The following is a 144179-nucleotide window of genomic DNA, read 5'->3' as shown; positions in this document are numbered from 1 at the left end:
CAATCACAGACGACAATGACTCCTATGCAGAGGTGTACACAAATGCCCTGTATAAACATTTAAGCAACTGTGTAGACTCATATCTGCCTGACCAGATTAAAACCAGGTCCTCCCGAAAAAACAAGCCACCCTGGTGGACCTCAAGTATAAACAGATTATATAACAAAAGGAAGAAACTGATGTCTAAGAACATGAGAGAACTTACTCAGCAAAGGAAGAATTCCCTCCACATCTTGAACAAGCAAATCAGAAATCTTGTAAAGGCCTCTAAAGCTAAATGCAAAGGTAAAATTGCATCCCTAGCTAAGGATGTCCAAAATCTACAGCATTGGGCTTCATAACAACCCTGAGTGGGCCTTAATTACACATTAACACACACCCTGTCAGGCATTATTGTTTATGGTCCCTCTCCACAAAGGTGGTGCTTCAACGGATCCTGGAAACTATCGCCGCATAAGCCTGACTAGCTTGGTCTGCAAAGCTATGGAAAGGATCATCATAGACCTCATAAATAAAGATATTGGGGACCTACAGACACTGGATCCAACCCAGTTTGGCTTTGTTAAGGGCAGATCCTGCCTCTTAAACTTGGTCGATTTCTTTGAAACAGTCACCAAGGTCATTGACGAGGGGAAGGTGGTCCACACAGCCTACCTGGACCTCGCAAAAGCCTTCGATACAATACCCCACTCGGGCATTATAGATAAGCTCACCAGCTTAAATATAAACCCCTATGTCACTAGATGGGTTGCAAACTGGCTCAAGGACAGAACCCACATGGTTAGAATTGCTGGAGCCATGTCAGACTCCAAACCAGTTACAAGTGGCGTCCCACTAGGCTCAGTCCTGGGACCTCTCTTGTTCGGTATATATTTCTCGGAGGTACAGGCAAACACGGAAGGACTGTGGCTGACCAAGTTTGCAGATGACTGCAAACTGGGCACCATAATCGACTCTCCAGCCGACACAAGCATCGTCCAAAAGGGCCTCATAGAAACAGACAACTGGTGCAAGAGCCATGGCCTCAAGCTAAATGCCAAAAAGTGTATAGTCATCCCCTATGACAAAAACAAAGTGCCCACAAATTACCACATAGGTGGTAATCCATTAAGTACAGAAGAAGTAATTAGGGACCTGGGGACCCAAGTTGATAGCAATCTCTCATTTGACAACCACGTGGCCAAAGTGGTTCGAAAAACATTTTATATAGCCCACCTAATCATGAAGGGATTCACATCTAGATCAGGGGAGGTCATTGTGTCTCTTTACTCATCCCTCATCAAGCCCATAATTGAGTACAATGCCCCTTTTGGGATGTACCTTACCAGACATCTACAGCAACTGGAAATACCCCAAAAGTACCTCACCAAGAGGATCAAAGGGCTCAAACAGATGCCATATGCTGCCCGGTTAAAGAAACTCCAGCTCTACTCAGTGGCATACCGCCTGCTCAGAGGCGATCTGTGCCTGACGTATAAATCCATGTCCAACCTGGAATTAATGGACATGCTGCACCTCAGAAAATCCAAATCCCATCGAGCTACGCGCTCGAGAGACTTGAACCTCAGCACTGAAATAAATAGGACATGCTGGAGGGACAGATTCATAACCCAGAGGCTCCCTTCACTCTGGAATAAAATCCCAGTCCAGGTTAGGCAGAGTCCCTCATTTACTCTCTTCAAGAGGAATCTTGATGAGTGGATGGGAGATCGTAGGTTTACCCCAGGTATCACTTCTGTGTCACTGTTAGACAGAGGCACAATATACTAACCTCAAAAAAGGGCATAGCAAAATTAATTTAAAATGGGTGGCGAAAGCCAAACACACTCTGGCTAGGCTTATAAATGCCCTAGGGCAGATAGCCTAGTATGAACCTATGAACCTATGAACCTATTTAATACCCTAATAAAAGAAGTGCATGACATGTGATGCATGCTTTTCTGTAAGCAGTCTGAGCCAAGAACTCAAACAGGCTAAATGTCTATCCTCATTATCTGTGTCAAATACTAAGTATCCTGATGATTATTCAACTGTGATATTATGTCAGACTTGAGGAAATATATTTGCAGAAATAAATAACTATATTTCTTTTTGAGAGTTTATTCAATTAGAAATAGAAAACTATAAGTTGGAAAAATGATTGAGTGCAATCACCAGGAATTTTGTCACTGCATGGTAATTTAACAAAAACAGGATGTTTTGGATCCTGAAATATGATTTATATCATAATTACTGAACTGACTGAGATGTCTGAAGTGACACAGTGTGCCACATTTTGGCTTTCTACTGGAAAAGAAGCATTGTAGTTGTTTCACACTTTTATCGTAAAATAACAGGAAAAAAACATAATAGAAACAGTTAGAATGAAGTTAGGAAATTACTATGAACCTAGAAAAACTTTCCATTTATTCATAATTTCAATATTACAAGGGTACAAAGTCTTACAGAGTTTATAGATGTTTATTTCATTGACCATTGACCTACAATTTGAGTTAAAGACCATTAATTTGCTGATATGAATTATTCATTAATGAGAGACAGAAGAAGAGTTTGTATTATAAAAAAATGATCAAATAAAGAGGCATATTATTAGGAGAAATAAACCTGACTTTATCAATATCAGTTGATGTATGCAGAGTAACTCATATTTTAAGTACACAGTTAAAATAATTAATGGATGAAATTGAAATATGTAAAGATAAATACAGATTAAACAAAAATCAAAAATAAGAAATAGAATGAAAATGCATATTAACAATGACATGATAATAAAGAGTGCTATGAGGTCCTTATTAAGAGTGTGTAGTTGAAATTCAGGCCTTGTACACTAGGTATTTCTAAAAGCATGAGATGAAGAATTGTCCTGCAGTAAAGGTCTTCTAAAGAAGCTGTAGTAGGAAAATCATTTTTTTTAATGTGAGTTCAAAACATTTTGCATATGGCTAAACAAAAATGAATTTAAGCTGTCTGTGGTACCTTTAAAGTGAAAAGCATTGAACAGTGAACTCTAAAAACTGCATTAAAGGCAGTAAAACAAGACTACAAGTCATACTGATAGCAAAAGCATTGAGTAAATAAGTAACATATTGAATTTTATCTTGACAGAGGTTCAGAGTGCATTATTAAGTCTGATGATACTTTGGAAGGATTGACTAACAGGCATGGAAAAGAACGGTATTTGTTGTGAACCATTAAAGGTAGCAGGGACCCGAGCATAAGAAAACATGTAAGCTTCTTCCCCAAAATAGAAAGTGCTGTGGTGTAACAAAAGTTCACTGCAAGTACCTTCAGCATAGTCTCTTTCAATGTCTTTCTGTCACCCTCTGAGCCTTTAATCTCCAAAAAGATCTCCAATTAAGAGTGTAATTTTAAATTCAGAGAAAACTCAGTAAAAGACAGAAAATGACAGGAGCAACTCAAAACTGTTTTAAATGGTTAGATGGCTCCAAATGTAGTAGAATAAACATCCGTTCATGCTTCCTGGATGCAAAATGGAATAAAAATAACTCGTGTGCTCATGAGCTTTAGCTTCCAAGAGTGTTAGACCTGTAGTGTCACCCCTCCCCTTCCTGAGCCAGAAGTTATATTAATCTGTCATACCTTTTTGATGAATTCCTCTATTATATTTGAGATGCCTTCCTAATTCTACTGCACTGCCCACCTCCTTCCACCTTCCTCCTGAAGTCTTACTCTTCTTTATCACTTCCTGTAAGTTCCTGTCTGACAAATCATTCATACTTACACTTACCTCTATAGACACTGTTGGCTTTCAGTATTTATTTTAGTTAGATAGTTAATTAATTAGTTAAATATATTTATTTATATCTGTTTACTGGGGTAGTGCACTGATCTCAATGGACCATTTGCAGGCACAGCCCAAGTGAATAGGATCACGAAAGAAATGAACAAAACATATTTACAGATAAAAGGATATGCTAAAATAATATATATATATATTTACAAATGCAAGAATATGCTACAACACTTAGTTCAAGAAGCAGTTAACAATGTCAAAGCATGGATGGTAAAAATGGAATTATGCTTAGTAGAGCTTTATGGATAAGATGCAGCCATAATGACTGAGGTGGTTTATGCTACAGTGATAGCAGCATGTCTTATATAGAGAGAGGTATGAAGACATTAGAAGAGGCAAGTGAAAAGAGGTTCAGGAAAGAATGCCACAGAGAGAAGACAGAGAAAAGGTGAGAGAGGCTTGCATAGGGAAGAGGAGTAGAAAGGAGAGCAATTGCGGGTGAGATGCAAAACAGAAGAGGGAAGTAGGATGAATAAGAAGCAATAAGTAAGAGGATGACAAGATGAGGTAAGAAAGGATGAAAAACAGATAAATATGTGTGTGTGAGAGCTGTTGGGGTCATGTAACATGACCTGAGTGAGCGCAGCTGTACTTTGCTTGTGGGAAGAGGTGTTCTTTGAGTTGTTGTCTGAAGTTTGAGTTCTTTTGGATGTCATGGATAGAGACAGAAATAGAGCCCAATAGTTAGGTGCTAGGATGGGGAATGTGCGGTCAGTGCAATAAAGTTTACTTACATTTTAACAGCCTGCTTTGCCTAACATTAAAACAGGAATGTCTTCCTCTCTTACTGAATTCCTTTGTTCTCCAAATACCCACATATTTCTTCTACTGATAGAGCCGTCAGCCACTGTTATGCCTCTTCTTTACCTTGACAGTCTTCCCTTCTTGGTGCCATAGACTCTTTATTCTTAAATTGTTCATTAGTCATATAATGTTCTTTCCATATCCTAAAACACATCCTCCCCTTTATCTCTCTCTCTCTTTCCCCCTCATCTTCCCTCCCTATTATTTCTGAGCATTGTACCCATCTTTTTTAATACAATCATAGAAAAATTCACTAAGCTAGGTATCAACCCCTATATCACCAGGTGGGTTGCAAACTAGCTCCCAGATAGGACACACAGTGTGAAAGTAGCTGACTTCAAGTCAGACTGCCGACCAGTCACGAGTGGAGTCCCACAGGGTTCAGTCCTGGGTCCTCTCCTGTTTGGTATCTACTTCTCTGAAGTCCAGGCCAACACAAAGGGACTCTGGCTGACAAAGCTTGCAGATGATTGCAAGTTGGGAGCTATTATTAACTCCCCAAGTGATGTTGACATCCTACAGAAAGGTCTCACTGAGACCAACGACTGGTGTCAGAACCATGGCCTTTGATGGTAGTGCACTGAACACAGAAGACGTTATGAGAGATTTGGGAACACAGGTTGACAGCATCTTCTCTTTTGACTACCACATTTCTACTGTGGTCAGAAAGTCCTTCTATGTGACACATCTCATTACTAAGGGTTTTGCATCCAGGAAGAAAGAGGTAATTTGGCATGTACCTCACTAGGCACCTGCAACAACTGGAGAGGCCACAAAAGTACCTCACAAAGAGGATCCTAGGCCTTAAACACTTACCCTATATGGACAGACACAAAAAAACTCCAACTATTCTGTCTCATATCGCCTACTTAGAGGCGATCTCTGCTTGACTTACAAAGCCATGTCTAACCCAGATCTGTTGGAAATGCTACATCCAAAGAAATCCCAATCCCTCTGCACCACACCCTCTAGAGACCTCACCCTCATTACCACAATGAACAGAACATGCTGGAGGGGCATGTTCATAACACAGAGACTGCCCATGCTATGGAATAGACTTCCTATACATGTCAAACAGAGCACCTCACTGGCTCTCTTCAAGAGAAATCTTGATGAGTGGATGGAAAATAGAAAATTCACCCTGGGGATCACTGCAGTGGCTCTACTCAACAGGGACACTGGGAAGTAAGGTCAGGTGGCATAATGCCAGTGTAATCCTATGGGATAGGCTTGTAAAGGCTCCAGTGCCATTAGCCTAGAACACACCTATGAACCTAAGTCCCTGACAGCCTCCACCAATGTTTAACACATCAGTTTCCTTTCCCCCCTTATCACCCCATCTTCCTCTATTCCCTGCATTACTGTCCTATGGTAGTACATGGAACATAAGTCTCTAAAATATTTTACTACTTAGTAAAAGGAAGTGCATGTTATACTTCTACCTGGTGCCTTGTCTGAGGTCTTCCTTTACTTCTGCAGATTCTTTTCTTGAACCACAACTCTGGACTTCAAATCCCCCTCCAAGAAAAGCAAACAACACTCTACAGGGGCTTTCTTCAGCCATTCTTTTCTACTGCTTTTATTGCTTCATGAAGTAATTCGCTCTGGCTAATAAAGCAATATTTTTCTCTCTTTCTCACTGCTGTTAAAGAACCATGCTCACTACAGTATGCTAAAGAAACATTCCTACTTAAAATAGCAGATTTTTTACAACAATTTTAATATATAACAGTTCTGTATATACTATTTACATGCATATTGACAAACATTTGGGTAATTTGTACATCACCATCTGACAAGATCCTCCACGTTGTGCTACACTGCACACTGCTAACAAATTCAAGGCACAGTGTAAGCTATTGGGGCTAAACTTACTGAAATGTGACTATAAAGATGAGAAATAGAAAACCCTGTTCTAATTGGTTTCAATTAAGTAAGCTAATTAATTCCAGGATGCTGGAGTGATTAGGACAGTTTAACAAAGTAGGACAGAGCATGTTCTTACACATATTCAGAAACTGTTGTACAGTCAGAAACAGCCTGAATACTATACAGAGTAAAACGTGAGATATCCTTCACAAGCCTGCTTTTTTATTTAAAGGCTTAGAATTTTGTCAAGAGAATAGCATATAAAGATCGATCCTGTTGCTATACTAATGATATAGGCACCATGGAAAGTACCAGTGATGTTCAGGAGTAGAAATAGTAAGACGTGAAATAAATGGAAAGTTTACATGCAATTCAGAAACAATCAAGACTAAGCGAATTGGAGGGATAATATGGTTACTCACGTTAGGCAACGTAAGATTCGCATCTGTGTTGAGCCACACAATCTGAATGAAGTGATTAAAACAGAACATTATCTGTTCCTTACAGCTGAAGATATGGAGGTATGCAGAAAGAATAATAATCTGATAACACTATGAAAAATAGCGCAGTCAGAGGTTCACAATGTGGCATGATGGGGATTAGATATGCATTAAGTGCTGACATAGTGAAGCTCTACCATGGACATTGCTAGAAAATGAGGCTGTGCAATAGCAAAAACAGCCGTCACCATACAACTACAGATTACCCTTTGACAGGCCATGTGACCCTGAGCCATTGCCAGGCAGTTGGTGTGCTCACCAGGATGAACACTCACAAGTGCATCTAAACATCACAAATATACAACATGGCTGCAGCTGACAGCCTATACAAAAGCTGCACAGCAAAATGCAAACTTGCTTAATTTTTCAGTTGTGAAGAAAAACAGTCAGAAAGGAGGAAAGACAAGCACAGGAATATGCAATGGACAAAGAGATGTGAAGGGAAAAGTTGCATGATGTAGGAAAGGGCAGTCATGTTTTGGAGAAAGATGTCCTTTTTGGAAGGGCAGAAGGGGAGTGAAACTGGTGCCAGAGGCATGGACTAAAACTAAATGCCAATAAATGTAGAATAGTATCCTTTGGGAAGTCATCCACCCCTGGTAACTATCATATTGGCAAAACACCCGTAAGAGCTGGCCCAGTAGTCAGGGACTTGGGGACACACATAGACAGTAATCTACCCTTTGACCATCACATATCTACAGTAGTGAGGAAATCATTCTATGTTGTGCAACTTATAAACAAAGGTATGGCATCTAGGTCCAAGGAAGTTATCATTCTACTATATTCGGCATTCATAAAACCTAACATTGAGTACAATGCCCCCTTTGGTATGTACCTAACCAGGCATATCCAACAACTGGAACGTCCACAGAGGCTCTGCACTAAAAGAATACAGGGTGTAAGTAATATGTCCTGTGCATACTGCCTCAATGTCCTATTTCTGTATTCTGTCTCCTACAGGCTGTTGAGGTGGGATCTATGCTTGACTTACAAGACATTGTCAGACCCCACTTTGATGGACTTCCTGCATATCCGCAAAACAAACAGCATCAATATTACCCATTCTAAAGACTTAAATCTTGCCTGTGATATAAATAGGACCTGCTGGAGAGACATATATCCCAGAGACTACCCCTTCTCTGGAACAGGCTCCCCATCCATGTGAAGCAGAGTTCCTTCCTAATCCAATTCAAGTGTAACTTGGACAATTGGATGGGGAAAAGGAAATTCATCCCTGGTTTGACACCATGTCTCTAATGGATGCAAGCAGCCTTTAAATGGTTTATCTTCCAAGCCCCTGCTTGTAAATGTTTCACCTCCCAAGCTCCTGCTTGCACTTACCAAGGATACCAGAACTTGTCAGAAATTTGAGATGCTTGACTAGGCTTAAACAGGCCCTTGTGGTTGTTAGCCTTGTAAACACTCATGAACCTATAGGAAGATGGGTAATAAGGAGCTGTAGGGATGACAGTAGGGACACACCCACAATCATATAATATAAAGATAGCCAGGAAAGGTGCTCATAGAAAAAGGAGAGGGCCAGAATGGAAAAATGCAGACAGGGAGAGTGGGCAATCAGAGATTAGGAGGAATGGACAACAAGCAGGGGTGGGTGAGTGACACATAAGGAAGGGGGACATCATGATGTGGATCAGGTGGAGTAAGAGCCACCTGCCAAGGTGTCCCAGTAGGGAACCAACCCAGCAGTCAGTCACCTTCATTGCAGACTTCATGGATGGGCTCTGCTACTGGTTGTTGGATGATCAGCATAGAGCAGCTATGTGATTCTACCAATTGGATGAGGATACACCCCAGAGTGCTCTTATAGGATTTGAGCTGATGGACAACCTCAGTAATGACCAGTCACCACATCACACCATGGGTGGCGCAGTGGTGGGATGGTTAGAATTGTCACCTCACAGCAAGAGGTTCTCGGGTTCAGTTCTTGGCTGGGGTGCTTCTGTGCAAAGTCTGTAGATCCTCCCTCTATTCATCTGGGGGTCCTCCAGGTGCTCTGGTTTCCTCCCACATTCCAAAGATATGCATCTGGAGCATTTCTCCCCGGTTCTCCATTTAAAATAGGCTTTTTCCCAGTCGGAATTTCCCAGTAAAAATATGTTAAATAAATAAATACATTTCTTACAAAAATTACCCAAGATTCAACTCCCCATTGAGCAGCCCATGTCCCCTATGGCAGAAACCACTTCAGAGGCTACCAGCAAGCTCCCCCAGACAAATTCCATTGCCCTGCAGATAGACTGGCCTAGAGACAACTACAGACCCATTGGCTGTTGTGGAAGCTGTATGTTCCATGCTGATGGTAAATGAGGCTCTGACACTGTGGTACTATCATGAAGCACTGTCAGTGTGTTCCACTGTGATGCTAACTGAGCTTCTGATACCAGTGAAGTATGATGCAAGAAAGCGTATATGTTCCATGCTGATGTTAACCGGCATGGTAACACTGAATATTATGATGTAATAAAGCCGGTGTGTTCAACACTGATGGTAACTGAGGCTCTGACACAACTGCATTATGATATAACAAAACCTGTGTAATCTATGTTAATGGTAACTGAGGCTTTGACACTTCTGTATTATGAGGTAACAAAGCCTGTAATCAGTTGCATAGCTGGCTCAACTAGTGCCATGTGCTGGTATCATGAACTAGTGTCTCGCCACCTAAAAAAAAAGTCTTCTTCAAAACTGCATGATGCCAAATGGCTGGCTTCCTGTAAAAAGTACCTAATCTGTGCCTCCCCAGCTCATCAAGTGAAGAAAAAAAAAAAAAAAGCGCATCTTCTCATTCTACTGGTAAATCACCATGGTAGTCAGCTACACCACAGTTTATAGAACACTGTGACAGTCAAGTTTTAGTTAAAAAATAAAAAAAGCAAACCTTTTCTCTTTTAAACTGTAGCAAATTACAGTTTATACCCTGCACAGGAGCTACACTGCTCACGTTTTAGTTTTTTTTTAAAAAGAAACAGATCTTTTCTCTTTTACACTGTAGTAAAATGCTTGCTACAAATGTACCAAACAGTTGCTACAATTTAGACCACACATAAAGAGTGTTGCAACTCTCATGTTTGACTGCAAATGCAACACTGGAAATTGGGATGATGGCTCAGACTGCAGTTCATGACTCCTGACACCTTTTGCTTGGGGAAGCTGCCCCATTCTCCCTGCCCTAGCTATGCTACTGCCTGTAGCATTCACAAAGATGGAAACAGAAGCTTCTAAACTAAAATATTATAATGCAATAAAGCATATGTATTCCACAATGAAGGTGCCTGGCATACTGATACTACTGTATTATGATATAACAAACACAGACTATTTCATGCTGATGGTCAGTGAGGCCCCCGTCTACTATAAAATGATGTAACAAAGCCTTTTTTTTGCATGCGGTTGGTAGCTGAGAGTCTGACAATACTGCATTATCGTGCAACAAAGCCTGCGTGCAACATGCTGATGGAAATTGAGGCTCTGGCAAAGCCTGTAGTGTTCCATACTGGTGAAAGAAAGTAAGGCTCTGATTCTAGTTTGTTATGATGTATCAAAGCCTATCTGTTCTATGCTGATAACAATTAGGATCTGACACTGCCTGAGTCCCCCATGCTGATTGTAACTAATGCACTGTCACAAACAATATTATTATGATTTAGAGAACTGGTAGCCTAAAGTCCAGCACCCTGATTGCAGAACGAATATTTTCTAGCAGGGTGTTAATCTACAGATAATGCCTGCTGAAAAATAAATTCCCTGCTTCATGGCAGTGTATTAAGCTGCCATGGAGCTCGGATTAAAAGTAACCTAACAGCCACCATTATTTTATGCTCACTGAACAGCACGTTTGCTGTTTAGTAAGTGTAAAAATACAAAAAAAGAAGAAAATTAAAAATAAAAAGTCTCTGTGTGAGAGTATATGTGTATTTGAGAGTGAGCATGAGATCAATCGAGCTATTAATTTACACTTGCTAAGCGGCACTTTTGCTGTTTAATAAGTGTAAGAATAAATGAAACAGAAAAAAGTGTGTGTTTCTGTGTGCATATGAGTGTTTATCTTGCTGTCTTCGTGTCTGAGTGCATGCATGCTTGCGTGCATGAAAGTGGAAGTGTGTGTGTGTGTGTGTGTGTGTGTGTGTGTGTGTGTGTGTGTGTGTGTGTGTGTGTGTGTGTGTGTGTGTGTGTGTGTGTGCATGTGAGAGAGAGAGAGAGAGAGAGAGAGAGAGAGAGAGAGAGAGAGAGTGTGAAGAGTAACCGCAATCCAGCAAGCACTGGCAGCAGCAGTAGTAAAGAGGTTTGTGTACCTTTTGACCTCTTAGGTCAAGATATCTGGATAACACCTAAAATAAACCAGGGACAAAGACTCAGAATAGGAACATACTTTAAATATTGCTGTTATGAAATCACAAATTTACTTGAATAATAGGAATTGTGTTGGCATGCATTTGCTGAAGCACAAGTGTGAGAGAGAGTGAGATCGATCAACCACTGACAGCAGCAGTAAAGAGGTTTACATACCTCTCAACCTCTTAGTTTAAGACATCTGGATAAAGCCTAAAATAAAGGGGGGGGGGGGGCAAAGGCTCAAAAATAGGAACATATTTTAAATATTGCTTTTATAAAATTACAAAGTTGTTAATAACAGGATTTTGAATGAATTTTCTGAAAGAAATGTATGTCATTATTTAGTGACTTGAATCCCCAATGACTGGCAACAAACTGCACATTTTAGGAGTAAAGGACCAAAAAATAAAATAAGTATCTGGATATTTTTAAAATGTTGTGTTTTAGATGTAAAATGCTTCCTCCAATACCATTTACATATACTACAGCAAGTTTGAAACATTAGATGAAGGAACTATTTTACATCAAAAATATATATAAAAAATAATATAGTAATAAAAAAAATAAGTAAGTAAAACACAACAATTTTACAGACAGCCCATCCTCTAAGTGCAATAATGCCCTCCAGGGTGTGTGTTACTGTGTAAATAACTCCCTTCTAGAGGTGTACAGACCCTCCACTTGCAGCGTCAGGCCTGATGACATGTCTGGGCAGGCAATATTTACACAGCAACACACACCCTGTTGGGCATTATTGCTTGCATATCAAACCCTTGCTCCCCATGCTAATGGTAACTTAGGCTCTATCGCTATGGCATTAAACTCTAAGAAGGCCTGTGTGTTCCATGCTTATTGTAACTGAGACTTTGATGACAATACACTATTATGATTTAACAAAGCCTGTGCGTTCCATTGTGATGACAGCTGAGGCTCTGATATCACTGCTCTTATATTAAATACACCCAGTAGAGTTCCATGCTGATGACAAATGAGTCACTGACAGTACTGTATCATGATATAAGAAAAGCTGTGTGTTCCAGGCTTATGGAAATGAAATAATAAGGTCTGTAGTAATCCATGCCAATGGCAACTGAGGCTCTGATGCTACTGTATTATGATATAACAAAAGACAGTGTTTTCCAGGCTGATGGTAACTCAGTCTCTGACACTACTGTTGTATGATGTAACAAAGCCTGTAATATTCCATGCTAGTGTTTGTGAGACTCTGTCATTAGTGTATTATGATGTGTCAACATCTATGTGTTCAATCCTGGTGAAACTGAAGCTCTGATACTACTGTATGATGACAAAACAATGCCTGCAGTGTTCTTTGCTTATGGTAACTTAGGCTCTGACACTACAGTATTATGATGTAACAAATATTCTGACACAACATTATCATGATATAACAAGGTCTGTAGTTTTCCATGCTGATGACTGAGGCTCTAAAACTGCTCTTTCATGATCTAATAAAGCCTGGTGTAGGCAATAATTGTGGCCATATATTAGGAAATGAAGGACCCATTGCCCTCTTCTTCTGCCAGCCAATTTCAGTCTTTAACCGTGATTATAAATCACTTCTGGTGATGATCACAGAGAGTAGCGCAGTTGGTGCATCAGAACTAAAAAGGTTTTGTTGGGGGTGGAGGATGATAGATAATTTGGTAAGGATGTTAATGTACAAGAAGGATGAACAAGAGAAGGAGAAACAATTAGCAATATTATCATTTGACAAAGAGAAGGCATTTGATAGGGTACACTGGAGATATCTCTTTGATCTCCTGACATGGTGAGGCTTCCCAAAAGTATGGGTATGTTACAGTGAATTTATGCCAAATCCAGAGCTAAAATAAAGGGTAGAGCAATGTTATCCAGGAAGTTTCTGCTAGAAAGAGGAACAAGACGTGTATAAAAGTACTGACTATACAGCTTAGAGACAGTGAAATGAACACACATCACTGGCGAAAGGGGCAGGGGAAGATTTCTTTATATGCTGACAATGTCCTTTTAACTGATAGATCTGGCATGTGATTCAGGTAAATTAAGGGACATCATAAGAAGCTTTGGCAGGACCTCAGGGTATAAAATAAATCAGACAAAAACACCAGCACTCATAATAAATATAAATCAGGAAGAAAGAAATAGATTAGGTATGGGAGACATGGCACGAGGAAGTGAAATAGTTGGGCATATGGCTGAGAGCAATGGTTGAAGAATTGCAGGGATTAACATATGAGAGGGTGCAGGTCAAGGTCAGCAATAAGACTGAAAGTTGGAAGCAAATTAAGTCAGGTATGGACCAGAAAGGCCAAATAATGTAATTAAATTTTTTGCCACAATTTTACCCAAGGCAGGTTTTTTGGAAGTACCTAAGGAACAATATCTGAGGAAGCTAAGGAAGATATTTAAGTATTTTTTGGGAGCACAGTAAACCAAGACTGGCATGGAAAGAAGTGACTCTCTATAAGGAAAAAGATGGATTAAGGTTGCTGGAAGGTAGCATATACCTTAGGTGAGTATGATAGCAAATGTTCTTAGAATAACAGGCATTAACTTCCAAGCTGAATGGAAGAAGATACCATGGGAGGAAATGAAGATAATTAGAAGGGGGGGTGTTTGGGAATACTTACTGAAGCTCCAGTGGAGATGGAATATTTCATCAATAATGCAGGGTTATGAGAGAAGATTTAAACTTTTATTCCTAGAGGAAGAATTAAAAATGTAGGGAGATCCTTCTACCAACAGAGGGACTAAAAAAGATATAGAGAGGAACACATTATTGTGGAGATGAAAAAGAAGAGTAACAGAGGTGAGATATTGTTGTCAGGTTGTAAATGGTGACTCAGTGAAACCGTGGGAGATTTATGGGATGAATAACAGTTACACTGGAGAGACAGCGAGAATATCAGATGGTAATTTCAAGATGGGAATAGTTTATTAGAGCAGAATTAAGTTAGCAGGAGAGACCTAAAATATAATGAGAAAGAGACCAAGAATAGAGGAAGGATCACATAAAAAGCATATTGCAAGATGCTGGAATTGTTAAAAAGTAAAGAAGTGAAAGTTGTTAAGAAGTTGATGGATACATGGGAAAAAGGATGCAAGAGAAAATTACAGATGAAGACTGGATATAGATTATTAGATTTCCAAGATATGCTACTATAGTCAGAAAAATTAGGATCTTTGCATGGCAGTGCCTGCAGAGATATTTTTATACCTTAGTAAGTTTAAAGAAGATATTCCCAAATGTCAGACAGCACTGCTGGAGGGGCACTGATGTTAGAAGAGGGACATGGGAACATATTTTTTGGGAATGGTAAATGTTTGCAAAATTTAAAAGAGAAGCAGAGGTGTTACAAAATGAAGTAAATGAAAGAGAAGTAGCTCTGACACCACAGATGTTTCTTCTGGGGACCAACAGTCATAAAGCAGAGAATGAAAAATAACTGCTAGCAACAATAATGACAACAGGTAAAAAATAGCTAAAGGGTGAGAAACAAACAAAAAACAGCCAAATGGAGTGAGGTTGAAGAGATAGTATGAAAAATATGTCTGAGGGAGATGAAAATGATAGCGGGTCGGGTGAGGCAGGTTCACGGTAATAAATGGGAAAGGTGGATGGATAGAAGACATAACACAACATAACTGATGGGGAAACACAATCCTGTGGGGTAGTGAAAATTTGAGGACCCAGGGAGAACTGAAAGGATGTCAAAAGAAAAAGAATGATAATGTATGATACATGTGATAAATACAATGGAAATGTTGTAATGGCACCATGCATCAGGATTGCCAACAAAGACATGTGAAAGCCATCGTTTATTAAACTGAATGCCTGTGACATGCTATGTATCATCAGTGCTCTGATACTCTGAAGAACAGCATCGTAAACGTTTTTAAAAAAAGCCTAGTGTTCCATGCTGATTGTAACTAAGCCTGTAATAGGATTGTATTATGATGTAACAAATCCTGCAGTTTTACAGACAGATGGTACCTGAACCTTGGACATTATTTTGTTATGAAGTAACAAAACCTTTGTGCTCCATGCTGATGACAAGTGAGGCTCTGCCATTACTTTATTAAGCTGTAAGAGGGCTTGTGGCCTCCATGCTGATGGTAATGGAAACACTGTCACTACTGTAATGTGATGTAATCGAGACAGCAAGTTCCATACTGATGAAAACTGGTGTACTGACACAACTGTATTATAAACTAACAAAGCCTGTATTTTTCATGTTGATCATAACTGAGGCTCTGACACTACTGATGCTGATGTAATAAAGCCAGTAATGTTCCATACTGATTCATAGGTTCATAGGAATTCACTAGGCTATTTATTCATGAGGGTCTTTAGAAGCCTAGCCATAATTTCTCCATGAAGTTTTAATCCTTATATTACAAGTTGTCTTGCTCCATGAGGGACAAGGGTGCCAAAGCAGGGGGTGAATTTGCTATTACCCTTCCACTCATCCAGATTACATCTGAATAGCACAAGAGAAGTACTTGCTATATGTGGAGATGCAGACAATTACAAACAAGTGGTATTTTCTGTGATACATATCTACCCCCCCCCCCCCGACATGTTCAAATTATGTCACAAAACAGATTTAGATCTCTTAAGCGAGTGTTTATGCTGACAATAGAATTGAATTTGCAGTAGGTCTGAGAGGATAGAGTCTGTTGAGGCTCTGTAAGTGAGGCAGATATCACCCTTCAGTGCCTTGTATGACACTGACAACAAGGACAAGGCCCTGAGATGGTTAAAGAAGATAAGGTTAATAAGGCAGGATCTGCCCTTGACAAATCCAAATGGGCTTGGGTCAAGAGTTTGAAGATTACCTATGCCCTTATTTATTAATTTCATAAAGATCTTTTCCATAGCCTTACAAATGAGGATGGTCAGACTTATTGTTCTATAATTTCCCAGATCTGGTTATTTCTGCAAAGGGGTAAATGATGCTTTCCTTCATTAGTCAGGCAGAAAGCTTTTTTAGAGGCTATCACTGAATAGCTTATCTATGGGGTCTATCTGGTCCTGCTTCAGGCTGATAAGTAAGAAGTCTTGTATGCTGTCTATCCCGATAGAAGCAGTGTTCTTGGTCTTGGATAGTGGCTTGAGGACTTATTCATGGGAGTTTTGAGGGGGATTTAGATGCAGGTATGGTATATGGGAATGTAGCAGAGAAGAGACATGACCTTACAGCTACATTTATACACTAGTAGTCTTGTTATATTCTTTGGGTCTGAGAAAGTGATATAATTTACCATTACCTCTGCACAGTGCTGGGCATTGTTTCCAAGGTGTTAAATATAATTAAACATGGGTCAGTGGTTGTCCTTTGCTTGAGTGGCAATTTTTACCTCATATCAGGCTTTGGTTGAATTGAGCAAGGTCCATAACTAATGGTAACTGAGGCACTAACACTACAGTATTATGATGTATCAAAGTCAGTGTGATGCCCCTGCACTGGCCCAGTAATCAAGGAGCCTCAATCCTCACCACTAGCACCAGTGAGGGATGGCCACATTGGGAGGATGACAAGTATGCACACAGTAAAGTACAATTTCCCTTAAGAGCACACAGAGATCACAATCAGTCTGGGGCTGGTTTCTCCCTGTTTCTCCAGATCCCCAATAAGACTCCCCACTGGCACAGCTATAGAGTTGAGTCCTTTGCCAGGGTTCCAACCCAAGTCCTCCCAGCACTCTCTCTGCACAACCAGTGATTCATGTCCCTGCTCAAGTATCTGACACACACAAACACAATTTGAGATTTGATTTATACACAAACACACACATAGGAAAGGCTGGCACAAGTTTACTAGCTATGACCCTTCTGCCAAGACCATAAAGTAGTTATCACTGCTATCAGAACCCATTTTCAGCTACTTTAAGGCCCTTCCCAAAGTTTGACCAACCTTACTGTGTAATGTTACTATTATCCAAATGGTAAGTGTGACCAAGACTTTCAAGGCTATTTAGGAGTGGCCTTTACGTCACCAAATACATATGAAAGTAGTCTAAGAGCTTAAATATCTCTAAATAAACCAGCCACAAAAAATGTTTAAATATATTTAATAAATAATAAAAGAACAAGACAATATTCAATAACTCAGCACAGTGACTACAGAGTTCAGAATCACAGGAAATATTTTAAAACAACATTGCAGGACAGTCTCAAATAAATACAGAAAACATCTAAACTAATCTTTACTATATTCCTATCTATATCTAAAAGATACTTTCCCCTAGTTACTTATTATTAGGAAGGCAAGTGCCAAAGATGGATGTTTCCAGGTCCAAAGACCAATACAAAATGACCAGTCTCTGAGAGAGTTCCCAAATTAATATCAAAACATTACTGTTGAGTCAGCTGGATGACATCAATATTTGTTACCTGCCTTCAGTCCCCAGGCTAAAAGATACTAACAGAATTTAACATTTCTCTGTGAAAAATACTTATCTCTCAGATGTGCAGCTACTAGGAAGTCACAGAGAAATAAAAATACCTTACATGCCAAACATAGTAATTATTTCTGTTTCACGGCAATAGAAATAAACCTCTAGCTGTAGACATCCTGTCTCTTTCAGTGAAGCTGGGAGATAAACACAATTGTAAAACAATTATATGTTCATAGGTTCTTAGGTGTGTACTAGGCTAATGGCCATGGGGTCTTTACAAACCTAGCCCATAGAAGTGCCCTGGCATTGTGCTGCCCATTGTTAGTTCCCAGTGCCTCTATCAAGTAGAGCCACTGGAGTGATCCCTGGGGTGAACTTTCTATTTCCCATCCTTTCATCAAAATTTCGATTGAAGAGGGCTAGTGAGGTGCTCTGCTTGACATGTATGGGAAGTCTGTTCCAGAGCATGGGTAATCTCTGGGTTATGAACCTGTCCCTCCAGCATGTTCTGTTGATTGTGGTAATGAGGTTGAGGTCTCTGGAGCATGTGATGCAAAGGGATTGGGATTTCTTTAGATGTAGCATTTCTAACAGACGTGAGTCAGACATGGCATTGTAAGTCAAGCAGAGATCATCTCTTAGTAGACGATATGAGACAGAGAATAGCTTCACTTATTCACTTATTTTCTAAGAGTTTGCAAGTTAAGTCTTTTCCAGAAGGGTACACTGTGGTTACATTCAGTACAGGACATACAGCTCAACACACACACACTTCTGCACCAGTAGTTTAATATACACATAACATATAGTTCTTTTACATTTGTAAGACAAGCATATAAATCATACTAATATTCATAAATGACATATGATTATTTAAAAAATTCCAGATAGCTGGGCTGGCAGCCTCACAGTCAGTATCATCCACTCTGATAGAATCTGACACTACTGTATTATGATGGACCAAAGCATGTAGTACTTCATGCTGAAGGTAACTGAAGCTCTGACACTGCTGTTCTATGATGTAACAAAACCTGTAATGTTCCATGCTGGTGGTAAGCAAGGCTCTAACACTACAATATTACTCATAGGTTCATGATTATGCAGCAAAGCCTGAGTATTCCATGCTGGTAGGAACAGATGCTCTGATCCAGCCTTATTTTGGTCCAACTAGGCGTACAGTGCTCCATCTTTATGGTCTCTGAGGCTCCAAAATTACTCTGTCACGATGTTACAAAGCCTGGTGTTCAATGCTGACAAGCTCTGTAGTGTTTCAGGTGATGGTCTTTAAGACCTTGACTCTGTTGAATTAAGATGTAATAAACCCTGTATATTACTTGGTAATCATAACTGAATCTATGACAGTATTACATTATGACATCATTCAGCCTGCAATCTTCTAGACTGAAGTTAACTGTGGCTCTGACATTCCTGTATTATGATGTAACAAAGCTTGTGTGTTCCATGCTGATGGTAAGTAAGGCTCTGACACTACTGTAGTATGATGTCACAAAGCCTGTGTTTACTGTGTTGATGGAAAATTAGGCCTACACACTACTGTATTATGAATTAACAAAGCCTGTGATGTTCCGAACTGATGGAACTGAGGCTATTGCTATTAGTGTATTGTAATATGTCAAAGCCTATATGTTCCATGCTCATGGCGGCAGAGGCTCTGACACTATTGTTTTATGATATAACAAAGTGTGTAATATTCTGTGCTGATGGTCACTGAGACTGTCATGTGTCAAAGACTGTGTGTTCCATGGCAATGGTAATTAAGACTTTGACAGAAATGTATTATGATGTAACGATACCTGTAATGTTAGAGGCTGATGTAAGTGAGGCGCAGACATTCTTGTATTTTCATGTAACAAAGAGAGTGTTCAATGCTGATGGTATCTCAGGCTATCAAATTACTGTTGTATGAAGTAACAAAGCCTGTAATTTTCCATTCTAGTGTAAAGGGAGCTTTGACATTATTGTGTTAAGATGTATCACATGCTATGTGTTCAATCCTGATGTGACCAAGGCACTAACACTACTCTATTATGACATAACAAAACCTCTGGTATTACATGCTGATGGTAATATAGGCACTAAAACTATAGTCCTATGATGTAACAAAACCTGAGTCTTCCAGGTTAATAGCAAATGATGCTCTGTCACAATATTATTATAAAATAACAAAGCCTCTAGTGTTCCATGCTGATGGTCACTAAAGCCTTGAAACTGCTCTGCTATGATGTAACAAAGCCTGGAGTTCCATACTGATTGTAACTAAGCTTCTGACAGTACTGTATTATGATGTAACAAATTGTGTAGCTTTCCACACATGGTACCTGAGCCTTTGAAACTACTTTGTTACAAAGTAACAAAACCTTTGTGTTCCATGCTGATTGTAACTAAGGCTTTCCCTCTACTGTATTAACATGTATGAATGCCTGTGCATTCAATGCTGATGGTAACTGAGGCTCTGACACTACTGCTTTATGACATACCAAAGGCAGTATGTTTTATGCTGGGTCTTTCTCAGACTCTAACACCCTCTGAATCTAGTTTATTATAATATGTCAAAGCCTCTACAGTACTGTACTGTGATGTAACAAAGCCTGTAGTGATACATGATAATGGCCACTAAGGCTCTGATACTGATCTGTCATGATGTTATGAAGCTTGGTGTTCCTTACAGATTGTAACTCTCTGAAAGTACTTTATTATGATGTCACAAAGCCTTTTTGTTCCATGGCGATGATAACTGAGGCTGACGCTAATGTATTATGATGCAGGATAGCCTGTAGTGTTCCATCCAGATTACAAATGAGTCACTGACAATATTGTTTTATGATGCAACAAAGCTAGCAGTGCTTTATATGCTGATGGTCACTGAGGCTTTGGCACTGCTGTTTTATGACATACGAAAGACTGTGTGTTCCATGTTGATGATAAATTAGGCTCTGACAGAATTATATTATGACATCACAAAGCCTGTAGTGTTCCAGCCTGATGCAAATGAGGGTGTAACACTACTGTATTATGATGTAATAAAGCCTGGGTGTACCTTACTGATTGTAAGACTCAGTACTATATTATGATGTTGCAAAGCCTTTTTGTTCCATGTTGATGGTAGCATCTGTTACTGTCATTATGGAAAACTCAGTCATTGTTACATCATAAAACTGTAGTGTCAAGCCTTCATTATGACGAGTACAGCACACTAAAGGCTTTGTGATCTCATTAGGCAGTAGTGTTAGAGCCTTTGCTTCCATCACCATAGAACATACAAGCTTTAATTCATCATAATATACTAGTGCCAGAGCCTCTCTTTCAGCAGAATGGAACATTACAGGCTTTGTTAGACCATACAACAATAGTATCAGAAACTCAATTATCTCTGACACAATCTTATTAATGGTGTAAAAAAGCCTGTAGTGTTCCACGCTGATGGTCTCTGAGGTTCTGACACTGCTCTGTCATGATGTTACAAAGTCTGGTGTTTTGCATTATTTGTAACTAAGTCTCTGACAGTGCTGTTGTTTGATGTAACAAAGCTTGCATGTTTCTTACTAATGATAATTGAATCTGTGACAATATTGTATTATGATGGCATAAAGCCTGCAATCTTCTAGAATCATGGTAAGTAAGGCTTACACATTGCTTTATTACAATTTAAAAAAGTCTATGTGTCTTATGCTGATAATAAATAAGGCTGTGACACTACCGTACTTTGCTGTCACAAACCCAGCGTGTTATGTTGAGGGAAACTGAGGTTTTCACACTATTGTATTATGATATAACAAAGCATGAAGTGGTCCATTTTGATGAAACCGTGGCTATGCTATTAGTGCATTTTAATGCATCAAGGCCTGGGTGCTCCACAGTGATAAATACTGAGAGTGTATCACTACTGTATTATGATATATCAAAGCCAGTGTATTCCATGCTGATAACAACGGAGATTCAGACATTACAATATTATGAAGTAGGATAGGAAGCAGTGCTTCATACTGATGGTAACTGAGGAACTGATAATACTGTGTTATAATGTAACAAGCTCTATAGTCTTTCATGCTGATGGTCATTGAGGCTTTGATCTTGCTGAATTATGATGCAACAAAGTTTGAGTTTCTGACATTATTGTATTATGAGGCACTGACATTCCTGTATTATGATGTCAAAAAGCCTGTGTGTTACATTCTGATGGTAAATAAGTCTCTGACACTATAGTAGTATGATATCACAAAGCATGTGTCTTCCATGGTGATGGAAACTGAGGCTAACACACTACTGTATTATGATATAACAAAGCCTGTGTGTTACATGCTGATGGCACTACGTCTCTGACACTATTGTAGTATGATATTTCAAAGCATGTGTCGTCCATGGTGATGGAAACTGTGACTAAAACACTACTGTATTATGATGTAACAAAGGCTGTGTGTTACATGCAGATGGTAAATAAGACTCTGACACTATTGTAGTATAATATCACAAAGCATGTGTCTTCCATGGTGATGGAAACTGAGGCTAACACCCTACTGTATTATGAGGTAACAAAGCCTGTGTGTTACATGCTGGTGGTAAATAAGTCTCTCACACTATTGTAGTATGATATCATAAAGCATGTGTCTTCCATGGTGATGGAAACTGAGGCTAACACACTACTGTATTATGATATAACAAAGCCTGAGTGTTACATGCTGATGGCAAATAAGTCTCTGACACTACTGGAGTATGATATCACAAAGCATGTGTCTTCCATGGTGATGGAAACTGAGGCTAACATACTACTGTATTATGATATAACAAAGCCTGTGTGTTACATGCTGATGGCAAATAAGTCTCTGACACTTTTGTAGTATGATATCACAAAGCATGTGTCTTCCATGGTGATGGAAACTGAGGCTAACACACTACTGTATTATGATGTAACAAAGCCTGTGTGTTACATGCTGATGATAAATAAGTCTCTGACACTATTGTAGTATGATATCACAAAGCATGTGTCTTCCATGGTGATGGAAACTGAGGCAAACGCACTACTGTATTAGGATATAACAAAGCAGGTGTGTTACATGCTGATGGTAAATAAGTGTCTGACACTATTGCAGTATGATATCACAAAGCATGTGTCTTGCATGGTGAGGGAAACTGAGGCTAACACACTACTGTATTATGATGTAACAAAGCCAAAGTGGTACATACAGATGGTAAATAAGTCTCTGATAGTATTGTAGTATGATATCGCAAAGCATGTGTCTTCCATGGTGATGGAAACTAAGACTGCCACACTACTGTATTATGATGTAACAAAGCCTGTGTGTTACATGCTGATGGTAAATAAATCTCTGGCACTATTGTAGAATGATATCACAAAGCATGTGCCTTTCATGGTGATGGAAACTGAGGCTAATACACTACTGTATTATGATATAACAAAGCCTGTGTGTTACATGCTGATGATAAATAAGTCTCTGACACTATTGTAGTATGATATCACAAAGCATGTGTCTTCCATGGTGATGGAAACTGAGGCTAGCCCACTACTGTATTATGATGTAACACAGCCTGTGTATTACATGCTGATGGTAAATAAGTCTCTGACACTATTGTAGTATGATATCACAAGACATGTGTCTTCCATGGTGATGGAAACTGAGGCTAACACACTACTGTATTATGATATAACAAAGTCTGCGTGTTACAAGCTGATGGTAAATAAGTCTCTGACACTATTGTAGTATGATATCACAAAGCATGTGTCTTCCATGATGATGGAAACTGAGGCTAACACACTACTGTATTATGATATAACAAAGCCTGTGTGTTACATGCTGATGGTAAATAAGTCCCTGACACTATTGTAGTATGACATCACAAAGCATGTGTTTTCCATGGTGATGGAAACTGAGGCTAACACACTACTGTATTATGATATAACAAAGCCTGTGTGTTACATGCTGATGGTAAATAAGTCTCTGACACCATTGCAGTATGATAACACAAAGCATGTGTCTTTCATGGTGATGGAAACTGAAGCTAACACACTACTGTATTATGATATAACAAAGCCTGTGTGTTACATGTTGATAGTAAATATGTCTCTGACACTATTGTAGTATGCTATCACAAAGCATGTGTATTCCATGCTGATGGAAACTGAGGCAAACACACTACTGTATTACGATATAACAAATCCTGTGTGTTACGAGCTGATGGTATATAAGTCTCTGACACTATTTTAGTATGATATCACAAAACATATGTCTTCCATGGTGATGGAAACTGAGGCTAACACACTAATGTATTATGATACAACAAAGCCTGTAGTGTTCCAAACCGGTGAACTGTGGCTATGCTATAAGTCGATTGTAATGTATAAAAAGCCTGTGGGTTCCACAGTGCTGTATACTGGCAGTATGTCACTACTGTATTATAATTTATGAAACCTGTGTGTTTCATGCTGATGGTAAATAAGTCTCTGACACTGTTGCAGTATGATAACACAAAGCATGTGTCTTCCATGGTGATGGAAACTGAGGCTAACACACTACTGTATTATGATATAGCAAAGCCTGTGTGTTACATGCTGATGGTAAATAAGTCTCTGACACTATTGTAGTATGATATCACAAAGCATGTGTCATCCATGCTGATGGAAAATGAGGCTAACACACTACTGTACTATGATGCAAAAAGCTTGTGTGTTACATGCTGATGGTAAATAACTCTCTGACAGTATTGCAGTATGATATCACAAAGCATGTGCCTTCCATGGTGATGGAAACTGAAGCTAGCACACTACTGTATTATGATGTAACAAAGCCTATGTGTTACATGCTGATGGTAAATAAGTCTTTGACACTATTGTAGTATGATATCACAAAGCATGTCTCTTCCATGGTGATGAAAACTGAGGCTAACACACTACTGTATTATGATATAACAAAGCCTGTGTGTTACATGCCGATGGTAAATAAGTCTCTGATGCTATTGCAGTATGATATCACAAGGCATGTGTCTTCCATGGTGATGGAAACTGAGGCTGTATTAGGATATAACAAAACCTGTGTGTTACATGCTCATCGTAAATAAGTCTATGACACTATTGTAGTATGATATCTCAAAGCATGTGTCTTCCATGGTGAGGGAAACTGAGGCTAACACACTACTGCATTATGATGTAACAAAGCCTAAGTGGTACATGCAGATGGTAAATAAGTATCTGACAGTAGTATAGTTTGATATCACAAAGCATGTGTCTTCCATGTGAATGGAAACTGAGGCTACCACACTACTGTATTATGATGTAACAAAGCCTGGTGTTACATGCTGATGGTAAATAAATCCATGGCACGTTTGTAGTATGATATCACAAAGCATGTGTCTTCCATGGTGATGGAAACTGAGGCTAACACACTACAGTATTATGATATAACAAAGCATGTGTGTTACATGCTGATGGTAAAAAAGTCTCTGGCACTATTGTAGTATGACATCACAAAGCATGTGTCTTCCTTGGTGATGAAAACTGAGGCTAACACACTACTGTATTATGATATAACAAAGCCTGTGTGTTACAGGCTGATGGTAAATATGTCTCTGACACTATTGTAGTATGCTTTCACAAAGCATGCATCTTCCATGCTGATGGAAACTGAGGCTAACACACTACTGTATTATGATATAACGAAGCCTGTGTGTTACATGTTGATGGTATATAAGTCTCTGACACTATTGTGGTATGATATCACAAAGCATATGTCTTCCATGGTGATGGAAACTGAGGCTAACACTCTACTGTAATATGATATAACAAAACATGTAGTGTTCCAAACCAGTGAACTGTGGCTATGCTATAAGTGGACTGTAATGTATAAAAAGCCTGTGGGTTCCACAGTGCTGTATACTATCAGTATGTCACTATTGTAGTATGATGTATGAAAGCCTGTGTGTTTCATGCTGATGGTAAATAAGTCTCTGACACTATTGCAGTATGATATCACAAAGCATGTGTCTTCCATGGTGATGGTAACTGAGGCTAACACATTACTGTATTATGATATAATAAAGCCTGTGTGTTACATGCTGATGGTAAATAAGTCTCTGACACTATTGTAGTATGATATCACAAAGCATGTCTCTTCCATGGTGATGGAAACTGAGGCTACCACACTACTTTATTATGATGTAACAAAGCCTGTGTGTTACATGCTGATGGAAAATAAGTCTCTGACACTATTGTAGTATGATATCACAAAGCATGTGTCTTCCATGGTGATGGAAACTGAGGCTAACATACTACTGTATTATGATATAACAAAGCCTGTGTGTTACATGCTGATGGCAAATAAGTCTCTGACACTATTGTAGTATGATATCACAAAGCATGTGTCTTGCATGGTGAGGGAAAGTGAGGCTAACACTACTGTATTATGATGTAACAAAGCCTAAGCGGTATATGCAGATGGTAAATAAGTCTCTGATAGTATTGTAGTATGATATCACAAAGCATGTGTCTTCCATGGTGATGGAAATGGAGGCTACCACACTACTGTATGATAATGTAATAAAGTCTGTGTGTTACATGCTGATGGTAAATAAATCTCTGGCACTATTGTAGTATGATATCACAAAGCATGTGCCTTTCATGGTGATGGAAACTGAGGCTAATACACTACTGTATTATGATATAACAAAGCCTGTGTGTTACATGCTGATGATAAATAAGTCTCTGACACTGTTGTAGTATGATATCGCAAAGCATGTGTCTTCCATGGTGATGGAAACTGAGGCTAACACACTACTGTATTATGATGTAACAAAGCCTGTGTGTTACATGCTGATGGTAAATAAGTCACTGACACTATTGTAGTATGATATCACAAAGCATGTGTCTTCCATGATAATGGAAACTGAGGCTAACACACTACGGTATTATGATATAACAAAGCCTGTGTGTTACATTCAGATGGTAAATAAGTCTCTGACACTATTGTAGTATGATATCACAAGGCATGTGTCTTCCATGGTGATGGAAACTGAGGTTAACACACTACTGTATTATGATATAACAAATTCTGTGTGTTACATGCTGATGGTAAATAAGTCTCTGACACTATTGTAGTATGATATCACAAAGCATGTGTCTTCCATGGTAATAGAAACTGAGGCTAACACACTACTGTATTATGATATAACAAAGCCTGTGTGTTACATGATGATGGTAAATAAGTCTCTGACACTATTGTAGTATGATATCACAAAGTATGTCTTTTCCATGGTGATGGAAACTGAGGCTAACACACTACTGTATTATGATATAACAAAGCCTGTGTGTTACATGCTGATGGTAAATAAGTCTCTGACACTATTGTAGTAGATATCACAAAGCATGTGTCTTCCATGGTGATGGAAACTGAGGCTAACACATTACTGTATTATGATATAACAAAGCCTGTGTGTTACATGCTGATGGTAAATATGACTCTGACACTATTGTAGTATGCTATCACAAAGCATGTGTATTCCATTGTGATAGAAACTGAGGCAAACACACTACTGTATTACGATATAACAAATCCTGTGTGTTACGTGTTGATGGTATATAGGTCTCTGTCACTATTTTAGTATGATATCACAAAGCATGTGTCTTCCATGGTGATGGAAACTGAGGCTAACACACTACTGTATTATGACATAACAAAGCCTGTAGTGTTCCAAACCGGTGAACTGTGGCTATGCTATAAGTGGATTGTAATGTATAAAAAGCCTGTGGGTTCCACAGTGCTGTATACTGGCAGTATGTCACCACTGTATTATGATGTATGAAAGCCTGTGTGTTTCATACTCATGGTAAATAAATCTCTGACACTATTGTAGTATGATATCACAAAGCATGTGTCTTCCATGGTGATGGAAACTGAGGCTACCACACTACTTTATTATGATGTAACAAAGCCTGTGTGTTACATGCTGATGGTAAATAAGCTTTGACACTATTGTAGTATGATATCACAAAGCATGTATGTCTCTTCCATGGTGATGGAAACTGAGGCTAACACACTACTGTATTATGATATAACAAAGCCTGTGTGTTACATGCTGATGGTAAATAAGTCTCTGACACTATTGTAGTATGAAATCACAAACTATGTGTCTTCCATGGCGATGGAAACTGAGGCTAACACACTACTGTATTATGATATAACAAAGCCTATGTGTTGCATGCTGATGGTACATATGTCTCTGACACTATTGTAGTATGATACCACAATGCATGTGTCTTCCATGGTGATGGAAACTGAGGCTACCACACTACTTTATTATGATGTAACAAAGCCTGTGTCTTACATGATTATGGTAAATAAGTCTCTGACACTATTTTAGTATGATATCACAAAGCATGTCTCTTCCATGGTGATGGAAACTGTGGCTAATACACTACTGTATTATGATATAACAAAGCCTGTGTGTTACATGCTGATGGTAAATAAGTCTCTGACACTATTGTAGTATGATATCACAAAGCATGTGTCGTCCATGGTGATGGAAACTGAGGCTAACACACTACTGAACTATGATGTAAAAAGTTTGTGTGTTACACTCTGATGGTAAATAAGTCTCTGACACTATTGTATAATGATATCACAAAGCATGTGTCTTCCATAGTGATAGAAACTGAGGCTAACACACTACTGTATTATGATGTAACAAAGCCTAAGTGGTACATGCAGATGGTAAATAAGTCTCTGACAGTATTGTAGTATGGTATCACAAAGCATGTCTCTTCCATGGTGATGGAAACTGAGGCTACCACACTACTGTATTATGATGTAACAAAGCCTGTGTGTTACATGCTGATGGTAAATAAATCTCTGGCACTATTGTAGTATTATATCACAACGAATGTGCCTTTCGTGGTGATGGAAACTGAGGCTAACACACTACTGTATTATGATATAACAAAGCCTGTGTGTTACATACTGATGGTAAATATGTCATATGATATTCCAAAGCATGTGTCTTCCATGGTGATGGAAACTGAGGCTAACACACTACTGTATTATGATATAACAAAGCCTGTGTGTTACATGCTGATGGTAAATATGTCTCTGACACTATTGTAGTATGCTGTCACAAAGCATGTGTCTTCCATGGTGATGGAAACTGAGGCTAACACACTACGGTATTATGATATAACAAAGCCTGTGTGTTACATTCAGATGGTAAATAAGTCTCTGACACTATTGTAGTATGATATCACAAGGCATGTGTCTTCCATGGTGATGGAAACTGAGGTTAACACACTACTGTATTATGATATAACAAAGTCTGTGTGTTACAAGCTGATGGTAAATAAGTCTCTGACACTATTGTAGTATGATATCACAAAGCATGTGTCTTCCATGGTAATAGAAACTGAGGCTAACACACTACTGTATTATGATATAACAAAGCCTGTGTGTTACATGATGATGGTAAATAAGTCTCTGACACTATTGTAGTATGATATCACAAAGTATGTCTTTTCCATGGTTATGGAAACTGAGGCTAACACACTACTGTATTATGATATAACAAAGCCTGTGTGTTACATGCTGATGGTAAATAAGTCTCTGACACTATTGTAGTAGATATCACAAAGCATGTGTCTTCCATGGTGATGGAAACTGAGGCTAACACATTACTGTATTATGATATAACAAAGCCTGTGTGTTACATGCTGATGGTAAATATGACTCTGACACTATTGTAGTATGCTATCACAAAGCATGTGTATTCCATTGTGATAGAAACTGAGGCAAACACACTACTGTATTACGATATAACAAATCCTGTGTGTTACGTGTTGATGGTATATAGGTCTCTGTCACTATTTTAGTATGATATCACAAAGCATGTGTCTTCCATGGTGATGGAAACTGAGGCTAACACACTACTGTATTATGACATAACAAAGCCTGTAGTGTTCCAAACTGGTGAACTGTGGCTATGCTATAAGTGGATTGTAATGTATAAAAAGCCTGTGGGTTCCACAGTGCTGTATACTGGCAGTATGTCACCACTGTATTATGATGTATGAAAGACTGTGTGTTTCATACTCATGGTAAATAAATCTCTGACACTATTGTAGTATGATATCACAAAGCATGTGTCTTCCATGGTGATGGAAACTGAGGCTACCACACTACTTTATTATGATGTAACAAAGCCTGTGTGTTACATGCTGATGGTAAATAAATCTCTGACACTATTGTAGTATGATATCACAAAGCATGTGTCTTCCATGGTGATGGAAACTGAGGCTACCACACTACTTTATTATGATGTAACAAAGCCTGTGTGTTACATGCTTATGGTAAATAAGTCTCTGACACTATTCTAGTATGATATCACAAAGCATATGCCTTCCATGGTGATGGAAATTGATGCTAACACACTACTGTATTATGATATAACAAAGCCTGTGTGTTATATGCTGATGGTAAATAAGTCTCTGACACTATTGTAGTATGATATCACAAAGCATGTATCGTCAATGGTGATGGAAACTGAGGCTAACACACTACTGTACTATGATGCAAAAAGCTTGTGTGTTACATGCTGATGGTAAATAACTCTCTGACAGTGTTGTAGTATGATATCACAAAGCATGTCTCTTTCATGGTGATGAAAACTGAGGCTAACACACTACTGTATTAGGATATAACAAAACCTGTGTGTTACATGCTCATGGTAAATACGTCTATGACACTATTGTAGTATGATATCTCAAAGCATGTGTCTTCCATGGTGAGGGAAACTGAGGCTAACACACTACTGCATTATGATGTAACAAAGCCTACGTGGTACATGCAGATGGTAAATAAATCCCTGGCACTTTTGTAGTATGATATCACAAAGCATGTGTCTTCCATGGTGATGGAAACTGAGGCTAACACACTACTGTATTATGATATAACAAAGCCTGTTTGTTACATGCTGTTGGTAAATAAGTCTCTGACACTATTGTATTATGATATCACAAAGCATGTGTCTTCCACTGTGATGGAAACTGAGGATAACACACTGCTGTGTTATGATATAACAAATCCTGTGTGTTACATGCAACTGGTAAATAAGTCTCTTACACTATTGTAGTATGATATCACAAAGCATGTGCCTTCCATGGTGATGGAAACTGAGGCTAACACACTACTGTATAATGATATAACAAAGCCTGTGTGTTAAAGGCTGATGGTAAATATGTCTCTGACACTATTGTAGTATGCTTTCACAAAGCATGCATCTTCCATGGTGATGGAAACTAAGGCTAACACACTACTGTATTATGATATAACAAAGCCTGTTATGTACCAAACCAGTGAACTGTGGCTATGCTATAAGTGGACTGTAATGTATAAAAAGCCTGTGGATTCCAGAGTGCTGTATACTGGTAGTATGTCACTACTGTTGTATGATGTATGAAAGCCAGTGTGTTTCATGCTGATGGTAAATAAGTCTCTGACACTATTGCAGTATGATATCACAAAGCATGTGTCTTCCATGGTGATGGAAACTGAGGCTAACACACTACTGTATTATGATATAACAAAGCCTGTGTGTTACATGCTGATGGTAAATAAGTCTTTGACACTATTGTAGTATGATATCACAAAGCATGTGTCTTCCATGGTGATGGAAACTGAGGCTAACACACTACTGTATTATGATATAACAAAGCCTGTGTGTTACATGCTGAAGGTAAATATGTCTCTGACACTATTGTAGTATGCTATCACAAAGCATGTGTATTCCATGGTGATGGAAACTGAGGCAAACACACTACTGTATTACAATATAACAAATCCTGTGTGTTATGTGCTGATGGTATATAAGTCTCTGACACTATTTTAGTATGATATCACAAAGCATGTGTCTTCCATGGTGAAAGAATCTGAGGCTAACACACTACTGTATTATGATATAACAAAGCCTGTAGTGTTCCAAACCGGTGAACTGTGGCTATTCTATAAGTGGATTGTAATGTATAAAAAGCCTGTGGGTTCCACAGTGCTGTATACTGGCAGAATGTCACTACTGTATTATGATGTATGAAAGCCTGTGTGTTTCATACTCATGGTAAATAAATCTCTGACACAATTGTAGTATGATATCACAAAGCATGTGTCTTCCATGGTGATGGAAACTGAGGCTACCACACTACTTTATTATGATGTAACAAAGCCTGTGTGTTACATGCTTATGGTAAATAAGTCTCTGAAACTATTCTAGTATGATATCACAAAGCATTTGTCTTCCATGGTGATGGAAACTGAGGCTAACACACTACTGTATTATGATATAACAAAGCCTGCAGTGTTCCAAACCTGTGAACTGTGGCTATGCTATAAATTTATTGTAATGTGTAAAAAGCCTGTGGGTTCCACAGTGCTGTATATTGGCAGTATGTCACTACTGTATTATGATGTATGAAAGCCTGTGTGTTTCATGCTGATGGTAAATAAGTCTCTGACACTATTGCAGTATGATAACACAAAGCATTTGTCTTCCATGGTGATGGAAACTGAGGCTAACACACTACCGTATTATGATATAACAAAGCCTGTGTGTTTCATGCTGATGGTAAATAACTCTCTGACAGTATTGTAGTATGATATCACAAAGCATGTGTCTTCCATGGTGATGGAAACTGAAGCTAACACACTACTGTATTATGATGTAACAAAGCCTATGTGTTACATGCTGATGGTAAATAAGTCTTTGACACTATCGTAGTATGATATCACAAAGCATGTCTCTTCCATGGTGATGAAAACTGAGGCTAACACACTACTGAACTATGATGTAAAAAGTTTGTGTGTTACACTCTGATGGTAAATAAGTCTCTGACACTATTGTAGTATGATATCACAAAGCATGTCTCTTCCATGGTGATAAAAACTGAGGCTAACACACTACTGTATTATGATATAACAAAGCCTGTGTGTTACATGCTGATGGTAAATAAGTCTCTGATGCTATTGCAGTATGATATCACAAAGCATGTGTCGTCCATGGTGATGGAAACTGAGGCTAACACACTACTGTATTAGGATATAACAAAACCTGTGTGTTACATGCTCATGGTAAATAAGTCTATGACACTATTGTAGTATGATATCTCAAAGCATGTGTATTCCATGGTGAGGGAAACTGAGGCTAACACACTACTGCATTATGATGTAACAAAGCCTAAGTGAAACATGCAGATGGTAAATAAGTATCCGACAGTATTATTGCATGATATCACAAAGCATGTGTCTTCTATGGTGATGGAAACTGAGGCTACCACACTACTGAATTATGATGTAACAAAGCCTGGTGTTACATGCTGATGGTAAATAAATCCCTGGCACTTTTGTTGTATGATATCACAAAGCATGTGTCTTCCATGGTGATGGAAACTGAGGCTAACACACTACTGTATTATGATATAACAAAGCCTGTTTGTTACATGCTGTTGGAAAATAAGTCTCTGACACTATTGTATTATGATATCACAAAGCACGTGTCTTCCACTGTGATGGAAACGGAGGCTAACACACTGCTGTATTATGATATAACAAATCCTGTGTGTTACATGCAACTGGTAAATAAGTCTCTGACACTATTGTAGTATGATATCACAAAGCATGTGTCTTCCATGGTGATGGAAACTGAGGCTAACACACTACTGTATTATGATATAACAAAGCCTGTGTGTTACATGCTGATGGTAAATATGTCTCTGACACTATTGTGGTATGCTATCACAAAGCATGTGTATTCCATGGTGATGGAAACTGAGGCAAACACACTACTGTAATACAATATAACAAATCCTGTGTGTTACGTGCTGATGGTATATAAGTCTCTGACACTATTTTAGTATGATATCACAAAGCATGTGTCTTCCATGGTGAAAGAATCTGAGGCTAACACACTACTGTATTATGATATAACGAAGCCTGTAGTGTTCCAAACCGATGGTAAATAAACTGTGACATGCTATAAGTGTAGTATGTATAAAAAGCCTGTGGGTTCCACAGTGCTGTATACTGGCAGTATGTCACTACTGTATTATGATGTATGAAAGCCTGTGTGTTTCATACTCATGGTAAATAAATCTCTGACACTATTGTAGTATGATATCACAAAGCATGTGTCTTCCATGGTGATGGAAACTGAGGCTACGACACTACTTGTGTCTTCCATGGTGATGGAAACTGAGGCTACGACACTACTTTATTATGATGTAACAAAGCCTGTGTGTTGCATGCTGATGGTAAATAAATCTCTGACACTATTGTAGTATGATATCACAAAGCATGTGTCTTCCATGGTGATGGAAACTGAGGCTACCACACTACTTTATTATGATTTAACAAAGCCTGTGTGTTACATGCTTATGGTAAATAAGTCTCTGACACTATTCTAGTATGATATCACAAAGCATACGTCTTCCATGGTGATGGAAACTGAGGCTAACACACTACTGTATTATGATATAACAAAGCCTGCAGTGTTCCATGCTGATGGTAAATAAGTCTATGACACTATTGTAGTATGTATAAAAGCCTGTGGGTTCCACAGTGCTGTATACTGGCAGTATGTCACTACTGTAGTATGATGTATGAAAGCCTGTGTGTTTCATGCTGATGGTAAATAAGTCTCTGACACTATTGTGTATGATATCACAAATCATGTGTCTTCCATGGTGATGGAAACTGAGGCTAACACACTACTTTATTATTATATAACAAAGCCTGTGTGTTACATGCTGATGGTAAATAAGTCTCTGACACTATTGTAGTATGATATCACAAAGCATGTATCATCCATGGTGATGGAAACTAAGGCTAACACACTACTGTATCATGATGTAACAAAGCCTATGTGTTACATGCTGATGGTAAATAAGCTTTGACACTATTGTAGTATGATATCACAAAGCATGTATGTCTCTTCCATGGTGATGGAAACTGAGGCTAACACACTACTGTATTATGATATAACAAAGCCTGTGTGTTACATGCTGATGGTAAATAAGTCTCTGACACTATTGTAGTATGAAATCACAAACTATGTGTCTTCCATGGCGATGGAAACTGAGGCTAACACACTACTGTATTATGATATAACAAAGCCTGTGTGTTGCATGCTGATGGTACATATGTCTCTGACACTATTGTAGTATGATACCACAATGCGTGTGTCTTCCATGGTGATGGAAACTGAGGCTACCACACTACTTTATTATGATGTAACAAAGCCTGTGTCTTACATGCTTATGGTAAATAAGTCTCTGACACTATTTTAGTATGATATCTCAAAGCATGTGTCTTCCATGGTGATGGAAACTGTGGCTAATACACTACTGTATTATGATATAACAAAGCCTGTGTGTTACATGCTGATGGTAAATAAGTCTCTGACACTATTGTAGTATGATATCACAAAGCATGTGTCGTCCATGGTGATGGAAACTGAGGCTAACACACTACTGAACTATGATGTAAAAAGTTTGTGTGTTACACTCTGATGGTAAATAAGTCTCTGACACTATTGTATAATGATATCACAAAGCATGTGTCTTCCATAGTGATAGAAACTGAGGCTAACACACTACTGTATTATGATGTAACAAAGCCTAAGTGGTACATGCAGATGGTAAATAAGTCTCTGACAGTATTGTAGTATGGTATCACAAAGCATGTCTCTTCCATGGTGATGGAAACTGAAGCTACCACACTACTGTATTATGATGTAGCAAAGCCTGTGTGTTACATGCTGATGGTAAATAAATCTCTGGCACTATTGTAGTATTATATCACAACGAATGTGCCTTTCGTGGTGATGGAAACTGAGGGTAACACACTACTGTATCATGATATAACAAAGCCTGTGTGTTACATACTGATGGTAAATATGTCTCTGACACTATTGTAGTATGCTTTCACAAAGCATGTGTCTTCCATGGTGATGGAAACTGAGGCTAACACACTACTGTATTATGATATAACAAAGCCTGTGTGTTCCAAACCATTGAACTGTGGCTATGCTATAAGTGGACTGTAATGTATAAAAAGCCTGTGGATTCCACAGTGCTGTATACTGGTAGTATGTCACTACTGTAGTATGATGTATGAAAGCCTGTGTGTTTCATGCTGATGGTAAATAAGTCTCTGACACTATTGTGTATGATATCACAAAGCATGTGTCTTCCATGGTGATGGAAACTGAGGCTAACACACTACTGTATTATTATATAACAAAGCCTGTGTGTTACATGCTGATGGTAAATAAGTCTCTGACACTATTGTAGTATGATATCACAAAGCATGTGTCATCCGTGGTGATGGAAACACCCTACTGTACTATGATGCAAAAAGCTTGTGTGTTACATGCTGATGGTAAATAACTCTCTGACAGTATTGAAGTATGATATCACAAAGCATGTGTCTTCCATGGTGATGGAAACTGTGGCTAACACACTACTGTATCATAATGTAACAATGCCTATGTGTTACATGCTGATGGTAAATAAGCTTTGACACTATTGTAGTATGATATCACAAAGCATGTATGTCTCTTCCATGGTGATGGAAACTGAGGCTAACACACTACTGTATTATGATATAACAAAGCCTGTGTGTTACATGCTGATGGTAAATAAGTCTCTGACACTATTGTAGTATGAAATCACAAAGCATGTGTCTTCCATGGCGATGGAAACTGAGGCTAACACACTACTGTATTATGCTATAACAAAGCCTGTGTGTTGCATGCTGATGGTACATATGTCTCTGACACTATTGTAGTAAGATACCACAATGCATGTGTCTTCCATGGTGATGGAAACTGAGGCTACCACACTACTTTATTATGATGTAACAAAGCCTGTGTCTTACATGCTTATGGTAAATAAGTCTCTGACACTATTTTAGTATGATATCACAAAGCATGTGTCTTCCATGGTGATGGAAACTGTGGCTAATACACTAGTGTATTATGATATAACAAAGCCTGTGTGTTACATGCTGATGGTAAATAAGTCTCTGACACTATTGTAGTATGATATCGCAAAGCATGTGTCGTCCATGGTGATGGAAACCGAGGCTAACACACTACTGAACTATGATGTAAAAAGTTTGTGTGTTACACTCTGATGGTAAATAAGTCTCTGACACTATTGTAGTATGATATCACAAAGCATGTGTCTTCCTTAGTGATAGAAACTGAGGCTAACACACTACTGTATTATGATGTAACAAAGCCTATGTGGTACATACAGATGGTAAATAAGTCTCTGACAGTATTGTAGTATGGTATCACAAAGCATGTCTCTTCCATGGTGATGGAAACTGAGGCTACCACACTACTTTATTATGATGTAACAAAGCCTGTGTGTTACATGCCGATGGTAAATAAATCTCTGGCACTATTATAGTATTATATCACAAAGAATGTGCCTTTCGTGGTGATGGAAACTGAGGCTAACACACTACTGTATTATGATATAACAAAGCCTGTGTGTTACATACTGATGGTAAATATGTCATATGATATTCCAAAGCATGTGTCTTCCATGGTGATGGAAACTGAGGCTAACACACTACTGTATTATAATATAACAAAGCCTGTGTGTTACATGCTGATGGTAAATATGTCTCTGACACTATTGTAGTATGCTGTCACAAAGCATGTGTCTTCCATGGTGATGGAAACTGAGGCTAACACACTACTGTATTATGATCTAACAAAGCCTGTGTGTTACATGCTGATGGTATATAAGTCTTTGACACTATTGTAGTATGATATCACAAAGCATGTGTCTTCCATGGTGATGGAAACTGAGGCTAACACACTACTGTATTATGATATAACAAAGCCTGTAGTGTTCCAAACTGGTGAACTGTGGCTATGCTATAAGTGGATTGTAATGTTTAAAAAGCCTGTGGGTTCCACAGTGCTGTATACTGGCAGTATGTCACTACTGTATTATGATGTATGAAAGCCTGTGTGTTTCATGCTGATAGTAAATAAATCTCTGCCACTATTGCAGGACAATATCACAAAGCATGTGTCTTCCACGGTGATGGAAACTGAGGCTAACACACTACTGTATTATAATATGACAAAGCCTGTGTGTTACATGCTGATGGTAAATAAATCTCTGACACTATTGTAGTATGAAATAACAAAGCCTGCAGTGTTCCAAACCGGTGAACTGTGGCTATGCTATAAGTGGATTGTAATGTATAAAAAGCCTGTGGGTTCCACAGTGCTGTATACTGGCAGTATGTCACTACTTTTTTATGATGTATGAAAGCCTGTGTGTTTCATGCTGATGGTAAATAAGTCTCTGACACTATTGCAGTATGATAACACAAAGCATGTTTCTTCCATGGTGATGGAAACTGAGGCTAACACACTACTGTATTATGACCTAACAAAGCCTGTGTGTTACATGCTGATGGTATATAAGTCTTTGACACTATTGTAGTATGATATCACAAAGCATGTGTCTTCCATGGTGATGGAAACTGAGGCTAACACACTACTGTATTATGATATAACAAAGCCTGTGTGTTACATGCTGGTGGTAAATAAGTCCCTGACACTATTGTAGTATGATATCACAAAGCATGTGTCGTCCATGGTGATGGAAACTGAGGCTAACACACTACTGTAATATGATGCAAAAAGCTTGTGTGTTACATGCTGATGGTAAATAACTCTCTGACAGTATTGTAGTATGATATCACAAAGCATGTGTCTTCCATGGTGATGGAAACTGAAGCTAACACACTACTGTATTATGATGTAACAAAGCCTATGTGTTACATGCTGATGGTAAATAAGTCTTTGACACTATCGTAGTATGATATCTCAAAGCATGTCTCTTCCATGGGGATGAAAACTGAGGCTAACACACTACTGTATTATGATATAACAAAGCCTGTGTGTTACATGCTGATGGTAAATAAGTCTCTGATGCTATTGCAGTATGATATCACAAGGCATGTGTCTTCCATGGTGATGGAAACTGAGGCTAACACACTACTGTATTATGATATAGCAAAGCCTGTGTGTTAAAGGCTGATGGTAAATATGTCTCTGACACTATTGTAGTATGCTTTCACAAAGCATGCATCTTCCATGGTGATGGAAACTGTGGCTAACACACTACTGTATTATGATATAACAAAGCCTGCAGTTTTCCAAACCATTGAACTGTGGCTATGCTATAAGAAGACTGTAATGTATAAAACGCCTGTGGATTCCACAGTGCTGTATACTGGTAGTATGTCACTACTGTAGTATGATGTATGAAAGCCTGTGTGTTTCATGCTGATGGTAAATAAGTCTCTGACACTATTGTGTATGATATCACAAAGCATGTGTCTTCCATGGTGATGGAAACTGAGGCTAACACACTACTGTATTATTATATAACAAAGCCTGTGTGTTACATGCTGATGGTAAATAAGTCTCTGACACTATTGTAGTATGATATCACAAAGCATGTGTCATCCATGGTGATGGAAACTGAGGCTAGCACACTACTGTACTATGATGCAAAAAGCTTGTGTGTTACATGCTGATGGTAAATAACTCTCTGACAGTATTGAAGTATGATATCACAAAGCATGTGTCTTCCATGGTGATGGAAACTGTGGCTAACACACTACTGTATCATAATGTAACAATGCCTATGTGTTACATGCTGATGGTAAATAAGCTTTGACACTATTGTAGTATGATATCACAAAGCATGTATGTCTCTTCCATGGTGATGGAAACTGAGGCTAACACACTACTGTATTATGATATAACAAAGCCTGTGTGTTACATGCTGACGGTAAATAAGTCTCTGACACTATTGTAGTATGAAATCACAAAGCATGTGTCTTCCATGGCGATGGAAACTGAGGCTAACACACTACTGTATTATGATATAACAAAGCCTGTGTGTTGCATGCTGATGGTACATATGTCTCTGACACTATTGTAGTATGATACCACAATGCATGTGTCTTTCATGGTGATGGAAACTGAGGCTACCACACTACTTTATTATGATGTAACAAAGCCTGTGTCTTACATGCTTATGGTAAATAAGTCTCTGACACTATTTTAGTATGATACCACAAAGCATGTGTCTTCCATGGTGATGGAAACTGTGGCTAATACACTAGTGTATTATGATATAACAAAGCCTGTGTGTTACATGCTGATGGTAAATAAGTCTCTGACACTATTGTAGTATGATATCACAAAGCATGTGTCGTCCATGGTGATGGAAACTGAGGCTAACACACTACTGAACTATGATGTAAAACGTTTGTGTGTTACACTCTGATGGTAAATAAGTCTCTGACACTATTGTAGTATGATATCACAAAGCATGTGTCTTCCTTAGTGATAGAAACTGAGGCTAACACACTACTGTATTATGATGTAACAAAGCCTAAGTGGTACATGCAGATGGTAAATAAGTCTCTGACAGTATTGTAGTATGGTATCACAAAGCATGTCTCTTCCATGGTGATGGAAACTGAGGCTACCACACTACTTTATTATGATGTAACAAAGCCTGTGTGTTACATGCTGATGGTAAATAAATCTCTGGCACTATTATAGTATTATATCACAAAGAATGTGCCTTTCGTGGTGATGGAAACTGAGGCTAACACACTACTGTATTATGATATAACAAAGCCTGTGTTTTACATACTGATGGTAAATATGTCATATGATATTCCAAAGTATGTGTCTTCCATGGTGATGGAAACTGAGGCTAACACACTACTGTATTATGATATAACAAAGCCTGTGTGTTACATGCTGATGGTAAATATGTCTCTGACACTATTGTAGTATGCTGCCACAAAGCATGTGTCTTCCATGGTGATGGAAACTGAGGCTAACACACTACTGTATTATGATCTAACAAAGCCTGTGTGTTACATGCTGATGGTATATAAGTCTTTGACACTATTGTAGTATGATATCACAAAGCATGTGTCTTCCATGGTGATGGAAACTGAGGCTAACACACTTCTGTATTATGATATAACAAAGCCTGTAGTGTTCCAAACTGGTGAACTGTGGCTATGCTATAAGTGGATTGTAATGTTTAAAAAGCCTGTGGGTTCCACAGTGCTGTATACTGGCAGTATGTCACTACTGTATTATGATGTATGAAAGCCTGTGTGTTTCATGCTGATAGTAAATAAATCTCTGACACTATTGCAGGACGATATCACAAAGCATGTGTCTTCCACGGTGATGGAAACTGAGGCTAACACACTACTGTATTATAATATGACAAGGCCTGTGTGTTACATGCTGATGGTAAATAAATCTCTGACACTATTGTAGTATGATATAACAAAGCCTGCAGTGTTCCAAACCAGTGAACTGTGGCTATGCTATAAGTGGATTGTAATGTATAAAAAGCCTGTGGGTTCCACAGTGCTGTATACTGGCAGTATGTCACTACTGTATTATGATGTATGAAAGCCTGTGTGTTTCATGCTGATGGTAAATAAGTCTCTGACACTATTGCAGTATGATAACACAAAGCATGTGTCTTCCATGGTGATGGAAACTGAGGCTAACACACTACTGTATTATGATATAACAAAGCCTGTGTGTTACATGCTGATGGTAAATAAGTCTCTGACACTATTGTAGTATGATATCACAAAGCATGTGTTGTCCATGGTGATGGAAACTGAGGCTAACACACTACTGTGCTATGATGCAAAAAGCTTGTGTGTTACATTCTGATGGTAAATAACTCTCTGACAGTATTGTAGTATGATATCACAAAGCACGTGTCTTCCATGGTGATGGAAACTGAAGCTAACACACTACTGTATTATGATGTAACAAAGCCTATGTGTTACATGCTGATGGTAAATAAGTCTTTGACACTATCGTAGTATGATATCACAAAGCATGTCTCTTCCATGGTGATGAAAAGTGAGGCTAACACACTACTGTATTATGATATAACAAAGCCTGTGTGTTACATGCTGATGGTAAATACGTGTCTGATGCTATTGCAGTATGATATCACAAGGCATGTGTCTTCCATGGTGATGGAAACTGAGGCTAACACTCTACTGTATTAGGATATAACAAAACCTGTGTGTTACATGCTCATGGTAAATAAGTCTATGACACTATTGTAGTATGATATCTCAAAGCATGTGTCTTCCATGGTGAGGGAAACTGAGGCTACCACTCTACTGCATTATGATGTAACAAAGCCTAAGTGGAACATGCAGATGGTAAATAAGTATCCAACAGTATTATTGTATGATATCACAAAGCATGTGTCTTCCATGGTGATGGAAACTGAGGCTACCACACTACTGTATTATGATGTAACAAAGCCTGGTGTTACATGCTGATGGTAAATAAATCCCTGGCACTTTTGTAGTATGATATCACAAAGCATGTGTCTTCCATGGTGATGGAAACTGAGGCTAACACACTACTGTATTATGATATAACAAAGCTTGTTTGTTACATGCTGTTCGTAAATAAGTCTCTGACACTATTGTATTATGATACCACAAAGCATGTGTCTTCCACTGTGATGGAAACTGAGGCTAACACACTACTGTATTATGATATAACAAAGCCTGTGTGTTACATGCTGATGGTAAATAAGTCTCTGACACTATTGTAGTATGACATCACAAAGCATGTGTCTTCCTTGGTGATGGAAACTGAGGCAAACACACTACTGTATTATGATATAACAAAGCCTGTGTGTTAAAGGCTGATGGTAAATATGTATCTGACACTATTGTAGTATGTTTTCACAAAGCATGCATCTTCCATGGTGATGGAAACTGAGGCTAACACACTACTGTATTATGATATAACAAAGCCTGCAGTGTTCCAAACCATTGAACTGTGGCTATGCTATAAGTCGACTGTAATGTATAAAAAGCCTGTGGATTCCACAGTGCTGTATACTGGTAGTATGTCACTACTGTAGTATGATGTATAAAAGCCTGTGTGTTTCATGCTGATGGTAAATAAGTCTCTGACACTATTGCAGTATGATATCACAAAGCTTGTGTCTTCCATGGTGATGGAAACTGAGGCTAACACACTACTGTACTATGATGCAAAAAACGTGTGTGTTACATGCTGATGGTAAACAACTCTCTGACAGTATTGAAGTATGATATCACAAAGCATGTGTCTTCCATGGTGATGGAAACTGTGGCTAACACACTACTGTATCATGATGTAACAAAGCCTATGTGTTACATGCTGATGGTAAATAAGCTTTGACACTATTGTAGTATGATATCACAAAGCATGTATGTCTCTTCCATGGTGATGGAAACTGAGGCTAACACACTACTGTATGATGATATAACAAAGCCTATGTGTTACATGCTGATGGTAAATAAGTCTCTGACACTACTGCAGTATGAAATCACAAAGCATGTGTCTTCCATGTTGTTGGAAACTGAGGCTAACACACTACTGGATTATGATATAACAAAGCCTGTGTGTTACATGCTGATAATAAATAAGTCTCTGACACTATTGTAGTATGATATAACAAATCATATATCTTCCATGGTGATGGAAACTGTGGCTAACACACTACTGTATTATGATATAACAAAGCCTGTGTGTTGCATGCTGATGGTACATATGTCTCTGACACTATTGTGTATATGATACCAATGTGTCTTCCATGGTGATGGAAACTGAGGCTACCACACTACTTTATTATGATGTAACAAAGCCTGTGTCTTACATGCTTATGGTAAATAAGTCTCTGACACTATTTTAGTATGATATCTCAAAGCATGTGTCTTCCATGGTGATGGAAACTGTGGCTAATACACTACTGTATTATGATATAACAAAGCCTGTGTGTTACATGCTGATGGTAAATAAGTCTCTGACACTATTGTAGTATGATATCACAAAGCATGTGTCGTCCATGGTGATGGAAACTGAGGCTAACACACTACTGAACTATGATGTAAAAAGTTTGTGTGTTACACTCTGATGGTAAATAAGTCTCTGACACTATTGTAGTATGATATCGCAAAGCATGTGTCTTCCATGGTGATGGAAACTGAGGCTACCACACTACTGTATTATGATGTAACAAAGCCTGTGTGTTACATGCTGATGGTAAATATGTCGTATGATATTCCAAAGCATGTGTCTTCCATGGTGATGGAAATTGAGGCTAACACACTACTGTATTATGATATAACAAAGCCTGTGTGTTACATGCTGATGGTAAATATGTCTCTGACACTATTGTAGTATGCTGCCAAAAAGCATGTGTCTTCCATGGTGATGGAAACTGAGGCTAACACACTACTGTATTATGATCTAACAAAGCCTGTGTGTTACATGCTGATGGTATATAAGTCTTTGACACTATTGTAGTATGATATCACAAAGCATGTGTCTTCCATGGTGATGGAAACTGAGGCTAACACACTTCTGTATTATGATATAACAAAGCCTGTAGTGTTCCAAACTGGTGAACTGTGGCTATGCTATAAGTGGATTGTACTGTATAAAAAGCCTGTGGGTTCCACAGTGCTGTATACTGGCAGTATGTCACTACTGTATTATGATATATGAAAGCCTGTGTGTTTCATGCTGATAGTAAATAAATCTCTGCCACTATTGCAGGACGATATCACAAAGCATGTGTCTTCCACGGTGATGGAAACTGTGGTTAACACACTACTGTATTATGATGTAACAAAACTGTGTGTTACATGCTGATGGTAAATAAGTTTCTGATACTATTCTAGTATGATATCACAAAGCATGTGTCTTCCATGGTGAGGGAAACTGAGGCTAACACACTACTGTATTATAATATGACAAAGCCTGTGTGTTACATGCTGATGGTAAATAAGTCTCTGACACTATTGTAGTATGATATCACAAAGCCTGTGTTTTCCGTGGTGATGGAAACTCAGGCTAACACACTACTGCATTATGATATAACTAAGCCTGTGTGTTACATGCTGATGGTAAGTAAGTCTCTGACACTATTGCAATATAATATCACAAGGCATGTGACTTCCATGGTGATGGAAACTGAGGCCAGCACACTACTGTACTATGATATAACAAAGCCTGTGTGTTACATGCAGATGGTAAATATGTCTCTGACAATATTGTAGTATGATATCACAAAGCATGTGTCTTCCATGGTGAGGGAAACTGAGGCTAACACACTACTGTATTATGATATAACAAAGCCTGTGTGTTACATGCTGATGGTAAATAAGTCCCTGACATTATTGTAGTATGATATCACAAAGCATGGTGAGGGAAACTGAGACTAACACACTATTGTTTTATACTGTAACAAAGCCTAAGTAGTACATGCAGATGGTAAATAAGTCTCTGACAGTATTGTAGTATGATATCACAAAGCATGCCTCTTCCATGTTGATGGAAACTGAGGCTTCCACATGACTGTATTATGATGTAACAAAGCCTGTGTGTTACATGCTGATGGTAAATAAATCTCTGGCACTATTGTAGTATGATATCACAAAGAATGTGCCTTTCGTGGTGATGGAAACTGAGGCTAACACACTACTGTATTATGATATAACAAAGCCTGTGTGTTACATGCTGATGGTAAATAAGTCTCTGACACTACTGTAGTATGATATCACAAATCATGTGTCTTCCATGGTGATGGAAACTGAGGCTAACACACTACTGTATTATGATATAACAAAGCCTGTAGTGTTCCTAATCAGTGAACTGTGGCTATGATATAAGTGGATTGTAATGTATAAAAACCCTGTGGGTTCCACAGTGATGTATACTGGCATTATGTCACTAATGTATTATGATGTATGAAGGCCTGTGTGTTTCATGCTGATTGCAACAGTGGTTCTGAGCTACTGTATTGTGATATTACAAAGTTTGTGCTGTTCTGTGCTGAAGGTTGCCAAGACTTTAACACTACTGTAATTGTGAAATAGCGTTACCTTAGTAGTGGACAAAGACACTATTCTCAAGCTTCAATTGCTCAAGGTTCAACCAGCAGACAACTGGAGTTCCTCCATAGGAAATCATTGTCATCAAAGTGTGCCACCAGTGATTCCCTTTTGGGGTAATTTTTCCATTCTTTGAGTTGGTGTGTGTGTGTGTATATATATATATATATATATATATATATATATATATATATATATATATATATATATATATATATAGATAGATATAAGCTTGGAATGTGCTGGGAGACTTTTCCCCCCTGCAAAGGAATACTAAAATAGTGTTTTTTCGACCTTTTATTTTTGGTGAATGAGCTTGGGGATTCTAATCCTCGGTGCATTCACTTTCGTCCACTCAAAGTGATGTGGCAATGCTTGTGTGTTCCATGCTGGTAGCAACTAAGGTTCTAACACTATTGTATTATGAATTAACAAACCCAGAAAGTTCTATACTGATAGCAACCGAGCCTCTGTACTATGTTGTGATGAAAAAAATGCCTGTTTTCCATGATGATGGTAACTGAGACTGCAACATAACCTTATTATGATGTAACAAGGTCTGTGATGTTCCATGCTGATGGTGCATGAGGCTCTGACACTGCGCTGTCATAATGTTACAATGTCTGGTATTCCTTGCTTGATAATAACTAATGCTCTAACAGTACTGTATTGTGATGTAGCAAAGCATTTTTGTTCTGTGCTGACAGTATCTGAGTCAGTGACAATGCTGTATGATGGTTTAACAAAGCTTGTAGTGTTTCTTGTGATGATCACTGAGGATTTGACTGCTGTTGACAATAATAAAGCCCTTGTTTTCCATGCTGATGACAAGTAAGGCTAAGAAAATACTGTATTATGATGTCATAATGCCTGTAATGTTCCAGTTAGATGTAAATAAATTGCTGATACTTCTATATTATGATGTAACAAAATCTGATAAATGTATGATGTAACAAACCTGTAGTGTTCCATTCTGCTGAAAGAGAGGCTCTGACACTAGTATATTTTCATGTATTAAAGCCTGTGTGTTCCATGGTGATGGAAAACTGAGGAACTCACAGTGCTGTATTATAATGTAATAAGCCCTGTAGTCTTTCAAGTTGATGGTCATTTATACTTTGACACTACTGCATTATGATTTAACAAAGCTTGTGTGCTGCTTATTAATGATAATTGAGTCTCTGACTGAATTGTATTGTATTATGATGTCATAAAGACAATTGTGTTGGCACCCAGGAAGCACCCCTATATCCTCTTGAGTGATGTTTTTTTGACTCCTAATCTCACCTGTATTGGCTGTACGTCCATTTTGTTTAATTATTGGTGTTTCTGTCCTCTTGTGGGCAGCACACACGTGGCACCAGCTAAGGTCGCTTCTGTCCCTTGCTTACCTGCATTCTAATAGTTACCTTTTCCCCTTTCATTTATTTTTTGCTACTCCCCCCGCCCCTGGTTGACCTGAAGTCCCCCTCGTCTGCTAGCCTTACTATAGCTGTGACATCCTGCTTGCCCTGCCTTTTCTGTCTTTTCACTGTCTCTCCATTACTTTTCTGGCTGCTGCACTCCTTTCTCTATTCTTTCTACCTTATGTTTCACTAAACAACTGTATCTTACATATTACTACCTGCTTACTTTCAAATATTCCTCTCAGTGTCCCTCTGTAAACTGTATATTTTCTTACTTATACCTTGTACCTGTTATGTTCTAGTATACTGCCTGTACCCTTTCATGTTTCTTTACCTAACTCTCCTATACTTACTTTCTAAACTACGTAGTATATGAAACTCGTAGTGTTTCAGCTTCCCTGCTAAGCTGATTGATTACGCTCTCTTCTCTAACTGTTTCCTTCAAAAAGCAGCCTCTGAAATAGCCTATCCCATATCCATTCTTATTAATAGAACTATAAATGAAGAAACCATACCTGACATCTGGAAAATCTCTCATATCATACACTTACATAAAGGAGGTAACTCCTATGAATATTCTAATTATAGGCCCATAGCTCTCTTGTCCCCACTCGCAAAAATAATGGAGAAATGTGTTCACCATCAGTTAATGAACCACTTAATAAAAAATAACATTCTTACTAACTGTCAACATGGCTATAGGCCTTTTCATAGCACAACCACTGCTCTCCTCTCCTTTACAGACTTTATTAACAAGAATCGCAATAAAAACATCCTGTCTTCAGCTCTCTTTATTGACCTGTCCAAAGCCTTTGACATGGTTAACCACTCTCTCCTCTTAAAAATTCTCAAATATCTTTCCTTAGAATCTAAGGCTGTCCACTGGTTTAGTTCCTATCTCACTAACAGGAAACAGGCCGTCCTCTGGGATAACAAACTCTCATCTCTTCTCCCAATTTCACTTGGGGTCCCTCAAGGCTCTATTCTCGGACCACTTCTTTTTTCCCTCTTTATAAATGACTTACAAGTAGCTATTCCCCAGGCTACATGTATACAATACGCTGACGACTCCACACTAATTTGCTCTGCTAAATCCATTTCTGAACTTCAAACTAATACTCAAGCTGTATTTTCCAAAGTTGAAACTTGGTTCCTAAAATGCTGCCTACTCCTAAACACAAAAAAAACTAAACTCCTACTCTTTAAGCCTACTACCAGATCCCCTATATTAGACTTCACTATCTTATCTAATAATGGAACCCTTATATCACCTGACTCTACTACTAAACTGCTAGGTGTCACGATTGACAACAATCTTTCCTTTGACTGTCATATCAACAATACCATTAAATCTGTAAACAGGAAACTTGGCTCTCTATATAAAATTAAAACCTTCTTAACCTCCCCAGCCAAAGTTAATCTTGCCCACTCTCATCTTATTTCCACTCTTCTCTATGCCTCACCAATCTATACTAACCTTAAAAAAAACAATCTCTCTAAACTGTCTACCACTTACAATAATATAGCTAGATTTGTTACTGGTAAGCAATTTAGAACTCACCACTGTCTGAATCTGCAGCAACTTAACTGGCTTGAACTGACAAACATGTTGCTTCTTTCCCAACTTACGTTTGTCCAAAGAGCTTTCTACCAACCTCATAACACACCTGTACTTTCTAACCTCTTAACCCCTTACTCTAATCTGAACTCACTCCGCTCTTCAAGCAAACTGCTAGTTACCTTAACCAAATCTAATAACCTAACTGGTGATTCCCTTTTCTCGAATACCATTGGGAAACACTGGAATCAACTTCCTACCGAACTTACTTACATTGCATCTACTGTTCTGTTTAAACAAAAACTCAGAATCTACCTTAAAAGCCACTGGATGTGTCCCTGCTCTAATCCTGATTAAAAATTTAACTTCCTTAGTTAACTCTCTTTTCTCTCTCCCTCTCCTTCTGTGCCTCCTGCTTTCTCCCATAGCTTACTTTCTCCACCGTATATGGACTTCCCCCTTTTATCCTTACTCCTTATGGCTATGTCTCTTTTCTAGACAGTACATATCTTTTATAAATCTGTTCTCTCTTTCTATTCTTGTTTCTCCTTTCCTTGGTTTTACGCTTTCTCTTCTTGGTTTTAAAATATGAAATAATGTTTAATATGTTGTTAATTACCTATAATATGTTGTTAATTACCTTGTCTAGGAAGTTAAAGTCCTATTCTTTTTTTAACAATGTTCATTGTCTACGTCCTACCAGATTTTAATCTGTTATTTTTGCTTATGTGGTATTCTCTTTTGTCTATATGTGGAGCTTTTCTCCCCGGGCCTCTGCTGAAAATGGAAATATATCCAGTTAGACTAGCCCGGTTAACAAATGTAAAATAAATAAATAAAATAAAATAAAGTCTGTCTTCTTCGAGGAAGATGGCAACTGAGGCAATAACATTGCTGCATTATGAGGTAACAAAGCCTGTGTGTTCCATGCTGATGGTAAGTATGTCTCTGACACCATTATACTATGGTGTCACAAAGCCTGTGTGTGCCATGGTGATGGAAACTGAGGTTATCACATTACTGTACTATGATATAACAAAGCCTGTAGTGCTCCAAACCAATGGATGTGGCTATGCTATCAGTGTGAGTTCCACAGATGAATACTAACACTATATCATGATTGCATTATGATGGCAATCAAGGATATAATGCTACAATATTACAACAAAGCCTGTACTGTTCCATGCTGATGGCAGATGTGGCTCTGATACTACTATATTGTTATGTAATGCTACTCCGCTAGTAAAGCCTGAACTCGCGAGCTTTCAGTTGCTTGAGGTTCAACCAGCAGAAGATTGGAGTTCTTACATAGGAAATCTCTGTCAGCAAGATGGGCTAGCAATAATGCCCTTTCTGGGGAAAATTCCTTTTCTTTGAGTTGGTATATATATATATATATATATATATATATATATATATATATATATATATAAGTTTGGGGGGTGTAGGGGGGGGGGTTTGTCCTCCTGCAGAAAAAAAACACTTTAAAAAGTGTTTTTTGGCCATTTTTTCAGCAAAAGCAGTTTGGGGATTCTGATTCTCAGTGTATTCACCTTTGTCTACTCATAGCGAAAGTGTGATGTAGCAATGCTTGTGTGTTCCATGTTGATAGCAAATGAGGCACTGGCAGTAGTGTATTGTGAATTAACAAACCCAGAAAATTCAATGTCCATAGTAACTGAGGCTCTCACTACATTATGATGTAAAAATGCCTGTTTTCCATGACGATGGTAAGTGAGATTGTGATATAACCTAATTATGATGTAACAAGGTCTGTAGTGTTCCATGCTGATGATCACTGATTCTCTTATTTTTAAAGAACGTTTTTATTAACATATTTACAGTATATATACAGGAAGAAATTCAGTTTCAACTATTGTTTTTCAATGACAGGAATACATTGAATCATCAAGGTAATCTTATACAATTAACACATTAAGAATCTTGGTATTTCAATAACAACCTTTCAAGGTTTTTCCAAACTCTAAAAGTCTTAGTATGATTTATAGATCTTATTACAATCACTTCTGTTTCAGTTTTACATGCTATTACTATTAAATTTAAAAATTCTTTGAACATAAGAACTGAGTTTGAGTTCCAATTTTTTGTTATAACTTTTCTAGCTACTACCAAGAGAGCCCAAAACATATTTTGCTCTTTGGCTTTTACAGATACTAAAAGTGGAACATTCATTAGTATTACTGATCTAGTTGAGGAACAGTTATCAGACCATAACCCTTTAAAAAACAAACATATCTTCCCAATATAGATTTATTTTTTTACAATCCATAAACATGTGTAGCCAATCAGCTTTTACATCTTTATTATATCTCCAACAAACAGAATAAGTCATTTTACTAAACTTAGAGATTTTATAGGGAGTTACATACATTCTATGTATATATTTCCACATAAAAACTTTCCAGGTTAAACTTGAAGAAGTTTGACTAAATGATTTAAGTAACAAAGTTTTATTCTTACCATCTAAAAAGCTCCATAATTTTGCATCAAAATTATTATTATTATTATTATTATTATTATTATTATTTATAATTAACTTATATAGCTTTAGCAAGCTTCCTTTGTATGTCAGTCTACCTTTGATAGCAGCATTCATCTATTCATATAATGAGGGAATAATGTTCTGTTTGTCTTCACTCATATTATCCACAAATTAATTTCATTTCTTACGGATGAATAATATTAACTGGTTAGCAGATTCATCTAACTTATATTCTTTTGTTAAAATTGTGGGGACTTAGCTTTTCTTATTTTAGAGCAGTCAGACCATAAAACTAATCCATTCTTTTTAAGGAAATTAATTTTAACTTTGTTCTGAGTTTCCTTAAATCTAGCGGTATGTGGAATGGGAAAGCACAAAAATTTCAATTCTGACATTAATGAAGTGTTGAAAACATATTTTGTAACTGTTTTAAGAATTGATTTCATGTATATAGAATCTAAAGATTGAAATAAATTTCCTTTTAGGTAAAGTTTGTTGACCAGATGAAAGGATTATTGAATATGTCTAATTTATCATCTCTAATAAACTTATAACAATTTAGTATAATCTGCTCCTGGATGGTTTTCTATTGACTTGTGTAAGCTGAGTCTATCCAGACTATAATAGAGTTAAAACTTGCAACAATACAATAAGATTCTACATCTGGGAAGCTAATACCACCACACTCGCATAATCTTATATGATTTTTATAAGCAATTCTCAGCTTTTTAGGATACCATAAGAATAAAGTTAATATTTTATTTGATTTTCTTTAAAAGCTTTTGTCAGATATTAACGCTATTAACTACTATATATACATGATAATATAATCATTATAATAAACACTAACCTATCCTCTAAAGTAAAAAAAAACAATTCAATTTTTTAATAAGAAGTAGCATTTCTTCATTTACATTTTCAAAATTATTAACTATCTTACTCATATCTTGATAGAGTTTTATTCCTAAATATTTACTTCTTTTTCTTCCCAATTATAAATTAAACTTATTATCTAGTAATTGATTTAGCACTGAAGTTTCAATTTTATTACATTTCAGCAGTGATTCTTCTTGAAACTTTTCAATTTCTTCATCTGTTTCTTCAACTGAATAATTTTAATCTCCTACAGTTAGCAAACTATCATCTGCAAAAAGTTGTATTTTAGATTGACAATCTCTATTAGTTGATAATCCATCAATTTCTCCATTGCTTGTTATACTATTAGCTAAGGGTTTAATAACTAATGCAAATAGTAAAGGGAACAAGGAACACCTTTGTTTTATGCCTTTATTTAAAGTGAATACTTGAAAAAGTGTAAGATCCAATTTTAACATACGATTTGGAGTCTCTATATAGTTTTTTAAATATTCCAATAAACTGTATTGGAAACACAAAAGCTTCTTAAATTTTAAAGAAGTAGTTCCAGTCAAGAGAATCAAAAGATCTCTCAATATCTAAGCTAATTAGGGCCAACTTTTTGGTCATTCCTCTTGCTAAATCTAAGATAGTTGCTACCCTTTTTATATTATTGTACTCTAGTCTATTGACTATAAATCATGTTTGATCTTTATTAATTAATTCATTTACTATAGCTCTTAATCTTGTGGCAAAAATGGAAATAAATATTTTATAGTCTATATTTAATAATGAAAAAGGTCTATGTGAGGAGACTAACTTTATTGGAATAATCACTTCCTTCCTTCTTAGAAGGGACTGTCAGGGATCTATGTAATCTTTCAATTCCAAAAGATAAAGTTTCAGGTAGATTTAATGTTTTATATAGCCAGGTAGTTAAGAAGTTTATTACATTGTCTCCCTTATACTTATTAATTAATTAATTAATTAATTAATTAACTAATTAATTAATTAATTTATTGCATTTGTTAACCAGGTGATGTCTGACTGGGCTAGAAGCCCATTTTCAGTGGAAACCTGGGGAGAAAAGCTCCACAAGTAACAATATAAGCATAGTGATATATATATATATATATATATATATATATATATATATATATATATATATATATATATATACTGTAAGACACGTTATAGAAGATACAGGATTAGAAATAAGAAGTTCTACTACAGACACAATACTAAGTAGGATAAAAGCAGCATGGGAAATTCCAGAATACAGAAAAATACAACTTTAAATACAGTCACAGTAAACCTGCAAATAGCAATGAGAGAACTCTATATACTTTTCAGGTATACCATAGATTCTAATGTTATTTCAACTTAGTCTATTCTCTAAATTATCGAGCTAATGGTCATTGAAGCTCTGACACTACTGTATGTTTAGATAACAAAGCAGGCATGTTTCATACTGATGATAGTTGAGACTGTGACACAACTGTATAATGATTAATATGCCTGTTGTGTTCCAGATTGATCATAACTAAAGAATATTAAACCACCACAAGGGCTGAGTGAACAACCAAAAACTAGAAAAACAAAAATTCACTGAAGACCACAGAAGACCAACTGGTTTTAGCGTAGTGTGTTTTAATATCCGCTTTCGTATCCAACTTCATCAGATGTCCTATTGCTTTATCGATATTATCCTTAATTACTATACTTTCTTTTTTAGCAAATAGGTGCACTGGGAATACCTTCCACATTTAAAAACACCCCTTGGTCTCATATTATTAACAGATTTTGATCTTTCCAGTAACTGTTTGATTGACTTGTCTTTCCTAAAGACACCAAAAAGTTTTTCACATACCATCCTATAAATATCATTATTAACTGTAAAAATCGCCCAGTTTTTCTGCAGGATATTAATGATATCATAACTATCTAGGGAAAAGTTTGTCACAAATAATTTATATTCAATGATACTCTGAAACAACCATCTCCTTTATGTTCCTACTTTTATGTCTTAGATTGACCTCACCAACCCTACCACCTAATAGGGGCCTATATACCCCCCTCATTTCTTTTTCCCATAACTCCATTCCTTATTTCCAATAAAAACCCCATAGGGTATTCTCTATCCTTAAACATTTGAATACCTTTTCACATTATTTAAAAATATTTGATCTACCAAGATTATTCTGGCTATCCTCACCAGGTGGCCTTTTATTACTGCCTTTTTCTGGTGGTTTGGGTGCTAGCTGTTAAAATGGGGTTAGATGTTGGGAAAGGTAGACTTTCTATAAATATTGGATAGAAATCTTTTAGACTCTTTACCCATACTCAGTTCTATATCCAAAAAGGTGATCTTATCAGGATCGTACTGATAGGTAAAGTTTAGGAATTCTGTAGTACTTTGTATATATTCAAATAATTCCTTCAACCTAACTTCAGAATCTATCCACAAAATAAATATGCCATCTAAAAATGTGTATAGTACAACCAAGAGTGTGTAAACCCACTATTAAACAAGAACTCTGACTCCCACCTGACCATTAACAGGTTTGAAAAAACAGGGTCACATGCTGCCCCCATTGCAACCTGTCCTCTGTTTAAAAAACTGGCCCTCAAAGCTTAAAAAAATTACTTTTTTGTAGCTAAGTTAACTCTATCAGTACTCAAACCTCCATTTGAAATAACATCTACTCAAACCACTCCAACCCTATTATATGAGGTATAACAGAATATAAATTGTTAACATCTAAAGTCACCAGTAAACATTTGTCCACAAAATCCAAATCATTAACCCTGGTCAAAAACTGCCAGGAATCTCTGCATATTTGTGGTACCTTTTGTACTGATCCCTTGACCATTGCATCCACAAATTTACGTATGTAGAATATTTTTGAGCTGTTAGAGTTGACTATTGATCTAAAAGGGAGGTCAGACATTGACTTATGTATTTTGGGAATACTGAAAATCCATGCTATAACTCATTTTCTATTCTCCATAAAAACATACTCATATTGCGTTATTTGACCATCCATAAACATATCAAATAAAGCCATATCTATTCTTGCATATGCTATACTGATTTTGTTTCATGAAGTTTCCACATATTCATCCCCCGATAACAAAACATTCATTTTATTATTATATTAATATTTATGCTCTAAAGTTGTTAAATTATAGTACTTCCTTTTGGCCGGTTTGGAGAGCAAACTCTGGATTTTTCCTTCACATAGCTTCTCATACATGCTCACCAGACTATTCAATGGGAGATTAAATAAACTGCACTATCATAAACCATAACTACTGTCACTATCATTAATGCTATTGTCATTGAACCATAAGGCCAGGTTCAGTTTACGAATGTACATTTTTAAATCTATTAAACTATCAGCTAGGCGTGCATGTCTAGCTGGAAAAAACTTAATCCTTTTGATAAAACATCAGCATCATACCTGTGAATGTCCTTGTCAGTAAAATTATAAAGAAAAAGGTCTCCTGCTGAGTTAACAGCAATCCTCAGAATGCTGCTTGATGCTACCTCACCAGTCCTTATTCCTGATTTTTGTAATTCCTGGTGAAAAAATGTTTTGGTTGAGCTCTTTGCTGCACATAATTGTCCTCATTGGTGGATTCCTGAACCTGCTGATTCTGTTTCTGGGAGATACTCTTGGACCTCCAAATCCCGTTGACTTCTAAAGGGGTGGATACAGCTTTCAAGTTATTTGTAACCTCCTGTTCAACCACTTCCCAATTTCTTCTGATTGGACATGAGTCCCTATCATTCACCCTAAAATCTCTACCCATTGGTGGATTAGGGTATGCACATCTTTTGTTGTATTCTTCCATATCTCTCTGAAATGTATTCATTTTCTGTTGTAGGATACCACCACAAATGGTATCAATCTTAGTAAAAATATTGTTTTAGTTAGTCAGGTAGTGATCGAACATAACCTCATTAGTCAAAGTGGAGTTCAAATTGTTCAATTCAGCTGATAGATGTTCAATGCAGAGATCGTTAAACGTAACCATACTTTTTAACATATCCAAACCAGCTCAATTCATTCTAGCTTCAGCATTCCATCCTGAAGGTGGCTGAGGCTCTGACACTAATGTATTATGATGTAAAAAAAGTCTGTGGGTTCCATGGTGATGGTAACTGAGGTTCTGATACTGCCACTCTTAGATTAAATAAAGCCAGTAGAGATCCGTGATGATGGTATATGTGACTCTAACACATGATGTACCAAAGCCTCTGTGTTCCAGGCTCATGGAAACGCAGACTACTGCAATATGAAATAATAAAGTCTATAATGTTCCATGCTGATGATAACTGAGGCCCTGACATTACTGTATTGTGATGTATCAAACCCTGTGTGCTCCTTGTTGATGGTAACTTATGCTCTGCCAAGATGCTGATAGCAATAGAGGCTCTGACACTATTGTATTATGAATATAACAAAGCCTGTAGTGTCCCATGCTGAAAATAACTGAGGCTTGGACACTACTGTATTGTGATGTAGCAATGCTTTTGCATCCCATGCTGCTGTAACTGAGGCTCTGACACTATTGTATTATGAATTAACAAACTAAGACATTTTAAAGTTGATGGTAAGAGATACTTTATCGATACGTGGTATAATGTAACAAAGATAATAAATATTATGCTGATGGTAAATATGACTTCTGTGTTATGATGTAATAAAAAATATGCCTTTTATAGGATTTTATATTTAAGTGTGGAAAATGTAAATTGTGCCAATATATTGAAGTGACTAACAAGTTTCACATTGGGAATTATACTTATCCTATAAAAGGCAAGTCTAATTGCAATAGTTCAGGGGTTGTTTATCTTGCTCAGTGCCAGAATTGTACTGGTTTTACATTGGTAAAACCAAGAGACATTTTAAATATCGAATCTATGAGCACCAGTACAATATTAGCAGACAATTTCATACAAATGCACTGGCAAGACATGTAATGGAGAATTATGGTCATCAATTATCCTATCTTGTTATTGAGCAAGTGACAAGGGAATTGAGGGGTGGCCCCTGGCAACTTCACCTGGAAGAACGTGAACTTTATTGGCAACTTAAACTGAATCCTTACGCTTACCCTGGACTTAATGATCAATGTTCATTGAAATGTATTTTGAAACTGAAAGCTTTAGAAAGATAATTTGTTACAGAAGCTTTCAACTATACATTTATATTTATTTTTTTTATGAAGTACATATTTTTTATGAAGTATTGATTTAACTACTATTATTTAGCAGTAATGCATTTTTAGTATGAGTTTTTGAAATATTTTGATGCATTATTTATTGAAATATTATAGTATGAACTGTTGGAAGCCTATCTCTTTAAAAGCTGTTTAAAAGTTCCTTTAAAGCTTAATTAATTGCTGTATGATGTCATGTTTTAATTGCTATTTAAGCTGAGATTCTGTTGTAGTTTTATGTCTGATGAAGTTCATGTATTGGATGTGAATGAAAGCACTTACATAAATGTTGTTTTTTACATAAACTTTGGTTTTTGGAGATTACCACTGCCTTCTTCATTTTTATTAGTGCCTTTTTTTGTTTTTCCCTTTGGTGTTGGACCTCTGTATGATGACATAACAAAGCCTGTAGTGTTTCATTCTGATGGTAACTTAGGTTCTGACACTACAGTATTATGATGTAATAAAGCCTGAGTGTTCCTTGCTCATAGCAACCAATGCTCTATCACAACATTATTTGATGTAACAGGACCTGTAGCGTTCCATGCTGATGGTCACTGAGCACTGAAACTGGTCTGTCATGAGGTAAGAAAGGCTGGTGCTCCATGCTAATTGTAACTAAGGCTCTGACAGCACTGTATAATGATGTAACAAACTGTGTAGATGTCCACATTGATGGTACCTAAGCCTTTGACACTAGCATGTTATGAAGTAACAGAGTCTTGTGTTCCATGGTGATAGCAACTGAGACTCTCCAACTATTGTATTAAAATGTAAGAAGGCTTATGTGTTCCATTCTGATGGCAACCCTACTGTATTATAATGTAGCAAAGGCAGCATATTCCAGGGTGATGGTAACTCAACCAAAGCCTCTAATGTTCTATCCTGGTGTAAGTGACTGACAAATCCTTATGATGATGTAATAATATCTGTAGTGTTCCATGTTGATGGCCACTGAGGCTCTAACCTTCCTCTGTCATGATGTACAAAACCAGTTGTTCTCTGCTGAGTCCATCCATTCATCCATCCATCAATCCATAACCCATTTTCCCATTTTTGCACATGATGCCGGGGTGCCAATTCAACAATGACAATCATCTAGAACCAGGGTTCACACTACCGGGTGGCTAGCCTTGCAGCAGCTGTTCTTTCATACCACACAGTGTAATTTATGATGTCATAAAGACTATAATGTTCCAGTTTGATGTAAATAGGGTTGTGACCAGTGTTGTTCTAGTTACTTATAAAAGTAATAAGTTACTATTACTAGTTACTTTTCAGTGAAAGTAATATAGTACTATTGCTTGCTACTTTTCTAAAAAAAAGTAATAGGTTCATACGTGTTTACTAAGCTAATAACCACAAGGGCCTTTTTAAGTCTAGCCATGCATTCCAAATTTTTTACCTGTTTTGGTACTCTTGAAAAGTGTAAGCAAGGCTTTCGGAGATGAACCATTTACAGGTTGTCTATGTCCATTAGAGACATAGGTGCCAAACCAGGGATACATTTTTGGTTTCCCATCCAAGTGTCCAAATTGCAATTGAATTGGGTTAGGGAGGAACTCTGCTTCACATGGATGGGGAGCCTGTTTCATAGATGGAGTAGTCTCTGGGTTACATAAGTATCTCTCCAGCAGGTCCTATTTATATCACAGGCAAGGTTTAAGTATTTTGAATGGGTATCTGGCGGTATTTGTTTTGTGTTGTGATGTCATAATGCCTTTAATGTTCCAGTCTGTTGTAAATGAGGCATTGACCCTACTATATTATGATGTAACAACTCCTATGTGAACCATGTTGATGAAAACTGAGGATATGGCACTGCCGTTGTATGCTGTAACCTACCATGTATTGTTCCATCCCAGTGTAAGTCAGGCTCTGACCCTATTATACTATGATACATCAAAGTCTGTGTTTTCCATGGTAATGGAAGCTGAGGCTCTGATACTACTGCATGATAACACAGCAAAGCTTGTAATGTTGGTAACTATGGCTCTGACACTTCAGTATTATGATGTAACAATACCTGTAATTTCCATACTGTTTGTAATAGATTCATGGTACAACCTCACTATGATGTAACTAGGCCTGTAGTGTTCCATCCTTTTGGTCACTGAGGGTCTGATACTGCTTTGTCATGATGTTATGAAGTGCAGTGTTCCATGCTGATTGGAAATAAGGCTCTGACAGCACTGTATAATGATGTAACAAACTGTGTATATTTCCACATTGATGGTACCTAAGCCTTTGACACTACCATGTTATGAAGTAACAATGCCTTTGTGTTCCATGCTGATAACAACTGGGGATCTCCCACTACTGTATTAAGCTGTAAGAAGGCAAAAGGCCTGTGTCTTCCATCCTTACAGCAACTGAGGCTTTGTCACTACTGTCTTATAATATAACAAAGCTTTTGTGATCCATGGTGATGGTTTCTCAGGCTCTGACACTACTGTTGTATGACATAATATAGCCTGTAATCAGGGATGGCCTTATGCATTGACAAACTAGAGCAATATAAAAAGAAAAAAACAAAAGGACCCAATGAAGAGGCTGTAGTTTCCAGTTTAAAAACACAGTTTTAATCTACAAAAAGGAAGCACAAGTGCTTTCGTAGGTACAAATCCCATTTCTTCAGATGCTAACAACTGTTCAAACAGGAATGGTTTAAATCAGGGGTGGGCAAACTTTTTGATTCGTGGGCCACATTGAGTTCTAACATTTGACAAAGGGGCCGGAACAGGAGCAGATAGATGGCATGCTTTGAAAACATCACCTCATTGGGGGAAAAATACACATCTTGGGATATGGAGAAAACATGTGCTTTAATTTCCAATGAAAATGAAGAAAAGCATTACAATAAAATTTTTTTGTTTAATCTGCTGGTGATATCTTCATCTATTAGTTCCACACGGCAAGTCACTGTCCGCCGTGATAAACTGATTTTCTCAAATTTGTCTTTGGTCTCCGGGCACAAAATACCTGCTGTCTCTACCATACATTCTTTTAAAAACTCGCCCTCAGACAGTGGTTTGCTGGCCTTTGCTATTTTGAATGAAAGCATAAAACTGGCCTTGGTACTTGACTCTTGAATGGCAGTTTGACTGTGAAAAAAACTTTGCTGAGCCTTCAAATTAGCTGCCAACTTCTCAGCAGCAGCTTCCAGTTCTTTTGTTGAGAGCTTGCTAGCATAATTAGCGTGCTTTGTGGCAAAGTGACGGCTAACATTATGCTCTTTAAAAACCGCCACAGTTTCTTGGCATATCAGGCAAACAGCAGATGATCGGTGTTCAGTGAAAAAATATTTAGTTGTCCACTCCTTATTGAACACTCGACATTCTCTGTCCACTTTCCTTTTCTTGGGTCCGCTCATCTTCATAGAGGGGCGGTGGGTCAAAGGGTAAAGTGCAAACGTGGAGTAATAGGCCTACGCTTCACCTCAACAAAGCCAATATATCTAGAGTGCGCCATCTAGTGAGGAAACATCAGAATTGCAGGGGAAATAAAACATTAACAAGGTTAATTTATTACATTTTTTCAAGTTTGGTGGGCCGAATCAAAACGTTTAACGGGCCGCATGTGGTCCCCGGGCCGTAGTTTGCCCATGCCTGGTTTAAATACATATACAGAAACACCTGAAGTAATTAAGTAATGACATCACCTTAAAGCTGCACTCATGTTAAAATGTTCAAGACAAGGGTATTATACATCTACCTACCTATATTTGACTAAACATTTAAATACAGTACTTAAGTTTTAAAAAATATGTAAAAAGATCTAAAACATTTCAATACATACTCTACAAAATATGTATAATTATTTACTATATATACCTATTGCACATATTTTCACCTAGTGAAGGGTCTTTTCTTTAATAAAGGCTTGAGGGGGACATATTCATTCATTCCAAAATCAGCATTGGCTCTCAACCTTACTATCCATTCTGCTTCTAAGTTTTCTGTGACATCTGTCTAAGAACAGTATCCATCCACCGCATATTTTTAAAAATGTGGTTAAAAACCAAGTTTATAGAGTCTCTAGGCTAAATATGCATGATGATGATTTTCATAAACAAACTGAAGTAGTTAGAAATTATTTGAAGGCCAGAGGGTACACTGAATCATTCTTGGATAATAATATTCATCAGGTTGTAAAATTAAGACAGTCTAATGCTAAACCTTACTTTTCTGAGAACAGGAAAGAATGTCTGAACAATAAGGAAAGTGTCACTAAACTGAGAGTACCTTTAGAATATTCCACAAATGTAGGCATGTATATGGATATTGTAAGGAAATACTGGGGAATTCTAACCAGTGATAAACAGGTTAAGGAGATGATAGATGTGGAACCAAAATTTTATTTAAGAATAATTTGTCCCTGAAAAGGACACTATGTTATTCTAAACACAGTGTTGGAACCCCAATAAGAGTTGGTACTAGACCGTGTGGACGTTGTTCATTCTACAAATTTATAGATACATGTGCACAGCTTACATACCCTTACTATCATAGAATATATAATTTTCGTCTCTATACTACCTGTGAAACTAAACATGTGGTTTAGCTAGCACATTGTTTAAAATGTAAAAAAAATTATGTGGGGAAAACTGATAGGTGCTTAAAAGATAGAATCAGGGAGCATCTTTACCACATTAATAAGAAGGACAATTTAAGTGCTTTAGCTAAACATGTGAATGAAACTGATTCTGGATACACATTTAAGTTTCTAGTTATAAGCAGGGCATCTGAGAATATTAGAGGTGGTGACATACGAAATGCCACAGAAAACTTAGAAGCAGAATGGATAGTAAGGTTGAGAGCCAATGCTGATTTTGGAATTAATGAATATGTTCCCCTCAATCCTTTATTAAAGAAAAGACCCTTCATTTGTTTTCAAAGTTTTACAAATGGTGAGATTAAGTGCTAGGGGTGGAGATATAGTGAATGTCACTGAGTTTAATGAAATGAAATGGATTATTGAACTCGGGAAAGATAGAGCCCCTAGTTTAAATGAGGTTGTACCTCTTAAACTAGCCTTAAAAAGGAGGAGAATTCAATATTGAATGAGGATTGGTTGTCTTTGCTTTTAAATGGGATTTTACTAATGTATCTGATGAAGGGTTTCAACCCGAAAGTGCTTATCTTGTGACATTGTGTTACGATTATTTTATTAAAGAGTTATATTGGCCGGGTGGTCCGGCTGCTTTTGTTTTTGCTTAATTTTTATTAGTTATATAGCAGTAGGACCTTTGCTGAGAAGGGCTTTGGACTTTTTTGTGCAGTTATTACAGTCCATGAGATGAAGCTGGCTATAAACATCTTGATACTACTTTTTGGCAAAATTTTCTGGCTTTGAGGTTTGTGCAGAGAGCTGATGAGAGGAAGGATGCCACAAGATAAGTGTGATAACTGTGTTTTTGTACACTGGCAGTGATTTACCAAATATATTTTGACAATATTTATCTGACTTTGTGATTTTTGTGAAGCAACTTGATTGGAGTACTTTAACCTGTGCGGTTGTAGAACATGTTATTACTGTTTTTTCACAATAATGTTGGCAGTGAGCAACCAGATAGTTTTGGCAATATTTGTCTGGTTTTTGGATTTTTGTGTGAAGAGTGGAATGTTCTTATTTTTAGGCCTGACTTAACCTTACACAGCATGTCCTGTTTTTTAGGTAAATTACATGACCAACATACTAGTGTCAACAATAAAGAAAGAGGACACACATTTTGCATCTCCTTTTTCTGAAACAAAAATAAATGACCTTGTGTGGAAGAATTTTGCAATACAGTTCATTAAAGTGTATACATTTTACAATGCCTCCTTGATAATGCTCTTATCTTTTTCCATCATTTTTTGTCAATCTTTTTTGAACATGTGAGATCGTAGGTTTACCCCGGGTATCACTTCTGTGTCACTGTTAGACAGAGGCACAGTATACTAACCTCGAAAAAGGGCATAGCAAAATTAATTTAAAATGGGTGGCGAAAGCCAAACACACTCTGGCTAGGCTTATAAATGCCCTAGGGCAGTTAGCCTAGTATGAACCTATGAACCTATGTGTTTATGAGTTTATCCTACATATCTTATGGAAATGAAACAGTTATGTGCTGTCTGTGATTTAAATTTAATACTAATTATATGTCAAGATTTTTAGCTGGATGTACATACATTCCAAGGGCCTTTGTTCCTATTTTCAATGTCTGTGGGTTGAGAGGTATGTTGTGTAAGAGAAATAATGTTATATAGTATTCTTACATCATAGCTATAACTGCTTCGTTGGAGTCAGGGATGGCTGGATGAAAGTAATTGACCCACTTGTCATTTTCTCAGTTTAAACAGTCACCCATCTGGCTTTGTAGGATTAATGAGCACTTGTGAGGAGTAAGCTGGGCTACTTAACTGGGTACCTGATATGCACAGACAGATTAGGCAAAACTGCTGTGACTGAATTCTGTGAAGGAGAATGACTAGTTTCCTGTTGCTGTTTGCTTATTATTTTGGCATTACAGGACCAATGTGATCATGTGAAGCAACATGCAATATTTTAATATGTGACAAATGTTTGAAACAATGAAGAAATACATTACAGGTTCACCCTCTTTATCACAATCAGATGTCCAAACTGTACATTAATGTGGCTACAACTACTTGGTTGGGGTTGCCTGGATAAAATTAACTGACCCAGTTGTCATTTGTTTAGTTTAACAGTCGCTCTCAAAAAAATAAATAAATAAATAAGGGATAAATGTACCACAGAATGCCCAAACATTCAGAACTTCTGCGGTCTGGTGGCTCCCACAAACCAAAGTTGCATTAAGTGGAGTTTGACAAGAACTTAGTAATTGCCCCCGCCATGAACCCCGCCTCATCTAAAACCAGCCCTTCTCATAGGAGTACACAGAAGCTCATTGTACCTGTGAAGGGCTTTGGGAATGGTGTCATTGTTAATTTAATATTATTTCCAAACCTCAGAGGTGACTATGTCTTGTGATGGGCTGGGGACAGCAAGCTGATTATTTCTTTAACTTTCCTCACAAATTTCAGAGAGGTGCACTGGGGGAGGTGTCAGTATAGCTTGCACAGGAGCACTGCTCAGTCTCTAGAAGAAATAAGTCTGAACCATTATTGAAATAATTTTTTCCATTTTCCTCAGATATATACAAGTAGCAATCCTTTGCAGAAGTAAAACAAAGATGCTGTTTATATATGGCTGACAGTAAATATGTTATGTTCTGTTTCTTTTTTCATTTTTTTCTCAGTCTCATCATTGAATTCTATACAGAAGCTGGCTGTCTTTGGGGGGTAGAGGGTGAAAAGGCATGTGTTATATAAATATGACAGCAGCAGCAGCTTGTAATATGTCTGTGGGCAATGGTGCCTTAGTTTTAATCCTGATTTAACACCAGGGGGGGATACACAAAGTGACTAATTATTTTGAGGTGTGGGACCAAGGGGCAGGTACTATTCTTATATATAATGTATGTATCCACATAAGCATTTGCCTTCTCAGTTTATTGTGAAATGGTGTTTCACTCTTCTTCTTCTTCTTCTTCTTCTTCTTCTTTCGGCTGCTCCCGTTAGGGGTCGCCACAGCGGATCACCTGTTTCCATTTCTTCCTGTCCTCTGCATCTTGCTCTGTCATACCAACCACCTGCATGTCCTCTCTCACAACATCCATAAGCCTTATCTTAGGCCTTCCTCTTTTCCTGTTACCTGGCAGCTTCATCCTTAGCATCTTTTTCCCAATATACTCTGCATCCCTCCTCAGCACATGTCCAAACCAATGTAATCTTGCCAATCTGGCTTTGTCTCCAAACCTTCTAACCTGGGCTGACCCTCTAATATACTTATTCCTAATCCTGTCCATCCTCGTCACACCCAGTGCAAATCTTAAAATCTTTAACTCTGCCACATCCAGCTCTGACTTCTGCCTTTTTGTCAATGCCACTGTCTCCAACCCATATAACATAGCTGGTCTCACTACCCTCTTGTAGACCTTCCCTTTCACTCTTACTGGTACTCGTCTGTCACAAATCACTCCTAACACTCTTCTCCACCCACTTCATCCTGCATGTACTCTCTTCTTCACCCCTCTTCCACACTCACTGTTACTCTAAACTGTTGATCCCAAGTATTTAAACTCATCCACCTTCGCCACCTCTACTCCCTGCATCCTCACCATTCCTCTATCCTCCCTCTCATTCACACACATATATTCTGTCTTAGTCCTGCTGACCTTCATTCCTCTTCTCTCTAGAGCATATCTCCACCTCTCCAGGGTCTCCTCCACCTGTTCCCTACTCTCACAATGATCACAATGTCATCTGCAAACATCATAGTCCACGGGGAATCCTGTCTGATCTCGTCTGTCAACCTGTCCATCACCATTGCAAATAAGAAAGGGCTCAGAGCTGATCCTTGATGTAATCCCACCTCCACCTTAAATGCATCTGTCAAATGGTGTTTCACTAGCTTTGAGCAATAAAATTTGGGCAGAATGTATTTCTTCCTTGAAATTAAAAAGTAGGATTGAATTTCTTTTCCGTAAGCATGATTTTTGTACAGGACATCATAGTATCAAAAGGTTGAAAAAAAGCTCTAAAATGCGCCTCAGAAAATCTATAATCCCATGGCATCTCAGTGCCTAGCAGCCCGTACACTACTATATTATGGTACAACTAAGCCCAAAGTGTTCCATACTGATGGAACTGTGGCTATGCTATAACTGGATTATCACATATCAAAGGCAGTGCATTCCACTGTGATGAATAATAACTGAATGCCACTACAGTATTAAGATGTATCAAAGCCTGTACTGTTCCATGCTGATGGTAACTGAGGCTGTGACACTGCCTCTGTGTTCAGTGCTGATGATAAATGAGGCTCTGACATTACTGTGTTATGATGTAAAAATGCCTGTGTGTTCCATGGTGATACTAACTGATGCTCTATCAATAGCCTAGGTGTTCCACGCTGATGATGTATGAGGCTCTGATGCTACTGCAGTATGATGAAACAAAGCCTGGGTACTCTATGCTGATGATAAATGTGGCTTTGATACAACTGTATTATAATGTACCAAAACACATTTGTTCTTAGGTTATATGGAAATAGGGACTCTGAGTCCACTGTTATGAAATAGCAGTTTAGTGTTCCATGCTGATGGTAACTGAGGCTCTGACACTACTATATTATGGTGTAACAAACCTTGCGTTTTCCATGTTGATGGCAACTGAGGCACTTACACTACTGTCTTATTATGTAATAAAATGTGTGTGTCCCATGCTAAAGGTAACTCAGCCTCTGATCGTACTGTATTATGATGTAACAAAGCCTGTAGTGTTCCAGGCTGATGTAGCTGAGACTCTGACTCTACTGTACTATGATGTAACAAGGACAGTGTGTTCCATACTGATGGTAATTCAGCATATCTCTCAACCTCTTAGTGCAAGAAATCTGAATAAAGTCTTAAATGATAAGGGGAAAGTCCAAAAATAGGAAACGATTTTAAATATTTCTTGAATATCAAGACTGCATTTTCTGAAGGATGTGAAATCTGAAATTCAAATGTAGGTCAATATTTAGTAACTTACACCCTCAGTGGTTTGCCATAAAACCACAAATTTTATGAGGATCAGATCAAAAATATGAGACAAAAATCTGGACATCCTGTGGAAATCTGGACAGATGAGAGGTATGTCACTCTGAGACTTCTATTGTATGATATAACAAAGTCTATAATGTTCCATGCTGGTATAAATGAGGCCCTGACACTAGTGTTTTATGATGTAGCAGAGCCTATGCATTCAATCCTGACAGAACTGAGGCAGTGATACTAGTGTATTATGAGATAACACAGCCTGTACTGTTCCTGCTGATTTTAACTTAAGTTCTGACTATACGGTATTACTATATAACAGTGTGAGTCTTCCAAGATGACTGTAACTAATGCTTTAACACAAGACTGTTATGATGTAAGAAGGCCTGTAGTGTTCCATGCTGATGGTCATGGAGGCTCAGAGACTGCTCTTTTACGATGTAACAAAGCATCTTGTGCCATACTGATTGCAGCTAAGTCTCTGACAGTACTGTATTATGATGTATCAAATAGTGTAGTTTTCCACACTGATGGTAACTGAGCCTTTGACACTGTTGTATTATGAGGTAACAAAGCTTTTGCGTTCCATGCTGATGACAGCTGAGACACTCTGTACTGAGGCACTCTGTAATACAAACTGTATTAAGATGAAAGAAGGGCTGTGTTTTCCATGCTGCTGGTAAATGAGACACTACATTGTTATGATATAACAAAGTTTGTGTGTCCAATGCTGATGGTAGCTGAGGCTCTGACACTACTTTATTATGATGTAGCAAAGCCTGTGCATTCCATGCTGATGGAACTGGATGTTCTAACACTATTGTATTATAAATAACAAAGTCAACAGTTGTTCATGCTGATTGTAACTGTGGCTCTGACACTACCTTTAGTGAAGTAACAAAGCCAGTATGTATTATTTACCCACAAGGATCTTTAGAAGCCTAGCCTTACATCCCCATGAAGTTTTTAGTTATTAATCATTTATATTACAAGTTGCCCCTGCAAATGATGTTCAAGGATACAAAACCAGGAGTAAATTTGCAGTTGCCCTTCCACTCATCCAGATTACATCTGAATAGTATAAGAGGACTACTTGCTTTACGTGGAGAGGTAGACAGTTAAAAAAAATGGTATTCTCTGTGGTACGTCTATCCCTCCAGCATGTTCAATTTATGTTGCAAAGAGATTTACATCTCTTGAGTGAGTGTGTATGCCCCCACTGGACTTGGGTCTGACAAAACAGAGTCTGCTGAGGCTTTGTAAGTAGGTATAGAATGCCTCTCAGTAGGCTGTATGACACTGAGAAGGGAGACAAGTCCTTGAAAAATTATTTTTGGTCAAATAATTTAACCAGGTTAAGGAGACATGATCGGCCCTTCACATATCCAAACTGGCTTAGGTGAAGAGTTTGTAGATTACCTATGCCCTTATGTATTAATTTCATAATGATAATTTTCATAGTTTTATAGATGAGGCTGGTCAGACTTATGGTGAATAATTTTCTAGGTCCATTGACACACTATTATTGAGCAAAGGGATGGTCATTGCTTTCCTCCATTTGTCAGGCATAAAGGTTGTTTGGATCTAACAAAGCCTGCAATGTATCATACTGATGAAATGTGATGGTCTGACACTAGTGTATTCTGATGTGCCATTTACAGGCTGCCTGTGTCCATTAGAGACATAGGTGCCAAACCAGGAATGAATTTCCTGTTCCCCATCCAACAGTCTGTGTCACACTTGAATTGGGTTAGGGAGAAACTTTGATTCACATGGAAAGGGGTCCTATTCCAGAGAAGGGGTAGTCTCTGGGATACATAGCTGTCTATCCAGCAGGTCCTATTTATATCACAGGCAAGATTTAAGTTTTTAGAATGGGTGATTATGGAGCTGTTTCTTTTGTGGATATGCAGGAGGTTCATCAAGGTAGGATCCGACAACGCATTGCATGGTAAGCATAGCTCTCCCGTCAATAACCTGTAGGAGACAGGATTTAAGGATATGAATTTGAGGCAGTCTGCACAGGATATGCTACTTATGCCCTGTATTCTTTTGGTGAGGAACCTCTGTGGACATTCCAGTTTTTGGATGTGTCTGGATAGGTACATACCCAAGGGGGCAGTGTACTCGATAGGTCTGATGAATGTCGAATATACTGGGACAATGACCTCTCTGGACCTAGATACCATACCTTTTTAATAAGTTCCAAAACATAGAATGATTCCCTCGCTATAGTAGGCATGTGATGGTCAAATGCTAGATTACTGTTTATGAGTGACCCAAGTTCCTGACTACTGGATTGACGTTTATGGGTGTGTTGTCAATATGATAGGTGTTATAAAACTAGATACTGCCAGCCCAGCTATCTGGAATTTTGTAATAGGTTGTGTGTCATTTGTGAATATCAACATGATGCATATGCCTGTGTTACAAATGTATTAGAACTGTATGTCATATTGTATAGACGTGCTGAAGAGATTTTTTTATACACTATTGTAACTGTTTAACAGGGGAGACTGAAATACAGGAGATTTACTTGCAAAACTTCAGAAGAATGGTTGAGGTTAAGTTACTTTATAGCTGGGCCATAAACAAAATCTCTCAGTTTCAGTGCAGTAACAGACACAATGTCTAGAAATAAAAGTTTATGTATTATCTTTACATGTGGAGGACTGTAAATTATTTCATGACTTCCATCATTTGCCAAAAGATCTGAGAGGAGGCCTTGTTTATGTGTTTGCACAGAGAGATGGTAAATGCTGATAGTTTCTAGCAATGGGGGTTTAGCTGGGAACTGATAGTTAGATGACAAGAAGTGATGTCATGCTGCCAGCTACCCCAGCAGTAATATTTGAAATATTAATTTAGGAACACTGTGAGAGAGACAGGGCATTTTGTATTTTGACTTTGACCTGACAGCATCAGCTGGAAACCCCGCTCACCACATTTGTCTTGCCTGGCTCTGGAAGTAAGTTAACTAGGGTACAGTAATTTCTCTTAGATACAGTTAGGAATATGGTGAACTATAGCTTAGATGTTTTCTATGTTTATTTAAGACTGTCCTGCAATGTTGTTTTAAATATCCCCGTGATTTTGAACTCTGAACTAACTGTGTTTATTTACTGAGTATTTCCTTGTTGTGGCTGATATTGTGAGACCCAATGTCATTGTGGCTGATATTTGTGAGACATATTTAAACTCTTAGGGTATTTGCATATCTGTTTGGTGACATTGTGCAGACCACTCCTAATAGCCTTACTCTTGGTCAAACTACCAGTAGCAGTGGGGTTTTAATGTAGCTGATAAGTAGTGGCTGGTGGCAGGGAAAAAAACCTTAATGTCTGGGCAGAAGGGGGCATAGCTAGTAAACCTGCGCTAGCCTTTCCCAGGTGTGTTTGTGTGTGTGTGTGTGTGTGTGTGTGTGTGTGTGTGTGTGTGTGTGTGTGTGTGTGTGTGTGTGTGTGTGTGTGTGTGCTACTTGGGAAGAGACATGAAGCACTGGTTGGACAGAGAGGGTGCTGGAGGACTTGGCCTGGCCACTCAGCTGAGATCTCAGCCCTATAGCTGTGCCAGTGGGGAGTCTTATTGGGGATCTGGAGAAAGAGGGAGAAACCAGCCCCAGTCTGACTGTGGTCTCTGTGTGCTCTTAAGGGAAATTGCACTTTACTGTGTATGTACTTGTCATCCTCCCAGTGTGTACATCCCCCACTGTTGCCAGTGGTGAGGATTGAGACTCTTTGATTACTGGACCAGTGGTGGGGTCTCACATATTTATTGGTTAGCAGTGGTGGGACATCCACATATTAGGATTCAATTGTGTAGATATTGAATTCCTATAGCCTGTAAAAAGCGGTCATGAAGGAAGGTGTTTGTACTCTCAATCAGCCACACAGTGAACATTCAGAGTTTCATATCACAACTGTTTTATTTTTATTTATTTATTTATTTTTGTTAGCTTAGTTAGTCAGGAAGAGCATGCAAGGATGCCAGCAGAGGAGTATGGCAAGCTGACAAGGAGCCAGTTGGCTGAGATGTGCCAGGCTAAAGGACTGGTGCATGCCAACATGACTAAAGCAGAAATGATTGCAGCCTTGGGCACAGTTGCATCACATCACAGACAAGCAACCAGGAAGACAACAAGGCTGGCCGCGTAGATGTACAACTCTCAGAAAATGAGCAGTTCAACCTTTCCACAGAGGACTTAAAAATCAGTCCTGAGTTAAAGAGACTTGAACTGGAGGCCAAACATTTGGAAATAGAATCAGCAGAGTGACTGCGGAAGGAGAAGCAAATGGAATTAGAAGCAGCAAAGAGACTGAGACATCTGGAAGCTGAAGAGAATGAGAGGCAGAGGCAACATGAAAAGGAGATGCTGACTCTTTGCCAGGGGCATGGAGGTAATGGGGAAGTGAGTAACCAAACCCCAGAAGCATGGTATTATGTAATGCTGTATCTGCTTACCCTTGGAGCTTTTCTCCCCGGGCCTCCACTGAAAATGGACATGCATCCAGTCAGACTATCCCGGTCAACAAATGTAAAATAAGAAATAAAAAATAAAATTATTTCTGCAATTTACAGAGGGGGATAATTTTGATAGTTTTATTCATATGTTTGATAGGGTATGCACACAGTATAATATTGACCAAGGGCTCTGGATACAGTTACTGACCACCTTACTCCATGGTAAAGCTGTAACTACTATTACAAAATTGTCTGATACTGATTGCTTAGATTATAATACTGTTAAAAATTGTCTGTTTTAAGTTAATACCTGAAACTTATAGGAAAAAGCTTTGTGAGCTTAGAAGCAAGGCAGATGAAAGTGTGTGTGAATATATTGCTGAGTTAAGCACTTATTTTCATAGATGGATGAGTGGATGTCAGGTCCCTACTTTTGAAGGGCTGGCAGACCATTTGGTGAGGGAACAAGCCCTTAGCACTTTGCCTGAGGACATGAGAATCTGGTTAGCAGATAGGCAATGCAATACTGCAGATGAGATGGGGTAAAAGGGAGACCTATACCTAGCAAGCAGGGCATCACTGCACAGGAAAGGGATACCCAGTGCTGCTCATGGGTCTAAGGGAACTGATGGTGGGCAGCCTAAACCACCCCAACAGAGTCCACCAGTAGCAGGGAAGCCACTAGTCCAGGTACACATCCAGGACCAAGGGTTAAATGTTTTAAATGCAACCAGTAGGGTACCAGATTCTCAAGGAAAGGGGGAATCTGTATACTGGGACAAACAGTTACTGTATAGAGAGCGGAACCCTGAGGAAAGGCTAGAGGGTGAGAGAATACAACAGCTGATAGTGCCCAGAGCCTAACATCTGGCACTTCTAGCCATAGCCCATGATATTCCCTTTGCAGGTCATACGGGCATAAAGCATACCAAGAGATGTATTATGCAGAACTTTTATTGACCTGGGATTTCCAGAGATGTAGCAGGGTACTGCAGGACATGTGAGCAGTGCCAAAAGGTAGGCAAGGCAGGAGACAAGGTGAAAGCTCCTTTGATGCCTTTGCCTGTGATTGAGGAACCATTTCAGAGGGTAGCTATAGATATTGTGGGGCCTCTGACTACCCCAAGTTCCACAGGGAAAAAGTATATCCTAGTGGTGGTATATTATGCACTTTACTGTGTGTGTGTGTGTACATGTCATCCTCCCAATGTGTACATCCCCCACTGTTGCCAGTGGTGAGGATTGAGGCTCCTTGATTACTGGGCCAGTGGTAGGGCATCTCAATAGGTACCAGGGTAAATGACGTCTCGAAGGATACTATTATGCATTTCTTGGCATTAAGTTTTAGTCCATGGCTCTGACACAAATTATTTGTCGTTTGTGTCAGCCCTTCCTGGGGAACATTAGTATCAGCGGGGGATTCAATGACCATGCCTAATTTCAAATCATCTGCTCATTTGGTCAGCCAGAGGCCATTGACATTGACCTTGACTTCAGAGATGTAAATGCCAAAAAGGAGCAGTCCCAGGACCTATCCCTGAGGGACTCTGCTTGAGACTGGTCTCTTTAAAGAGGTGGACTCTCTAGTTGTAATTTCCTGGGTCCTGTTTTTCAGCCTGTTGGATGTCCACTGGGTGGCATAAAGATTTATACCTAACCTCTTGAGTTTATCAACAATGCCTGAGTGGAGTACTGTATCAAATGCCTTGGCAAGGTCAAGGTAGGCAGTGTGAATTGTTTTGCCCTCATCCATTGCTTTGGTGATCTACTCCACCAGGTTAAGTAGGCATGACCTGCCCTTGACATAACCAAATTAGTCTGGGTTTAGTTTCTGGAGGATGAAACCAAATTGGATTGGGTCTAATGTCTGGAGGTGGATACCATGATGACGGAAACTGAGAATATGACACTAGTTTTGTATGATGTAACAAAGCCTGCAGTTTTCCATCCTGGTGTAAGTGAGTCTTTGACAGTATTATCTGATGTACCAAAGTCTGTGTGTTCCATGGTAATGGAAGCCGAGGCTCTGATATTACTGCATGATGACACAATAAAGCCTGTAATGTTCCAGGCTGATAAGAACTGAGGTTCTGAAGGTGCAGTATTATAATTTTATTTATTTATTTATCATTTGTTGACCGGGAAAGTCCGACTAGGTTCCACAGAGCCTGTTTTCAGCGGAGGCCCTGGGAGAAATGCTCCAGATGCATGTCTTTGGAATGTGGGAGGAAACCGGAGTACCCGGAGGAAACCCACGCGAACGCAGGGAGAACATGCAAACTCCACACAGAAGGCACCCCAGCCGAGAATCAAACCGGAGAACCTCTTGCTGTGAGGCGACAATGTTAACCGCTGCACCACTGTGCCGCCCAATAATGTAATAAGACCTTGTTATTATCCATGCTGATTATAGGTGAGACTTTGACACTACTGCATTATGATGCAGCAAATCCTGCAGTGTTCTTTGCCTGTGGTAACTGAGGCACTGACAACAGTGTTTGATGATGTGACATAATCCTTGCGTTCCATGCTGATGATGAGTTAGACTCTAACAGTACTGGATTATGATTTCATAAAGCCGACAATCTTCTAGGCTGATGGCAACTGAGGCTCTGACACTGCTCTGTCATGATGTAATGAAGGCTCGTGTTTCATGTTGATTGTAACTAAGGCTCTGACAGTACTGTATTATGATATAACAAAGGTAGTAATGTTCTAACCTGATGGTAACTGGGTCATTGGGCCTTAAAACACCCCTGAACATGCATTATTTCCACAATGACACACATTCTGTTTGCCACATTTACAATTAGAGCTGGGATAGCTGTTAAATTCTTGAGTACTTTTTTTAAATATTATTATTATTGTTATTTTTTTTTAATATTTTTGATATAAAATAGTCCCTCTGCCTAATGTTTCAAACTCAATGTAATTGTTGTTTGAGTGTTGGAGAGATTATTTTACATATAAAATATGTTATGTAAGTATTTCATTTATGAACACACACACACACACACACACACACACACACACACACACACACACACACACACACACACACACATTCAGAAATACAGGCAGACATAAAAGAAAGACTGACGAACATATACATAGAAACAAGTACACACACAAACACACACACACACACACACACACACACACACACACACACACACACACACACACACACACACACACACACACACGCACACACACACACGCAGGCACAATATGAACACCCTTGACCAAATAGTGAATACGCCCAGTTCCAACATACTGGACCTTGTGGTTACAAATATGGGAGAACCCTGTAACCCCCCCCCCCCCATTTCTCATCCTCCTTGCTAAGGTCTGATCATAAAACTGCCTCCTTCAAATTCAACTCCATAATCCCGTTAAAACCAGTAGTGATTAGGAACTATTCCACAGCAAATTACCTTTTATTAAATGACGGTTTGTCAAAACCCAGTGCCCATCCAAACCCAGAGAACACAGCAGCCTATGTTGAATTGCTCTCAGAAACTCTATACAACCACGTCAATGGCTGCATAAAGGCTGCTGTACCTACTAAAGGTAAATTCAGGACTAGCTCCAGAAGCTTCCCTGATGGCATCCCAAATTAAACAGGATATACAACAAAAGGAAAATAATATGCTGCAAATGAGGAAAGGTAATTCCCATAAAGATAAAAAGTCTTGCATCAAAGTAAATAGGCAACTAAGAGGGATAATTAGGTCAAGAAAAGCCAGATTTGAGGTTAAGATAGCGTTCCAGGTGAAAGATAACCATAAGGCTTCTACAGCTATGTCAGAAACATCAAGGGCAGCAGACAACAATGTGCTGAACTGGTGATTAATGGTGGCACATTCACTGAGCCTGGCAATATAGTGAACCTATTAGCAGACAAATTCAGTTCCAACTTTACCTCCTTCTCACCCTCTACCATCCCCTATAAAATACCCTCAACATAACCCTTCTAACTGTTACTAGGGATCATGTACTAGCTGCACTCACTAAAGCCAAGAATATGACCTCAATGGGCACTGCTAACATCCCAGGACACCTCCTGAATAATCTGAAATATGACTTTTCAGGACCCAGGTGTCATTATTTAACTATAGTCTTAAAACAGGCATTGTGCCACACAAATGGAGGACTGTAATGGTCACCCACTTTGTAAGGCAGGACTTTCAACAGTTCCTAGAAAATAGAGACCTATTTGTCTGACTAGTCTTATTTGCAAAGCCATAGAAAGAAATATCATGGGAATTATCAGCAAGGACATAGGAGACCTCCAACCACTAAATCCATCCCAATTTGGCTTTGTTAAAGGTTGTGCTTACTGAATCTGGTGGACTTGTTTCAAAAGGTCACTAAGGCAATGGATGAGGGATAAATGATGCATACTACCTACCTAGATCTGGCTAAAGCATTTGATACAATACACCACTCAGGCATTGTCAACAAACTTATGAAACAAGATATAAACCCCTTTAAAGCACGCTGTAGAGCTAGCTGACTCACTGATAGGCTCCAGGAGGTTACGGTTGATGAGGTCACCTCCACAAAGAGGCTAGTCACTAGTGGAGTCTGCCAGAGCTCTGTGCTGGGCCTACTCCTCTTTTTCATCTGTTTCTTGGGTGTCAAAGCCAATGCCAAAGGCCTTTGGCTAACCAAGTTTGCAGATGATTGCAAACTGGGAGCAGTCATTGAATTCCCCCAGACAAGAACATTTATTTATTTATTTATTTATTTATTTATTTATTTATTTAAGTTTGATGACCGAGGAAGTCCACTGGGCCAAGAAGAGCCTGTTTTCAGTGGAGGCCCAGGGAGAAAAGCTCCACAATAATTGCACGTTACATTTCACATGTTACAAAAGGACATAGTTCATACTGTTAATGAAACATTTACATATAAGCTCCATGATATTTGCAATTGGCTTGTCACAATGTTACAAAAATAAAAAGACGTAAATCAATAAAAAAGATTCAACATTTACATAAAGTGAATATTTTTGTTATAAACTCAATTGTAGGTTTAACATTTCAAAATATATAGCTACTAGCCATTAGTAGGTTAGGAAAATATTATGCAATGGAGAGGATAATAGTATATTTGAGATTGAAAAGTATAGTACAATAAATATTAGAGAGAAAATTAGTTTTTAGTAGGGGAGGGATTGTTTTGGGTGGGATGAAGTAATAGTAGAGGTAGCTGGATGAGTCAGTTCAAGGTGGAATGAAGGTGGGGGTTAAGTTGGAGCGTGGCAAGGGCATTCTCATTTGGAAGAAAGATGAGAGAGTAGCTAAGATTTGAAATTTGTATGGTTAGGTAGGTTGTGTAGGTGTGTGGGGAGTGAGATCCACTGTTTAGCTAAGGAGTGGGATAGCAGTAGATGGCCAGGAGGTTGTGCAGGTTTGTGGATCTGAAGAAGATTTTGTTTTTTGGATCTGAGTGAGTGGTTGGGAATGTAAGGTTTTACGGAAGTAGCAAGAGCTGGGCAGTTGGCAGGTTTAAAGATGGGCTTGTGGGCAATGGTGAGTTGTAGGTAACTGAGAAGTTGGGTAGTTCAAGCCAGTTGAGGATGAGGAGGGAGTGGCGGTGGCAGGATGAGTTTTTTGAAGTGGTTGCAAATTTGGAGATCTTGTGATAGCAGGAATCAAGTTTGTACTGAAGGCCAAGATGGAAACTGGTAAAAAGAGGGGCACCATATATAAGGGAGGGGAGTAGGAAGGTTAATGCAAGAGTTTTATGGGTAGAAGGGCTTAGGAAGTGGTTGTACCTGTAGAGACCTAACTTATGGTGGGTTTTCTTGATTGTGGAGTGGATATGGGTGTCAAATTTTAGTTCTTCATCAATAATGATGCCAAGTAGCTTGGTGTTGGGAACAATTTCAAGGAGGGTGTTATTTTGGCTCTGTATGGTGCGTGTGGATTTGTCAATGGAGTTTTTGGTAGGGGAAAAAACATTAGTTTGGTTTTATTTGCATTTAGTGTAAGATGGTTAGACTGCATCCAGGTTTCTGTTTTGGAGAAGGCTAGTTGGGTTTTTGCTAGGAGCTCGGAAGGGGAGAAGGCTAAGCAGATGATTGTTGCGTCATCTGCATATTGCATGATAGATGAGTCTGGGATGGATTGGTGAAAATTGTTAATGAATAGGTTGAAAAGAAGAGGGCCAAGAATAGAACCTTGTGGGACAACTGTGGGTGTGGGAAGGAAGGGGGAGGTTGAAGTTTTCCATAGGACAGCTTGTTGGCGGTTGGACATGTAGCTGGAAAACCAGGCAATGGAGGTGGGAGAGAGGTGTAGGGTGGAAAATTGGGATATAAGTAGGGTGTGTGAGATGGTGTCAAAGGCCTTTGACAGATCTAGGAATAGTGTGGATGCGAACTTGCCTGAGTCGCGTTCAAGGTTTAAGTATTCAAGAAAGGAAAGAAGGGCAGTCATGGTTCTGTGGCCAGGGCAGAAACCGTGTTGGGTAGGGGAGAGGAGATTGTTTAGTGTTAGGCATGCCATGAGTTGTGCTTGTATTGTTTTCTTTAGTATTTTAGAAAGAGGGGAAAGGATGGCAATAGGCCTGAAGTTGGTGGTATCAGTATTTTTGCCTCATCTTTCAGGAAGTTTTAATACAGACAAACACTTGGTGCCAAAGCCATGGCTTATAACTCAATGCCAAAAATTGCATTATAGTACCTTTTGGAAAATCTACTACACCAGAAAACTACTTAATCAATATAGTTGATTCACTAGTAAAAGATCTGGGAACTCATGTGGCTAGTGACCTAACCTTTGATCAATATGTGTCCAAGGTAGTAAGGAAATCAGTCCATGTTGCTCAACTTATAAGCAAGGGCATGACATCTAGGGCCAGGGAGGTCATCATATCATTGTACTCGGCCCACATCAGATCCATCACAGAGCATAATGCCTTCTTCGGTATGTAACTGAACAGACACATGCAGCAACTGGAATGTCCACAAACACTGCTTGCAAAAAGAATGCGGGGAGTAAACACAATGTCCTACACTGATCACCTCAAAGCCCTGTCTCTTAACTCTGTATTATATAGACCTCTGAGAGGTGATCTTTGCCTAGCATACAATGTGTCCCTGGACTCTGTTTTGATGAATCTTTTAAACATCCACAAAACAAGCAGTATCAGAACTACTAGACTAAAAGACCTAAAATTGCTTGTGACATAAACAGGACATGTCGAAGAGACAGATATGTTTGTCAGAGAACTCCCATCCTCTGGAAGAAGATCCCTATCCATGTGAAGCAGAGTCCTCCCTATCCCCATTTAAAAGCAATTTAGACCAATGGATGGGTAATTGTGCCTCAGCTCACCTCTTGGCAGGTATTATTTCCACAATAACACACACCCTGTTGGTCATTATTGCTTGATTAACAATACTTTTGTTTATCATGCTGATGAAAATTGTGAGTCTGATACTATTGAAATGAGATGTAACAAAGCCTATAATGGTTCATGCTTATGGTAAGAAAGGGTTTCACACAAATTATGTAACAAAGTTTGTGTGTTCCATACTGATGGCAACTGATCAGGGGACCCAAAGTATTTTTTGCAGGGGGTGTAAACCCAGAGCCTCCTCACTCAGCTCCCCATGCACCCACACACACACACACACACACACACACACACACACACACACACACACACACACACACACACACTCACTCACACACACACACAGCCAAACCAGTGCCCCATTACTTGGCTGTTTCTCCCCATTTGCCATAAACACTGTTCAAAACTTTGTGTGCATACTGTTTTATGATTTACTTCTTCAATGATTACAGATATTTGGATTTAATTTGCAACTTTTATTTCAAATTTTATTGCACAAACATTGATAGACATTTGCTAAACAAAGCAATAGTCTTACAATGAAAACAGACTTAGCATTAAAACTTTTCTACCTTGGAAACTCACAGTCACCGAAACAACACTGAAACCCACCTTCAAAGAAAATGCATCTGGCCATTGGTGGGTTAAGTTTACCTTTGGGCAGTTTTCAAATTATAGGCCCCTTGCATACATTTTTAGGACCATGCAAAAGTTCTTTGATTCACCTTCCTGACTGTATTAATTGTAATATATAATGATTGAATTATATATCTTGTATAATATGGCAGCACGTGTTAGAGTGTGTTTTAAATTTATAGTTTTGAACATTGTTTCCAATAAGCAATGAAACAAAACATGTGAACCAATAATGACAAACTGCCCAATTCAGAACATTTCAGCCATAAAAGGCCATTCAAACTTCTGTCATTACAATCCACCAATATCAGTCATTATGCACAATTTCTGCAGAAGTAAAAGTCATCAGAATAATTCCACATTAAAGAGATCTGAAACTAATAAAGAGGTTGTTGCTAGAAAACAACTTTATATTTCAGTGTTCATCTACAAATTCAGTGCCTGCTGCCCTTGAAGAATAAATTGCTTATGTTACATTAAAAACTTGGTAAGCTGATAAATTGTAATAGGGAATGGACGGCAAGCCAAAAAACAGGTTCATAGTTATTAGGCATCTCATTCAAAGGAGGACATGCTCAGGACTGTAGCACCCAACCTCCTTAAAATACAAATCTACATGCTGTGGGAGTAGAACCTACAGCCCTCTACATCAACATGCAAGTATGCTACCTGCTGTGCTACACTGCTTTAAAATTGTATACCACAATAGTGATACTATTTGCTAAACAAAACAGTTGCACATTTTAAGCAGACTTAGCATGAGTAGCAGTAAACTTTGCTTCCCTTGAAGCTCACAGTTTTGTGAAAATGCACTTGAAAATAAATTCCACCTGCTAACTCTAACTAGAGCGCACACACACACACACACACACACACACACACACACACACACACACACACACACACACACACACACACACACATGCACATGCGCACACGTGCGCGCACACACTCATACACACACACACACACACACACACACACACACACACACACACACACACACACACACACACACACGTCAACATCTTAGTGCAAGAAATCTGGACAAAATGAATAGGGAAAGATTATAAATATTGCTCTCATGAACTTAGAAAATTGCAAGAATAACAGGATTTGTGTTCATATGCATTGCATTTTTCTAAAGGATATGACATCTAAAACTCAAATGTCTGCCATTATTTAGCAACTTCAATGCTTTTTAGGAAGAATATTGGGCAAAGATCTGGACATTTTCAAAAATCTGTACAGCTAAGGGGTATGCTACCTCACTCTTTTACACACACACACACACACACACACACACACACACACACACACACACACACACACACACACACACACACACACACAGACCATACTTCTCAGTCTCTTAGCAAAAATAATCTGGAGGAAGCCTGTTATAATGTTGGAGACAAATGCCCAAAACTATGGACACATTTAGAACGTTGCTAGAATAACAGGATTTGTGTAAGAATGCATTTTCTGAAGGATATGAAGTCTGAAACTGTAATGCATGTCATTATTTAGTAACTTTAATCCTTTGCTCATCCCAGTGATATGTCAAAAAAACAAAAAAAAACATAATTTTTATGATGAACAGACCAAAAATATAAGGCAAAAATCTAGGCATTCTGTGAAAATCTGTACAGTTGAGAGGTATAAATACATACACACACACACACACACACACACACATCCCCCTCCCTCTTTAGAAAGTGGATAGAACAACAAGGTTTGCATTACTATGCATTTTCTGAGGGTATGATATCTAAAACTCAAATGTCTGGCATTATTTTCTGACTTCAGTCCTCAATGATTTGCCAGAAAAACACAATTTTATGAGAAACAAACTGAAAATATGAGGCAAAAATCTGGATAATTGTGAGGTATGAACCCCCCTTACACACACTCCTACCTCCCTCTTACTTACACACAAACTTGCACACATGCGCTCACACACACACACACACACACACACACACACACCTATCCTTTCTGACTCTAACACTGCAGTACTAGACATAACAAAGCCTGTAGTGTTCCATGCTTATGGTTATTGAAGCTGTGAAACTACTGAAGTTTAATGTAGTGGGTGGGAGGTTGTTATAATGGTTAAGGTATTTACCCTTTGTAGATCAGAGTGTATGTGCTGTGTCTTTAAGAAGCATATCAAGGACTGAATGTGCACATATAAATACCAGGCACGTGCTATTCCCAGTGCCATTTTGAGAGTGCAGCCAGAGAGTGAGCATGTATGATTGCAGTAGTTAGTTTGTATATAACTTACTTAAGTTAATGTCAGTCAGCTTCTATCGTGATGTGTTTGTATATAATAAAGCTACTTGAACAGAGCCCACAAAGACTCTTCTATTGTGTCCAAAGTAGGAGAGCAACATGGTGCCAGAACCAGGATCACAGATAATAGTATTTGAAGCCATGAGGTGCAGAGATGACAGTGAAGATAAACTAAGAGACACGAGTACGAAAAAAGCCAGAAAGGAGTCAAAAGTAATGAAAATTCACACAAACTGCTTATTTTGTAAAAAAGATAAAACAGAGCATTACAAGGGCATAAACTGCATTATTAAACAAGCGGGGGGGGGCATGAAAGGGTTATTAACTAATCTTAATTAAGATATTTGACAAAACAATTATCAGAAAAGCAAAACAAGTATGTTTACGAGCATTTTTAGAGTAAAACTAGCACAAGCAAAGTACAATAGGAATGAAAAGAAATTAAACAAGCAAAACAAATATAATAAGGACAAAAAGGGCACATTAAGCATAAATAAAGCAAGGCGACTGCATGTTTTTTGGTAAAGTGCTGTGTTTAGGTATAACTATGGCTTCATATTGTATCAATGGCATAACGACTTATTCAAAGTATCTCAAAGTGTTTAAAAGTGCTTACAGTGTGTGCTTATTACTGTGTATGTATTCTAAAGAGTTTATTTGTAGGCAAAGTTCTGCTATTTTGTGAAGTACAGTCAAAGTATAGCCATTTCAAAAAGCTTCTTGTGCTGGGTGTGTCTATTCGCAAAATGCCGCCATTAGAGAGTGTTTCTTGCACTGTAAAGAATTGCCTAGCAAGGTACTGCCATTTTGGAGAAATTTCAGTATGGTATGTACAGTTTATTCGCAAAGTGCAATTACTTCAAAATGTTACTGACTCTGCGCATCTCTTACCCAGTTCATTCGCATTGTGCAGTTACTTGATACGTTTCTTACACTGATAAGAGGTAATTTCTTGCAATACAGTAATTTTAAGAGTATTACAGTGCCCAAGAGACTTATTTCACAAAGTTCAGTTACACAGAGGCTTGTTGTGCTATTGGGCAAAGTTGCAAATGCTGCCATAAATTTCTGGCATATGTGTATATGTATGTGTTCATGCTTACTTGCAAAACCCTTCACTGGTGTGTGTTAATATGACAGATGGATTTCGAAATCCCTTACCACTTATATTTGATCAGAATATTGCAGAAAATTGAAGAATATTTGAGCAAGAGTATGATATTTTTATACAAGCAGCTTATCCAGATAAAGATGCACTCACCAGGGCATTCATTTTACTAAGCTTAGCTCAGTCAGAGGCCATAGAAAGATAGCGATCATCTGTGTATGCACCAGCAGTATATGAGGGAGAAGGTGAAAATTGTCATATTGTTGTACAGGCTGAATCAAGGGAAGACACCAAATGTTTGAAGCGCAAGTTCAGAGAAATGTGGAACCCCCAGACAAATATTACATTAGAGAGGCATTTCTTTATATGGGAGATTAGAAACCAGGGGCAACTTTTGCAGCTTATATAACTAACCTGATAAACAAAGCCAAAATGTGTCAGTTTGGTGACTTCAGAGATGAGTTAATAAAGGACAGGCTCGTGTGGTATTAATAGAGCTGCTGTGAGAAAGATTTTGCTTCATGACAGTGATTTAACTTTGAGTAAAGCCACTGAGATTCGTCAAATCCATGAAGTTACAGAAAAACACATAGGTATGCTTGCAGGTGACAAGTGCGTGGTTTCAGCAGGCTCCAGAGCAAATGTAGATAACATGCAACATGTGACAAACAGAAGTAGGCCTAAGCACATGCAGCCACAGCCCCTGCTGGCTCACCACGGAAACCACGTAGCTTTCCAGAAAGTTCTAAGACAAGACCAGTTAAAGGAGCATGCTCAGTGCAGTACAAGAGTGAATCAGCAAAACACAAGTCCAGCTTTATTGTTAACTGTCACAATTGTGGTACAAGTCTAAAAGAGAGAAATGCTTAGCATTTGGTCAGCAATGTCACAAGTGTAAAAATGGAACCATTTTCAAAAGTTTTGCAAAGCAAGTAAACCCCACACAGTTGTAAAGAAGGTCACACAAGAAGCAAGATGATCAAATAGAGCCACAGCAGTCACCTTTCTATGTAGATGGTGTATCACTAATTGGTGAGATAGTTGATGCAGTGAATTTATTGGCAAAGGGTGAAGCATTTTGTACAGTCCAGATCAATGGTAAAATCACAGAGCTTAAAGTAGACACTGGTTCAAATTGTAATGTTATATTGGCAGGCACATTTGCTAAAGTGAGAACTAATGAACAATTCAATGTGTCCAGTAATGCGAAACTTGCTGCTTATGGAGGTGAAGAAATTCAAACTGAATGCTCAGTGATGCTTTCATGTTATTTGGCCAAGAACTGTTACAGCTTGTTATTCTATGTAGTCCAAAGACCAATAAAGTCTGCACTGGGTCTCAAAGACAGTCTGAGAATGAATCTGCTTTCTTTTACCAAAGAAGTTCATCACATAAGTGCATATCCTAGTTCCAATTTTTCTGAAGCCATTTTCTCACAGTATGCTGATGTTTTTGATGACAGGTTGGGCAAACTTCCAGTTGTGTAGTCCATGAAGTTAGATCCAGAGGTCACTCCAGTAGTCAGACCAGCAAGCAGAGTTCTGATAGCTGTGCAGGATAAAGTTAAGACTCAGTTGGATAAAATGGTACAGCAAGGTGTAATCTGTCCAGTTACAGAACCAACTGAATGAGTGTCATCTATGGTAGCAGCTCACAAAAATGGCTCAGATGAAATCTGAATATGTATTGACCCAAAAAATTTGAACAAAGCATTGAAGAGACCATATCATCCAATGCAAACAGTTGAAGAGGTCACAGCCCTAATACTGAATGCCACTGTTTTTTCTATTTTGGATGAAAAAAGTTAATTTTGACAAGTGATGCTTGATCGCAAATCCTCATTAGCAATCAATTTTGCTTCCCCGTTTGGCATATACAGATTCCTAAGGATGTCATTTGGAATAAATTTTGCAAGTGAAGCCTTCCAGCATCCAATGGAACAAATCTTTTTGGGTTATCCTCCTGCCATAATAGTAGATGATTTATTGTTTGGAGGCAATAGTGAAGCAGAGCATGGCAGAAACCTAAAGAGAGTTCTAGACAGAGCATGTGAAGTAAACCTGAAGCTCAATCCTCTGAAGTGCAAATTCAGACTACCAGAAATTTAATATGTAGGTCATTTATTTACCAGTACTGGCTTGAGACCAGACCTGACCAAGCAAGCAGTTATTCTTGGGGTCTGCTTCACCCTGTCAAAGGCCGACCATATCGAAGCTGATATTGTTGGCACCAAAATGTTGAACGCGAAAGTCATCGCGAGTGCAAATGGAAATCTCCATAAGGGGTGACTTCCGTTTACTGCAATGTAGTGCAATCTCGGAGTTGGTATATTTAAGTAGTGGGGGGTGTGGGGGGTGCAGGGGGGCTTGCCCCCCTGCATAGAGCAATTTGTGTTGTGTTTGGGTGTTTTGTTTTGTTTTTGTGTGTTCAATGTTCGGGGGTTTCAACATTTTCATGTCGATTATTACGCTGTCGACAGTTTGAGTTTTCGACAGCGTAATATAAATGCTATTCTTGAAATGTTAGCACCAGACAATATTCAAGCTCAACAGCATTTCCTAGGCATGGCCAACTATTTAGGCAAGTTTATACCAGACTTCAGTGAGTTGACAGCAACTTTAAAAGAGCTGATGCACAAAAATGTTGCATGGTCATGGTTAGAACAGCACCAGAAGACATTTGAAGACCTTAAGCAGAAAATTGCCACCCACCTACATTAAGATATTATGATGTGAATAAACCATTCGCTCTTTCCTGTGATGCTTCAAAATTTGGTCTTGGCACAGTTATACTTCAAGAGGGCAGACCAGTGGCCTATGCATCTAGAACTCTTATCCAAACTGAAATGCAGTATGCTCAAATTGAGAAAGAACTTTTGGCAATAGTATTTGCATGTTCCAAGTTTCATGATTATATGTATGGTCGAGCTATTCAGATTGAAACTGACCACTAACGTGTAGTCACTATTCTAAATATGCCTATGCATTCAGCTCCAGTGAGATTAGAAAAAATTATGCTCATATTGCAAAAGTACAACTTCATAATGGTCCATATGAAAGGCAAACTACTCTATCTGGCTGATAACATATCCAGATCACCCAGAAATATGATGGAACAGCTTGACACAGAGAATTTTGACTTTGACATGATGGCAGTGCATTAATGTTGGATGGCCGTCAAAGCAATCTATTGTACCACCTGAAGTGCAAACCTATTTTCCTTACAGAGATGAAATGTTGATGGAAGATGGCATTAATTTCAAAGGTCCTAAAATTGTTGTTCCTGTTTCCTTACAACAAGAATAGATTCAGATTTTGCATCATGGTCATTCAGGTTCCATATCCACTAAGAGAAGAGTGAGAGAATTAATATTTTGGCCTTCATTACTGAAAGACATTGATAAAGTACTCTCTTTTTTCAGTATGCAATAGTACTGGACTGCATTTGCAAAGAGGACCACTTCAGCTAAGTCAAGTTCCTGAACTACCTTGGTCTGCAGTAGTCACTGATAACTTCGAGTGGGACAATCAACACTACTTAGTATTGGTAAACTCTTACTCAAATTGGTTTGAGATTGACTTACTACCTAATCTAACATCCACTATTGTTATTACTAAGTTGAAATATCATTTCTCAGTCCATGGTAGTCCACACAAAGTTATTTCTGACAATGGTACTCAATTTACTAGTCAGTTGTTTCAGTAATTTGCAAGAGAATGGGACTTTGTACACGTTACTAGCAGTCCTGAATATCCGCAGTCAAATGGACTAACCGAACGTGCAGTGCAGAGTGCAAAGCAATTACCTGAAAGGTCAAAGTGTCACAATACCAATGTCTTTTTGAATTTGCTTAATCTCAGAAACATACCCCATGACAATATTCTTGGCTCACCTGCTCAAAGATGTCTATCCAGACAAACCAGAATGATGCTACCTATTAGTTCCAGTTTATTAAGGCTTAAAGCTAAGAGCAACAGAACCATCAAGTCTCAATTATTCAAGTATTCTATCCAGAAGTCCAGTTATGATAAATCAAGCAGATTTCTTCGTCCATTGAGAGAAGGAGAGACAGTGAGAATACAAACGGCAAAAGGTTTCGACCGGATTTGTCAAGTTACAGGTATATGTGCTGAGCTGAGATCCTACCTTGTAGAATCTGAGGGTGTGGAGTACAGGAGAAATCGCAGACATCTTCTTCCTGTACCAGAATCATCATGGCAGCATTGTTCCTGGATACAGACTCTAGATCTCAGAGCGAACCAAATGTTGTTCCCATCAGAAGTATGTTTCAACCTCTAATTCCATTCCTGAAGATGTTCTAAATACTTCCAAGCTTGAACATTCTAAAGAGACAGCTAAAGTTGCTAAACCCAATTCCCAATTTTATGTCACATGATATGGTTGAATATCCTGGCCCAGTGTGAAATACACAGCAACATGGACTTAACTGTATATATGTACCTAGTCTTGTATAAATGCATGACAAAGAACTACCTGTGATATCTGCATGCCAAATAGATTCATGATCTAGTTCTCAAAGATGGAGGATGTAGATCAGAGTGTATGTGCTATATCTTTAAGAAGCATATCAAGAACTGAACGTGCACATATAAATACCAGGCACATGCTATTTTCAATGCCATTTTGAGAGTTCAGCCAGAGAATGAGCATGTTTGATTGCAGTAGTTAGTTTGTATATAAGTTACTTAAGTTAAAGTCAGTAAATTTCTATCGTGATGTGTTTGTATACAATAAAGCTGATTGAACAGAACCCATGAAGACTATTCTATTGTGTCCAAAGTAGGAGAGTGACACCCTATAAACACAAGGTGCAGGGTTTGATTTTCACATGGGGTAATTGGCTAGGTTTAAAATTGCCCACAAGGGCAGTTAGCCTAGTACTGATCTAATATAATCTATGATCAAGGCCTTTGCATTCTATGTGGATGGAAACTGAGTCTCTGACAGTACTTTGTTATGCTTTAATAAAGCCTGTAATGTTTCAGGGTGATGGTACCTGAGACAATAATGTAGCAAAGCTTGTGTGATCTATGCTGATGGAAAATGAGGGTTTGACAGTATTGTATTATGATATAACAAAACATATGTGTACTACCCTGATGGAAACTAAGACTCTGATGCTACTGTATTATGATGTAACCAAGTTTGCAGTGTTCATCACTTAAGGTAACTGAGGCTGTTCTACTCAGGTTCATAGGTTCATAGGATGATACTAGACTACTGGCCCAGAGACCCTTATAAGCCTAGCCAAGAATTTCACCCATGTTCCCTCAAAGTCAGCAACTGTCTCCCCTGTCCAGCAGGGACACAGGTGGGGTCCCAGGAGTGTATTTTCTGTTTCCCATCCAGTCATCTAGGTTCCTCTTAAAGAGGGCTAGCGAGGTACTCTGCGTGACATGGAGAGGGAGTCTATTCCACAAATGGAGGAACCTTTGAGACACAAATCTATTCTGCCAACAAGTTCTATTAATGTCACCAACCAGGTTAAGACCTTGCATGTGGTTTGCTCGAGTGGAGCTTGTGTTACAGATATACAGCAACTCCATCAAGGCTGGGTCTCAGATGGCCTTGTATTCCAGACACAGGTTACTTCTGAGCAGTCTGTATGAGACTGAGTAGAGGGTCAGGGCATTTAGCCTATCTGTATAGGATAAATGTTTGAGACCCTGGAATTTTTTTATCAGGAACCTCTGTGGTCTCTCCAACTGCTGCATGTGCTTGGCAAGGAACATGCCGATAGGGGCATTGTACTTGATAATGGGTCTGATAAGGGAGGAGTACAGGGATGATATGACTTCCTTGTTCCTGGATAAAATACCCTTGTTTATGAGGTGGACCATGTAGAAAGCCTTCTGTACAATGGAGGCAACGTGGTGGTCAAAAGTGAGGTTGCTATCAACCTGGGTGCCCAAGTCCCTCACAATTGATTGCATGCTTAGTACATTGTTATTAATGTGATAATTAGTGGGGATGTCATTTTCCCCAAAGGGGATAATGATGCATTTCTTGGCATTCAGTCTGAGGCCATGCTTCTGGCACCAGTCATTAGTTTGGGTCAGGCCAGTTTGAGGATTTTCACATCACTAGGGGAATTTTAGACAGCTCCCAGCTTGCAGTCATCTGCAAACTTGGTCAGCCACAGACCACTGGTTTTGGCTTGCACCTCAGAAAAGTATATCCCAAACAGTAGAGGCCCCAAGACCAATCCTTGGGGTACACCACTTGTTACAGATCTACTACTAGAGGTGGCTTCTCCTACTTTGACTGAGTGGGTTCTATCAGTGAGCCAGTTAGCTACCCATCTGGTAACATACGAGTTGATGCCTAGATGGGAGAGTTTATCTATTATGCCCAAGTGGGGAATAGTGTCAAAGGCTCTGGCTAGGTCAAGGTAGGGGTGTGCACCATCTTCCCCTCGTCCATGGCTTTGGTGACTGTCTCGAAGAAGTTGACCAAGTTTAAGAGGCATGATCTCCCTTTGGCAAAACCAAACTGTGTGGGGGTCAAGTGTTTAGAGGTTGCCAATGTCCTTGTTTATAAGGTCCATGATAATGCATTCCATGGCCTTGCAGATCAGGCTAGTTAGGCTGATGGGACTATAATTGCTTAGGTCAGTGGACGTTCCACCTTTGTGTAGAGGGATGACAGCGTTGTGTCCTCCATTCAGCTGGGATGAAGCTGGTGCTCAGGCTTTGGTTGAATAGGGTGTTTAATGGAGCTGACAACTCATGCCTGACTTCATGTAGGATACAGCCAGGGTTGTTATCGGGTTCCATGGAGAATGCATTTTTTGCCATTGAGAGGCATTAAGGACCTTCTCCCTGGTGATGAGGGGAGGGGGGCAAGTGCTGGGGATGTCCTGGTTTACTGATGAGGGGACAGGGAGGTGAAGTTTTCACTGAACCTGTCTGCCAGCAGGTTGGCTATATCTATGGCATTTCTGTATGTGGTGTTATTGACCACCAATTCAGAGCAGATTTGGGTGTTACCTTTGAGATTGCATACATATGTGAAGAAGGCCTTGTGAGTGTCCTTAATGGATGTGGTCAATTTGGACTCGAAGTTAGCCTTAGAGGATTTCACCAATGACCTTATTTGCTTGTTCAGACAAAGTAGAGATTGTTTCCAACTTGGCACATGCTCCTTCTTGGTCCTGGACAGCATTTTTTTTCCTTTTATTATAGAGTCTGTTTATTGCTGCTGTCCACCAGACAGGTTTATTCTTCCTTGAGGAATATTATTTGATCCTGTCAAGTATTGCTGAGTGCATACAGCTATGTAGGTGCTCATATAGTTTTTTGGTGTAGGCATGGACATTAGTGCTAGTTCCAACTGAAGGGATGGTGGTTGTGAAGCTGCTTATGACTGTTCTAAGGAGACTGTAGTCAACTTTGGAAAAGTTTTTTCATTTGACCCTAACAAGGAGGGAGCCAGGGGAGATGGTGAATTCAAAAGTGATCACTTTATTGTCAGATATTACCAAGGAGGATGACACTGTAGAGGTGCTACAGTGGCTACTCACATTGGTTAGGTCTAGGATATTTACACCTCTCGTAGGGGTGTTGACCAGCTGATCCAATGCATTGGCATTGACAAAGTTGAGGAATCTCTTGGCATTCATGTTTGGACTAGAATAGGTCTTCCACTCTATGGTTGGGTAGTTAAAGTCACCCAGGATTAGGGTAGAGGGTTGAATCTTGATGAATTCAATTAAGTACAGATAGGTGGAGTGGGCATCCTAACTCATGGTTTGGGGTCTGTAGCTAGCTATGATTTGAATAGGTGTTTTGTCAACAGTTAACTGCATTTGGAGTGTCTCCTGTGCTTCATACTGTTTGACCAGCATGGCGGTGTGTATGTCTTTGATAAATATTGAAACTCTACCTCCTTTGGCTTTGTAGCCCTCTGTTTGGGGTCTGAAAGCATGGCAGGATGAGTAACCTGGTAAGGCTAGGGTACTCTCCACATCTCTGAACCAGGATCCAGTGACTGCACAAATGTCAGCATCCTCCAGGGCAAGAAATGCTTGCAATGAGTGTAGTTTCATGCTAAGACTCCTAGCATTTAGCAGCATGACATTTACATTTTGTTTAGAAAAATTTCTCATGTTGGTAATTTTGTGCTCATGACTTTGCCTAAAAAGGCACTATGGGGAGGCAAGAGCTTTGCCAGAAGCCTGAAGCCCAGGGGAGACAGATGAAGGCCATCTCTGGCAAAGCATTGTGGTCTGCTAATCATGTCCTCCCAGTCTGTCAGGTACTTGATCCCCTTGGAATGACACCAGAAACTAAGCCAATTTTTAAAGTCAATCATTTTCTGTTTATATTGAGGCATCATTCTGAGTGATGGTAGGATGCTGCTTAAGGCTAGGGACATACCTGCCTGGGACACATATTCAGTAAGCTCAATCATGTCTCTCTTCATATAGTCCAGAAAGGTACATCTCAAGTCATTCACACCAACATGGACTATGACAGAGTCATAACAGTACCTGTTGTTAAGAGACTTAAGTGCGTGCATGATATGATGGATTCTAGCACCTGACTAGCAATTCACTGTGACTTTCTCCTTGTCTAGCCTGGTGATGGGCACATCTGTGTGTCTCACGATAGAGTCTCCTATGACTAGTATGTTGGGTTTGTGGTTGGGCCTTAAGGGTGTGAGATACAGATGTGTGCACTATGTGTGATGCTTAGTGCTGTGAGTTGTGATGTGCATGTGTGTTTTTGCTTCGGAGGTCTCTTTAGTTTAGGTATGGTTTTGTTGAGAACCCCCGCATATGTAAGAGTTTATTGTATAGATGTGGGTGGTGTTAGAGGTGTGGTGTTCGTAGTTTTTGTGCAGACAGCCTTCTCAGTGCTAGATGTACTGGCTTGTGACTGAGACAGCAGGGATTCTAGGTTCTTAATGTAATTGCATCTCTCACATATTGTGTTCCTAGGTGGTAGTAATAGAGGGTTGTCTGTGTACATAAGGCAGTTGCTACACTGTCTCAGGATGCCCATATCAACCAGACTAGTCGGAGAAACCATAGGAAATTGTCCATCCATGGTTATCATAATCTGTGGAAGAGAGGTCAGGGATAGTAGAATGGCTACTATCTGAGGAGAGTACCTATAGGTGTGAGTAGGGCTGGATAATATCAATACAGTAGCTGCAGGTGAGGGCCTCACTTACACAGGAGTGCTGGCAATGGAAAAATGCAACTGAGATACCTTGCAAAGGGTTAAAACAGCACAGTGGTGGTGCACGATGGGCAAACAAGCACAAACCCAAGCAAATGCTGGGTATAAATACCACAAAAATAAAAGTACAATAGAAACACTGAAATTAAACAATCAACCTTTCTCCATGAGCTCTTAGCTCAATTCCCTATGCCAGATAAGTTCCAACCAGTTCACTTACTCCCACTAAGTGTAGGCAGGCCCTGGAAAACATAGAATGGCATAGCAAGAAACACAGGAATCACAGAAACAGATCTGGATACTGCAAAACCTGTAACCAGACTATGCTAAAGATATTTAAACTCTGTTTAGGTCGATTTAACACAGGAGAACAGATACACACTTAAATATAACAGTAGCAAACAATAGCAGACTGATTTAAATAAATTAACCAATTAAAAGCTCAAACTTGAGCCCTGTTCCAGCAGTTTTCAATCAGACAATTTCTAATTCTACACTCCTGCCACTAGATTGTAGGGGAACTCTCTCCAAAAAAAGATGGACTGGACGAGTGCTCAAGTGATACAAACAGAGCTAGATTTAGCAGGTCTGAATCTAGTCTATGCTACAGCAAACAAGGTGCACCAATTTCAGAAAGAAACAGTTCAAATAAGAAGGCATAATAAGCCTTCAACCAGCAATTCTCAGCTCAGAAGGGCAGAATCTTTCTCCTCCCACAAGAGTGCAGACCACAAACCTTCTTAATGTAAAATAAATGGCCTAAATCTCAAGTGCTTAAACCCAAACTAAGACAGTTTTAGAATAACAGACACTAAGCCTTCAACCAGCAAGTCCCAACTTAGACTTCTGCCAGAAGAGTGTAGACCACAAACCTTCTTAATGTAAAATAACTGGCCTGAAGCCCAAGTACTTAAACCAAAAGGCTTAGAATAACAGTTACAATTGAATCAGGCTACTAGCAAGCAATAATAAATGCAGCAGCATAAATGCAGTTGAGTACTTTTAAGAACAAGCATCAAAACATGTTTATTAAGATGTAACAAATGGGGCCAGTGTTAACATTTTGGAGTTCCCAACAACTGTCAAGTTAGGGCTCCTCCATAATGCCAGTTTATGTATCATCCTGTCACTGTCACCCCTCATAAACATCATTTTAGTTCATGCTGCAGAGCTATAAAAGTAGTAAGCTTGGACTGACCTCTAGCTACAATGCTCCTACATTTTCACAGGCCACACTACACTGGCCCATTTCACAGAAGAGCATTGACAGTAAATGTCATTTGGATGCAGTGATAATACATGGCAACAATGTTATTTGCAAGTTTGACCTTTAGGTGAAATGGTGCCATATACAAAGCACTCCATGGTACCCCCCACTATCAGTTGTTGCACACATCTCACAGTGCCACCCCCTATATCCCCCCCACACATCTTGGGGTCTTTTCACCCTGCACATTATTTTTTTTCTTCCTTTTCCCACATTTTGCCTTACTCTTCTGCTTTTTCAAGAAGCTATGGCTTTCTAGTTGCTCTGATGTGCATTTAATATTTTTTACAACCTTTCCGTCTAATGATGGCTTAAGCAAAAATTATAATTAAAAAAATAAATTCATTGTTGCTCTTCAACTGTCCTTTCTCATGCTTTTCAACACACTTTAACTGGCTAAGATGGCACAATAATAACTGTGCAGGGAATAACTTAGTTAAGCTGGGGGTAGGGGCTACCACACCCCAGAAGCCATAGGATTATAAATATTCTGAGATGCATTTTAAACCATTTCCCAATCTTTTGATCCAGTGGTGACCTGAACAAAAATCAAGAGTAAGAAAATAATTTATTTTATATATTTTTTTCCTTTCAATGAAGAAATTAAGTTGTGCCCTAGGTTTACTATTCAAAGCTGATAAAATAAACTAATAAAACATGCTTGAGAGGATACATAAATTCTGTCTGGAAATATTACGTGCCTCCCCACCCCTGCCCAAAAAAGTAAAAGAAGAAGACAGTCACTTCTGTATATCCTTCTGTCATTAGACTGGAATGAAAGGAGTGGTTCAAATGATCACAGTCATGTATTTCAAGTGACTGATCTAAGTGGATGATGTTCTCACCCCTACTCCCTAAAAGCCTGATGTGAAATTGTGAAGAAGTGAAACAATAATGATCACAGTAATGTATTCCAACTTGATGCTTTTAGACAGTATACTGCCCATACACAAGTTATAGTAACTTGCTTTACACTCCTCTGAAATCTGTGAAAAAAATAAAAGAAATAATGACTACACTGTACCCAGCCCCAAAAATACGGCAAAATGGCCTCCTGTGTACATTTCTGAGGTTTCACTGAAGTAAAAAAAAGAAGTAATGACCACACCACCCACAGCCCTCCACACAAGCTATAATCACCTTACACATACACACACACACACACACACACACACACACACACACACACACACACATCTCTGAACAGGGCTGCTTTTAGAATGGGTGCAGTATAGGGCAGAATCAACCACTAAGTTAATGTCAAAATCCATTTATGTAATCTGGTATGTGGGGTCCACTAGACTGAGACTCAGGCCCTACTATATTATGATGTAATAAAGCATCTGTATGCCAGCTGATGAAAATTGAGGTTTTGGTACTACTGTATTACGATCTAACTAAACCTCCAGTATTCCAGGCTGACAGTAACTGGGACTCTGACACCAGTGTATTATGATGAAATACAGACAGTCATTTTACAGCATAATTATAATGGAGACTATGGTATTACAAAGTATCAAGTCCATTGTGTTCTAAGCTGATTGGTTCAATGCTGGTGGTAACTAAGGCAATGCCACTATTCAGTCCTGATGTAACAAAACCTATTATGCTCCAGACTATAGCTAATTTAAGCTCTGATATTATCGTAATATGATGTACCCAAGCCTGTGTGCTCCACACTTATTGTAACTCAGGCTCTGAGACTATCATATTATGATGTATCCAAGCCTGCGTGTTCCACACTGATTGTAACTGAGGCTGTGATACTATTGTATTATGATGTACCCAAGCCTGTGTGTTCCACACTGACTGTAACTGAGGCTCTGACACTACTGTATTATGTTTTAACAAAGCCTCTGTTTTACACACTGATGGCAACTGAAGCTCTAACACTACAGTATTTTGATGTAACAAAGACTAGATATTCCATGATGCTAGTAACGTCTGCTATGACACTACTGTTTTATGATGTAATAAGGTCTGTAATGTTAACAAAATGCTAAAGGTCACAGAGGCTCTGGCACTACTATATCATTACATGACTACACCCATATGTTGCATGCAGATGGTAACTGTGGCTCTGACGTTACTGTTCATAATTTCACAAACTTTGTAATGCTCAAGCTTAATGGTAATTGATTCTGTGACACTACTGTATTATGATGTAACAAACCCGGTGTGCTTCATGCTGATGGCAGCTGATGCTCTGACACTGTAATGTTCCATGCTGAAGGGAGCTGAGGCTGTTAAACTAGTGCACTGTAATGTAACAAAGCTTGTGTGTTCCATGCTGATAGTGACTGTGACCAGAGCCGGATCCAGCACTAGGTAACCTAGGCAGCAGCCTAGTGCTCATGCTGGCCTGGGGAGGGGGGACTAGCTTTGCACAAAAAAATAAAAAGCTTCCATAAATAAAACTAGACCCAGTGTTAGACTTCCATAAACACATCAGGGCTTTAGGACCTTGATGGAGACATCTGTAACACAGAAAGCCCCAGAAATCTTACTGTTAGGACATATGTCACCTTTAGAAAGAAAACCACAGGAGATCTAACAGAACAGCCAAGTACACGATCATCCTGAGTAGAAGATTTTGAGTACACAATTCCATAATACCAATACACAGAGAGAGACAGAGGCAAATTTAATCATTGGTGAGAAAGTGCCTTAAACCTCTATACCAACTACTAGGTCTCATTTAATTTTAATTTTATTTTTATTTTTTGTTTGACTTTGTAAATCATTTCAGAATTACAATCTGTCAATGTCAGTCATAGAGCTTCATTGTTGCGTTGTTCAGTTTCAGTGATGCAACAGGTAGCATACTTGCTTTTGGTGCAGAAGGCTGTGGGTTCTTTTCCCACATAAGGTAGATCAGTTGCCAATATTTTCATGTGACATAAGGGGGGCTGCTGCACTCCTGAATGTGTCCTTTGGATGACATGCCCGGTAACTGTGAAGTTATTGGTTTGCCAGCGATTTCTACTACACATCACTAGCACAATATTTTTTTTATTGTAACATAGGAAATTTATTCTTCAAGAGCAGTAGGCACTGAATGTGTAGCTGAAGCACTGAAATGCAAAGTTGTTTGTAAGCAGGAACCTTTTCATTACTTACAATTATCTTTAACGTGAAATTATTCAGATGACTTTTATATCTGCAGAGATTGTGATATTGGTGGGATGTCAGCAGTCTGAGTTGACTGTTAAAGTTGAAATATTCTAAAATGGATAGTTTTCTAATTATTGGTTCATATATTTTGTTTCACTGCTTACTGATAAATGTTCAAAACTACAAATTTAAAACACATTCCAACAACTTGTTAGAATGTGTTTTAACAAGTGTTGCTGTACTAAACAAGGAATATAATTTAATACAATCAGGAAGGTGAACCAAAGAACAAATACATATATGGAAGGTCCTAAAATGTGTACGGGGGCCCATAGAGTCATAGATTTTTACTACACTAATGACCTGTGGGGTGAGCTTTCTAAGCTGAGCCAAGTTCCACAAAAGAATAATGATGTCCTGTATCAAAATAATACACTGAGGGCCAGATTCAGTGTAAATTTCCTGTTCCGTATCCACTGGTCTAGGATGCACTTCAATTGGCTAATAGATGAACTCAGCTTTACATGGATGGGAAGCCTGTTCATAGGTTCATAGGTGTGTACTAGGCTAATGGCCCTAGAGCCTTTACAAGCCTAGCCCATAGGATTACACTGGCATCGTGCCACCCGACCTTAGTTCCCAGTGCCTCTGTCAAGTAGAGCCACTGGGGTGATCCCCGGGGTGAATTTTCTATTTCCCATCCACTCATCAAGATTTCTCTTGAAAAAGGCCAGTGATGTGCTCTGTTTGACATGTATGGGGAGTCTATTCCATAGCATGGGCAGTCTCTGGGTTATGAACGTGTCCCTCCAGCACATTCTGTTGATTGTGGTAATGAGGTTGAGGTCTCTAGAGCATGTGGTGCGGAGGGATTGGGATTTCTTTAAATGTAGTATTTCTAACAGAGCTGGATCAGACATGGCTTTGTAAGTCAAGCAGAGATCACCTCTAAGTAGGCGATATGAGACAGAGAATAGTTGGAGTTTTTTTTTATCTGTCCATATAGGAAACATGTTTAAGGCCTAGAATCCTCTTTGTGAGGTACTTTTGCAGTCTCTCCAGTTGTTGCAGGTGTCTAGTGAGGTACATGCCAAATGGGGCTTTGTACACGATGATTGGCCTAATGAGGGAAGAGCAGATGGAGACAATGACCTCTTTTTTTCAGGATGCAAAACCCTTAGTAAGGAGATGTGCCACATAGAAGGACTTTCTGACCACAGTGGCAATGAGGTGGTTCAAAGACAGGTTGCTGTCAACCTGTGTTCCCAGATCTCTTATAACACCTTCTGTGTTCAGTGGACTACCATCGATATGGTAATTCATGGGAACCGGGTTTTTCCCAAAGGGCATAACAACACATTTTTTTGCATTGATCTTAAGGCCATGGTTCTGATACCAGATGTTGGTCTCATTGAGGCCTTTCTGTAGAATGTCAACATCACTTGGGGAGTTAATAATAGCTCCCAACTTGCAATCATCTGTGAACTTTGTCAGCCAGAGTCCCTTCGTGTTGGCCTGGACTTCAGAGAAGTAGATACCAAACAGGAGAGGACCCAGGACTGAACCCTGTGGGACTCCAGTCATGACTGGTCGGCAGTCTGACTTGGAGTCAGCTACTTTCACACTGTGGGTTAGGTCTGTGAGCCAGTTTGCAGCCCAGGGGGTTATGCCTAGCTTACTGAGTTTTTCTACGATTCCTGAGTGGGGAATGGTATCAAAGTCCTTGGCCAGATCAAGGTAGGCTGTGTGACCCACCTTGCCTTCATCCACAGCTCTAGTGACTGACTCAAAGAAGTCGACCAAGTTGAGCAGTCATGATCTACCCTTCACAAAACCAAACGGTGTGGGATCCAGAGTTTGGAGATTCCCTATAGCCTTGTTCCACTGGAGAGGCAGTCTCTGGGAAACATATCTGTCTGTCCAACATGTTCTGTTTAAGTCACAGACAAAATTCTGCTCTGTAGACCTTTTTTTTAAGCACTTTTATTGAATTATCACTTGTGACAAAGGCAAATTTACATTTATAGAAAAGTAGTCAAACTGTATTAAATATTAATAAACATTATACTTCACATATATTGCTATATATCATATATCCTAAGCAACATTATTTCAATTATTCAATTCCTGCCCCTTTTTTTAAACAAGAAACGTCTTTATTAAACCATCAGTTATGACATAAGCAATCATACATTTCTATAAATGAAAAAAAAAAAACTGACACAGTCCTAGTTGAAAGCATTTTACATCACAAACCATACAGTCACACTGCCAGTTGCAAACATTATAGTACATCACTTATAATCTACCCAATCATTTTCAGTCAAACATTACACAGCTCATTGAAGTCATGTCTTCTTTTAAACCTCATTCCTCCCCTGTATGTATTGCTCTCACAATTCCTATTTTTTCCTATGTGGTTTGCTCCTGCCTTTTTCTAAAGATCTCAGTTCCAGTCCTTTTATCTCTGTTACTATCTTCACTATTTCTGATATAGTTGGTGTCGATTCTGATTTCCATTTTCTAGTAACTCCTTTTTTGACAGCCGCCATAATTAGACACAGCAAGGCCTTACCATGTAGACCTTGTATTTCTGGTACTGATTGATGAATATGCAGGAGATTTATAAGTGTGGGATTTGAGGATGCCTTGTAAGCCAGGCATAAATCACCCGATTAGCAATCTATAGAAGACTGAGTAAAGAGAAAGGGCTTTAAAGCATTTGGCATAAGGCAGGTTTGTTACGTCTTGTATTCTTTTTGTAAAGAACATCTGAGTTCACTCTAGTTGCTGCATATGCTTGGTCAGGTACATACCGAAGGAAGCATTGTACTCTATGACTGGTCTGATAAGGACAGAGTACAGTGAGATAATGACCTCTTTGGACCTAGATGCCATGCCCTTACTTATAAGTTGCCAATATAAAAAGATTTCCTCACCACTGTGGCCACATAGTAGTTCAAGATAAGGCCACTGTCTATGTGCGTACTCAGGTCCTTAACCACTGGATTGACTCTTAGAGGCATATTATCAACATGCTCATTAGCCAGGATGGTTGACTTTCCAAAGGGTACAATTATGTATTTCTTAACATTAAATTTAAGACCATGACTTTGGCACCATTTGTTAGTCAGGGATAGGCCTTCTTGAAGAATGCTTGTGTCTGCAGGGGAGTTGATGATAACACATAGCTTACAATCTTCTGCAAACTTAATCAGCCATAAACCTTCAGAGCTTTCTTCCACTTCGGAGAAATATGTGTCAAAAAGGAGCTGGCCCAGTACTGAGCCCTTTGGGACTCTGCTAGTGACTGACCTCTTGATGGAGATGACCTCATTTATTTCGACCTCCTGGATCCCATCAGTGAGCCAGCTGGCTATATAGTGAATGATAAAAGGATTTATACCTGATTTAGTGCACTTTTCTATAATGGCTGAGTGAGGTATTGTATCAAAAGCCTTGACCAGGTCAAGGTAAGCTTTATGCACATTCTTACCCTCATCCATTTCTTTGGTGACCCTCTCAAAGATGTCCACCAGATTTAATAGGCATGACCTTCCTTTAACAAAGCTGAACTGTGATGGGTCCAGCGTTGCTGGTTACCTATTTCCTCATTTATCATGTCCATGATGATTCTTTCCTTGGCCTTACATATGAGACTGGTCAGACTAATGGGCCATTTTCCATTCCTTGGACACAAAGCCTGACTAGTATCCAGTTGAAAAATGATTTAAGTGAACCAGAGAGATTGTGTTTCATGCTATTTAGTAAGCATCACGGGATGTTATCAGGGCCCATTGATGCAACATTTTTGGCCTTGGAAAGTACATAGATGACCTGTTCCCCAGTAATGGTTGGGGGTACTGTGGAATGCGGTATTTCCTTGGCTTACAGTTCAGTGTGGGTGATGCCATTTAGAATACGTTCTGCTCACTGTTGCATATTTCTCTTGAGGTTACGGACATAGCTGTAGAAATCTTTGTGGCTGTCCTTTGCCTGAAAAGGTATTTTTCTTCAAATTTAGCCTTTGAAGTATTAATTAACCCTCTTACCTACCTGTTTAGATTAGTCAAGGTGGCTTTTAGTATGTTCGACTTTGTTCTTCCTAAGCTTGGCCAAGATTTTTTTTTTCTTTTGTTGTATAACCGATTGATACTATGACTCCACCAGGATGTCCTGTCTTTTGAGTTTGTTTTATTCTTAATACAAGTGGGCACAGCTCACCATAGTTTGAAAACAGCCCAAATGTTTAGTTAATCTGCCACTGGCTAGATGCATTTTTTATTAATCTGGGTGTTTAAGGGCAGAGAAGCGTATTGTTGCTCATGTTAAGACTGTTTTCAATGTGAGAGTATTGTTTTGTTTGGCAAATGGCTATCAGTGTTTGTGCTATAAAATTTTAAATAAAAGTTTTAAATTAAATCCAAATATCTGTAATCATTGTAGAAGTAAAGAAGAAAATAATATGTACACTGACAGGTTTGAACAATGTTTATGGTAACTGGGAAGAGAGGGACAAGTAAGGGAGCACTGAAATGGCTGGAGGGGGGCTGCCTGATCCATTACTCTGCCTAGGGTCCCATTTGACCATGATCTGGCTCTGACTGAGACCCTGACACTGCTGTATTATAATGTAACAAACCCTATGAATTTGATTCTGATGGTAATTTTGACTCTGGAACTACCATATTTTGATGTAAGGATGCCCGTATGTTCCATTTTGAAGGTAACTATGGATTTGACATTACTGATCTATGATTAAACAAACCCAGTGGTATTGAATGCAGATTGTAAATGAGGCTCTAACACAGGATACCGTTGATTAATTGAAGGCATTTACTCCAAATGCCGTTTCATGAAAATAAATCATCAAAATCACTTTTGGCGATCTCTGAGGCCTTACTTTTGTCGACTGTAGTGCACCCTCAAAGTTGGTATTTACAAGTTGGAGGGGTAGAATAGCCTCTTGCCCCATGGCAAAATCAGCATTTTATTACATTTGTTGAAAATGGTTTGCAACTATTTTGTTTTCCTCCTCAACTTTATTTGGCAAAATAGGCTTCAGAGAGTCACTATGGATCTCCCGACACTATTGCATTATGATGTTACAATGCCTATGAGTTCCATACTCAAGGAAAAGAAGAATCTGACACTCCTCTATTATGAAATAGCAAAGCCTGTTGTGTTCCATGGTAATGGTAACAGGGGCTCTGGCACTGCAGTGTTATGATTTAACAAAGCATACATGTTCCATGCTGATGGTAACTGATGCGCTGACACTGTATTATGATGTAACAAAGTCTGTGTGTTCCATCCTGACAGTAACCGAAGCTCTGACAGTACTTTTTTTATGAAATAATAAAACCCTGCACGTTCTATCCTGATGATAACTGGGGATCTAACACTGCTGTATTATGGTGGTCCAACACACATGTGTTCCATGCTGATGATAACTAAGGCTCTTACACTACTGTATTATCAAGTAACAATGCCTGTGTGTTCTATGCTCACAAAAAAGGAGACACTGACACTACTGTAATAGGAGATAACAAAGATTGTGTGGTTCCATTCTGATGGTAACTGATACTGGTACTGCACTGTGATGTAACAAAGCCTGTATATTACATTCTAATGGTAAACAATTCTCTGACAGTATTGTATTGTGATGTAACAAGGCCTGTACTTTTCCAGGATGATGGGCACTGACCCGCTAACACTACTGTGTTATGACAGAGCAAAGCGTGTTTTTCAATGCTAATGGTAACAATCGTTGTGGCAGTACTATATTATAAGGTTAAAAAGCCTGTAATGTCCATGCTGCTATAACTGAGGTTTGGACAAAACTTTATTATGCTGTAACAAAACCTGAGAGTTCCATGCTGATGGAGACTGAGGCTCCTAAAATACTGATTATGGTATAACAAATCCTTTGTGATCCCTCATGGTTGTAACAGAGACGCTGATGCTATGGTATTATGATTAACAAAACTGGTACACTTCATGATGATGGTAATTGTGACTTACACTTGTATCGTGTATATTCCTGATGCCTGGGGAAATAGCTATTGTAATGCCATTAGACAAGGCTTGCCCAACCACTGATCCTGGTAACTATAGACCAGTTTCATCTCATTAGCCTCATAAGTAACACCATGGAGCACATTATCTCAGACTTCGTTAATCTGGACATTGAAAATCTTTCAACTATGGACCCTTATTAATTTGAATTTATCAAAGGAAGGTCCTGCCTCTTTAACATCATTAATTTCTTTGGAAAAGTAACTGAAGCAGTGGATAGGTCTTATGCAGTGCATGCAACATATCTCAACCTGGTCAAGGCCTTTGACAATATTCTGCATGCAAGCATTATTGATAGACCTGTAAATCTGAACACAAATCCTTATATGGTGCAATGGATAGCTAACTGGTTGTCTGAAAGAACCCATGTAGTTAGATTAGCAAGTGCCACTTCTGAAAGCAAAACAGTTACCAGTAGTGTACCACTGGACTCAGTTTTGTGCTCTCTCTCTCCTATTTGGTAAATATTTTTCAGACTTGCAGGCCAGCATTTCTGGCCTATGGTTAACTGAGTTTACAGATGACTGTAAATTGGGTGTTGTTATTCAATCTAAAACTGACTCACAATTTGAATCAATGCAGCTTAGACCATGTTAATAACTGGTACAAGGATAATGGTCTCAAAGTACATTTAAAAAAATGTAGCATAATTCATTTGCTAAAGAATACAGTTTTATTGACCATATGGGAGATGCACCCCTCCAATCAGACAATGTTGTAAGGGATCTGTGTACTCTTACTGATAATAAGACATGTCTCCACAGTAGTTCATAAAGCCTTTTATCTGGCACATCTAATTTCCAAAAGGCATCTCCACTAGATCCAAAGAAATCTTAATTCCCCTTTGCTCACATTTTATCATACCAATTACTGAATATAAAGCACTTTTTTGACATATATTTATCCTAACATATTACACAACTAGAGAGACCTCAGAGATTCATAACTAAAAATCAGTGGCCTCAAAAAATTATATTTATCAGGGGAGGCAGCCTTTTCTCTGTACTCATTCTCTTACAGACTCATCCGTGGAGATCTATGTCTATCTTTTTGTGCCATGAAAGATCCAACCCTATTTAATCTTCTGTTCCTTTGCAGAACTAATGGTACACCAAATACGCAGTTAAAAGTGCTAAACTTTCATCAGCAGATAAATAAGAGACACTGACATGAGAGATTAATATCCTGATGTATCTCCCATCTCTGTAACAACCTTTTACTACATTTCAAGCAGAGTAGCACCTTTACCACCTTCAATGTAAACCTAGATAACTGGATGGGCAGATCAAATTCTCACCCAGTCTATCTTGTCTTGCTCTCCTTGAGGCTAGAGGGAAAATTTTAATATGTTCTTTTGTTTAGGCTTGAAATGGTCTGAAGACTGATTGCCTAGCACTTACCTATGAACCTATAATGTTATCAAGCCTGTGTGTACCATGCTGATGAAAACTGAGGCTCTGACAATACTATGTCATGATGTACCAAAGGCTATAGTGTTCCACAATGATGGCCCAAATGTTTTATGGCATAACAACAGATTTATGTTCCAGGTTGATGGTAACTGAGGTTCTGACACTACATTATTATGGTATTACAAAGCTGGAGTTTCCATACTGATGCTAACTGCATCTCTGATACTACTGCCCTATAATATATGAATGCCAGTAGAATTCTACGCTGATGGTACTTTATGCTTTGACACTTCTGTACTATGATGTAACAAAGCCTGCATGTTCCATGTTGATTGGAATTGAGGCATTGACATTACTGTACTATGAAATAGCAAAGCCTGTTGAGTTCCATGTTTGTGATGATACTCTGCCACTAAAGTGTTACGATGTAACCAAACGTGCTTCCATTCTGATGGCAACTGATGCTCTGACACTACTGTATTATGATCTAGCTAAACACGCTTCCATGCTGATAACTGATGCTCTGATAATATTGTATTATGATGTAACTAACCATGTGTTTCCATGCTGATAACTGATGCTCTGACACTACTGTATTATGATGTGACTAAGCCTGTGTGTTTCATGCTGATGGTAACTGATGCTTTAAAACTAGTGTATCATGCTGTATTCCTGTCAGATTATAACTGAGAGTCTGATACTATTGTATTATTATGAAATAAGTCTGTGTTTACCATGCTGATGGCAAGTGAGTTTGTGACACAACTGTATTATCACGTAACAAGAGTCTATATGTTCTTTGCTGATGGTAACCACGGCTTTGAGAGTTTTGCATTACAATTTAACAAAGCCTGTGTTGTTTTCTGATGATAATTGAGGCTCTGCCACTTAATTATCATGATTTGACAATCCCAATCGTGTTTCATGCTAAAGGTAACTGAGGCCGAGACTCTAAAATTTTACTGGGTAATAAATCCTGTATGTCCCATGCTGAAGGTAACTGAGGCTCTAAAGCTACTATACTATGATGTATCAAACTCTTCTTGTTTCATGATGGTAGCAGCTGAGGTTCAGACTTTACTGTATTATGTTGAAAGAAAACTGTGTGTTCTATCATTATAATTACTGAGGCAGAGAAACTATTGTATTATGATGTCACAAAGCATGTAGTTATTCATACAAATGGTAAATGGGGCTTTATCACCACTATGTTATCATCTCCTTAAGGCTACAGGGAAAATTTGAATATGTTCTTTTGCCTAGGCTTGAAATGGTCTGAAGACCGATTGCCTAGCACAGTCTCAGCTACTATCAGTGTTAAACATGAAGGATTTTTTGCATCACACTTCAGTACTGTCAGAACCTCAATGACCATCAGAATTTAACACCACAACCTTTATTACATCATAATACAGTAGTGTCAGGGCCTCGGTTACCACTCGCTCAGTAAACATAGACTTTGTTACATCATCATATTGTTGTGACAGAGCATGAAATGCATTGCATTATACTACAGAAGTGTCCATGTGATTTCCATGCTGAGGGTAACTGAGGGTCTGACATCATTATTAGCATGTCGCAAAGACTGTAGTATTCCACAATTGATTGTAATAAAGATTTTGACACTTCTGTGGTATGATGTAATGTGTTTCATGCTCTGTCACTGCAATATTATGATGTAACAAAGTCTGTGTTTACTGAGCTGATGATAACTGAGGCCCTGACACTTCGGTATTATGATGAAATAAAGGTTGTGCTGTTAAATTCTGATGGTCATTGAGGTTCTGACACTACTGAACTGTGATGTAAAAAATTTTTCATGTTTAACACCGATAGTAGCTGAGACTGTATCACTACTGTATTACAATATATCAAAGCTTTTTTGTGTTTTCTATATGGATGGAAACTGAGACTTTGACACTACTGCATTAGGAAATAACAAAGCTTGAGCTATTATATGTTGATGGAAATTGAGGCTCTGAAATTGCTGTGTTATGAAATATCAAACCTTGTAGGGTTCATCACTGATGGTAACTAAGGCTCTGATTCCACTATTGCAATGTAACAGAGCCTGTAGTGTTCCATGCTGATGGTCTTTGATGCTCTGACACTACTGATATAAGATGTAATAAAGCTTGTAATGTTCTATGCTGTGGATATTTCAGGCTGTAACCCTCTTGTATTATGATGTAACAAAGCCTGTGAGTTCCTTTCTCATGGCAAAGGACACTGATAAAACTGTATTAGCAATTAACAAAGCCTGTGGTATTCCATTCTGATGGTCACTGATGTGCTAACACTACTATATTATGATATAATAAAGTCTCTGTGTTCCATTCTGATAGAAAATGATGCTCTAACAGTACTGTATTTTGATATAACAAAGCCTGTGTTTTCAAAGCTCCTTGTAACTGCGGCTCTGACAGTACTGTATTATGATGTAACAAAGCATGTAATATCTAGGCTGATGTAACTAAAGCTCCACGAATACTGTGTTATGATGTAACAAATCCTGAGTGCTCCATGATGAAAATGAGGCTCTGACACTTATGCATTATGAAATAACAAGGCCTGTAGTGTTCCATACCTATGGTAACTAATGCACTGACACTACTGGATTATGACATAGCAAAGCCTGTGTGTTCCATACTTATGTAACTGAGGCTCTGCCAGTAGTTTGTTATAATGTAACAAAGCCTGCATGTCTATGCTGATGGTAACTGATGCTCTTATGCTACTGTATTATGATGTAATAAGTACTGTAGTGTTCTTTGGTAATGGTTGCTGAGAATCTGACATTTCTGTATTGCGATGTAACAAAGACTATAATGTTTCAGGCTGATGGTAAGTAAATCTCTGACACTACTGTATTATGATGTAACCAAGACTACATGTTTCATGCTCATGGTGGGTTTCTGAAATTAGTACATCATGAGCATCAGCAGTAGCATCAATCCCCTTTTATCCCATTTTCTACATGTGGTCAGGGTGTTGTGTCCACTGTCTCCATCTCTCTCTCTCTGTTCAGTGCCACTATCCTACTTTCTTTGACACTCATGACTGACTGTCACAGGTCTTCTCTCACACAATCCATCCATCTCTTTGCTGGATGCCCTAATTTCCCCTTCCCTTCCTCCTGTCTTTCCCAAATCTTCTTCACCAGATTGTCTTCTGCTCTTCTGCACACTTTTTCCCCAAACCACCATAATCTGCTCTCTTTGACCTTTTCTATAAATGGAGCTACTTTGACTTCTGCTCTGATGTCATAATCTTCTCATCTGTCCCACAGTGTATATCTTACCACCCATCTCAAGTACTTTGACTTCATCACCTCTAACTTCCTCAACTGCTCACTCTTTACTGTCTAGGTTTCTGTAGCATGAAGTACTACTGTATGCACAGTTGTATTGTACATCTTACTTTTCAATTTCTTTGGAATTCTTCTGTCATACACTACCCCTGACACTCTGTGCCAATTGGCTGCAGCCTCTCTGATTCTAGTTATGACCGCTTCATTCAGACTTCCCTTCTCCTGAACCACCCCTCTCAGATACTTGAAGCTGTTAACCTGACCCACTATTTTCCCTTCTATCTCAATTTTCAGCATGTTCTGGGAAGTATATCATGATGTAACTGTTTATTTCCTGGCTGATCATAACTGACTCCCCGACACTAGTCTATAATTATGTGGCCAATTCTTTGTTTTCTACGCTAATTGTAACTGAGGCTGTGACCATACTATATTATCACATAACAAACATGTATGTTCCATGCTGATGTTGTAACTGTGGCTTTGAGATTTCGGTATTACAGTGTAACAAAGCCTGTGCTGTCCACTGATGGTAACTGAGGCTCTAACACTAAATTATCAAGATGTGACAACCACTGCAGTGCTCCATGTTGAAAGTAGCTGAGGGTCTAATGCTACTTTATTATGTTGTAACAAATCCTGTGAGTTCTACAATTCTGGTTACTGAAGCATGGAAACTCCTGAATTGTGATGTATCAAAGCATGTAATGTTCCCTGCTGATGGTAACTGTACATCTGACACTACTGTATAATGATGTAACTAATCCTGTTGTATTTTAGACAGATTCCAACAGAGGCTCTGACACTACAGTATTATGATATAATGAAGAATATGGCATTCCATTCTGATAGACACAGGGGTTCTGACACTTCTGTATTAATACAAAATCTGTATGCTCCATGCTGATGGTAACTGACATTCTTACACTATTGAATTATGGTGTAACAAAGCTTGTAATGTTCCAGGATGATGGTAACTAAGGTTCTGACACCACTGTATTATGATGTATAAATGTGTATTCAATGCTGATGGTAACAAAGGCTGTGAATCTACTGTATTATGGTAGACCAAAGCCTGTTTATTTCAAAGCTGATTGTAAATGATGTTCTGACATTACTGCATTATAATGTGAATATGGTGTAACAAGGCGTATGTGTTCTCCACTGATGGTATCTTAGGATCTGACGCTACTGAATTATGATTCCACAAAGCCTATGATGTAACAAGGCCTAAGTGTTCTCCACTGATGGTATCTTAGCATCTGACACTACTGAATTATGATTCCACAAAGCATATGATGTAACAAGGCCTATGTGTTCTCCACTGATGGTATCTTAGGATCTGACACTACTGAATTATGATTCCACAAAGCCTATGATGTATCAAGGCCTAAGTGTTCTCCACTGATGGTATCTTAGGATCTGGCACTACTGAATTATGATTCTACAAAGCCTGCAGTGTTTCATGCTGGTGGTAACTAAGACTCTCTCACAACTGTAGTAAGATGAAAAAAAAGCCTGTACCATACCATGCTGATGGTAACTGGGGCTTTAACACTATTCTAATAGCATGTAAAAAAGTTTGTGTTTTCTAACATTAGGTGCTGTTGGCTCTTTTTGTTACTGTTTATAATAACGGGTTGAAAGAGGACGCCCTCCAGGACTGGTGGTATTTCCAAATGGCAATCAGGACAAGCAGTGTGGAGAACTATATTTTTTTACCAATGTTGATGCTAAAATTTTAGCTACAGTATTAGCTAAAAGATTGCAGAATTACCTGCCCAACATACTGTTCATAAATCAGGAAGGGTTTGTAAAAGGGAGAATGGCTGAGTCCAGTTATCGGGAAAGCTTGTGAGACAAGCCAACAGTGCTGGCTGGCAAAATGGTAGCTCCATTTTTTATATAAAAAAAGCATTTTATTTGCTTGAATTGGTCTTTTTATTTCAAGCATTGAAGGAACTGAATATAGTAGTTGGTTTGAGGTGCTCTATAAGAATGCTGGGACACAGACAAAAATTAACTAAATCCTTCCACACAACCAGATAAACTAGACAAGGATGTCCGCTGTGCTCTATTCTTTTCATCTTGATCATGCGAACGTTGGCTCAGCAGGCTTCCCAGTTTTGTCAGATATTCCTTGTGAATAGGAGGCTTTTTGTATGTTTGTTGATGATTATATGTTAATATTAAGCAGAACAGAGCTTGCCTTAAGTGGAATTATTGCACTTTTTGAGCAGTTTAAGAAAGTTTCTGATTTGGAGTGCAACTGGCTTAAAATTGTGCAGGTCAGGAAGATTAAGTGATACTATTGGTGAACTCTAAGTTGTTCAAAAATTAGAGGCCAGATATTTGGGATTGGTAATGAAAGAAACAGACTAAGATGTCATTGAGAACAATTATATTAATCTTTATCAATGAGATTTTATTTTTATTAGAAATGGGATAATAAGGTATATAACTTGGTGGGCAGAATTAACATAACTCAAATGATGTTTCTTCCAAGGGTATTATATGTGTACAGGATTTGCTGTTCTATGGGGATGAGAGTAGATGGATGAGATTTTGACTATGTGTGAGTAGTTTGCTTGAAAGGTAAGGGCTGTCATTTTACAAGCGCAAAGCTTAGATTTTATTTTCTTGAATGGGTCTAGAAGATTTAGAGGCTGGGGTATGCCAGATTTTAATCTTTATGCTTTGGCATCTGTGGTGGCTTATGTATGGTTGTGTGATTTTGTCTCTGGAAATGACCATGAATATTTTAGGAATAGCAATATTTGGTAAAAGATTTGTTGTCCTGCTACCTTAGACTCTTAAATGGGAGTGGTCTTTCAAGTTATGTGGTCTTAAAGTCTGGTCTCTGTCATAATTACAGTATCAGAATTCGGGGAAATGCTGTTTATTGGATGGGCAGGAGGGCTAGAGATATACTGTGGTAAATGAAGAGGAATATATGGTGTTCTTGGACAGTTCAAGTTTTCTAATTAAACATAATTCAGAGATGGGAACATGGCCTCACTCTGAACAACTGAAGGGAGCAGTGCAACAATAGTTTACAGAACTTGAGAAGCACGATGAAGGATTTCTGTAAAACCGCTTAGACTCAGTATGCATAACGGTAACACATTAAGAAAAAGATGGAAGACTTGGAAAAGATAATTTGTATGTAGGAAGACTGGGTGTTCTCTGTTAATATGAGTTGCACTTTACAAACTTTGCTGGGCTCTTGGAACCATTGTATGAGATGGTTGCAGTGGTACAATCTAGCTGGTAAATAAGAGCTATGGTTTTGGGGAGAACCATTGCTGAAGATGTGACAATTTGGGCACTGGTAGTGTATATATATATATATATATATATATATATATATATATATATATATATATATATATATATATATATATATATACATATATATATATATATATATATATATATATATATATATATGTGTGTGTGTGTGTGTGTGTGTGTGTTTTGGTCCTGTCAGAGTATTCAGTCATATCTGAGTCAGATCATACAAGGATGGAAAAGTATATTTGGTGAAAAAGTTCTGAGGAAATGGGAAGTTCATTTATGTGGCATAACTGTTGAAGGTAGTGGATGGAACCTTTCTGAAAAAAGCGATTATTCTGCTGATGGTTATCTTAATTAGGAGCAAGTTAGCTCAAGCTTGAAGGAGCAGTTAGGTTGGAAGATGGAATGGATAAGTAGGAATAATGTGTGAATGCGTTATAGAATGCTCAATGTTCACGAAACCAGAGAGAGAGAGATAGGAAATTAAAAGTTAGGAAACCTGTAACAAAGGAAGGGATATTATAAACTGGAACATGGTGTTTAAAGGGCAGGATAAGGAGGGGAAGTTTCTTATAGTAAATAGATTTTTTTAAAATAGGTCTGGTAAGATGTTGTTAATATTTATGGTTGTAATTTGTGTTTCTCTTCTTTTTCAAACTGTTTTCTATTTTTTGTATTGGATATATTTTTCTATGTTGGCTTGTTATTTGGTGGCCATGTTTAGTAGCCTCTATATACAGTGATGTCTTTTTCGTTAGCCATTAATACTCATCTGATTTTGTATCACACTCAAATATGCAATAAAAAAGAACAAAAACAGTCTGGGTTGCCCATGCTGATAGTACCAGAGGCTCTGACACATCTGTATTAGTATGTTACAAATCCTGTGTTTTTCTACACTGATGGTAATAGAGATTTATGTCTGTATTATGAAGAATGTATTCTATGATAATGGTAACTGAGGCCCTGACAATACTGTATTGTGATGCAGCAAAGTTTGTGTGTTCATTACAAATGATAATTGAGGCTCAAACCATGCTTTATTATAAAAATAAGAATGTCTGTGTGTTACATGCTGATGGAAACTGTATTATGATAAAATAAAGCCTGTGTGTTCCATACTGATCCTAACTCATGCATTGACACTGTTGTATTACACTGTAACTAAACCTGGGCATTCCATGATGATGGTAACTGAGACTCTGAAACTGTTGTGTCATGGTGTATCTATCTGTTTATTTCCTGGCTGAGTGTAAGTGAGGCACTTAAACTGCTGTATTATGATGTAAGCAAGCCTGTAATGTTCCATACTGATGATAACTGATCCTCTGACACGGCTTTATTAAGATTTAACAAAGCCTGTGTGTTCCAAATTCATGGTAACTGAGACTCTAAAAGTAGTGTTATGATGTAATGAAGCCTGTAATGTTACATGCTGATGGTAACTGAGGTTCTGATACTACTGTATTTTGATGTAACTAAGCCTGTTGTATTCTAGGTTGATTGTAACTGATGCTCTGATACTACTGTACTGTGATGTAACAAAGCCTTTTGTGTTCTATGCAGATAGTAACTGAGGCTTTGACATTACAGTATTGCAATTTAGTTTCACCAAGTCTTTTGGGTTTCTATTTCCATGATGATAATAATTCCTAATCAAAGTATGATTAAAGTTCATAAAATTATTAGTGATGTTAACCAAAAGTGTTCTTTACAACATCTGCAATGTGCTCAGAAATTGTTTCCTTCTGTAATTCATGCAGAGTTACATGTATCAATAGCATATCTAAATACAACTGTAAATTCTTTCTGATTAGGTCTGTTGTTCCTACTACGATTGGAACTGTCTTTGCTCTCATTTCTGCCTGCAAATTCTGGGATTTTATTACTTTTTTTCTCGCTGTACATAAGACACTATAATCACTGGGTATAGCAATTTCAATGATCAATGCTACTTTTAGCTTATTTTTCCAGGTCTACTATATCTAGTTTTCTTGCATTTGTTTTTTTGAACTGTTGGTAATAGTGATCTCATGTGTTATAAACTTCATCATTTTCTACATGGCTTTGTGGATCATGTTTCCAATGCTTCAGACACAGTCGTGGCAGAGGGCATATACATTAAAAGGCACAATAAGGTGGCAAGACTGTTGCACTGGGGATTGTGCCTTTTAATGTATACACCCTCTGCCATGAGTGTGTCATACCTAGTAAGAAAATGTATGACTGTTTCCAGTTCTTTTTTTTTTTTTTTTTTTTTTTTTTTTTTTTATATATAAAACCTGCATTTGTCTGTTTCTCCCACATGTTCAATGGACGTTGTAAACCATGTACATAGTCCACTATCCTGAGCTGCCATTATTAACCTTTCATCTTTTGGTTTCAGTTCACATCTCCTTAACCATTCTTGCATCAAATCCTGATCAACATGAGGTTGTTCTAGGGGATCTTTATACTTGTTACAATATTTATGCCTTTTCCACATTTCTGACCTTCTCATCTGATTCTTCTTATATTCTTTTTTTTGTTTCTCTGGCACATTCATTTGCTCCCTGATTTTTGTCTATGTTTAATTCCATTCCTGCTAGACACTGATATGCTTTTTCTAAACTTAGCAGGAAAGTCATCTTAGACTTCTTCTCCTCGTGTTAAAACATTCAGTATGTTTGGATCTGGTAAGGAGAGCAGATATGTATGCAGTCTCATGACTGCAGATCTATACATGTAATCAATTCCAAGGGGTCTCATACTGCCTTCAGAACTTATATAATCTGGGTATACATTGATTTTTATATATCACTTGATAAGCATGACGCATTTGTCTTGTTTTTCTGTCCAACTGATCCAATACTTTTTGGGGCCAGTTAGTCACTCCAAAACTGTAAATTAGAACAGGAAGAACAAATTGGTTTATAGCTTGGACTTTATTCCAAGGTGTAAAGACAGTTATCAGTATTAATTTTAGTCTACTAAAGTATTCCTTACTTAGCTTTATTTGCATTTGATCATGTTTTATTGCAGATGCTTCATCAATTTCCAAATATTTATACACTCCCTTCTTCTGACATTCCTGCATAGTACACTCCTGTCCTAGATTAATATTTTCTTGGTGCTGCAGTTTTCCTGCGTTAAACACCACTTTTGCACATTTATCAAGACTAAATGACATTTGTATATCTTTTGAGAAAGTTTTAACAACTTGAAGTTGTGCTTTCAACTCCTGATCCAACGAACTGTACAGTTTTAAGTTATCCACTGAAAGTAGATGAGAAGTCTTTAAACAAGGTTGTTTTCTTGAAGTCAAATTGTAACCATGGCCTAATCTGTTAAGTAAATAGCTTAATGGGTTAAGGGCAAGACAAAAAGCAGTGGTGATAAAGAATCACCCTGGAATATTCCTCTTTGAATTTTTATCCCTGGGATAATAATTTGCCCTTTGTTATTGCTTAGGTATAAAGTGGTTTATCACTGTGGTATGGTCACTGTAATGTAATTGATCAGTGTAGGGTATCTCTCACACATCCGTAAGCATTTTTTAATTCATGAATGTGGGATGCTGTCAATTTTTTTTTTCTTAATCTATCCATGCCATAATTAGATCTTTCCCTTTTTACTATACTCTTTTATGGTTTTATTTAGCAAAAAATGGTCCTTTGTTACATATGACTCTCTTTTGTTACCCTTTTGTTATATTGCCACGATTGAGGTTTTCTTTCTAAATGACTATAAACTCTGTTAGCATCAGTTCTAGTAAAAGTATATATACTGTTGGAAGGCAAGTTACTGGTCTATTGTTTTTAGACTGGCTTCTTCCAGGTTAACTCTTAATGTGGAGTATCATTTTTCCTGTTGTTAACCTGGCTGCTGTCCATTCAGAATGGGAATATAAGTAATTCTTACTCAGGGCTAAATTTTTGCGCAAAGATACTAATCCTTTTAGCCAAAAGTTAAGTATTACATCTGGGCCCTGGTTTTTGCCCAGTTAGGAGCTTTTCTTAATTTTATTTCAGTTACTCTGTCTGTTACTTCATTCAGTTTCACATCCTCTACATTAGAACTCCTAACTGTTTATTTTAATTTTTTTTGTCCATTCAGTATCTGTATTATGTTTCACAGGGTTTTCATAAATATTTCTCTAAAATGTGTCTACTTCAACGTTTTGTTGGTATTTCTATTCCTTTTGCTTTGTCTCTAAATTATGTATAATTTTTTTTGAGTTATCAATAAATTGCATATTTTGCATTTTCCTTTATATTTTTCTGTATATCTTCTATGTTTTTCAGCCTGTGGTGATGTTTTTAGTTTATTTGCAATAGTGTATAATATAGCCTGGTCTGTTTTAATACTGTGCATTGTTTTTGGCACGTCTATCTTTATCAGTATTTTTGTTGATCTGCTCCATCCTCTATATTCTTCTAATAGTGATACTTTTTGTCTTAATTGCTTTATAGTTTTCTCTATTGGATGATTCCATGGTGACATTTTATTTCTTCCCTTCATTTCCCTTATTGCTCTATGTTTTTGTTCAAAAAAACACTGAGAAAAGTCTGAGGAAGCGTGGTTGCACCCACGCGAAAGCGCTTACCGTTACCCACTGTTTTATGGATTTTATGGATTAAAGGAGTTTTTTATATTTAAGCTACGTTTATTTGGCTGCTTCATGGACTTTTAACCACAATTGTGCTATTTATTCAACTGTCTCTTGGATATTTAAAAGCATTCCAAGTGATACATTACTGCATCGTGGTAGAGATCAGGTTACTGTTTCTACAGTCTATGTTTTTGTTGTAAGACTTTATCTGCTATTAATTTAGCTGCACAGTAATATATTTATTTCTGTTTGAGCACAAGAATTTCTTTTAACGGATTAAAAATTATTCTGGTGTGGCAGCTGTGAGAAGAGACTAAAAAAAAGATAATACAAAAACTGAGAAAATGGAGGCTTTGTTATATGGATATGGATAGTAAGACACAAGCAATTAAAATGTTTTTAGTCCCATTAGCCTTATACGCAGGTTAGCCATACTATACTAGAAGTAAAGAAAATAGTAACAGAGATAAAACACCTGGAGTTGGGATCTTTAGAAAAAGGTAGGAGCAAATTACATAGGAAAAAAACAGGAATTATGGAAACAGTACACACAAGGGAGGAATGGGATTTAAATCAAAGCTGGACTTAAATGAGCTATGTAATGTTTGACTGGAAATGATTGGGTAGATTATAAGTGATGTATAATGTTTGCAACTGGGAGTGTGTCAGTATGGTTGATGATGTAAAATGCTTGCAATTAGGATTGTGCCAGTGTGGTTTGTTTTCATTTATATAAATGCATGATCGCCTATATCGTAAATGATGGTTTAATAAAGATGTGTCTTGTTTAAAAAAAGGGCAGGAACCAAATAATTTCTGTAATGTTGTTTAGGTTATATGATATAGCATTATAAGTGAAGTATAATATTTGTACATGTGAAGTTGTTAATATAGTTTTATTACTTTTATATAAATGTAGATTTGCCTATGTCACAAGTGATAATTCAATAAAGGTGTTTAAAACAAGGAATTTCTCTTAACAGTGCTAATTACCGTGTTCATCTGTTTTAACAAACAGCTAACATTTTGTGTTTTATTTCATTTCTGTAATCTATTGATTACATTGATCTTAATATGTTTAAACATCAAACCAACCATCCATCCTCAACCCTCTTTCCCATTTTGCACATGGGGTCGGGGTGTCACTTCAGCAGTGGCAATCATTTTGAGCATCTCTATTAAATCAAGCATCTCTTCCATTACATTTTCTTCTAGACTGAGTGCCTTCTTTGCGCTCCATTTCCTGCTAATATTGTACAGAAAGTTCCAGAACATCTTCCTGTGCTGTATCCTCTCCAGATGTGCCCTGCTTCATGTGTTGCTCCTTCATATGGGCGCTCATTGGCTCATCACTTTGCAATATTACCTGTGTCAGAGTTGCCACTGTTTCCTGCTCCTTCCCTTGCTGTGCAACTTCAACTAAACTTTTTTTGTATCAGTGTCCTACAGAAGGCTCCCGAGCATTACCAAGTGACAAACCTTTAGATGCCCCCCTCTCCATCTGTTTCTCCTTAATCTGGGGATTCCTTGTTCTATCATACTGTAACATTACCTGTGTTGGGTTTTCTACACCAAATCCTTCACTTCACAAATAATCCATAACTTCAGTTTCTATTTGTTCATCTTCTTTGTTACTAATCTTCTTTTCTACTTTCCTCTTTTGTTTTCTTACTTTTTGTGTTGTGACATTTTCCATGTTTGGCTGCCTTTGCCTGTTTTTCTTTTCAGATATCTTGGGTGATGCTTTTTTTATGTTGATTAGCTTTGCTTTCTCCTTTGCATAAATATTGCATGATACCAGATTTCTTCTTCTTTCTTATGTCCATACCTCTTCTTCAGATACTCCCACTCTAGGATATGGTATGGGACTTTGCCTATGTTGATTTGTATGTGGAGAAACTCTAGAACATTGTCCTGTTTGACCATCATGATCATAACCAATACCCTTTTTCCCATTTTCTACATGGAGTCAGGGTATCGTGTTAGCTGTCGCCATATCTCTATCCAATGTCACTCTCCTGCCTTCTTCGACACTCATGCCTTACTGCCACAGGCCTTCTCTCACACAATCAGTCCACGTCTTTGCTGGATGCCCTTGTTTCCTCTTGCCTTCTTTCTGTTTGTCCCAAACCTTCTTCACCACATTGTCTTCTGTTTTTCTGCACACTTGCTGAACCATTGTAATGTGTTCTCTTTGACCTTTTCTACAATTGGAACTACTTTGGCTTCTGCTCTTATATCTTCATTTTTTTGTTTGTTCCACAGTGTGTACCCTACCATCCATCTCAGGCATTTCTTCTCTATCATCTCTAACTTCCTCAGCTGCTCTGCATTTACTGCCTTGGTTTCCATACCATACAGTAGTATTGGTGGCACTACTGTTTTGTATACCTTACTTTTCAGATTCTTTGGCTTTCTTCTCTCTTATACTACTGCTGACACTCTGTGCCAGTTGGCTGCAACACATCTGTTTTTAGCTTTGACCTCCTTCTTCAAACTTCCCTTCTCCTCAACAAACCTCCCAGATACTTGATACTGTTAATCTATTCCACTATTCACAAATTCTTCTGAACTCCACCATTTGCAGCCATTACAACTGTCTTATCTGTACTCAGTTTCATGCCATGTGCCTTCATTTTTCCATTCCACTTCCCTAGCCTTTGCTGACGTTCTTGCTCAGAGTCTGCCCATAATGCCACATTGTCTGCATGCAGCAACTTTGTTGATCTGTCTCCTCCAACCTGTTTGCTAATGTAGTCCATCACCAGTATGAACAGCAGTGGGCTCAGAGCTGAACTCAGGTGCACACCCACTCCCAGTGGGAACCTCTCTGTGAAACGGAACATGGTTCATTCTTGAGTCATTGGGTCCTTCTACACATATCTTGCACTAATTCTAGTAATGCTTCTGTGACTTTGAAACACTAAAAGACTGCCCAAATCAACTTTCTTGGTACCTTGTCATATGCTTTCCCCACATCTAAGAAATACCGGCTGGAGTCTTTCCTCATCTCTAGTGTCTTTTCAACTATCTGTCTCAGTATAAACATTGGGTCAGTTGTGCATCATCCTGATTTGAATCTGAACTGCTCATATCCCATCTTATTTTCTACTACTCTGCGTATTTATCAATCACCTTCTCCATAACTTTCATGCAATATGACAGGAGTTTGATACATTTGACTGCACACAGTTGTGGATGTCCCTTTTGCTCTTGTACATTGGCTTATTCATCTGGGATACGCCTTTCTCTCCACACTGCTATGAGTACCCTCAGGAGCCATTTCTTCCCTGTGTCGACTAGCATCTTTATTATATCTGCTGTGACCTCATCTGAACCTGCTGCTTTCCCTGTCTTCATTTTCATTAGTGCTGTTCTTACTTCTTCTATCATGAGCTTCCCCTCTTCTCTCATTGTAGGCTGTGTCTGGGATAGTATAACTTCTGTGTGGTTTTCTTCATTCAGAACCTGCTGGAAGTACTCCTTCTATCTGCCTTTGTTGTCCTGTTGACTGGTGAACAGGTTGTTGCTGGTATACCTTATGAAGGGTGTCTGACTACCTTCTTTATCGTTTTGTTTTTGCTTTGCAACCTGATATAGTTTCTTTGTGCCATCTATTGACTTACTTTCTAGAAGCTGGTAGTGCCTCTGATGCCTCGCCCTTTGCTATTGCAACTCTTTTTTTAGCTTCTTTGCTAGCTAATCAGTATTCCTTCCTAGGCTGGTCCATCTTTTCTATCTCTCACTTTTTCCTGCATGTCTTCTTTCTTTTAATGACTTCCTGGACTTATGCATTGCACCACCAGCTTTCCTTATCACCTTACTTCATACCTGGCTCAACTGCATATCTGCTGTAGACCTCACACAAGCTGTTTTGAGGTGCTGCCATTTTTCTTTAACTCCACCTATTTCCTCTTGCTTCTTGGGGTGCTAAAGTCCTAAATAATTCCTTGAACTGTTGTGCTTTCTCTTTAGTTAGCTGCCAGATCTTCAGCCTGGTTTCTGTTGAACCTAGAGACATCTCTGACCACTGTTTGCGGTTGATTGTGGCAACTAGTGGTTTATGCTGTGGGTTGACTGTTTCACTGGGGATGACTTTACAATCACTAATTCTACCCCAGTCCCTTTTCCTTACTAGGAGAAAGTCCTCCTGAGTGGCATGTTGGCCACTCTTGTATGTGATCTTGTGACTGTCTCTCTTTCTGAACCATGTGTTGGCTACTATCAAGCCATTTGCCAGACAGAAGACTAGAGTGGCCTCTCCTTTATTCCTGTTGCCCCATCCATGTGGACCCAGATAGTCTTCATATCGTGTTCTGTCTGTTCCAATATGTGCATTCAGGTCACCCATTCTTCTTCTTTTCTTCTTCTTCTTTCATCTTTTCCCGGTTAAGGGTTGCCACAGCAGATCACCCACAGCGCCCAACCTTCCACGGAAGGCACACATATGCACATGGCCAATTTAGAGTGTCCAATCCACCTACAGCATGTCTTTTGGATGTGGGAGGAAACCAGAGCACCCAGAGGAAATGCACGCGACCACAGGGAGGACATGCAGACTCCGCACAGAAGGCACCCCAGCTGAGGATCAAACCAGGGAACCTCTTGCTGTGATGTGACAATGCTAACCGCTGCATCACTGTGGCCACCCCAATGCCAATTCCTGTTGTTCTGCTTTATCTAGAAGATCAACTGCTGTCAGAATGCACTCTTTTCCTCACTATCACAACCCTGCTGTGCAACATAGGCTGGGATTATGAAGACTGCCCTATCATTAGGCTGGAGTTTGATTGACTTTGCTACTTGTCTATCACTAATTCTGAGAACATCCCTCACTGCCATCTGAAGCCTCTCACTCACCACAATTCCCACCTCCTGTCCTCCTCCTGAGCATTAGACTCTGGATCCCAAACCAAGTGTCTTTGCTGCACTGCCCTTCCATCTTGTCTCCTGGATACACTGGATGCCCAGCCTTCTCCTTATAATTATGTCATCTATTTCCAAGCTGTGTCCTGTCGATGAACCTGCATTGAAAGTAACAATTCTTAGCTCGTGTTTGGTAGGCTGATTGGTTTTATGCCCAGATTTTGCTCAAAAGAGGTATCCCAGGTAACCAAGCTGAGCAACTAGACATCGGCTGGCCAGTAGCTTATTGACCCAGGGCTGCTGGGCTTTATGGTGGGTACACACTGGCCAGTAGGGGTACATATACCCCTCTAGCCATTAGCATGGTTTTCTGGCATGAGGGTCCTTAACCCAGTTATCATCAGCAAATACCCATGTGCATTTGGCAAATGTAGTCAGTACGATCAAATTACTTTGATCCATATTTTACACCACTGAGTGTCTAACTCTGCCACAGGGCACAGTCTGTGGTCCCTGTTCTTCTGTCTTGAGGATACTGCACACCCCAGTAGATGCCTGAAGCAGATGGTCTGTACAACTCTTCCCCTGTAGGACATCATGTAGAGTCTGGCTACTGCCCACAACTTCATTGTTTGGTGAATTTGAGATGGAAACACTCAGGATGTTTTTCAGAGGTCAGAGAAAACTTAAAGAGACAGAGGGAGAACATGCAAACTCCAAACAGGCATTAGACAGAGGTCATGATCAAACCTTGCACCTTGTGCTTAGGAGATGAAGATCTTAACCATCATGCCAACTGTTTAACCAATGTACAGGATCGCTTGTTACTGATATAGATCGATACACCTCTGTCTTCAGTCTCTGTCTGTGTAGTTGCTGGTCTAAATGTGTGGAGGGCACGCCACAGCTAGGGAACTCTCTGTGGCTTTAAACCATGTCTTGGTTACTGCATTGATGTCCGCATTCCTCAGGGTGAGGGGATTTTGGTGGTAGTAGAGCTTTTTGTTTAAATTCCGGGTATTTAGCAGTGACACCTTTAGATTTCCATGGGTTGATTTTGCTATGTTGGAAGTTTTGTCAATTTGACATTGTCTAAAAAGGGCTCTGTGAGGGAGGACAATGTTTTATCTAATATTTGAATGCCTACAGGGGACAGGTGCAGACCTTTCTTGACAAACCAACATTGGATTGTTAAGCATATCTTCCCATGCTGATAGATATTGTATCCCCTTTGAATGACACCAGAAACTAAGGCAAATATTAAAGTTAGTCATTTTTTGTTCATATTGTGGCTTCTTTGGTGAAGGTAGAATGCTGTTCAGTGCTTGGCACATACCAGCCTGTGACACATAGTCTGAGAGTTTCCTAATGTCTCTCTTCATATAGTCTGGAGAGGTATGTCTCGGTCATTTATACTGTGACACCCATGCACTGGCCCAATAATCAAGGAGCCTCAATCCTCACAACTAGCACCAGTGAGGGGCGTCTACATTGGGAAGTATAATAAGTACACACAGAGGAAAGTACAATTTCCCTTAAGAGCACACAGAGATGACAGTCAGTCTGGGGCTGGTTTCTCCCTTTCTCTCCAGATCCCCAATAAGACTCCCCACTGGCACAGCTATAGGGTCCAGATCTCAGCTGAGTGGTCAAGCCAAAACCTCCAGCACCCTCTCTGTCCAAAAAGTGCTTTGTGTCCCTGCCCAAGTAGCTGATACACACACACACACACTTTGAGATATGAATTATATACAAACACACAGACACTCTTGGGGAAGGCTGGCACAGGTTCTCCAGCTATACCCCCTCCTGCCCAGACTATAATGTAGAAATCACTGTCACCAACCACTACTTATCAGCTACTATAAGGCCCTTCCCAAAGGGTGACCAATTCTACTGTGTGCTATTACTGCTATCCAAATAGTAAGTGTAACCCAAGGCTAAGGCTACTAGAGTGACTCATATAGTATCACCAAATACATGCAAGTACACTGAGAGCTTAAATTATCTCTCAAGTCTAACGCAAGACAATACTCCTCAATTCAACACAGTGCTAATAGAGAGTTCAGAAATCACAAGAAAATACTTAAAAACAATATTGTAGGATAGTCTGACATAAATATAGAAAACAGCTAGACTAATCTGGCTATATTCCTATCTGTCTCTAAGAGAAACTATGTTCTAAATTCTACTTACAAGGCAAAGTGCTGGTGAGCTGTTGTCAGCTTCAGAACAAAATACAAAATGCTATTCTTTCTTTCTGTCCTTAACTTGATACACAGTACTGCTGAGTCATTTCAGATTACATCATGCTTGTCTCTTCTCTGATTTAGTTCCCAGGCTAACAGAACTCAAAATTTAACATTTCTTTGATTTGCACCTGCCAGGAAGCCACAGCAATAAAATATACTTTACATGTGAAACATAGTAATTATCTCTGTCTTAGCACAATAGAAATAATTTCTAGCTCAGACATCCTGTCTCCGAGCTTGAGATCAAACACAGTCATCAAATCCTTTACTTATCAGCTTTCTTCCAGCAGGGTGCACTGTGGTTACATTTTTGGAAGCTTCAGAACATAACACAGTTTTCGTACATTTGTTACACAAGCCTGTGGATCATATTAATATTTACAATGACATAGAATTATTTACAAAATTCTATCTAGCTAGGCTGGCGGCCTTCACAATTCTTCCCCCACAGAGAACTCAAGCTAGGTTTTCAAGTGACCCTTGAGAAACATTGCTTGAGAGGGTCGAGTCTATATGGGTATACCTTACCCCATTCCCTGTCTTGAGAGCCCATCAGCATGGGCATTGCTAATCCCACTGCAGTGCTGCACTGACATATATGCTTGACTCCACCTTAGTAACTTGGCATTTTGCTGGCTGGCTCGATGTAACCATGTTTGGGGATTGTGATCTGTAACTACAGTGAATTTCCTTCCATACAGATAAGGCTGAAGTTTCTGTAGTGCCCACAGTATGGCTAGACATTCCTTTTCTACAGCTGCATAGCATTCCTCCCTGGGTTGGAGCCTACGACTGAGATAAACTACTGGGTGCTCTTCTTCCTCTGAAGAAATCTGGCTAAGTACAGCCCCCACCCCATGGTTCAAAGCATCCACCCGCACAACAAATTATTTGCTGTAATCTAAACTGGTTAAAACAGGGAACCCTCCCAAAGCTTATTTAAGCTTCTCGAATGCCTGCTCACATGCAGTGGTCCACACTACCTTATCTGGCCTGTTTTTCCTTGTCAGGTCTGTGAGGGGAGCAGTTATGGTACTATAACTGGGGACAAACTTTCTGTGGTACCCTGCTGTCCCTAAGAATGCCCTCACCTCCTTTTTGGTAACAGGTGCAGGCCATGCCTGAATGGCTTCCACTTTGGCAGGTTCTGGACTGATCTTACCACTCCCCACTCTATGTCCCAGGTGGGAGACCTCTGCCATACCCACCTGCCATTTGCTGGGCTTAATGGTCAACCCTGCCCTCTATAGTCTGCCCAGCACCTGCCTGACATACTGAAGGTGCTCTTACCAGGAATGGCTGTAGATGGCAATATCATCTAGGTTAGCAAGGGCAAACCCTCCTGCTCCTGCTAGGATATGATCTACCAGCCTCTGGAAAGTTGCTAAGACATTTTTCATCCCAAAGAACATGTTTGTGAACTCAAACAAGCCAAAAAGAGTCAGAAAGGCTGACCTCTCTCTAGCATTGGGAGTTACGGGCACCTGTCAGTAATCCTTGGTAAGATAAATGGTAGTAAGATACTTAGACCCACCCAGCTGCTCTAGGGCATCATCTGTCCTAGGCATGGGGTAAGCATCTGACTCTGTGTGACTATTTAATTTCCTGTAGTCCACACAGAACCTGTTACTGCCATCCTTCTTTGACACCAGCACCACTGAGGAGGCCCATGGACTGTTGGACTCTTGAATTACCCCTAGTTCCAACATTTCCTGTATCTCCTCCCTCAGAGTCTGTTTGACTCTCTCAAACACCCTATAAGGGGCCTGCCTAATAGGCATTTGGGGTCCTGTATCCATCTGGTGCTGCACCAGGTGGGTGCACCCTGGTTTCCCAGTGAACATGTCCCCAAACTCCTGTAACATTGCTCGGATTTCTCGAACCTGGGTAGGGGATAGCTGCTGGGATATTGCTACCCTTTCCACTGAGGTGTCAGTCTGAGCCTCACTGAGGAGATCAGTCACCAGATCTCCCTCAAACTCCTCCTGCTATCCACTGCAAATACTCAGGACAAGGGCCTCCCTATCATGGTAAGGTTTTGTCATATTAACATGGTACAATTTGTGCTCCTGCCTCCTGTCTAGCAGTTCCACCATGTAGCTAACATCACTAACCTTCCTTACCACCTTGTATGGTCCCCCCCAAGCTGCTTGCAGCTTGTTGTGTCTGACAGGAATGAGAAACACCACCTGTTGCCCTACAGCATACTCTCTAGCTTGAGCATTCCTGTCATACTAGACCTTTTGCTGCTGTTGGGCTTCTGCCAGGTTCTCCTGGGCCAAGCCCATGAGCTCCCTGAGCCTTGTCCTGAGGTTTAGAACATATGCCACAACAGACCCCTTGTGAGATTCACACTCACCCTCCCACTCACCTCAAATTAAACCTAGAGGCCCCCTCACCCTATGCCCATAGGAACAACTCAAAGGGTGAAAAACCTGTGGATTCCTGAGAAACATCTCTGTAAGCAAACAACAGATGTGGCAAATATTTGTCCCACTCCCTCTTAAACTGGTTTGCAAATGCCTGTAGCATGGATTTGAGTGTAGAGTTTAACCTCTCAAAAAGACCATCAGTCTGGGGATGGTAGGGGGTGGTCTTTAAGTGCTTTACCCCACAGTACTTCCACAGACAAGCCAGCAGGCCTGACATGAAATTGGCACCTTTGTCAATCAGTATTTCTTTTGGGAAACCTTCTTCTTCTTCTTTCGGCTATTTCCCAGTTAGGGGTTGCCACAGTGGATCACCGTCCACTCATGATTGGCAGTGGAGTTTTACAGTGTCCAGTTGCCAGCCTGGTGCCCAACCTTCCCCAGAAGGCACACACATGCACACACTCACACCTAGGACCAATTTAGAGTGTCCAATCCACCTACAGCATGTCTTTGGGATGTGGGAGGAAACTGGACCACCAGGAGGAAACCCACGCGACCACAGGGAGGACATGCAGACTCCGCACAGAAGGCACCCCAGCCGAGGATCGAACCGGAGAACCTCTTGCTGTGAGGCGGCAATGCTAACCGCTGCACCACCGTGGCTGCCCTCTTTTGAGAAACCTACCCTGCTGAAAATATCTAACAAAGCATTTGACACCTTTTCTGCCTCAAAGGAGGACAAAGTCACTCTACTACCATTAGGATATACTTTTTCCCTGTGGAACTTGGGGCCTCAGAGGCCCCACAATATCCATAGCTACCCTCTGAAATAGCTCTTCAATCACAGGCAAATGCATCAAATGATTTTTGCCTTGTCTCCTGCCTTGCCTACCTTTTGGCACTGCTCACAGGTCCTGCAGTACCCTGTTACATCTCTGGAAATCCCAGGCCAATAGAAGATCTGCATAATACATCTCTTTGTGCATTTTATGCCCATATGACCTGCAAAGGGAATATCATGGGCTATGGCTAAAAGCAGGAGATGGTAGGGTCTAGGTACTACCAACTGCTGTATTCTCTCACCCTCTAGCCCTCCCTGAGGGGTCCACTCTCTATACAGTAACCTTTTGTCCCAGTATATAGATTCCCCTTTCCCTTGAGAATCAGGTGCCTCACTAGCTACCTGCCTCAGGCCTTGTAATGTAGGGTTTGAGAGATGAGCCTGTCTCAACTCTCTCTCTTTGTAACCCTATCTAGCTCCCCTTCCACAAGCAGTCTATTATCCTTTGACAGCGGTGCCTCACTGTCAGCCTGGGTACCACTACTCACCTCTACCTTTACAGTCACTCTGTCCAAGGGAGCATCAGTACCCACAAGAAGCTGTGGCTTACCTTCAGTCTCACTGCTACAGGGTAGCTCTCTCCCTAAAGTAACCACCTCACCAGTCCTGGCTGCAAGTGTGCAGTCTGTCTGGGTCTCCCCCAGGCTATCAGACCTACATGCTTGTCTCCAAGCCTGACTGTGTGTAACTGCATTAACACACTCTACTGCGTTATCAAAATCCTCCCCTATCAGGACATCTGCAGGATGGCAGTTTGGTACCTCTGTTGTCTCAAGACAGCCTACTGTTGGTATTTTGTCCTTCCCACTTACTGGCTCCCTCACCTTTTGTTCCCCACCTTGCCTCCATGGACATATGTATGCTACATGGCCCCACTTGTTGCATTCAAAACATTTAACCCTAGGTCCTGGACATGTACCTAGACTAGTGGCATCCCTTGCTACTGGCAGATTCTATTGGTGCAGTCTGAGCTGCCCACCATGGGTTCCCTTAGACCCATAAGCAGCACTGGGTGTCCCTTTTCTGTGCAGGGATGCCCTGCTTGCTAGGTATAGGTCTCCCTTCTTCCCCAACTCATCTGCAGTAGAGCATTGTCTATCAAATAACCAGACCCTCATGTCCTCAGGCAATGTGCTAAGGACTTGTTCCTTCACCAAAAGGTCTGCCAGCCCTTCAAAAGTGGTGACCTGACATCCCCTAACCCACCTATGAAAATAAGTGCTCAGCTCAGCAACATATTCACACACACTTTTATCTGCCTTGCATCTAAGCTCACAAAATCTTTTCCTATAAGCTTCAGGTGTTAGCTTAAAAAATTCTAGCAAACAATTCTTTATAGCATTATAATTTAAGAAATCATTGTCAGACAGTTTGAAAAGTACATTTACAGCTTTACCACAGAGTAAGGGGGTCAGGAACCATACCCAGAGCCTTTCGTCAACATCATACTGTTTACATACCCTCTCAAACATGTGAGTGAAACTATCAAAATTATCCCCCTCTGTAAACCGTGGAAGAAATTTACTGACCTTTGTTGCTTCTGGTTACTCCCTTCCCCATTACCTCAATGACTCTGGCGAAGAGTCAGCATCTCCTTTTCATGCTGCCTCTGCCTCTCCTTCTCCTCATTTTACAGGCATAGCAGTTTCTTATTCTCCTTAGCCTGCAGACACCACAGTTTCTCATTTTCCTCAGTCTCTAGATGCTTCAGTCTCTCTGCTGTTTCTATTTCCCAGCACTTGGCCTCCAGCTGAAGTCTCTTTAGTTCCAGATGTTCTAAGTCCTCTCTACAAAGGTTGAGCTGTCTATTCTCTGAGAGTTGTACATCTCCACGGCCAATCTGATCATTATCCTGGTTGCTATTCTCTGATACAGCTGTGACCAAAACTGCAATAATGTCTGCTTTAGTCAGGTTTCCATGCACCAGTCCTTTAACCTGGCACGTCAGTCAACTGGCTCCTTGCCAGCTTACCATACTCCTCTGCTGACATGCTTGCCTGTTCTCCCTGACTAACTAAGCTAACAAAAGAAATAAAACAATTGTGATCTGGAACTCTGAATGTTCACTGTGTGGCTGATTTAAAGTACAAAAACACCTTCAGTGATAACTGTACACAAGCTACAGGAATTGAATGTCCACACCACTGTAAGCCAATTAATATATGATGTGGCTATATCACCACTATCAACCAATTAATATCTGATGTGGATATCCCACCACTGCCAAACAATTAATATGTGATACCTGTGCACTGGTCCAGTAATCAACGAGCCTCAATCCTCACCACTAGCACCAGTGAGGGGTGTCCACATTAGGAAGGATAATAAGTGCACACACAGTAAAGTACAATTTCCCTTAAGAGCACACAAAGATCACAGTAAGTCTAGGGCTGGTTCCTCCCTTTCACTCCAGATCCCCAATAAGACTTTATATTTATTGTTTCATTAAGACCTGGAATTTTATCAGCACTCAGTCAAACTTGCCATTTCGCTTCGTTCTTTTCAATTTCATTCTTGTAATTTCCACCCCTTTCATCTAGGCGAACAAATTCTAAAACAGCAAATAAAAACATTTTATATTTATTGCAATTGACAGTATGTCTGTAATGAGCATTCCTATTGTCTATTTTCTTTACATCATAGACATGTTCTTTAATTCTAGGTTTTAACTTTATACATAGTTGTAGAGCCAATTGCACTAGAACTATATTAGAACTATATTAGACTTGTCGCCTCACAGTAAGACGTTGTCCTGTTCGATTCTCAGCTAAAGCGTCTTCTGTGTGGAGACATGCATGAATGGGCGTACCTTCGTTGAAGGTTGTACGTCAGGGCTTGCAACTCAGTACGTAAAAACCTACTGCCAATCATTAGCAGACCGGAGTTCCGCTGTGGCGACCCCTAACCGGGAAAAGCTGAAAAGATACAACATTAGACTTGAGATCACAAGGAAGCTTAACTTGATTTTTTTATTAAGTGATGTACAATTTAGCAGTAAGTTTATGAAACCAAAAAAAAATAAAACCTAGTTTTAGTTGTGATTCCAAAGGTATTGTTTATATTGCTATTTGTTCTGGGTGCCCAGGCTTCTATGCTGGTATCACCACTAAAAGCCTGGATAAGAGAATTACGATTCTTCTTGAAGAGTGCTAATGAGAAACTTTGCTTGACATAGATGGGTAGCTTGTTCCAGAGTATAGGAAGTCTCTAGGACAGGAATCTGTCCCTTCAGCATGTCCTGTTTATTGTGGTGACAAGGTTTATGTTCCTAGAGCGTGTAGCTCGGAGGGATTGGGATTTCTTTAGGTGTAACATGTCCAACAGCTCTGGGTTTAACATAGCTTTATATGTTAGGCAGAGATCTCCTCAGAGTGGGCAATATGCCACAGAGTAAAGCTGGAGTTTTTTGAGACGGTCAGTGTAGGGCATCTGTTTGAGGCCAGTAATCCTCATTGTGAGGTACTTCTGTGGCCTTTCCAGCTGCTACAGATGTCTTGTGAGGTACATTCCAAAAGGGGCATTGTACTCTATAATGGGTCTAATGAGTGCCGAATAGAGGGGAACAATGACCTCTTTTTTCCTAGATGAGAACCCTTTTGTGATGAGGTGTGCCACACAGAAGGATTTTCTGATTACTGTGGCAATGTGATTATCAAAGGAGAGACTACTGTCCACCTGGGTCCCAAGGTCTCTTATCACACATTCGGCATTAAGTAGACTGCCATTTATGTGGTAGTTCATGGGTACAGAGTTTTTGCCAAACGGGATGACAATGCACTTTTTGGCATTGAGCTTAAGGCCATGCCTCTGACACCAGGCATCTGTCTCAGTGAGGCCCTTCTGTAGGATGTCCACATCACTTGGGGACTCGACTGTGGCTCCTAGTTTGCAGTCATCTGCGAACTTCATTAGCCAGAGGCCTTCTGTGTTAGCCTGTACTTCAGAGAAGTAGATACCAAGCAGGAGAGGTCCCAGAACTGAACCCTGTGGTACTCCACTTGTCACTGGTTTGAAGTCAGATTTGCAGTCTGCAACTTTTACATTGTGGGCTCTGTCAGTGAGCCAGTTGGCAACCCATCTTGTGATGTAGGGATTTATACCTGGTTTAGTGAGTTTAGCTATAATTCCAGAATTGGGGATGGTGTCGAAAGCCTTGGCGAGGTCAAGATAGTCTGTGTAAACCACCTTATCCTCGTCTACGGTTTTGGTGACTGTCTCAAAGAAGTCGATCAGGTTCAGAATGCATAATCTGCCTTTCACAAACCCGAACTGGGTGGGGTCCAGAGTTTTGGACATTACCAATGTTTTTGTTTATGAGTTCCATGAATATACGTTCCATGACCTTGCAGGCTAGGCTCATCAGGCTAATAGGGTGATAGTTCCCTGGATCAATGGTGGCGCCCTCTTTGTGGAGTGGGATAACTGATGCTGTGCACCATTCAGTGACCACAAAGCCTGACGTGAGACTATGATTGAATATGATGCTTAGGTGGGGAGCCAGTTTATTCTGAAGTTCATGTAAAACGCAGCCAAAGATGTTGTCCGGTCCCATGGTTTTTGGTTTTAGAGAGTGTAGCTTTTACTTATAGATGTGATTACAGGGACTCTGCATTCTTCATGTATAGATATGGGCCCTTTATGTGAGTGGGGGGGGGGGTAAAGTTAGCACTGAACCCATCTGCCAGGATGTTGGCAATATCAGTTGGTTCTGTAATTTTGGTGCCGTTGTGCTGTAACTCAGAGCAGATCTGGGTGTTGCCATTGAGATTCTTGACATAGCTATAGAATACTTTGTGGTTGCCCTTAGAATCAGTGGCGATTTTGTTTTTGTAGCTAGCTTTGGAGGATCTTATAAGGGATCTCAGATTCTTACTGAGGCTGACCAGGGAGCTCCTCCACTCATGGGAATTTACTCTCTTTTGCAACAGTTTTTTCCTTCTGTTGTAGAGTTTGTTTATGGCAGGGGACCACCAGATTGGCTTCCATTTTTTGGAGGACAGCATCTTGGTTCTGTTTGGGATAGCACGATCCATGCACTCGTGTAAGTGCTTATAGAGTGCATTTGTGTAGGATTCAGCAGTCGCAACTGTATTGTCCATCTGCATGGGTGTCATGAAGTTCACCACTTCTGTCTTAAGAAGCATGAAGTTGGCTTTGGAGAAATTTTTTACCGTGGTTTCCTTAATGGTGGGTGGGGGAGGGATGCAGATATCTAGGGTGATTAGCTTATGGTCGGATCTGACCAACGAGGAGTTGACTTCAGGTGTGGAACACCATTCACTCATGTTGGTAATGACGAAGTCTAGGATATTATTGCCCCTGGTGTGGGTGTGGATAAGTTGATCCAGGGCATTAGAATTTATGAATTCCAGAAAGCGCTGAGAGAAGAAGTTGGTATATGAGTAGTTTTCCCAGTTAATGGTGGAGTAGTTGAAATCACCCATTATTAGGGTGTTTGGTTGAACTCTAATATTTTCCAGTATATCAAGAAAAGAGGAGTGGGAATCCTGGAGCATGGTGGGGGATCTGTAGCAAGTTACAATTTGGATTGCAGTTTTGCCCAGAGTTAGTTGCACTTGGATAACCTCGGATGCATTATGCTGCTCAACTAGACTGGAGGTGTGGATATCCTTAATTAATATGGACACACCTCCACCTTTGGTGTTCTGGTCCAGGTTAGATGGCCGAAAAGTGTGGTATGAGTTATAGCCTGGTAATGCAGGGGTGCTCTCTAGAGCCTTGAACCAGGTCTCAGTCACTGCACAGATATCGATGTTCTCCATTTTAAGGAGTGCCTCGAGTGAGTGCATTTTGAGATTTAGACTTCTAGCATTGAGTAGCATTACCCTCAGTTTTTGCTTTCCTGTTCCTATTATGGTGTTGAATTTGTCATTTGAACCTTGCCTAAAAAAGGCACTATGAGGTGGCAAGACCCTTAGCCAGTATCCGAAATCCCAGGGGTGACAGGTGCAGGCCATCTTTGGCAAAGCACCATGGTCTGTCGACCATGTCGTCCTAGGCAGACAGATACTGTTTCCCCTTAGAATGACACCAGAAGATTAGCCAATTGTTGAAATCAATCATTTCATCCTTGTACTGTGGTATCATTCTGGGTGATGGCAGGATGCTACTCAGGGCTAGGGTCATACCTGCCTGGGCTACAAGATTGGAGAGCTCTTCCATGTCTCTTTTCATGTAGTCCAGGGAGGTACATCTCAGGTCATTCACACCAACATGGACAATGACAGAGTCATATTTGTACTTGTGGAGTGACCCGAGTGCTTGGGTTATGTGGCAGATCCTGGCACCTGACAGGCAGCTGACAGTAACCTTCTCCTTGCTTAGCTTGTTGAGTGGGACATCAGTGTGCCTGACTATAGAGTCATTGTTGTATTAGCCTATGGGTTGTATCCTGCCAAGTATACAGCACCCAGCCAGCTTCCAAAAGCTCTAATCACCTCCCACACAGTTATTCTGGCTGCCTTTTGGAAGGATGTAAAACAGCAGCCAAAGCCTTCAGTACTTTCTTTTAGTCTCAGGCAGATGCATCTCCGAGGTATCCCTGGTGCAGCAGTTGGCCAAAGCTTTCTGTCAGACAAATCAGACCCCTCTTGGGGACCTCTGCCACACATATAAATTATGTTTTGAATATTTTTAGTATTTTTATAGTTTTTGTGTTAAAAAGCAGTGTTTCACTTAAAAGAGTACCAGCTTTTCAGGCACATCTGTAGCCATTCCTCAGTTACCATTCCTGTCTGTCTAGGAATTGATTTCTAGGTTTTGGCTGCCATTTAGTCCTCTTGGGCTATATTTAAGTGTTTTTTATTCTTTTTAAGGTGTTTTTATGGGCAGTTGTAAAGTATTTTCCAGGGAGAATAATTAATTTGTATGTGATTACTGGTGACAACTTACCTTTTGACTGACCCTTTCAGGCATACTTTCCTGACAAACAGGCTTCTTTTCCACCTACAGCATTGATGCTTACTCCAGTACTCATAGTCCTCCTCCTAATGTAACTAAAAAGAAAAAAAAAAATTGAAACTTGAGTCTATGCCTGCTGTGTGGACTACTACTGTGCCTCTGCTGTTGGTAGGTAAAGGCCATAGCTGGTTCCTCAGACCACTTACAGTATCTATTTCATCAAATCCCTCTGGTGTATCCTTGTCAGCCATTATGGACCATGGGTCAGACACATCCTCTGTAGTTGTTCCAGTGCCTGTTTGGAGATGGGGAAAAATTCAGTTTTGGTACAGGAGATATTCAATGAGGTTCTTCTCAAAGTTTCTGGGAAAAGAAACATTTTGTTCAGGATGACATGCTGCCCCTAACAATTCACCCATTAAGAATGTAGCTAGAATGAAAGAAGCACAAATTTAATCATACTGAAAATAAAAAAAGGTTTCCAGTCTGTAAAAATGATGTTATTACATTAGCCAGGCATTTATTACACTCAGTCAGCTCTCGGTGTTATATGCCTTTTTCTAATACTGCTGCTCCTCTTTCTAAGGAACAGAATGATTTTTCCTGATGAATCTGATGTTGATAGAGACAAGGTTAGCTCACCCCAGGATTCTATTGCCCTAGCTCACCCCAGAATTATATTGCCCTAATCTCTGATTCTATGGATAGTGAACCCAAAGTGGTGCCAATGAATGCTTTCTGTTTGTTTGAGATTATTAACAGACTGCAGGGCATATTTGCCTAGGAAAAGACAGATGTTACCCCAGAGTTGGGCAGATATTATGATTTAATTGAGCAAGAAATCCTTGTCTCTGCACCTATTCCGATTTTGCCTGATTTGGAGGAACATTTCAGCCTGTAATGCTTCTGATTCTCTCACATCAGTTCCTAAAATAAGAAGATAAATTGTATAGCATTTCACTTGCAAATAAATTTCTCTGTTCTCATCTTACAGCTGATCCTGCTGTAATCACTCCTAAGACTCAAGCAGTAAAAAAGCACCTTGTCTCATCCAATCCAGTTCTTGTAGAAAAGGAGGGGAAGTGATTGGACAGACAGGGTAAGAAGCTTTTTTCTTCTGTCACATTTGCCTTCAGAATCCTGGAATACCAGGGATATATGTGGAAGTTAATGTTCAAGTGTGCTAAAAGCTTGGAAGAATTTTATCCTCCCTGACCCCTGAAAGTAGTCTTATGTGAATCAGATTGTGTCTAACTTACTTCAAGTTTCTAAATATGCCTTAAAGGGTGTGTATGATTGTGCGGATGCTGTTTCCAGTGCTTCTGCTTCAGCTACTGTTTTAAGCAGATTTGTTTGGGTGCATAATCAAAAACATTTCAGAGGATTTAAAGGCAGAAATGTTGGTTTATCCTGTATACTCATAAGTTTTGTTTGGGCCTGATGTTAATCATGTACCCAAACAATCAGATGGCAAAGGAAAATTCAAGCAGGGGTGGGGTTCTTGGATTTTTTAGGTTCCCAAGTTCTTCCCTTCTAAAACCTCCACCCTTTCAGAGAACAAAATAAGCAGAGGACTCCGCCTAATAACAAGAAGGTACCTGAGAAAAAAAATGGCAGGAGAGTAACAAACCCAAACCCAAAAAACAAGTGAATTTCCCAAAACAAGGGTCAGGCACCAGCTTCAGAATGACCATGCCAGAGACCTGGTCACTCTTCCTTCTCTGCCTACCTCTAATCCCCTTCCACTTTCAAATCATCTTTCCCTCAGTGCTCTGGCTTGGTGTCAGATAATTTAAGACAAATAAGTTCTAAAGGTAATTTCTGAGCCTGGCAGCTGGCAATGGATAGATTCTCCTCTTTCTCTCAGGGGGAATCCTTCTCAATCTACAAACCAAGCAGACTTGTTTCCTGATGTGCTCCAACACATGTTTTAAGCAGGTGTCATTGAGCATGTTCTTGCAGAACACTTAGGAAGGGGCTTTTATTCCAGAATGTTTTGGTCCCAAAACAGATGGTGATCACTTTTATATCTCCCTTTCCAAAACAGATGGTGATCACTTTTATATCTCCCTTTCCTCAGTCTCTGTGGGAAAGTTCGAAAATTCCATATGTTGACACTCCAGTCAGCGATAGCCCTTTTCCCAAACAACTGTGTAATGGTAACCTTAGACCTCAAGGATGCTTACCATCACATTTCAATAGCACAGAAAGTCAAGAGATTCCTAAGATTTTATGTATCTGGGTCACATTATCAGTTCTCTGCATTACCCTTTGGATTATCTCCTGCGACAAGAGTGTTATGAAATTGCTTAGCTGCAGTGGTGGCTTACTGCAGACTGCAAGGTATCCACATTTTTCCTTATTTAATGACTTGATTATTTGTGTAGATTCTTTGCCCAGATCCCAGGAGCCCTTCAAAAGGTTTCATCTCTCCAACCCATATGGAGTTTCAGATAAACATGCAAAAGTTTTCCTGACTCTGTCACACACGATTGTGTTTTTAGGGTGCCTTATAGACACTTTCATGCAAAAATCTTTTTAACTCAAGAGAAAGTGGAAACTTATTTGGATGTATTCCTGAAACCTTCTCATCTGACTCAGGCTTCAGCCAAAGAATTCCTCAAAATTCTAGGTCTTATTGCTTCTATGATCGCAATGATAACCCTTGCCAGGCTGCACATGAGAGGGATTCAGAGGCTCCTAAAAAACATGAGGACACAGCATCTTCACCCCATATACTTTCAAATCACGGTGTTGTGATTTGAAAAACTAGAACATAAGTGGTGGAGGTATTAAATGTCTCTCAGTAGGGGACTCCCTTTTTCTCTTTATACCCCAAAGCAATTGGTCTTGGCAAACTCTTCAGTTTTTGCTTGGGGTAATGTTTTGATAGGGGTGAAAGTTCAACGTCTGTGGAATAATTTGGACAGACAAAAGCACATAAATGTCAAAAAAATTATGTCTGTAATTCAGTATGTAAAAGCCTTACATCATCTTTGGCATGCAGGCTGTCTTCAGGTGATTACAGACAACAGCACAATGATGTGGTACTTAAACAAACAAGGGGGTGCAAAGTCATACCAACTATGCTGCTTAGCAATGGTGACTTGGGGGTTAGCTCTTCAACACTCCCTAACTATTCAGGTTTCTTACATACTGTCAGAGCAAAATATAGTGGCAGGCAAACTTAGTGGGTTTTGGACAGACCCTCAAGAGAGGAAACTCAGTCCAGAGATATTCCAGGAATTGATCCAGATGTGGAGAACACCTCAAATGAGCTCCCTATTTCCTTTCAAAACAACCAACTAAACAAATTCTGTTCCAGGAATCCTTACAATCGAGTTTGAAGAACAAATGCTGTCTCATTCCTCTGGCCAGCGATATTCCTATATGCTTTTCTGTCCTTTTCACTGATTTCTAAGTTACTTCTAAAGATTCAGAAGGATTTACCAAAAATCATTGTGGTGACTCCCTTTTGATGCTGGCAAAATTGGTTCCCCTTACTTATGGAATTGGCCAAGGGCAATTACCAAAAACGTCCTCACAGACTGCATCTACTCAAGCAGGCCAGGAGGAGTTTGAGACACCCCAACATCAAGCATTTACAAATGACTGCCTGGAAGATTCAAGTTTGATAACTTTTAGGCATCTTTCTTACGAGTGTGTAGCCGATATTAAATGATTCAAGTAAGTCTGCTACTAGAAATGTATGTATTGGCAAATAGAAAAGATTTTCTAGTTGGTGTCTAACTAATAACCAGGGTTCCATCAGGGAGTTTGCAGCCCTGGTGTTTACATTTGTGTGTGTGTGTTGCTATCATCTGACCATTCATATGTTTCTGTAAAAGTGCATCTAGCAGCCAGTTCAGCTTGTCTGCCCATGGATCCCTCTCTTTCTTCTCTGATTGTGGTCAAACAGTTTATAAAGGGGGTATTACACATGATACCACCTTGCAAACAAATTCCTCCAGCCTGCGATATCAATTTTGTACATTAGAAACTGACTTTTTCACCTTTTGAACCTGCCTATTTGACTGATTTGAGGTTCATTACTTGGAAACTGCTTTACTTGTTGCTCTGATATCTGCAAGATGAGTATCCAAGTTGCAAGCTCTCATTGTGGGGGGAATTTTCTCTGGTTTTACTTAGAGAAAGGGTCACTCTGCAGGCTAAGCATACATGCCTAAGGTTGTCCAAGTGTTCACTTTTAATCAAGCCATCAATATCACAGTTTTATTATCCAGAGGCAAAATACAAGACAGAACAGATTCTTCATACCTTGGATGTACACAAGGAATTCAAGTATTACCATGACAGAACCAAGTCCTTCAGGTAAGCTGAACAGCTTTTTATTTCATAGCTGGGAATAAGGCCAACCAGTGTAAACAGACAATTTCTAGATGGTTGTTCTCTACTGTTATGTTTTGTTACTATCACCATAGCAAAATGATTCCAGGCAGGATTAGGGCCCATTCTACCAGGGCCTTAGCTTCTTTGATGGTGTACAGGAAAGGTGTGGGAGACTCTAGAACATATGTCTTAAGTGTACCTCATTACAATGAATGTTCCTCATTTGGGGACTTAAAAAGTTCTTGTTCCTTGAAGTTTCACATTGAAAGTAACTGTCACAAATTCAGTGCTGGAAATCTTTTTAACTGATAGAACTTTTTATAAGAAAAATAGCACATTTTATCCATCTTATGAGCTTCCTATGTAAAGTTATTAGTAAGTTGTTGGTAAGCTTTCCACATTTTGCTAATTTTTTCCATACTATAAAATGAAATGTTCCTCATTTTGGAAATAGAAGGTTGACAGCTATGTTCTGGAAGCATTCTTGATGCAGTTACCTGGTCCTCTATCCACAGATTTACAAAGCACTACAAACTGGATTCCTTGTCTAGGTTCAGAGCAGGCATTGCAAGGACCATTTTCTTAGGCTCTTGGACCCTTATCCTTCCTCCCCCCAGGTTGGGTAAGTTTTGGTTGTCTACCCACAGTTACTGCAGCAATGACAATAATGAACATACTACAGTTGTGTAAGTTACAATTACCTCTAACAGTAGATGCTCAAATTCTTCACTGCTGCAGTAGCCACACCCACCCACCATTCCCTTTGTTGTACATAGTTGCTGCAGATTACAAATTTTATTGTTGACATTGTTATTTGCTGTTTCTTGTGCTCAGTTCTTCCTTAGTTGCAATACTTGGTTGTTTAGGATTAGTTCCCCTTTTTTTCTTTTGAGGCAAGAATGTCCTGAAGATTATCAGTCACTCTGGCTGCTTTTATACTTCCTTCCAAAAGGGATTAGCCTATAGAAAGGCATAATAATTGTGTGGGAGGGGGTTAGAGCTTTGGGAAGTTGGCGGTGTACTGTATCCTTGGTCAGATGCAATCCATATGCTACTGCATCAGTGAAGAATTCAAACATCTACTGTTATGGGTAAATGCAACTTACACAGCTGGACTTTTCAGAGCTTCAGTTACCATCAACATGAAGACTTTGGTACATCATAATACAGTACTGTTAGAGCCACAGTTACCATAAGCCTAGAACATTATAGGCTTTTTTTACATTATACACTAGTGTCAGAGCCTCAGTAACCATCAAGATGGAACAATTAGGCTTTGTTACACTATAATACAGTAGTGTCAGATCCTCAGTGACCACCAGCATGTAACACTGCAGACTTTGTTACATCATAATACAGTAGTGTTAGGGACACAATAATCATCAGTGTAAAACACTACTGGCATTCCTACATTGTAATCTAGCAATGTCAGAACTGCAGTTACTACCAGCTTGGGGCACACAGGCTTTTCACATCTTTGTGCAGAAGTCTGAGAACCTCAGTTACCATTAGCTTGAAAAATTGCAGACTTTATTACATCATATCACAGTAGAACTAGAGCCTAAAGTTACAATTATCATGGAGCACACTGGCTTTGTTACATCATAATATCGCACTGACAGAGCTTCTGTCACCATCAGGATGGAACACATTACATCATAATACAGAAGTATCAAAATCTCTATTACTACCAGTGTGGAATACTACAGGCTTTGTGACATGCTAATACAGATATTTCATGGCTTCAATTATCATCAGATTAGAAACCAAACACTTTGTTGCATGTGTTGCAGTGGTGTTACAGTATCGGTTACCATTAGCAAGAAGCACTACAGGCTTTGTGAAGTCATAATCCAGTTGTTATCAACACCAGAGTTACTATCTCAGTGAAAAACAAAGGCTTTTTCATATCACAAAACAGTCATGTCAGAGCCTAAGTTGCTATCAGCATGGTACACTACAGGCTTTATTGCATCATAATATAATAGTGTCAAAGCCTAATTTACCACGTGAATGGAACACACAGGCTTTGGTACATCATAATGCAGTAATGTGGCAGTCTAAGATTCCATCAGCATGCTAGATGTAGGCTTTATTACATCATGATGTGATAGAGAATGAGTCTCAGTTACCATTAGCATGGAAAATACAGGCTTAGTTACATCATAATGCAGTAAAGTCAGAGCCTCAGTTACCATAAGCATGCACAGCTACAGGCTTTGTTATTTCATAATACAGTAGTGTCAGAGCCTCAGATTGCATCAACAGGAAACACACTGGTTTTATTATGTTATACTACAGAAGTGTCAGAACCTCTGTGGACATGAGATTGGAACACTGAAGGCTTCTTTATATCAAAACACCATATTGTTATAGCCTCAGTTACCATCACCATAGAACGCAAAGTTGTTTTTTTTTTTACTTTTTACTACAATAATGTCAGATCTAACAAAGTCTGTTAATTTCCAGACTGATTGTGACTAAAGCTCTGACACCACTGTATTATGATGTAACAATGCCTGTGTGTTGCATGCTGATGGAACTGAGGCTGTGACTCTTACATTCTTATGATGTCATAAAGCCTATAGGGCTCCGTGTTGATGGTAACTAAGGCTCTGATAGCTCTTCCAAGTTGATGGTAACTGATGCTGTGACTCTCAAGCATTTTGATGTAACAAATGGTGTAGTGCTCCATACTGAAAGAATCCAAGGCTTTGAAACTTATTTATTATGAAATAACAAAGCCTGTGTGTTTCATTGCTGATGGTTACTGGGGCCCTGGCGCTGCTATATTAAGATGTAACAAAGTCAGTGTGTTCCATGATCATGGTAACAGAGGCCCAGACATTATTGCACTATAATGTAACAAAGCCTGAAATGTTCCAGGCTGATGGTGACTGAGGCTGTGACATCACTGCATGATGATGTAACTAAGGATGTTTTATTCTAGGCTGATTGTAACAGAGGCTTTTACATTACTGAACTGGGATATAACAAAGCCTATTGTTTTACATGCTGATGGTAACTGAGGTTCTGCAACTAATGTATCATGATAAACCTTGTTTATCTTCTAGCTGATTATAACTGAGGCTGTGACAGCACTGTACTTTCAGGTAAAGTCTGTGTGATCCATGCTGATGGTATCTGAGGATTTCCAACTTCTGTATTATGATGTAACAAAGCCTGTGTGTGTTGCATGCTGAGGTAACTGAGGCTCTGACACTATACTATCACTCAAGGCACTCAATGCACTCACTCGAGGCACTCTTTAAAATGGAGAACATCGACATCTGTGCAGTGTCAGAGACCTGGTACAACGCTCCAGAGAGCACCCCTGCATTACCAGGCTATAATTCATACCACACCTTTCGGCCAACTAACCTGGACCGAAACACTAAAGGTGGAGGCGTGTCCATATTTATTAAGGATACCTACACCTCCAGGCTAGGTGCTCAGCATAATGCATCTGAGATTATCCAAGTGCAACTAACTCTGGGCAAGACCACAATCCAAATTGTAGCTTGCTACAGATCCCCCACCATGCCCCAGGATTCCCACTCCTCATTTCTAGATACACTGGAAAATATTAGGGTACTACTCAGCGCTCTAATAATGGGTGATTTTAACTACCCCACCATTAACTGGGAAAACTACTCATGTACCAACTCTTTTGCTCAAAGTTTTCTGGAATGCATAAATTCCAACACCTTGGATCAACTTATCCACACCCCCACCAGGGGCAGCAATATCCTAGACCTGGCAATTACCAACATGGGTGACCGGTGTTCCACACCAAAGGTCAATTCCTCATTCATCAGATCTGACCACAAGCTAATCACCCTAGACATCCACATCCCGTCCCCACCCCCCATTATGGAAATTACCGTAAAAAATGTCTCCAAAGCCAACTTCACTCTTCTTGAGGCAGAAGTGGCAAACTTCACAACACCCATGCAGATGGACAATAGAGGTACGACTGCTGAATCCTACACAATTGCACTTTATAAGCACTTACACGAGTGAATGGATCGTGCCAACCCTAACAGAACTAAGATGCTATCCTCCAAAAAAATTAAGCCAATCTGTTGGTCCTCTGCCATAAACAAACTCTACAACAGAAGAAAGAAACTGTTGCAAAAAAAAGAGTAAAATCCTATGATTGGAGGAACTCCCTGGTCAGCCTTAGCAAGAAGCTGAGATCCCTCATAAAATCCTCCAAAGCTAGTTATGAAAACAAAATTGTCACTGATTCTAAAGACAACCACAAAGCATTTTATAGCTATGTCAAGAATCTCAATGGCAATACTCAGATCTGCTCTGAGTTACAGCACAAGTGCACTAAATATACAGAACCAACCGATATTGCCAACATTCAGGTTCAGTGCTAGCTTTACCCTCCTCTTGCCCCCTAAAGGGCCCATCTCTATACCAGAAGAATGCAAAGTTCCTGTAATCACAGCTGCACAGGTAAAAACCACACTCTCCAAAGCCAAGAACACAGCATCCATGGGACCTGATAACATCCCGGGCTACATTCTACATGAACTACAGACTGAACTGGCACCCCACCTAAGTACCATGTTCAATCATAGCCTCACCTCAGGCTTTGTGCCCACTGAATGGCGCACAGTGACAGTTATCCCACTTAACAAAGGGGGAGCCACCATGGACCCTGGGAAATACCGCCCCATTAGTCTGACGAGCCTGGTCTGCAAGGCCATGGAACGAATCATCATGGAACTTATAAACAAAGGCATTGGTAATCTCCAAACTCTGAACCCCACCCAGTTTGGGTTTGTAAAAGGCAGATCATGTCTCCTAAACCTGATAGACTTCTTTGAAGCAGTCACCAAAGCCGTAGACGAGGGTAAGGTGGTTGACACAGCCTACCTAGATCTTGCCAAGGCTTTCAACACCATCCCCCACTCTGGACTTATAGATAAACTCACTAAACTAGGTATAAATCCCTATGTCACAAAATGGGTTGCCAACTGGCTCACTGACAGAACCCACACTGTGAAAGTAGCAGACTCCAAATCCAACTTCAGACCAGTGATAAGTGGAGTACCACAGGGTTCAGTGTTGGGTCCTCTCCTGTTTAGTATCTACTTCTTTGAAGTACAGTCTAACACAGAAGGTCTTTGGCTAACAAAGTTTGCAGATGACTGCAAACTAGGAGCAATAATCAAAACTTCTAACGATGTGGACATCCTACAAAAGGGCCTCACTTAGGCAGATGCCTGGTGTCAAAGCCATGGCCTCAAGCTAAATGTCAAAAATTGCATTGTCATCCCCTTTGGTAAAAACTCTGTATCCGTGAACTACCACATAGGCGGTAGTAAACTTAACACAGAAAGTGTGATAATAAACCTTGGGACACAGGTGGACAGTAGTCTCTCCTTTGATAAACACATCGCCACAGTAGTCAGGAAATCTTTCTACATGGCACACCTCATCATAAAAGGTTTCTCATCCAGGAAAAAAGAGGTAATTGTTCCCCTCTACTCGTCACTCATTAGACCCATTATAGAGTACAATGCCCCTTTTGGTATGTACCTCACAAGACATCTAAAACAACTGGAAAGACTGTAGAAATACCTCACAAAGAGGATTACTGGCCTCAAATAGATGCCCTATGCAGACTGTCTCACAAATCTCCAGCTTTACTCCATCACATATCGCCTACTCAGAGGTGATCTCTGCCTAACATACAAAGCTATGTCAAACCCAGAGCTGTTGGACATGCTCCACTTAAGATAATACAGGCTTGTCCTCATCATAATACAGTGACCTTCTTCATGCGACATTACACACTTCATTACATCAATGGAGAGATGATGAAATCAGCAGGGTCCGAATGGAGAGACGATGAAATCAGCAGGGTCCGAATGGAAAGATGGTTAAATAAGCATGAAAAGGAGAGTAGCATTTCTAGAACTGAATCCATCCTCGAGTCTTAGTGTGTACTTTCAAGTGGTGAACCCTGTTTTCACAAAATCTCATCAAGATGACATCGACATATAGACTGTATTTTTTTATATAGCATATTCAGTATCTTATCTAGGTAGGTTAAAAAAAGACAGTTGGGTGCACAAGTCACAAGATAAAAAGTGCTTATTCCTGGTGTACATGCTAGTGTCAGGAATAGAAAATATGGTAGTGGAGAATCTTCAAGACATGGAAACATTCCTACAATGGGATCAGGCCAGGCTGAGTGGGAGGATGCCTCCTCCCACTGTAAAAGAAAGTAGTAGTACACAAAAATCACAAAAACTGAGAGGCCAGACAAGAGCCATAAAATGACAGACTATTGAGGATAAAGAAGAAATTATGTATTGTTACTATTATCCAAGAAACCCAGAATTTTCAGATATAGGATGTTCAAAAAGATTAAGAGAGAAATTAGAGGAAAGAAAAGTACTTGCACTAGAAAAATTGTCAAAACATTTAATAAAAATTTGTATCTCACTAATACAACAGATGCATTGAAAGCATTACACAGACAAAGAAACTTTGGGTGACCTGGAAAAAGAAATGATAGAGGAAGAGCAAGCATATAAAGAAGAAAATTAATAGATTTTTGAAAAGTATGAAAAAGAAACATGAACATGGGAAAGACAAAGAGATCTGATACAGTACAATATGTATGCAAAGGAGAAAATCAAACTAATCAATACAAAAAGCAACTCCAGCGATATTTTAAAAGAAATACAGCAAAGGCATCCAGATATGGAAAATTTTACAATACAAAAATAAATAAATAAAAAGGAAAAAAGAAAACAAACAAAAAATGTAAAACAGAAGATTAAAAAGGTAGAAGTTAAACAAACAGAAGCTGAAGTCATTGATTATCTGTGAAAAAAATAATTTAGTGTAGAAAACTTAACACAGGTAATGTCACAGCATGATGAAACAATGAGCCCACATTATGGATTATGGATCTAATATCCTAGCATCATATATGTCTCAGGAAGTCCATAGCTTATGCTCAGACCTACTGGAGCCACTCCTCACCAAACTAAATCCCATACTCATGGGTGACTTTAATTACCCATCTATAGACTGGGAATCCTACACAATACCATATTTCCAAGCATAGCATTTCCTGGACTTTGCAAACACAAACACCCTAGATCAGGTAGTTCATATACCCACTACAGGTACAAACATATGGGACCTCGTACTTACAAATATGGGAAAATGCTTGCATCCCACCCAGTGTCATGTCCTCTCTGATAAGGACAGATCACAAAGTGGTTTCCTTTGAAACAAAACTCAGTTCTGCAATCCTAGTAAACCTTGTAACAAGCTATCTTTTATTAAGTGATAACTTCTCAAGCTTCCAACCCCCTCCAAACCCAAATCACAGCAGCCTATGCAGAATTGTTCAAAACAATTCTTTACAACCATGTCAGTCATAGCATAGAGGCTACTGTACCTACCGGAATTAAGCCCCAAACAAAC

This window comes from Protopterus annectens, chromosome 8.part0 (genome assembly GCF_019279795.1).
Source record: "Protopterus annectens isolate FY-2018-M chromosome 8.part0, PAN1.0, whole genome shotgun sequence".
Lineage (NCBI taxonomy): Eukaryota > Metazoa > Chordata > Ceratodontiformes > Protopteridae > Protopterus > Protopterus annectens.
The sequence above is the reverse complement of the archived record's forward strand: the minus strand, read 5'-3'. Positions refer to the sequence as shown.